Below are 144,179 nucleotides of genomic sequence, written 5' to 3'. Positions count from 1 at the left end.
AGCTGGAGCTATCAGGTCAGTTATCTTCCCTGGTCAGTCAGTCAGTCAACCAGTCAGTCAGCTGGAGCTATCAGGTCAGTTATCTTCCCTGGTCAGTCAGTCAGTCAACCAGTCAGTCAGCTGGAGCTATCAGGTCAGTTATCTTCCCTGGTCAGTCATTCAGGTAGTCAGTCAACCAGTTACCTGGAGATATCAGGTTAGTTACCTTCCCTGGTCAGTCAGTCAGTCAGTCAACCAGTCAGTCAGCTGGAGATATCAGGTCAGTTACCTTTCCTGGTCAGTCAACCAGTCGTTTAGCTGGAGATATACAGTACCAGTCAAAAGTTTGGACACACCTACTCTTTCCAGGGTTTTTCTTTATTTTTGAAAACTATTTTCTACATTGTAGAATAATAGTGAAGACATCAAAACTATGAAATAACACATATGAAATCATGTCGTAACCAAAAGTAAGTGTTAAACAAATCAAATCAATATTTTATATTTAAGATTCTTCAACGTAGCCACCCTTTGCCTTGATGACAGTTTTGCACACTCTTGGTATTATCTCAACCAGCTTCTGGTACTGTATGTTCAGTTAACTTCCCGGGTCAGTCAGTGAGGGCGCGTCCAATCTGGCACGTTGATTTTATCCGTATTTCCAGTGCTTTCTCAATGGGAGTTGTACATTGATGGACAGCGGAGAATACACGTACCTATCCAGAAAATGTCGATCCGTTTTCACAGACAAAATGTTCAAATGAGTTGAGCTTTTGATAGGTCTATTTTAAAAGTTAGCCAATTACAAAAGAGGACACGCGTAGGGTCCACAGACCATAATTCATCCATTCTCATTTGGTGTTCGTTCTCCACTGATCAGTTTGGCTGCGCCTTATGTCAGTCAATCAGTCAGTAAATTTTTCAGTCTGTCAATGAGAAAAAGACAGACAGTTTGAAAAAGCTAATGTAAACAAATGATCTGTCCTCTGATAATGCAGTATTGGAAGCCTTCGCTGTAGCGTTTAGCTCTAACAAGTATCTCATTAATCTCCTCTCCAGGTCGGGTCAGGACTCTGAGCAGCTCTCTGTGGACCCTCACCCACCTGACGGCTCTACATATCAACGACAACAATCTGAGTCGCATCCCGCCCGACATCGGCAAGCTGCCACACCTCATCTACTTGAACCTGTCCTCCAATAAGCTCCGGAGCCTGCCCGCCGAACTCGGAAACATGGTGTGTCTCAGGTAAGAGCTCCCGTGTGGTGGTAAGGTCCTGAAGTGGTGGTGGTAATGCTAAAATTGTGGGTTCAGTTCCCACTGGGATCACCATGATGATCACTATTCAGTCAATTCTATCCTCAGATTTAATTTAATTTGTAATTTTTCAACTGTTTCTCCTATCACTTATTCTCCAGGGAATTGCTTTTAAACAACAATCTTTTACGAGTTTTACCTTACGAACTCGGGCGGCTTTTCCAGTTACAAACCCTGGGGTTAAAAGGTATGTATTTGTTTTAAAGGTTAATCACAGTTCATATTGATTATCAACATTATTGATTTTAATGGCGAGTAACAAAAGCTTATAAAAAAAAGTGCTTATGATTTGGATAAAGTGCCTCTGCAGGTAATCCTAGTCTATTATCTGTTGTGCAGGTAACCACAGTATTAGATAGATAACCTATTATTAATGCTTATGATATTGTATCTCTGTGCAGGTAACCCTTTGTCCCAAGACATCCTCAACCTGTACCAGGAATCAGATGGAACCAGAAAACTCTTGAACTACATGCTCGACAATCTAGCAGGTAAAGTACTGAACGACTACATGCCGCAATCCAGCAGGTAGATAGATGGTTGTTGAACTACATGCACGGCAATCAAGATGATAAATGGTTCCACCGATTCATGTTACAGGAAAACCATCGACACTGCTCATGCAAATTTAAGCAGCCATTAGGTGTAAACCTAACAGGGGCACCACACCTGAATTGTCTTATTGTCTTCTCCTGAACCAGAGAGCATTAAAGGCCAAATTCTCCTTCTAATGAATCATGTAGTTAATTGGTTAATTGTGTCCTTTCTTTATTTAGTGCACCCAGAACAACTCCCCCAGAGACCTTGGATCACCTTGAAGGAGCGAGACCCAATGATCCCCACAGGTACTTCAGGATAACTCCTTACCCACTGGTCCCAATGGTAGCTACGACATTACTGGTCCCAATGGTAGCTACGACATTACTGGTCCCAATGGTAGCTGCGACATTACTGGTCCCAATGGTAGCTTCGACATTACTGGTCCCAATGGTAGCTGCGACATTACTGGTCCCAATGGTAGCTTCGACATTACTGGTCCCAATGATAGCTGCGACATTACTGGTCCCAATGGTAGCTGCGACATTACTGGTCCCAATGGTAGCTTCGACATTACTGGTCCCAATGGTAGCTGCGACATTACTGGTCCCAATGGTAGCTGCGACATTACTGGTCCCAATGGTAGCTGCGACATTACTGGTCACAATGGTAGCTGCGACATTACTGGTCCCAATGGTAGCTACGACATTACTACCCCCTGGCCCCAATGGTAGCTACAATAGTTATTATTGTCACTGAATAGCAATGATTGATGTACTATTGTTATTAGAACTAGTAGTGCTATTGTTGTTGTTGTAGTAGTAGTAGTAGTAGTAGCAGCATCAGTAGTAGTAGTAGTAGTAGCAGCATCAGTAGTAGTAGTATCAGCAGCAGTATCAGTAGGAGTAGTAGCAGCAGTAGTGGTAGTTGCAGTAGTAGGTTGTTGTCCAGGGTCACGCCAAGGTTTGTTGCACTCTGGGAGGGGGACACCGTGGAGTTGTCAATCATGATGGAGAGGTCTTGAAGCGGGCGGGCCTTCCTCGGGAGGAAGAGCACCACCTTCTTGTTGAGTTTGAGGTGGTGGGCCGACATCCAAGCTGAGATATCTGCCAGGCACAAAGAGATGTGTGTCGCCACCTGGGTGTCAGAAGGTGGATGGAGAAAAATAATTGAGTGTCATCCGCATAGCAATGATAGGAGAGACCATGTGAGGATATGATGGAGCTGAGTGAATTGGTATATAGAGAGAAGAGGAGAGGGCCTAGAACCGAGCCCTGGGGGACACCAGTAGTGAGAGTACGTGGTACAGACAAAGATCCTCTCCATCCTCAGACTATGAGAGAAAACATAGTCCGATGAAGAGAGCAGCTGGATTAGCAGTGTTCTCTGGCATGATCCATGTCTTCGTCAGGGACAAAAAGACAAGGGACTAAAGGGCAGCTTAGGCTGAGATGAACTCAGCGTTCTTGACCTCAGATCAGCAGTTCTAAACACTGCCAGAGACTCAGAATTCCACATGGGTGGTGAGCGCAGGATACACTAAATTTAGAAGGGTTGTAGCCAAGGGGTTGGGGAGCGTCTGTAAAGCCTGCAGGGAGAGTAGCAAACAAGTATAGAAAACACACACACATAGTTGACAAAGCTACAAAAGAGCAACATTTGATCGTCGTGAAAATCACTAGGTAAGATACTCAAGTGAGAGAATGGTGTGGAGCCTTTCTCTGTCCTTCCTCGAACAACTCGGCAGAACCATCTTTGTTTTGGCGATGGTCTTAGTTTTGCGACACGGCCGCCACTGACAAAACAGGGGAGACTGAAGTACTAATTGCTAATTGCCTTGCAAAGGTGAAAGCGCACACCTCCCAGTACTAATTGCCTAGGAGCGGAGAAACCACTCCCCCTCCAATACACATTGCCCTGCCCCTTGATCCTGGTTGATGTGTCAACAATCATCTGCAAGTTAATAGCAGTCAGCAGTTCACACAGCAAGTAGTCTACTGGGAAAACAGTCACCACAACAGACATAGACAAAAAGGCAGTACTAGTCCACAACAGATAAAGACAGTACTAGACCACAACAGATAAAGACAGTACTAGTCCACAACAGATAGACAGTACTAGTCCACAACAGATAAAGACAGTACTAGACCACAACAGATAAAGACAGTACTAGTCCACAACAGATAAAGACAGTACTAGACCACAACAGATAAAGACAGTACTAGTCCACAACAGATAGACAGTACTAGTCCACAACAGATAAAGACAGTACTAGACCACAACAGATAAAGACAGTACTAGTCCACAACAGATAAAGACAGTACTAGACCACAACAGATAAAGACAGTACTAGTCCACAACAGATAAAGACAGTACTAGACCACAACAGATAAAGACAGTACTAGACCACAACAGATAAAGACAGTACTAGTCCACAACAGATAGACAGTACTAGACCACAACAGATAAAGACAGTACTAGACCACAACAGATAAAGACAGTACTAGTCCACAACAGATAAAGACAGTACTAGACCACAACAGATAAAGACAGTACTAGTCCACAACAGATAAAGACAGAGAGACAGTACTAGACCACAACAGATAAAGACAGTACTAGTCCACAACAGATAAAGACAGTACTAGACCACAACAGATAAAGACAGTACTAGTCCACAACAGATAAAGACAGTACTAGTCCACAACAGATAAAGACAGTACTAGACCACAACAGATAAAGACGGTACTAGTCCACAACAGATAAAGACAGTACTAGACCACAACAGATAAAGACAGTACTAGACCACAACAGATAAAGACAGTACTAGACCACAACAGATGAAAGACAGTACTAGACCACAACAGATAGACAGAAAGACAGTACTAGACCCCAACAGATAAAGACAGTACTAGACCCCAACAGATAAAGACAGTACTAGACCACAACAGATAAAGACAGTACTAGACCACAACAGATAAAGACAGTACTAGTCCACAACAGATAAAGACAGTACTAGACCACAACAGATAAAGACAGTACTAGACCACAACAGATAAAGACGGTACTAGACCACAACAGGTAAAGGCAGTACTAGACCACAACAGATAAAGACAGAAAGACAGTACTAGACCACAACAGATAAAGACAGTACTAGACCACAACAGATAAAGACAGTACTAGTCCACAACAGATAAAGACAGTACTAGACCACAACAGATAAAGACAGTACTAGACCACAACAGATAAAGACGGTACTAGACCACAACAGGTAAAGGCAGTACTAGACCACAACAGATAAAGACAGAAAGACAGTACTAGACCCCAACAGATAAAGACAGTACTAGACCACAACAGATAAAGACAGTACTGATACTGATCACTCCTGTGGCAGTACTACATGCGTCATGATGCATGCCATTGAGTTGTTGATGGTGTTTTAATAACTCCCCCCCACCTCCCTGCTCCTCCCTCCCTCTCCTAGCCATGTTCACAGTGATGTGTTACAACGTGCTGTGTGATAAGTATGCAACGCGTCAGCTGTACGGCTACTGTCCCTCCTGGGCCCTCAACTGGGAGTACAGGAAGAAGGGCATCATGGAGGAGATTACACACTGTGACGCTGACATCATCAGTCTACAGGTAGGGTCTGACATCATCAGTCTACGGGTAGGGTCTGGCATCATCAGTCTACGGGTAGGGTCTGGCATCATCAGTCTACGGGTAGGGTCTGACATCATCAGTCTACGGGTAGGGTCTGGCATCATCAGTCTACGGGTAGGGTCTGGCATCATCAGTCTACGGGTAGGGTCTGACATCATCAGTCTACGGGTAGGGTCTGGCATCATCAGTCTACAGGTAGGGTATGACATAATCCGTCTACGGGTAGGGTCTGGCATCATCAGTCTACGGGTAGGGTCTGGCATCATCAGTCTACGGGTAGGGTTTGGCATCATCAGTCTACGGGTAGGGTCTGACATCATCAGTCTACGGGTAGGGGCTGGCATCATCAGTCTACGGGTAGGGCCTGGCATCATCAGTCTACGGGTAGGGTCTGGCATCATCACTCTACGGGTAGGGTATGACATCATCAGTCTAAGGGTACTGTAAGGTCTGGCACGTCTAGAGGTAGTTAGGTTGGCCGTGAGTTGGAGGTGTTGAATATTGTTGCGGAAAACAGAAGCTCCCGTTTAACTGCACTTGCAAAGTATCACAAATGTATTTTCTGTGCAACGTAGCCTATGCAAGATGAGAACCAACCATGGTTCACACATTCTCTGTGAGGAACGTTGGCTTGTTGAATTATTCCATAACATCTTAAATGCAAACTTTTGTCCCAGAAATTGAATCGTCTTGGTCGTTTGTCCTTAGGAGGTGGAGACGGAGCAGTACCACGCTCTCTTTCTGGAGACACTGAAGGAACGTGGGTATGACGGGTACTTCTGCCCAAAGTCTCGTGCCAAACTGGTCTCGGAACAGGAGAGGAAACACGTGGACGGGTGTGCCGTGTTCTTCAAAACAGAGAAGTGAATCAATCAATCAATTTCTTTTTACATCAGTGGTTCTTTATCTGTGCTCGATTTGAGCTCGCCTCTTGAACCCATGTCTGGTTATGTTTCAGATTTACTCTGGTGCAGAAACACACTGTGGAGTTCAACCAGGTTGCCATGGCGAACTCTGAGGGTTCAGAGGTCATGTTGAACAGGGTCATGACCAAGGACAACATCGGGGTCGCTGTCCTGCTGGAGGTCAACAAGGACATGTTCTCTGGTGGTGAGGAAAACTGTTAATCAGTCAGTCAGTCAGACAAGTTCTCTGGTGGTGAGAAACCTGGTGGTCAGTCAACAATAATTATTTGTGAAGCGTTCTCTGCCTGTGGAGATACTGTAACGTTTGGAGTCATTTTCCCAGTACCAGATTGAACCAGTAGATGGCAGTCCCTGCTCTTCAAACTGACAAGTTCTAAAATGACTACAGTTTGTTGTTAACTCACACCATTGTTCGTGGGGGGAAAAAAACACACTATATGTCTGCCTTTGTGCAATTCGTCCTAAAAAAGTTCAGATGAGTTCAACTCACAAAAATAGAAAATGTTTCATTGGTTTTCATTCATACGTGTCTGTGTAGCCTCAGCCTAAAATCACCGTGTCTGTTCCTCAGGCTTGAAGCCGCTGCAGGAGAAACAGCTGATCCTGGTGGCCAACGCCCACATGCACTGGGACCCGGAGTTCTGTGACGTCAAGCTGATCCAGACCATGATGTTCCTGTCTGAGTTAAAGAGCATCACTGAAAGGCACCTGAGCTCCGTGGGAACAGGCTCCCCGACCTCCAACCCAGCCCCTATCCCCATCGTGCTCTGTGCTGACCTCAACTCCCTGCCCGACTCTGGTAAGAACCTAACCCTAACTCACACCCAGCCCCTATCCCTATCGTGCTCTGTGCTGACCTCAACTCCCTACCTGACAAACAAGAAAATGCTCACCCAGATGCGCCGCTCCTAGTGGCCGGGGAGTTTAATGCAGGGAAACTGAAATCATGTTTGACCTCATTTCTACCAGCATGTCACCTGTACAGCTAGAGGAGACACAACTCTCGATCACCTTTACTCCACACACAGAGACACATAAGAAGTTCGCCCTCTAGCCCTCCATTTTGGCAAATCTGACCATAACTCCATCCTCTTAATTCTTACTTACAAGCAAAAACTCGGAACAGGAAGTACCAGTGATGCGCTTTCTAATACAGAAGTGGTCCGATGAAGCGTATGCTAAGCTACAGGACTGTTTCGCTAGCACAGACTGGAATATGTTCCGGGATACATCCGATGACATTGAGGAGTTTACCTCATCTGTCACCGGCTTCATTAATAAGTGCATCCACGACGTAGTCCCCATAGTGACCGTACGTACATATCCCAACCAAAAGCCATGGATTACAGGCAACATCCGCAATGTGCTAAAGGCTAGAGCTGCCGCTTTTAAGGAGCGGGACACAAATCCGGACGCTTATATGAAATCCCACTGTGCCCTCCGACGAACCATCAAACAGGCAAAGTGGCAGTACAGGACTAAGATCGAATCCTACTACGCCGGCTCTGACGCTAGTCAGCTGTGGCAAGGCTTGCAAACTATCACAGATTACAAAGAGACTACTTTCTATGCTCGCTTCGAGGCAAGCAACACTGAACCATGCATGAAAGCACCAGCTGTTCCGGATGACTGTGTGATCACGCTCTCCGTAGTCGATGTAAGACCATTAAACAGGTCAACATTTACAAGGCCGCAGGGCCAGATGGATTACCAGGACGCATACTCAGACCATGCGCTGACCAGCTGGCAAGTGTCTTCACTGACATTTTCAACCTGTCTCTGACCCAGTCTGTAATACCGACATGTTTCAAACAGACCAACATAGTTCCCGTGCCCCAGAACACCAAGGTAAACTGTCTAAATGACTATCGCCCTATAGCACACACATCTGTAGCTATTAAATGCTTTGAAAGGTTGGTCATGGCTCACATCAACGCAATCACCCCAGACACCCTGGACCCACTCCAATTTGCATACCGTCAAAACAAATCCACAGATGATGCGATCTCTATTGCACTCCACACTGCCCTTTCCCACCTAGACAAAAGGAACACCTACATGAGAATGCTGTTTATCAACTACAGATCAGCGATCAACACCACAGTGCCCTCCAAGCTCATCACTAAGCTAAGGACCCTGGGATGAAACACCTCTCTCTGTATCGCAATTGGATACTGGACTCTCTGATTGGCCGCCCCCAGGTGGGAGTGTAGGCAAAACGCATCCGCCACGCTGACCCTTAAATAGGGGGCCCCTCAAGGGTGCGTTCTTAGCCCCCTTCTGAACTCCCTGCGTGGCCCAACACCATCATTAAGTTTGTTGACGACACGACGGTGGTAGGCCTGATCACCGACGATGATGAGACAGACTACAGGGAGGAGGTCAGAGACTGTCGGGACAACAACCTCTCCCTCAACGTCAGCAAGACAAAGGAGCTGATCGTGGACTACAGGAAGTGGAGGGCCGAGCACGCCCCCATTCACATCGAAGGGGCTGTAGTGGAGACGGTCGAGAGCTTCAAGTTCCTTGGTGTCCACATCACTAAGGACCTATCATGGTCCAAACACACCAACACAGTCGTGAAGAGGGCACGACAACACCTCTTCCCCCTCAGGAGGCTGAAAAGATTTGGCATGGGACCCTCAGTTCCTCAATCAGTTCTACAGCTGCACCATTGAGAGCATCTTGACTGGCTGCATCATCGCTTGGTATGACAACTGCTCGGCATCCGACCGTAAGGTGCTACAGAGGGTAGTGCGTACGGCCCAGTACATCACTGGGGCCAAGTTCCCTGTCACCCAGGACCTCTATACAAGGCGGTGTCAGAGGAAGGCCCTCTTAAATGGTCAAGGACTCCAGCCACCCAAGTCATAGACTGTTCTCTCTGCTACCGCACGGTTTCCGGAGCGCCAAGTCTTAAACCAAAAGGCTCCTAGAAAGCTTCTGCCGTAAGACTGTTGAACCTTTAATCAAATGGCTACCCATACTTTCTGCTTTTCACCCATGCCTACATGTACATAGTCAATCAATCACCTAACCATACCTACATGTACATATTACCTCAATCAATCACCCCAACTACCTCGTACATCAGTACACTGACTCAGTACCGGTACTCCTTGTATAAAGCCTCGTTATTATTGTGATATTACTTTATTTTTATCTATTTGCAAATTTTCATACTTTTTAACTGCATTGTTGGGAAAGTACTCGAAAAAATAATCATTTCACGGTGAACTCTACACTTGTTGTGTTCGGCTCATGTGACAAATACAAAAAAAAAAGTGATTTGACTCTGGTAAGAACCTTAGCATAGAAATAGAATAAATAAACGGGAAAAGCCCCCCTCACAGAAGGAGTTGGCTGGGGATTCTCATTCTTGTAATTGTATTTCTAGAGTCCTGTGGGTGAAGCTATGCCTACATAGGGGTGCTAATTTAAAAAGGCCTTGAGGCCGATACGTAAAGCTTATTAAAGAGCAGTATGTGGGTTTCTCCTTCTCATTTCTAGAGAAGTGACATGGCTCAGAATCACTGTGACCTTTTTCCTCCTCTCCTCGTGTGATTTTATTATGAATGACACAATCGATATGCTTTTTGCATTGTTTACACAACAGTACTGTGTCTGTGTGTAGTCTGGAGTCGCTAGGGCAACGGGCCTGCCTGCTCTGCTCGGAGAACGTGGCGGCGGAGCAGACGGGCTGAGAACGGAGAGGAGGGGGAAAAAAACAGAAGGAACTCGAGCTGCAGTGGCAGCTGTACAGATAACTCATCCAAAAGGGCTTTGACTTCTCAAACACGGCAGAAAGCTAACATCATCATGATGCCCTGTCACCTTATTCATTCAGCCACTTACTTAGAGAACTATCTACCCCAACTCTGAATTAACTGTTTCAATGCCCACCCTCTCTCTACACCCTGTATTAACTGTTTCCATGCCCCCCCCCTTCTCTACACCCTGTATTAACTGTTTCCATGCCCCCCCCCTTCTCTACACCCTGTAGTAACTGTTTCCATGCCCCCCCTCTACCCTCTGTAGTAACTGTTTCCATGCCCCCCCTCTACCCTCTGTAGTAACTGTTTCCATGCCCCCCCTCTACCCTCTGTAGTAACTGTTTCCATGCCCCCCCTCTACCCTCTGTAGTAACTGTTTCCATGCCCCCCAGGAGTAGTGGAGTACCTGAGTAACGGTGGTGTAGCGGAGAATCACAAGGACTTCAGAGAGCTGCGCTACAACGAAGCTCTCACCAACTTCAGCTGCCAAGGCAACGGCAGCATCACTCACAGCTTCCAGTTGAAGAGCGCCTACCAGGACAGCCTCATGTCTTATACCAACTACACCTACGACTTTAAGGTAGGCTACGCGTCTATAGGCTAACCCTACCCCTAACCCTAACCCTACCCCTACCCCTAACCCTACCCCTAACCCTAACCCTAACCCTAACCCTACCCCTACCCCTACCCCTAACCCCTAACCCTATGAGGACAGTCCCTATAGTCTACCACTAACCCTATGAGGACAGTCCCTATAGTCTACCCCTAACCCTATGAGGACAGTCCCTATATAGGGCTATATAGGACAGCCTCATGACTTACATCAAATACACATACGACTTCAAGGTTAAGCTGACTGGGTACTGTCGCTCTCTCTCTCTCACTCCTTCCCTCTCTCTTTCCCTCCTCTCTCTCTTTTTTTCTCTCTCTTTTTCTCTCTCTCCCTCTTTTCTCTCTCTCTCTCCCTCTCTTGCTGTACTTCTTCTCTCTTCTTTTCTTACTCTCTCCTTCCATTTCTCTCCCTCCTCTCTCTGTCCCTCCGCCTTTCTCCCTCTCCATCGCTCTCTCTCTCTCTGCCTCCGCTCTCGCTCTCCCTCTCGCTGTACTCCTTCTCTCCCCCCTCTCTCCTTCCATCTCTCCCTCCTCTCTGTCCATCTGTCTTTCTCCCTCCTTCTCTCTGTCTCTCTCTCTCTCTGCCTCCTTCCCTCTCTCTCTCTCTCTCCATCACCCCATACTGTAAAGCAAATTGTCAACATTACAGAGCATCCATGATGCTAAAGTATATTTTAGAATATTTGAACGTATAGCAATGCTAACAAGATCTTTCTCCGTTCTTTATTTCTTCCTCCCTCGCTGTGCAGGGCATAATCGACTACATCTTCTTCTCCAAGACTCACATGTCTGTAGCCGGCTTGCTGGGTCCCCTGGAATCTCAGTGGTTAACGGACAACAACATCACCGGCTGTCCCCACCCCCACATCCCCTCGGATCACTTCTCTCTGCTCGCCCAGCTGGAGCTCCACTCGCCCCTCACCACCACCTCCTCCTCCTCCTCCTCCCTCAACGGCCTGCACCTGCCTGTCCACAGGTAGTGGTTGTCCCGACCACTCACCCCTGACCCCTTTGAACCTTGACCTTTGAACCCCTAATGCCCAGCCTCCTCTGCCGAAAAGGACCTTGTACATTTTCTTATCGTGTCCCGAATCACAAACCATCCAAGGAACTCCGACGCAGACAACCCATTCCCCAAAGGAGTGAAGTATTCTCCCCGTACTGATCCTTTTTTTAACCTCCATTTTGCACACAGACTGTATTTCTGTTTGTTTTGCTTGTTGGTTTTTTTTCGTCCATTTGAACGGCTTGATACCAAATCATGTTTTGTGTTGTTTTCTGGTCATATGCTACTGCTGCTGCCCGCCTCCTTGGAAACTCCCAAGTGTGTGTCAGAAATAGCACCCTATTCCCTATATAGTGCACTACTTTTGACCAGGACCCAATGCGATATAGGAAATAGGTTTCCATTTGGGAGGAAGCCCCAAATTCAGGTTATCCTGGTCTGATGTCAGACCACCTGATGTGTTTTTGCCTGGGCCCGGTCTGGGTGGGCCCGGTCTGGGTGGGCCCGGTCTGGGTGGCCTGGCTGAGAGTAAGAAAAGCTTTTTGCCATAATCTAATAAAAGTACGAGTACAGCTGCCATCTGGGTTTCTCTCTGGTTGAGAAATCCACTCCTCTAGACAAGTTATGACACCCAGAGTTCTACTGAATTGCATTTGCTGATCATGTTAAAGTTACCGTCGTTTCATCATACCCCCAAACAGGACTTTTTCTTCCTTCTCCAAAATGACGGTGGTGTTGGACTTTTCACTACTGCTCTATTTGGAGTTAAGTTTAGTAAGAAGAGTATTTTTTTTTTTTTTTATCGAAATGTGAAATGTTGTCATCTCCAGCATGTGTCGATGGAAGCCTATAAGGGTCAATCAGTGAACAGGATCCCAGCATTACTATTGTATCTCAAACACAGCTTCAGTATTAACATAATTTGCTCTCAGCTTCTCATTCTGCTATGTAAGTTGACACTATGCATTGATTTTCCCTCGCCTGTTTGAGTGGTGTGTGTGTGCGCTCCTGACCCAAAGAAAATTATCAGATTTTTTTTTCTTTTTTTTTCCGGTTGCACCTTTTCAAAAGACCACAAAATTACAGCAACAAAATGTCCCAGAAATTATCCTTGAAATTATTTTAAAAAAACTTCACCAGAAATGTCACTTACAAGAGTAGGTTTTAAACAGAAAGTCATCATCATATTTAGTCTTTAGCTTTTAAACTGCAGTGTTTTTTTTTAATACCTTTTAAAATCTTAATTAGCCCAACTTCCCTGAGGCAAATAGCCCCAAGAGTCCTCCATCAATCAATTTAAAGATTGATTGGTTGATTGATTGATAGAAGAATCTTCCCGAAACCAATCAGATTTGCTTGCCATGTGTTGCCATATCTATTTATTAACATGAGAAAGGGTTTGGTTTGTTTCCAAGCCAGATGCCATTATAATAACATCAGTGATCTTATACCCCATTGCAGAGCTGAATATATTTCTAAAGGCTTGAGACAACTGCAGGGGGTTTTTAAGGTCTATGCTATAGCTAGATAGCACTAGCTTCTAAACCATTGTAAATGTGTTTTGTGTAAGTTATGTCAGAAAAATACTTTACGGTTCCATCCAAAATGGCTCTCTTATTACCTAATATAGGGCATTACTTTTAACCAGGGCCCATTGTGTAGTGCATTATGTAGGGAATAGGTTGCTCTTTAGGACACAGCCTAACTCAATGTGATAGCCCCTTGCTGAGGTAGGATCCAGGGCTACCTCTTCCGTTCATCAGTGTTAGCCCCTTATTGAGGTAGGATCCAGGGCTACCTCTTCCGTTCATCAGTGATAGCCCCTTGCTGAGGTAGGATCCAGGGCTACCTCTTCCGTTCATCAGTGTTAGCCCCTTATTGAGGTAGGATCCAGGGCTACCTCTTCCGTTCATCAGTGTTAGCCCCTTACTGAGGTGGGATCCAGGGCTACCTCTTCCGTTCATCAGTTAGCCCCTTATTGAGGTAGGATCCAGGGCTACCTCTTCCGTTCATCAGTGTTAGCCCCTTATTGAGGTAGGATCCAGGGCTACCTCTTCCGTTCATCAGTGTTAGCCCCTTATTGAGGTAGGATCCAGGGCTACCTCTTCCGTTCATCAGTGTTAGCCCCTTATTGAGGTAGGATCCAGGGCTACCTCTTCCGTTCATCAGTGTTAGCCCCTTATTGAGGTAGGATCCAGGGCTACCTCTTCCGTTCATCAGTGTTAGCCCCTTATTGAGGTAGGATCCATGGCTACCTCTTCCGTTCATCAGTGTTAGCCCCTTATTGAGGTAGGATCCATGGCTACCTCTTCCGTTCATCAGTTAGCCCCTTACTGAGGTAGGATCCAGGGCTACCTCTTCCATTCATCAGTGTTAGCCCCTTATTGAGGTAGGATCCAGGTCTACCTCTTCTGTTCATCAGTTAGCCCCTTATTGAGGTAGGATCCATGGCTACCTCTTCCGTTCATCAGTTAGCCCCTTATTGAGGTAGGATCCAGGCCTACCTCTTCCAATCATCAGTGTTAGCCCCTTATTGAGGTAGGATCCATGGCTACCTCTTCCGTTCATCAGTGTTAGCCCCTTATTGAGGTAGAATCGATGGCTACCTCTTCCGTTCATCAGTGTTAGCCCCTTATTGAGGTAGGATCCAGGGCTACCTCTTCCGTTCATCAGTGTTAGCCCCTTATTGAGGTAGAATCGATGGCTACCTCTTCCGTTCATCAGTTAGCCCCTTATTGAGGTAGGATCCATGGCTACCTCTTCCGTTCATCAGTTAGCCCCTTATTGAGGTAGGATCCAGGCCTACCTCTTCCGATCATCAGTGTTAGCCCCTTACTGAGGTAGGATCCATGGCTACCTCTTCCGTTCATCAGTGTTAGCCCCTTATTGAGGTAGAATCGATGGCTACCTCTTCCGTTCATCAGTGTTAGCCCCTTATTGAGGTAGGATCCAGGGCTACCTCTTCCGTTCATCAGTGTTAGCCCCTTATTGAGGTAGAATCGATGGCTACCTCTTCCGTTCATCCGTGTTAGCCCCTTATTGAGGTAGGATCCAGGGCTACCTCTTCCGTTCATCAGTGTTAGCCCCTTATTGAGGTAGGATCCAGGCCTACCTCTTCCGTTCATCAGTTAGCCCCTTATTGAGGTAGGATCCATGCCTACCTCTTCCGTTCATCACCTAGACTAGAGTTCCTTTTTGAGTGAAACCAAATAAAAACCTGTTGCTTTGTGAAAACTTTCAAAGCCCTAGGTCCGTTACAATGACTTGGATCATGTCCAGTGGAGTCCGAATTTATTGACACCCTTGATAAAGATGAGAAATAATAAATGTATAAAATCAATCATTCAAATACTGAGCTATATTGTATGCTCAACAAAATGGGAAATTATATTATTTTATACTGATACAATTGCTGAGAGAAAGAGATTTTGTCTAACAAGTCATGCTTTTTTTGCTCTCAAAAAGGTAAGGGTCAAAATTATTGACACCCCTGAAGACTCTTAGCAATAAAGTAGTCAAAGGTTTAGTATTTGGTCCCATATTCCTAGCATGCAATGATTACATCAAGCTTGTAACTCTAGTAACTTGTTGGATGCATTTGCAATTCATTTTGTTGTATTTCAGATCATTTTGTGCCCAATAGAAATGAATGGTAAATAATGTATTGTGTAATTTTGGAGTCACTTTTATTGTAAATAAGAATAGAATATGTTTCTAAACACTTCTACATTAATGTGGATGCTACTATGATTACGGATAATCCTGATTGAATTGTGAATAATGATGAGTGAGAAAGTTACAGAGGGTCAAAGATCATAGCCCCAAGACATGCTAACCTCTCACCATTACCAATAACAAGGGAGGTTAGCATGTTATATCATAGCCCCAAGACATGCTAACCTCTCACCATTACCAATAACAAGGGAGGTTAGCATGTTATATCATAGCCCCAAGACATGCTAACCTCTCACCATTACCAATAACAAGGGAGTTTAGCATGTTATATCATAGCCCCAAGACATGCTAACCTCTCACCATTACCAATAACAAGGGAGGTTAGCATGTTATATCATAGCCCCAAGACATGCTAACCTCTCACCATTACCAATAACAAGGGAGGTTAGCATTTTATATCATAGCCCCAAGACATGCTAACCTCTCACCATTACCAATAACAAGGGAGGTTAGCATGTTATATCATAGCCCCAAGACATGCTAACCTCTCACCATTACAATAACAGGGGAGGTTAGCATTTTATATCATAGTTCCAAGACATGCTAACCTCTCACCATTACAATAACAGAGGAGGTTAGCATTTTATATCATAGCCCCAAGACATGCTAACCTCTCACCATTACCAATAACAAGAGAGGTTAGCATGTTATATCATAGCCCCAAGACATGCTAACCTCTCACCATTACCAATAACAAGGGAGGTTAGCATGTTATATCATAGCCCCAAGACATGCTAACCTCTCACCATTACAATAACAGAGGAGGTTAGCATTTTATATCATAGCCCCAAGACATGCTAACCTCTCACCATTACCAATAACAAGAGAGGTTAGCATGTTATATCATAGCCCCAAGACATGCTAACCTCTCACCATTACCAATAACAAGGGAGGTTAGCATGTTATATCATAGCCCCAAGACATGCTAACCTCTCACCATTACAATAACAGAGGAGGTTAGCATTTTATATCATAGCCCCAAGACATGCTAACCTCTCATCGTTACAATAACAGGGGAGGTTAGCATTTTATATCATAGCCCTTGGGGGTATGATCTTTGACCCACTAACTTTCTCACTCAATCATTAGTCACAATTAATTTAAGATTATCATGGTACGTTAATTTAGAAGAAAAACACAGTATTAATTGTTAAACAAAATCTCTTTCTCTGAGCAATTGTATTAGTATAAAATAATATATTTTTCTTCTTTTTTTTTGCATATAATATAGCTCTTTATTGGATTTATTGATATTTTTTATGCAGTCATTAGTTCTCATCTTTGTCAAAGGTGACAATAATTTCAGACCTCACTGTATGTTCATTATAAGCTACATAGCTAGCAGAGGTCACTGGTATGTCGTAGTACCTAGTGTTAGAAGGTCTCACTGTTTCTGGGAGAGTTTGGGCTAGCACCCTGCAAATACGTCATGAATAGGTTATTACTGAGTAAATACCATTTTACCATGTCCTTTATTATAGGCAATACCAGGTCAATTCTGTAACTTTATATTCATACAGAGTTGGATTTTGTAAAGTGATCAAATGTAACTTTTTTCCCCTGGGGTGTTTGATTGAAGTCATATACGCTGAGTGTACAAAACATTAGGAACACCTTCCTAATATTGAGTGTCACCCCCATTTGCCCTCAGAACAGCCTAAATTCGTCAGACATGGACTACAAGGTGTTGAAAGCATTCCACAGGGATGCTGGCCCTTGTTGACTCCAGTGCTTCCCACAGTTGCGACAAGTTGGCTGGATGTCCTTTGGGTGGTGGATCATTCTTGATGCACATGGGAAACTGTTAAGCGTGAAAAACCCAGCAGCGTTGCAGTTCTTGACACATTCAAACCGGTGCGCCTGTCACCTACTACCATACCCCCATTTAAAGGTACTTAAATATTTTGTCTTGCCTATTCACCCTCTGAATAGCACACACACACAATCCATGTCTGAAGGCCAAAAAAATCCTTCTTTAACCTGTCTCATCCCCTTCATCTACACTGATTGAAGTGGATTTAGTGGTGTCAATAAGGGATCATAGCTTTCACCTGGATTTAACTGCTCAGTCTATGTCATGGAAATAGTATATATATATATATATATATATACATACATACATACTGAACAAAAATATAAACGCAGCAATGAACAATTTCAGAGATTTTACGGAGTTACAGTTCATTTACAGAAATCATTCAATTGAAATAAATAAATTAGGCCATAATCTATGGATTTCACATGACTGGGCAGGGATGCAGCCATGGGTGGGCCTGGGAGTGCATAGGCCCACCCATTTGGCAGCCGGACCCACCCACTGGGGAACAAGGCCCAGCCAATCAGAATCAGTTTTTCCCCACAAAATGGCTTTATTACAGACAGAAATACTCCTCAGCACCCCCCTCAGACGATCCCACAGGTGAAGCCGGATGTGGAGGTCCTGGGCTGCCATGGTTACACGTGGTCTGTGGTTGTAAGGCAGGTTGGACATACTGCCAAATTCTTTAAAATGATGTTGGAGGTGGCTTATGGTACAGAAATGAAAATTATATTATCTTGCAATAGCTCTGGTGGACATCCATGCAGTCAGCATGCCAAATGCACTCTCCCTCAAAACTTGAGACATCTGTTGCATTGTGTTGTGTGACAAAACTGCAGATTTTAAAGTGGCCTTTTATTGTCCGCAGCACAAGGTGCACCTGTGTAATGCGGTTTAATCAGCTTGTTGGTATGCCACACCTGTCGGGTGGATGGATTATCGTGGCAAAGGAGAAATACTCACTGACAGGGATGTAAACAGATTTGTGCACAAAATTGAGAGACACGCTTTTTCTGCATATGAAACATTTCTGGGATATTTTATTTCAGCTCATGAAACATGGGACCAACACTTTACATGTTGCCTTTATATTTTTGGTAACTTAAAAAAATAAAATATCCTGAAATCCTGTTTTAGAAAAAATTCTGAATCAAGAGGGAATAACCAGGACATATGGAATCCTTCAACCGGGATTTCTGAAAAACCTGGGAATTTTAATAAAGTTACCAGATTTTTGAAAACCTAATCCCCATACCCATAAATACAGTGTACAGTGGGGGAAAAAAGTATTTGATCCCCTGCTGATTTTGTATGTTTGCCCACTGACAAAGAAAGGATCGGTCTATAATTTTAATGGTAGGTTTATTTGAACAGTGAGAGACAGAATAACAACAAAAATATCCAGAAAAACGCATGTCAAAAATTTTATAAATTGATTTGCATTTTAATGAGGGAAATAAGTATTTGACCCCCTCTCAATCAGAAAGATTTCTAGCTCCCAGGTGTCTTTTATACAGGTAACGAGCTGAGATTAGGAGCACACTCTTAAAGGGATGCTCCTAACCGCAACTTGTTACCTGTAAAAAAGACACCTGTCCACAGAAGCAATCAATCAATCAGATTCCAAACTCTCCACCATGGCCAAGACCAAAGAGCTCTCCAAGGATGTCAGGGACAAGATTGTAGACCTACACAAGGCTGGAATGGGCTACAAGACCATCGCCAAGCAGCTTGGTGAGAAGGTGACAACATTTGGTGCGATTATTCGCAAATGGAAGAAACACAAAAGAACTGTAAATATCCCTCGGCCTGGGGCTCCATGCAAGATCTCACCTCGTGGAGTTGCAATGATCATGAGAACGGTGAGGAATCAGCCCAGAACTACACGGGAAGATCTTGTCAATGATCTCAAGGCAGCTGGGACCATTGTCACCAAGAAAACAATTGGTAACACACTACGCCGTGAAGGACTGAAATCCTGCAGCGCCCGCTAGGTCCCCCTGCTCAAGAATACATATACAGGCCCATCTGAAGTCTGCCAATGAACATCTGAATGACTCAGGACAACTGGTGAAAGTGTTGTGGTCAGATGAGACCAAAATGGAGCTCTTTGACATCAACTCAACTCGACGTTTTTGGAGGAGGAGGAAGGCTGCCTATGACCCCAAGAACACCATCTCCACTGTCAAACATGGAGGTGGAAACATTATGCTTTGGGGGTGTTTTTCTGCTAAGGGGACAGGACAACTTCACCGCATCAAAGGGACGATGGACTTTGCCATGTACCGTCAAATCTTGGGTGAGAACCTCCTTCCCTCAGCCAGGGCATTGAAAATGGGTCGTGGATGGGTATTCCAGCATGACAATGACCCAAAACACACGGCCAAGACAACAAAGGAGTGGCTTAAGAAGAAGCACATTAAGGTCCTGGAGTGGCCTAGCCAGTCTCCAGACCTTAATCCCATAGAAAATCTGTGGAGGGAGCTGAAGGTTTGAGTTGCCAAACGTCAGCCTCGAAACCTTAATGACTTGGAGAAGATCTGCAAAGAGAAGTGGGACAAAATCCCTCCTGAGATTTGTGCAAACCTGGTGGCCAACTACAAGAAACGTCTGACCTCTGTGATTGCCAACAAGTACTAAGTCATGTTTTGCAGAGGGGTCAAATACTTATTTCCCACCATTAAAATGCAAATCATTTTATAACATTTTTGACATGTGTTTTTCAGGATTTTTTTGTTTGTTATTCTGTCTCTCACTGTTCAAATAAACCTACCATTAAAATTATAGACTGATCATTGCTTTGTAAGTGGGCAAACGTACAAAATCAGCAGGGGATCAAATACTTTTTTCCCCCACTGTATATCTTCATTCAAACCCCTCAGGGAACAAACACTAAGTTTGTATGACTTCAAAGTGACAGAAATGACCAGGATGTGGAACCACTAATACCATGACAACACTAACTGTGTGTGTAGTCTGAATCTGTTGTCAACATAACATGCCTTGGCAACGTTGGCTTTGCTTTATTTGCCCATGATGAAACTGACACGCTATGCCTCCGATTTTCAATGACTTCTGTGAAACCAGCTTGCTTGAGAGAGCGAGAGAGAGAGTGAGGGAGAGAGTGAGAGTGAGGGAGAGAGTGAGGGGGGAGGGAGAGAGAGAGAGAGTGAGGGAGGGAGAGAGTGAGGGAGGGAGAGAGTGAGGGGGAGGGAGGGAGAGAGTGACGGGGAGAGGGAGAGAGTGAGGGAGCGTCTTTGGTCCCGTGTATGTTATAGTGATCATACATGGGACCAGGAACATTTTACATCCCCATTCACCAGTTATAGTGATCATACATGGGACCAGGAACATTTTACATCCCCATTCACCAGTTATAGTGATCATGCTGTCTTGCCAGCTCCGTTGTTCATTTGTGCCGTGATCTGGGATCTGAGACCACGCTACCATTGTCCAACTAGGGTGGTGATATAGATTTTGTCACCAGTCCAAAGTTTGTCAATCTGATCTGTATGCCCAGTCACTGTGCCACCTCAACAAAGTACTGAGAGAGTGGTGTGAGAACCAATGGCTGCACCCAAACAAGTCTTTTTCTATTTCTAAACTAAAGGCAGTCTACAAATTGGTACTTTTGTACGATACAGTATTACAAGCTTTTGAAAAGAGATAAATGTTTTAGATTAAAAAAAATAATAATAATGTCTAAATGGCTTTTATTTATTTGTGAGTGAATCATTTGAATGTGAAATGAATCTGAATGGTCAAATATTATGAGATGGTTTTTTTTAAATCCTTTTTCAGCTGATGATCTCCTAGCCTTCCCTAGGACTTTTACTGCTGTGCTTTTTAACAAGGACTCCCACTTCCAACCACCATAATCATTCTCTAAACTTCAGCTGCATCATCCCTCCACATTGTCTCATTAAATATCGCAGCCAATCATGAACACATCCACTTTCTACGTGTGTATCAAAATTTGTTTTGTAGAGCACACCTCCATTTTCTTAAAACAACAACAATATCTCTAGTTTGTACAGGATACCTTCTCTAGTTTGTTCAGGATACCTTCTCTAGTTTGTAAAGGATACCTTCTCTAGTTTGTACAGGATACCTTCTCTAGTTTGTAAAGGATACCTTCTCTAGTTTGTACAGGATACCTTCTCTAGTTTGTACAGGATACCTTCTCTAGTTTGTACAGGATACCTTCTCTAGTTTGTACAGGATACCTTCTCTAGTTTGTAAAGGATACCATCTCTAGTTTGTACAGGATACCTTCTCTAGTTTGTACAGGACACCTTCTCTAGTTTGTACAGGATACCTTCTCTAGTTTGTACAGGACACCTTCTCTAGTTTGTACAGGATACCTTCTCTAGTTTGTACAGGATACCTTCTCTAGTTTGTACAGGATACCTTCTATAGTTTGTACAGGATACCTTCTCTAGTTTGTACAGGATACCTTCTCTAGTTTGTACAGGATACCTTCTCTAGTTTGTACAGGATACCTTCTCTAGTTTGTACAGGATACCTTCTCTAGTTTGTACAGGATACCTTCTCTAGTTTGTACAGGATACTGTCTAGTTTGTACAGGATACCTTCTCTAGTTTGTACAGGATACTGTCTAGTTTGTACAGGATACCTTCTCTAGTTTGTACAGGATACCTTCTCTAGTTTGTACAGGATACCTTCTCTAGTTTGTAAAGGATACCTTCTCTAGTTTGTTCAGGATACCTTCTCTAGTTTGTACAGGATACCTTCTCTAGTTTGTACAGGATACCTTCTCTAGTTTGTACAGGATACCTTCTCTAGTTTGTACAGGATACCTTCTCTAGTTTGTTCAGGATACCTTCTCTAGTTTGTTCAGGATACCTTCTCTAGTTTGTAAAGGATACCTTCTCTAGTTTGTACAGGATACCTTCTCTAGTTTGTAAAGGATACCTTCTCTAGTTTGTACAGGATACCTTCTCTAGTTTGTACAGGATACCTTCTCTAGTTTGTACAGGATACTGTCTAGTTTGTTCAGGATACCTTCTCTAGTTTGTTCAGGATACTCTCTAGTTTGTACAGGATACCTTCTCTAGTTTGTTCAGGATACCTTCTCTAGTTTGTACAGGATACCTTCTCTAGTTTGTACAGGACACCTTCTCTAGTTTGTACAGGATACCTTCTCTAGTTTGTACAGGATACCTTCTCTAGTTTGTAAAGGATACTGTCTAGTTTGTACAGGATACCTTCTCTAGTTTGTAAAGGATACCTTCTCTAGTTTGTTCAGGATACCTTCTCTAGTTTGTACAGGATACCTTCTCTAGTTTGTACAGGATATTACACTACATGAGTATGTGGACACCTGCTCGTCGAACATCTCATTCCAAAATCATGGGCGTTAATATGGAGTTGGTCCCCCTTTTGCTGCTATAACAGCCTCTACTCTTCTGGGAAGGCTTTCCACTAGATGATTGAACATTGCTGCGGGGACTTGTTTCCATTCAGCCATAAGAGCATTAGTGAGGTCGGGCACCGATGTTGGGCGATTAGGCCTGGCTCGCAGTCAACGTTTCAATTAATCCTAAAGGTGTTCGATGGGGTTGAGGTCAGGGCTCTGTGCAGGCCAGTCAAGTTCTTCCACACTGATCTCGACAAACCATTTCTGTATGGACCTTGCTTTGTGCACTGGGCATTGTCATGCTGAAACAGGAAAGGGCACTCCCCAAACTGTTGCCACAAAGTTGGAAGCACAGAATCATCTAGAATGTCATTGTTTGCTGTAGCGTTCAGATTTCCCTTCACTGGAACTAAGGAGCCTAAACCATGAAAAACAGCCCCAGACCGTTATTCCTCCTCCACCAAGCTTTACAGTTGGCACTATGTATTGGGGCAGGTAGTGTTCTCCTGGCATCCGCCAAATCCAGATTCGTCCGTCGGACTGCCAGATGGTGAAGCGTGATTCATCACTCCAGAGAACGCGCTTCCGCTGATCCGGAGTCCAACAGCGACGAGCTTTACACCTCTCCAGCCGATGCTTGGCATTGCGCATGGTGATCTTAGGCTTGTGTGCGGCTGCTCGGCCATGGAAACACATTTCATGAAGCTCCCGACAAACAGTTCTTGTGCTGCTGTTGCTTCCAGAGGCAGTTTGTAACTCGGTAGTGAGTGTTGCAACCGAGGACAGACAATTTTTACACACTTCAGCATTCGGTGGTCCCTTTCTGTGAGCTTGTGTGACCTACCACTTCAGCCGTTGTTACTCCTAGACGTTTCCACTTCACAATAACAGCACTTACAGTTCACCGGGGCATCCCTAGCAGGGCAGAAACTTGCTCAACTGACTTGTTGGAAAGGTTGCATCCTATGACGGTGCCACGATGAAAGTCACTGAGCTCTTCAGTAAGGCCATGCTACTGCCAATGTTTGTCTATGGAGATTACATGGCTGTGTGTTTGATTTTATACACCTGTAAGCAACAGGTGTGGCTGAACTAGACGAATCCACTAATTTGAAGATGTGTCCACATACTTTTGTGTATATATTGTGTATCTGTAGTTTGTACAGGATCATTGTCCAAACAAACCAAGACAATCGTGAAGAGGGCACGACAAAACCTTTCCCCCCTCAGGAGACTGAAAAGATTTGGTATGGGTACCCAGATCCTCAAAAAGTTCTACAGCTGCACCATCGAGAGCATCCTGACTGGTTGCATCACCGCCTGGTATGGCAACTGCTCGGTCACCGGACTATTACATTGACATCCCATTTATTTTGTACACTGCTGCTACTCGCTGTTTATTATCTATGCATAGTCACTTCACCCCCACCTACATGTACAAATTACCTCAACTAACCTGTACCCCCGCACACTGACTCGGTACCGGTACCCCCTGTATATAGCCTTGTTATTGTGTTACTTTTTATTATTTTTTATTTTTTACTCTTCTTGAACTGCATTGTTGGTTAAGGGCTTGTAAGTAAGCATTTCACAGTAAGGTCTACACTTGTTGTATTTGGCGCATGTGACAAATAACATTTGATTTGATTTTGATAACATATCTAGTTTGTACAGGATACTATCTCTAATTCCATCCATCCATCCTTCTATCCATCCATTCATCCTTCCATCCTCCATCTGTTCTAACATCACCTGGTCCAACCCTTGAGGACTGTGAGAATGTGAAGTTGAACTTACATGAGGTACAGGGATGGCCACTGGCACAGTGTCACTAGAACCCTCTCTTTCCGTGTGTGTGTGTGTGTGTGTGTGTGTGTGTGTGTGTGTGTGTGTGTGTGTGTGTGTGTGTGTGTGTGTGTGTGTGTGTGTGTGTGTGTGTGTGTGTGTGTGTGTGTGTGTGTGTGTGTGTTTCACACCACTGCAGTTGACCTTGGTTGCAGCCTTGATAAAAATCAAGAAAAGGTCCTATGTTTGGTCCATCATGCCACCTCCTCCCACTGTCTGATTGGTCAACCTAATGGGTCAACCTGATTGGTCAACCTGATGGGTCAACCTGATTGGTCAACCTAATGGGTCAACCTGATGGGTCAACCTTACAGCACCTGACAGGCTATGGAATCAACAGCTGGGTGTGGTGAGGAGGTTAACTAGCAGACTTGAGTTCAAATCTTTCAGTGTTTGCTTTAGCCTGCCAGAGTGTCAGGTGGGCAGGGTCTCTTAGTCCCACTGTGTCAGGAAAGCTCAATCAAGCCCGGATCAAGTGTTTGCAATTATTTCATATAGTATTGGAAACCAGTTATCAGGATTTAACAATTAGTGTTCAGCTTCTAGGCTAACATGCAGTGTCGTAACGTTGGCATCACTAATGTGACGACTGCTGTTTATCGAATAATTAATGTTTATAATTACGTGATTAAATGAATCAGGTAATCATTAACTCAGTAACCTGGGGCACCATGGGAAAAGTTTGTTTAATGATTTTCCGTTTCTCAAATTAACTCAAAGAATATCAGAATATCGATTTTACAGCAGTCGCTAATTAATTCATTTCCTCTACAGTCTCATCCTGAACATCGCATAATTTGTAAATCTGCACAAACCAGAGTCCCACCAATGAGTCCGTACCACACCAATTGAGTTGATGATTTATTTACTAACAAGCTAATTGATACTATAAGATACACAAACACACAGTCTAGGCTAACCTAGTACAATGAAACAGGTCCCTAGCGGACCAACACATTATGACACGTGTTACACAAGATGGGGATTGAGAGAGCGAGAGAGAGAGAGTGCACGAGAGAAAAACACTCTCGGGTACATTTTGTAAGCTATGCTTAGTTTAGCCCCAACACCTTGCCCAGAACTGCCGCTCTTATGGGTCAGAATTATAATGATGTAATTACTTGTTGAAGGTCTTCGTTTGGTATCTCTGTTGGGTATCTCTGTTGGGCCCAGGGCTTCGTTGGCCGAGTTCCGCTTAGTGAGAGATGTTTGGCCGACGTCCCGTTCTCTGGCTGGTCAAGTCTCTGATTGTCCACCAGCTGTCACAATATCCTTTTTCTTAGTTGTCTGTTTCCTTGCTCTTGTTCTGTAAGAGGGGTCTTCTAATCAGCCGTGTAGGTAGTTCCAGCGTGGGAATGAAAGCAGTGTAGACACAAGATTCCTTGGAGAGAAGAACCAGGTGGTCCTGCTTGAATTCACCTTCTTAGATACAGATACAGATACTCAACCATAGCATTGATTGTTAAGAGGTTCCTTTGTCTTCTTCAACCTCGTGTTGCGTTTTGGGGTCACGATTAGTCTGATATGTAAATTCTTAACACACATGTTTTATACCCCCGGGTCAAAAAGGTGCGTTTCCGTCTTTATGGCAAGTTCTCTGGGGCATATTTACGAGGCAAGGTATGGATTAGACTCTGGTCTAGTTTAGACAACTAAATTCACAGTTCATCTTTACAAAAACATTATCTTTGATCTGGATATTTTCTACACAACGCACAGTATGTAAACATCATGTACATATTATGAAAACTCTTAAAGTTACAATCTTTTCGTTATAACGTCGTCATTTAACTTTTAATAACATTAAAATGACATTCATTTTCATATTCCGTCTATCGTTGTTACCACCATTTTGGCTGATGAAATATATTGTCCCAAAGTCCATTTATTGCATGTTACCATTCTGAGGTAGACTCTCCATAGACCCACCATACATTCCAATCCTCCACACTGAGAGGACAAAGAATTCATCCGCTGCCTTAATATTCACAACGGGTATGACGTGTCATAAACCTCCCCCATCAATCCCTCTCACCCTCTGCGGGGGGTGAGAGATGTCTCTGTAGGACTGTGATTCACGGTAACCTGACTCGAACAGGCCAGTCATGACAGTAGGAACAATCATTCAGTGGCTTGCGTCAGCCATATTGAGAGTGGTCATAGATAGATAGCTCCTCCTCCTCAGAGACCTTGCTATTACACCGTAGGGCTCTCTGTTCAAAAGTAGAGCACTAAATAGGGAATAGGATGCCATTTGGGACACAATCGATGTTTAATCTCACCAGCTGCACACGTCTGTTTTCTGAATGTAGAAGTCAGAAGTCATGTTCATCTGATTTCAGAACAGTTGTGTTTTTTTATTTGTTCATTCATGTTCATTCATTAGTGTTTGGGTAAGACCATTATACACAGGACTCATCTTTGTATCAATGCCATTATGGCGTCTGTGAGAGCATGGGCAGTGCCATTTGATGCTGTCTCCATTTTAAAGTAGTCAATTTTCTTCTTCTTTTGTGTTTGAAAAAAAAAATGTATCGCTAATATTTGTGATTAAATGCCGCCTGCATTGCTGGAGTCCAGAACAACATCTTGTCCTTTTATTTATTGTAGCCACTAGATGGCGGTGATATAGCGTTTACTGACCATAGCCAACCCAATATGAAGAAGACAATGCTCTGTTCATTGGCTGATCGCTCCCAAACCATAGGAATTCCCTCCCAGTTGACTACTTAAAAATGGTGGAAGTCATCAATGGCAATGTCCATGATAAAACAGGTTATATCCATCTACATTCCTCTATCTCTGTGGGTAAGACACAAGGCCTTAACTACCACCAGGAAGTTTGAAAAGGACCTATGCTCCCCAAAGTGCAGGCAAACTACGGCCACCCCAGTCCTACCCCAGTCCTACCCCAGTCTCACCTCCTACCCCAGTCCTACCCCAGTCTCACCTCCTACCCCAGTCCTACCCCAGTCTCACCCACTACCCCAGTCCTACCCCCAGCCCCACCCCAGTCCTACCCCAGCCCTACCCCCAGTCCCGCCCCTTACTGGGAGCGGAATCTTATCTGTCAACCCATCAGAGGTAGACGTGCTGACTTACTTTATGGGATAATGATGCTCACATCAACAAGATAGTAAACAACCTTCCTCCTCCTCAGGCAATAAAATGCTAATGTTTTGTACATATTGTATAGGTTGTGTTTATTTTTCTACGTTAGACCCAATATATGATCAAAAAAATATGAAATAATCACATTCAATACATACTGAGATCAATTTAATATAAACTAATTAACTTGGTATTAGAATCATTTTTGAATAGAATCCATTGGTATCACATTGGTGCATTACATTGGTATTACATTGGTATTATATTGGTATCACATTGGTATCACATTGGTATTACATTGGTATCACATTGGTATTATATTGGTATTACATTGGTATCACATTGGTATCACATTGGTATCACATTGGTATTACATTGGTATTACATTGGTATCACATTGGTATTACATTGGTATCACATTGGTGTCACATTTCCATTTAGCTCCAACTTGATACATTCCTGTTCCAATTCACTCAATGGTGGTTGAGATGGGGAAGTTCTGCACTTCTCTTCTTCTTGTTGCTACTGTAGAAAGAGATGGTCTGTGTTAAAGTCAACAGAAGTGTGTGTGTGTGTGTGTGTGTGTGTGTGTGTGTGTGTGTGTGTGTGTGTGTGTGTGTGTGTGTGTGTGTGTGTGTGTGTGTGTGTGTGTTGTATTTACCTTTGTAACTTGGTAATGACTTTGTTGATCCATCGTGCATCTGGAGTCACACAGACGGTGGCTTTGTCCTTCTTGGTAATGCTGATGAATGAAGGGAGGGATATATTACAGCGTCACCATGGTTACATATCATACACTGCAGAATAAAACATATCATAAAATGTCAATATGAATGTACACATATTTAGCAGATGTTATTACGGCTGTAGGGAAATGGTTGTGTTCCCAGCTCCAACAGTGCAGTAATATCTAGATAATACACACACATCTGAGTAAAAGAATGGAATTAAGAAATCTATTAATATTAGGACGAGCAAAGTCAGAGTACTGTATATGTAAATGTATGTACCAGTCAAAAGTTTGGACATCTACTCATTTCAGGGTTTTTATTTATTTTACAATTTTCTACATTGTAGAATAATAGTGAAGACATCAAAACTATGAAATAACACATATGGAATCATGTAGTAACCCAAAAAGTGTTAAACAAATAAAAATATATTTTATATTTGAGATTGTTCAAAGTAGCCACCCTTTGCCTTGATGACAGCTTTTCACACTCTTGGCATTCCTTCAACCTCATGGCTTGGTTGTTGCTCTGACATGCCCTGACAACTGTAGGACCTTTATATAGACAGGTGTGAGATGTTCCAAATCATGTCTAATCAATGTAATTTACCACAGGTGGACTCCAATCAAGTTGTAGAAACATCTCAAGGATAATCAATGGAAACAGGATGTATCTAAACTCTATTTCGAGTCTCATAGCAAAGCGTCTGAATACTTATGTAAATAAGGTGTTTCTGTTTTTTATTTTTAATACATTTGCTAAAATGTCTAAAAACCTGTTTTTGCTTTGTTATTGTGGAGTATTGTGTGTAAATTGATGAGGACAATTGTTTATTTAATCCATTTTAGAAAAAGTCTGTAAACATAATAAAATGTGGAAAAAGTCAAGGGGTCTGAATACTTTCTGAATACACTGTATGTATATGTATACATGTGTGATTGAATGTATAGTCATTGTGGACAGTATGTGGATAGAATATATAGTATATCTGTAGAATAGGTAGGATATAATAGTAGATCTACAGCAATAGTTGAATAGGATGGCCTTGACTAGAAAAACATATTTGTAATCTGTGATTGTCTGGAGTCCCTGCCACATACTGAGTTTCTGGGGAAATTGCTATAGGCTACCACTGCAAATGTCCACATTTATTCCAATGTCTTAGCCTTGGTTATGAATAGGAACATTGAACTCATCATCAGTGACTAATGATTGGTTTGCATAGCATGCAGTAAAGCGACTATACTGACTAATTAATTTCCCCTCCACCACGACCTATCACCCACGCTTCTTCCCCCTATGCATTAGAAAACCACAGTTTAGCGCTTCGTTCAAGACCTCGCTGACTGACTCACATGATCTATGTGTGGAGACAATGACAGCCACCATGGGTTTTAGGGGCGGTTTCCAGGACACAGATGAAGCCTGGACAACAACAACAAAAAGCATGGAGATCCACTGGGCCACTGGTTACCAACCAATCGATCGACTTCCAGGCATTCCTAGTCGATCACCAAACATTTCTGTAGAAAATCCAACGATAAAAGTCTTGCGCTTCTTTTTTTATTCGTGTTGCGAAGTTACCGGAAGGTGCACGTTATTCAGAAGCCTTGCGCACCGGGTAGGCAAAGTGTTCCCATTTTAAACTATTTCATTTGTCTGAAAAGACAAACTCCGCCAAACCGGCGGACAGGAAGATCTGTGGATAAATCGAGTGAACCTACTGCGCTGGCCAATCGGATAGCTCAAATCACTGTTCCTACAGCTTCCACGACCCCACGCAAAGTTTGATACCAGCCTATATAAGATTTCATAACTTTTAAAACCATGACCAGAGAGAAATGATCAAAGAATACAGCAAACAGCTGTTGTTTTTTATGAGTGAGATCATGTTTAAGTTTTCATTCTGCTCTGTCACTGTTTTCATTCAACACTATTACAAAACATAAAACATGTTTCTCTCTACTTCCACTTGAGCTGCAAATGCAGTGAATGAGTAGCCAAGTGTATCGATAGCGCTGTGTTTTTATTATTAGTAGTAGCTCGTCCTGTCTATTTTAATAGGGAGGGATATTTAACTTTCTCTGGTCATAGGAACAACATGAATTTGTGCCGGAGGCAGATGCGGTGTGACTCGACTTTAGCCATCAGGTGGAAGACGTTGTCCCCTCTCTCTGGTCAGTCTCACCGGAGGAAAGGAAGGAGAGAGCAGGACCGTGTGAGGCGGACCCTCTGCTGTTCTCTCCCTCCCTCCGCTGAGACTAATGCGGTGTTCAAAACTACTGGGAACTCTGAAATCTCAGACTTCCGACTTCAGTGTGTTCAAGACAACTGGATACTGAACAAAAACGAGATCCGATTAGGAAAAATCGTTTTGAACGGTCATCCGACTCTAAATTCCAAGTCGGTAACTGGGGCATCTTTCTAGAACTCCAACTTTCCGACCTGAAGTTCACTGACTTCATGATTTGACCTAGTTCTTTTTCCCAGAGTTCTCAGTTTTCTTGAAAGCACCATGACAGAAGCAGATACTATCAGTCCAGTAAAATAAAAGCCAATTGTTTCAATTTATGCTCAGCTGTGCCTCGCAAGTGCTACACCAACTGATCTATTTTGTTATCAAAGCTCGAGTTTTGAAATATAATATGGTCTGAGAATAACAATATTGGCAGGACAGGCATATACACACGTAGAAAAAATGGTTCCAAAAGGGTTCTTCAGCTGTCCCCATAGGAGAACACTATTTGGTTCCAGGTAGAACTCTTATTAGTTCCGGGTAAAACCCTTTTCAGTTCCATGTAGAACCCTCTGTGGAAAAGGTTCTACATGGAACCCCAAAAGGGATTTATTTCAAAGGGTTCTACTATGGGGACTGCAGAAGAACCCTTTTGGGTTCTAGATAGCACCTTTTTTTCTAAGAGTGTAGCCAATATGATGTGATAATGTATTAGGCAAACTGTGATAATGTATTAAGCAAACTGTGATAATGTATTAGGCATACTGTGATCATGTGTTGGGCATACTGTGATCATGTGTTGGGCATACTGTGATCATGTATTAGGCATACTGTGATAATGTATTAGGCAAACTGTGATAATGTATTAGGCATACTGTGATCATGTGTTGGGCATACTGTGATAATGTATTAGGCATACTGTGATGATGTATTAGGCATACTGTGATAATATATTAGGCATGCTGTGATAATGTATTAGGCATGCTGTGATAATGTATTAGGCATACTGTGATAATGTGTTGGGTATACTGTGATAATGTATTAGGCATACTGTGATAATGTATTGGACATACTGTGATCATGTATTAGGCATGCTGTGATAATTTATTAGGCATACTGTGATAATGTATTAGGCATGCTGTGATCATGTATTAGGCAGACCATGCAATGTATTAGGGCTACTGTGATAATGTATTAGGAATGCTGTGATAATGTATTAGGAATGCTGTGATAATGTATTAGGCAGACCAGGTAATGTATCAGGGCTACTGTACAAACCTCATTCATACAGAACAGTAACTTTTTTTTTTTAAAGTAATGTTTAAAAAAATATATATATTTCAGAAATAGATCTTGGCTTGCTTTTTGACTGTGAAAGTGTTGTTGACTGGTTGTTAGGTGGTGTTAGTTGACTCACATGATCTCTGTTTGACGACAGTGGGCACCTGGAGGTAGGATCTCTATCCTGTGGAACAGCCTAGGAGAGATGAAAGCAGAGGACGTTCGGATGCAGCGACACTTCTGACATGCAGCACAGCCGTTCATGGGGAATGCTGCAGGGATGAAGACCGTGAATATTACATACAATAACAATATAGTATTGTTCGAATTTGGGGTTAAAGGTTAAGGTTTAAGGGATAGGATTAAAACCTTTTTATCATCACTAAAAGTTGCACTTTGAAACATGTGAATGTTACAAAAACAAAACTGATTCTAGATCAGCACTCTTAGGGCTCTATTCAGTCTGTATCATCGCTGAAGCGTTACAGATCAAATCAAACCAAAGTTTATTTGTCTCGTGCGCCGAATACAACAGGTGTAGACCTTACAGTGAAATGCTTACTTACAGGCTCTAACCAATAGTGCATAAAGGTATTAGGTGAACAATAGGTAAGTAAAGAAATAAAAACACCAGTAAAAAGACAGTGATTGCGTGATAGCAATGTAACGGTAATATCTGATTGAGACGACATGCAGCGTTTACCGTGAATGCAGTTTCCGCTAAGGAACATTGCCTTTAAATTTCACTCACGCTGCAACGCAGAACTTCTGCCACACGGATTGAATACAGACCCTACTCTGAGACACTTAAAATTGCAATGGATTGATTGTGATCATTGGAATTAAATTGTTTAAAAAATAAATGATAATAGGTTTGGTTTGTCGATAGTTCAAGAGTCAAGTTGAACAGATGCATAGATATATATATAGATAAAGATGCAATATGTCACCTTGAAGAGCCACGAACCAGCAGAGAGTCAGGGAGACCAACAGGTAGTGTGGCTTGAAAGGCATCTTGAGTCTGTGTTGGCTGTGGTCGGCTGGTGTCTACTGAAACTGAATGATGTTGTCTCTGGGTTTATATTGCTGCAAAAAAGGAAGTGTGGGGGAATCCCTTGTCTTCACGCAAAATGATGATCAGACTTTTGGAGTATATAAAAATGTCTATATATATATTCACTATTTTAACTTTATCCTTAATTTATAGCCTAGTGATTCATTCTATTGAAATTAAACATGCCATATTGAGAATCTGTCTTGTTACAAATGTAAAGAGGATTTTAATGATAATATAATCAAATAATACTTCAGCAATCTAGTCAAAACATGGTAAATGCTGGGTAGAACAAGTAGAAATTCAGTGGTTAAGAGTGGATAGCGTTTAAAAACTGAATTTCTTGTAGACATACAGACAGGTCCATAATTATTGGCCTTGAAAAAGATAAACAAAAAAGACTGTATCAAATCAATAATACAAACACTGAGCTATATTGTATGCAACAAAAAAGGGGAAATTATATTATTTTATACTAATACAATTGCTCAGTGAAAGTGATTTTGTTTCACAAGTCATATTTTTTTCTCTCTCAAAAAGATAGGGGTTAAAATGGCACTGCTGTTTTCAATACCTCACCTAGAGAGGATAATGGTCACTGAGCCTTTTTCTACTATGTTTTATAGGATCTTCTTTTACGCCTGCTACGTTAGGTTATGAGAATGAAGAACACATCAGGAGGGATCTTAGACCTGCTACGTTAGGTTATGAGAATGAAGAACACATCAGGAGGGATCTTAGACCTGCTACGTTAGGTTATGAGAATGAAGAACACATCAGGAGGGATCTTAGACCTGCTACGTTAGGTTATGAGAATGAAGAACACATCAGGAGGGATCTTAGACCTGCTACGTTAGGTTATGAGAATGAAGAACACATCGGGAGGGATCTTAGACCTGCTACGTTAGGTTATGAGAATGAAGAACACATCAGGAGGGATCTTAGACCTGCTACGTTAGGTTATGAGAATGAAGAACACATCAGGAGGGATCTTAGACCTGCTACGTTAGGGTTATGAGAATGAAGAACACATCAGGAGGGATCTTAGACCTGCTACGTTAGGTTATGAGAATGAAGAACACATCAGGAGGGATCTTAGACCTGCTACGTTAGGTTATGAGAATGAAGAACACATCAGGAGGGATCTTAGACCTGCTACGTTAGGTTATGAGAATGAAGAACACATCAGGAGGGATCTTAGACCTGCTACGTTAGGTTATGAGAATGAAGAACACATCAGGAGGGATCTTAGACCTGCTACGTTAGGTTATGAGAATGAAGAACACATCAGGAGGGATCTTAGACCTGCTACGTTAGGTTATGAGAATGAAGAACACATCAGGAGGGATCTTAGACCTGCTACGTTAGGGTTATGAGAATGAAGAACACATCAGGAGGGATCTTAGACCTGCTACGTTAGGTTATGAGAATGAAGAACACATCAGGAGGGATCTTAGACCTGCTACGTTAGGTTATGAGAATGAAGAACACATCAGGAGGGTTCTTAGACCGTTCCTCTATAACAGAGTCTTTCCAGATCCTTGATATCTCTTGTCTGCGCTGATGGACTGTCCTCTTCAATTCAATCCACAGGTTTTTTTTATAAGAAATCTTTAAGGGTGTCAATAATTGTGGACCTGACTGTATATACTGCATGTGCAGCAACATTTCCTCCTTGGGAATTAATACAATACTATTATTACACTGTCATATCTTTTCCCTTTCAGAATCATTCTGCCACACACTTATCAAGGCTGATAGCTTCATATCACTTGTGTTCTTTTCCCTATCAGAATCATTCTGCCACACATTTATCAAGGCTGATAGCTTCATATCACTTGTGTTCTTTTCCCTATCAGAATCATTCTGCCACACATTTACCAAGGCTGATAGCTTCATATCACTTGTGTTTAATTCAGACTCATTTCACTTGATCGGGTGCAAGGAACCCAGAATAAGGAACTGAAAATTCCAACAAGCATTAAGAAGCCAGACAATGTGTTTTTATTATCAGACTGATGGAAAGAGCTCTCTATTGGCAGTGGACTGCCCGGTGAAGACCACATCTAATTTTACATTGTGGTCATTTATCAGACGCTCTTATCCAGAGCGACTTATATATAAGGCTTGTTCCCATTGGCAGTTTGAAATGACTCAAATCTATATTTATTGCATATCAGATTCTAATCTGTTATTTTTCCTGCAGTCTGAAAAGCAAAAAGCACATGGAATTGGACATTTCAAGTCACATTTCAAACCACCTTCATAGGTGGTTTTAAGTCAGATACAAATCTGATTCCTGGCCATGCGACTTGTGTCTGAATGGTCAAATCTGATTTATTTACGCTCAAGTGGTTTTTAGACTGTTGTTTGGCATATCTTGCTGCTTCCTAGCTACTCTGTTGACAGTTTGACAAGAACATGAGAGAGCTAACTAGCTTGTTAGTTGTTTGCAAACAAATGAGTGAATGTGGTAGAAAGGTAAACAGCTAGCTAGTTGACTGCTGTGGCTAGCTAGTTGACTGCTGTGGCTAGCTAGTTGACTGCTGTGGCTAGCTAGTTGACTACTGTGTCTGGCTAGTTGACTACTGTGGCTAGCTAGTTGACTGCTGTGGCTGGTTAGTTGACTGCTGTGGCTGGTTAGTTGACTGCTGTGGCTAGCTAGTTGACTGTTGTGGCTAGCTAGTTGACTGCTGTGGCTGGCTAGTTGACTGCTGTGGCTAGCTAGTTGACTGCCGTGGCTAGCTAGTTGACTACTGTGGCTGGCTAGTTGACTACTGTGGCTAGCTAGTTGACTGCTGTGGCTAGCTAGTTGACTGCCGTGGCTAGCTAGTTGACTACTGTGGCTGGCTAGTTGACTACTGTGGCTAGCTAGTTGACTGCCGTGGCTAGCTAGTTGACTGTTGTGACTAGCTAGTTGACTGCCGTGGCTAGCTAGTTGACTGCTGTGACTAGCTAGTTGACTGATGTGGCTAGCTAGTTGACTGTTGTGGCCGAAAAATAACTTGTTTTGAAAGTTGGATCAACTTGTCCTTTGAGGCTTTAAAGGTGTTCTGACACTATGATTTTGAACATTCAAAGTATGTGGGAAACATCCCTGGCAGGCATTGTTGTCATCTTAGCTTACTACATAACTTCTGAGTGATAGGAAGCAGGAGCACCAATCAGCCTACACCACCGCACATTCACCCATTGTTAGTGTGACAACGAGCCATGTCATCAAATGAATGCTGTCTGAACACACACCCATCGTTACTATGACAACTAGCCATGTCATCAAATGAATGCTGTCTGAACACAAACCCATCGTTACTATGACAACTAGCCATGTCATCAAACGAATGCTGTCTGAACACAAACCCATCGTTACTATGACAACTAGCCATGTCATCAAATGAATGCTGTCTGAACACACACCCATCATTACTAGGACAACTAGCCATGTCATCAAATGAATGCTGTCTGAACACACACCCATCGTTACTAGGACAACTAGCCATGTCATCAAATGAATGCTGTCTGAACACACACCCATCATTACTAGGACAACTAGCCATGTCATCAAATGAATGCTGTCTGAACACACACCCATCGTTACTATGACAACTAGCCATGTCATCAAATGAATGCTGTCTGAACACACACCCATCGTTACTAGGACAACTAGCCATGTCATCAAATGAATGCTGTCTGAACACACACCCATCATTACTATGACAACTAGCCATGTCATCAAATGAATGCTGTCTGAACACAAACCCATCGTTACTATGACAACTAGCCATGTCATCAAATGAATGCTGTCTGAACACACACCCATCGTTACTATGACAACTAGCCATGTCATCAAATGAATGCTGTCTGAACACACACCCATCGTTACTATGACAACTAGCCATGTCATCAAATGAATGCTGTCTGAACACACACCCATCGTTACTATGAAAACTAGCCATGTCATCAAATGAATGCTGTCTGAACACACACCCATCGTTACTATGACAACTAGCCATGTCATCAAATGAATGCTGTCTGAACACACACCCATCGTTACCATGACAACTAGCCATGTCATCAAATGAATGCTGTCTGAACACTTACAAATCCGATGTGGTCACTTGTAACTTGCTGTTTGGACAGTGAGAAATTCCAAAACGGACTTGAAAAAAACATAACTGATGTGAGCATTAAGGCCTGCAGTGAGCAAGGTTTTAGTGCCTTCAACTAGGCCTAAATTTAGCACGGAGAACAACGACTTCCAGTAGTCCATTTTCAAAAAAGCAGAATTAATGTCAGGAAGAAAAAAACACTGAATTAATTAGTCTGCTTGGAATTCCCATTCATCATAAATAGCATGATGTTTCAAATTTCATAAGACTGGTTTGTGGTGAGCATGTATCTCTTATTATTATCATCTAATAACAATCCTTTTATATTTTAATTTAATTTAAATTTAACCTTTATTTAACTAGGCAGGTCAGTTAAGAACAAATTGTTATTTACAATGACGGCCTAGGAACAGTGGGTTAACTGCCTTGTTCAGGGGCAGAACGAGGTCTGTATCCTGACTAAATCCTGACTAAATAACAGACATATTAAGGCATTTGGAAAATAATTCAAATAATTATTTCACCTTTATTTAACCAGGTAGACCAGTTGAGAACAAGTTCTCATTTACAACTGCGACCTGGCCAAGATAAAGCAAAGCAGTGCGACAAAAACAACAACACAGAGTTACACAATAAACAAACGTACAGTCATGGGTAGAATAACATGAGTAGAATAACATGGGTAGAATAACATGGGTAGAATAACATGGGTTGAATAACATGGGTAGGAAACATGGGTAGAATAACATGGGTAGAATAACAAGGGTAGAATAACATGGGTAGAATAACATGGGTAGAATAACATGGGTTGAATAACATGGGTAGAATAACATGGGTTGATTAACATGGGTTGATTAACATGGGTAGAATAACATGGGTAGAATAACATGGATAGAATAACATGGGTAGAATAACATGGGTAGAATAACATGGGTTGAATAACATGGGTAGAATAACATGGGTAGGATAACATGGGTAGAATAACATGGGTAGAATAACATGGGTTGAATAACATGGGTAGAATAACATGGGTTGAATAACATGGGTAGAATAACATGGGTAGAATAACATGGGTAGAATAATATGGGTAGAATAACATGGGTAGAATAACATGGATTGAATAACATGGGTAGAATAACATGGGTAGAATAACATGGGTAGAATAACATGGGTAGAATAACATATGTCTTATAATAAAGGCTATTATGATCAGATAAAATACGATTAGATTAAGGCTAATACAATTTTATAACAAAGTAATAATTCAATATTAGCTGTGTTAGTATCACTATATTACCATACTTTAATAGTCCCAGACTGACAGTGAGTCTAGTAGACAGGATGCCTATTATATCAGTACCATCATTATAATACAGGTTTTTATGGCTTTGCAGAACCAAAAAACTCCACATCGACCAAAGGAGGAAGAAAGCACAGCATTTCACTTTCTGGATTTGACTTTCCCAAACCTCTGAACCAGAATAGAAAGTTAGCCAATATAATGAAACTGAACACCGTGTGGGTAAACAACATGCAGCCAGCCCATGTCTGTGCCACCTTCTATGATCTGAGTATGATGAGCATGGTGGGTCAGTGGAAACCTGGGGTGTATTAGTATGATGAGCATGGTGGGTCAGTGGAAACCTGGGGTGTATTAGTATGATGAGCATGGTGGGTCAGTGGAAACCTGGGGTGTATTAGTATGATGAGCATGGTGGGTCAGTGGAAACCTGGGGTGTATTAGTATGATGAGCATGGTGGGTCAGTGGAAACCTGGGGTGTATTAGTATGATGAGCATGGTGGGTCAGTGGTAACCTGGGGTGTATTAGTATGATGAGCATGGTGGGTCAGTGGAAACCTGGGGTGTATTAGTATGATGAGCATGGTGGGTCAGTGGTAACCTGGGGTGTATTAGTATGATGAGCATGGTGGGTCAGTGGAAACCTGGGGTGTATTAGTATGATGAGCATGGTGGGTCAGTGGTAACCTGGGGTGTATTAGTATGATGAGCATGGTGGGTCAGTGGAAACCTGGGGTGTATTAGTATGATGAGCATGGTGGGTCAGTGGAAACCTGGGGTGTATTAGTATGATGAGCATGGTGGGTCAGTGGTAACCTGGGGTGTATTAGTATGATGAGCATGGTGGGTCAGTGGTAACCTGGGGTGTATTAGTATGATGAGCATGGTGGGTCAGTGGAAACCTGGGGTGTATTAGTATGATGAGCATGGTGGGTCAGTGGAAACCTGGGGTGTATTAGTATGATGAGCATGGTGGGTCAGTGGAAACCTGGGGTGTATTAGTATGATGAGCATGGTGGGTCAGTGGAAATCAAAGTTAATGGTTTCCGTTACAAACTGTTTGCTACGGTTTTGTTCTGAATGAACAGACCTCTGGGTGTTAAGACCAGTGTCTCCCAATCCTGGTTCTGGAGACCCAAAGGGGAGCACTCACAAACCTGATTCAAATCAAAGGGTTGATGAGCAGTTGATTAGTTCAATCAAGTCTGAGTACTAACTGTTATATAGACATTATAACACTAACTGTTATATAGACATTATAACACTAACTGTTATATAGACATTATAACACTAACTGTTATATAGACATTATAACACTAACTGTTATATAGACATTATAACACTAACTGTTATATAGACATTATAACACTAACTGTTATATAGACATCATAACACTAACTGTTATATAGACATTATAACACTAACTGTTATATAGACATTATAACACTAACTGTTATATAGACATTATAACACTAACTGTTATATAGACATCATAACACTAACTGTTATATATACATTATAACACTAACTGTTATATAGACATTATAACACTAACTGTTATATATACATTATAACACTAACTGTTATATAGACATTATAACACTAACTGTTATATAGACATTATAACACTAACTGTTATATAGACATTATAACACTAACTGTTATATAGACATTATAACACTAACTGTGAGAATCACACTGTTTCATTCAGTGGAAACTATTGCAGCTCATACTGTAACTATCATGCATGTTGGTCCCAGTAGTTTCCATTGGAAATGATGAGTGTGAACCTAACCTCATCTGTTTCATACGGTTTCCTGCTGCCGGCTCCCACACTAAAGGACTGTTAGCAGACGCTCTTATCCAGAGCGACATACAGTTAGTGTGTTCATCTGAAGATAGCTAGGTGTGACAAGTTAGACATACCAGAACCAACAAGTTCACCGCACTTTGACATTTATACGTTGGCATGCTTCTGCCTGGTTTGTTAGGCCTATATAGTTACAGCTTAGTCATTTAGCAGACATTTTTATCCAGAGGGACTTACAGGAGCAGATTAGGGTTAAGTGCTTTGCTCAATGGCATATCGAAAGATTTTTCATCTAGTCTGCTCGGGATTCGAACCAGAGACCTTTACACTCACTGGCCCAACAGTCTTAACCTCTAGGCCGCCCATAATGACAAGAGGAAGTTCAGAGTAGAAATGATGTGTGTGTTGAATGGCTGCAGACCAGATGCAGCAGGCCTTTTCAGTTAACCTACTAATATCACTATCCTGGGCACTGCCTCTGTCATGTTTGATGAGTTGAGCAAATGCCTTTTTTTGTTGTTGTGACCATCAGTATGACTTTGAAACCAAACTGAAGTGCATTTTGTGGTGTGGTATTAGTGATGGTGAGGCTGATCTGTGGTGTGGTATTAGTGATGGTGAGGCTGATCTGTGGTGTGGTATTAGTGATGGTGAGGCTGATCTGTGGTGTGGTATTAGTGATGGTGAGGCTGATCTGTGGTGTGGTATTAGTGATGGTGAGGCTGATCTGTGGTGTGGTATTAGTGATGGTGAGGCTGATCTGTGGTGTGGTATTAGTGATGGTGAGGCTGATCTGTGGTGTGGTATTAGTGATGGTGAGGCTGATCTGTGGTGTGGTATTAATGATGGTGAGGCTGATCTGTGCTGTGGTATTAGTGATGGTGAGGCTGATCTGTGGTGTGGTATTAGTGATGGTGAGGCTGATCTGTGGTGTGGTATTAGTGATGGTGAGGCTGATCTGTGGTGTGGTATTAGTGATGGTGAGGCTGATCTGTGGTGTGGTATTAGTGATGGTGAGGCTGATCTGTGCTGTGGTATTAGTGATGGTGAGGCTGATCTGTGGTGTGGTATTAGTGATGGTGAGGCTGATCTGTGGTGTGGTATTAGTGATGGTGAGGCTGATCTGTGGTGTGGTATTAGTGATGGTGAGGCTGATCTGTGGTGTGGTATTAGTGATGGTGAGGCTGATCTGTGGTGTGGTATTAGTGATGGTGAGGCTGATCTGTGGTGTGGTATTAGTGATGGTGAGGCTGATCTGCGGTGTGGATTGCAGTGTGGACTGATGGAGCTTCCATGGCTGCTCCTGTAGTAAATGAACCTACTGTCAGATTGATGGAGCTTCCATGGCTGCTCCTGTAGTAAATGAACCTACTGTCAGACTGATGGAGCTTCCATGGCTGCTCCTGTAGTAAATGAACCTACAGTCAGACTGATGGAGCTTCCATGGCTGCTCCTGTAGTAAATGAACCTACTGTCAGACTGATGGAGCTTCCATGGCTGCTCCTGTAGTAAATTAACCTACTGTCAGACTGATGGAGCTTCCATGGCTGCTCCTGTAGTAAATTAACCTTCTGTCAGACTGATGGAGCTTCCATGGCTGCTCCTGTAGTAACTGAACCTACAGTCAGACTGATGGAGCTTCCATGGCTGCTCCTGTAGTAAATTAACCTACTGTCAGACTGATGGAGCTTCCATGGCTGCTCCTGTAGTAAATGAACCTACTGTCAGACTGATGGAGCTTCCATGGCTGCTCCTGTAGTAAATGAACCTACTGTCAGACTGATGGAGCTTCCATGGCTGCTCCTGTAGTAAGTCAACCTACAGTCAGGCTGGTGTTACTTTAAAAAAAAATATCTCCCCAATTTCGTGGTGTGAAATTGGTACAGTCTTGTCTCATCGCTGCAACTCCCGTACGGACTCAGGAGAGGTGAAGGTCGAGAGCCGTGCATCCTCCGAAACACAACCCAACCAAGCCGCCAAGCTTCTTGACACAATGCCCTCTTAACCCGGAAGCCAGCCGCACAAATGTGTCGGAGGAAACACCGTACATCTGGCAACCGTGTCAGCATGCACTGTGCCCTGTCCCGCCACAGGAGTCACTAGCGCGCGATGGGACAAGGAAATCCCTGCTGGCTAAACCCGCCACTAACCTGGACAGAGCTTGGACTTGAACCCAGAATCTCTAGTGGCACAACACTGTGATGTAGTGCCTTAGAACACTGTGATGTAGTGCCTTAGAACACTGTGATGTAGTGCCTTAGAACACTGTGATGTAGTACCTTAGACCACTGTGATGTAGTGTCTTAGACCACTGTGATGTAGTGCCTCACACCACTGTGATGTAGTGCCTTAGAACACTGTGATGTAGTACCTTAGACCACTGTGATGTAGTGCCTTAGACCACTGTGATGTAGTGTCTTAGACCACTGTGATGTAGTGCCTTAGACCACTGTGATGTAGTGCCTTAAAACACTGTGATGTAGTACCTTAGACCACTGTGATGTAGTGCCTTAGACCACTGTGATGTAGTGCCTTAGAACACTGTGATGTAGTGTCTTAGACCACTGTGATGTAGTGCTTCAGACCACTGTGATGTAGTGCCTTAGAACACTGTGATGTAGTGTCTTAGACCACTGTGATGTAGTGCCTTAGACCACTGTGATGTAGTGCCTTAGACCACTGTGATGTAGTGTCTTAGACCACTGTGATGTAGTGCCTTAGACCACTGTGATGTAGTGCCTTAGACCACTGTGATGTAGTGCCTTAGACCACTGTGATGTAGTGTCTTAGACCACTGTGATGTAGTGCCTTAGACCACTGTGATGTAGTGCCTTAGAACACTGTGATGTAGTGCCTCACACCACTGTGATGTAGTGCCTTAGAACACTGTGATGTAGTGCCTTAGAACACTGTGATGTAGTGCCTTAGACCACTGTGATGTAGTGCCTTAGACCACTGTGATGTAGTGCCTTAGACCACTGTGATGTAGTGCCTTAGACCACTGTGATGTAGGGCCTTAGACCACTGTGATGTAGTGCCTTAGACCACTGTGATGTAGTGTCTTAGACCACTGTGATGTAGTGCCTTAGACCACTGTGATGTAGTGTCTTAGAACACTGTGATGTAGTGTCTTAGACCACTGTGATGTAGTACCTTAGACCACTGTGATGTAGTGCCTTAGACCACTGTGATGTAGTGCCTTAGAACACTGTGATGTAGTGCCTTAGACCACTGTGATGTAGTGCCTTAGAACACTGTGATGTAGTGTCTTAGAACACTGTGATGTAGTGTCTTAGGCCACTGTGATGTAGTACCTTAGAACACTGTGATGTAGTGCCTTAGACCACTGTGATGTAGTGTCTTAGACCACTGTGATGTAGTGTCTTAGACCACTGTGATGTAGTGCCTTAGACCACTGTGATGTAGTGCCTTAGAACACTGTGATGTAGTGCCTTAGACCACTGCGCCACTCAGGAGGTCCGGGGCCGGTGTTTCAGCTGGTCCTGTCAGGGTTTAGAAGCCTGTTCAGAAATCCGGTGCTCATGAATGTGTAGCGTCAAAGGACACTTTGATAATGAATAAAGTTGACTTCTTAGCTTTTATTGGTAATGTTATCAATACGACTCGGGTTTGTGGAAAGCAGAAATGCCAGGTTGAAGGTTATTGTGCAGTAACAGATGTTACTGTTGAAGTGGTTGTTGACATGCTGAACAATCCTAAGGGGGTAGTGTTTACTATCGCACTATCGCAAACTGTTTGACTTGAAAAAATACAAAACATATATTTTTTAAAGAGCCGTTTGGGAGCCGAAAAGAGCCGGACTGCCCACCACAACAGCCCCCTAAATCACGTCTGACTTTCTGATTTGTAAATTCACTGCAGTTCCCAACATTGACCAGCAGGTGGTAATGATACTCTCTTCTCAGACAGTAAATGACCACCAGTCAGCTACATTTATTTTGTTAGGAGGGGATGGAAAAGCATTGAGACTATTTGTCATGGAAGCAATTTCACTCATTTACTCATGTGAATGGGTCCAAAGAGATAAGAGAAGCTAATATTGATCGGCACTGTTAAATCTTTACAGCTCAGGATAATATGACTATAATTAAAGAACATCACTACCATCTGCTGGCTGGATCGGTCTTCTGATTTAAACCCTATTCTACACACTGCTAACCTTATTCCTAACATTAAACCTAAATTAAGATCAGAAATGTACATTTTTGTTTCCATAACATTTTACGATAGTCCTATAGACAATTTAGACTTTGTGACTGGGTTTTCTAATAACCAGAGAGGCTGGGGGGAGGAGTTTACTCCAAATACCTGTGCAAAGGTGAAAGTGAAAGTTGTGTCGCAGTTTAGGCCTGAGGTGTAGATTGTTCTGTAAAAACGTGTAGATATGCACATATAGTCACTATTAGAGTGGTTATGGATTTAAATCAACTATTTTGAATGTAAAGTGGAGGACGTGAAGACCAGTAAAGGTAAGAGGAGATCTCAGTATATTTCACTTTCCAAACTAGACACAACAGCCTTGTCATTGTTTAGAAGCCTGTTCAGAAATCTGGTCTCATTAATGTGCAGCGTCAAAGGACACTTTGATAATGAATAAAGTTGACTTCATAGCTTTTATTGGTAAGGTTATCAATACGACCACCATGATATCATAGAAGAAGAAGTGAATTGTGCCACAAATAGAACAATGAATGAGACAGACATTTCACTGGATGTATAATGTGAAACCTCCGCTTGGCGTTTCCACTCACTACCAGATATGTTAGTCAGAGGAACAAGATGGAACGACACGGATTCTGGCCGACATTCTGCACATTTTCTCATCGATTAAACTATTTATCGCAATACCGTTATTTTGTTCCCAAAACTAGAATCTGTTATGAACAGAGCGGACTACGTTTTGTAGACTTCACCCTTTTTGCAAAGGTTTTTCAAAATCACCTGTTTAGAAGGAGAATTGAGTTAATACACATGCGCACTTCACTAACGGTCATATGCAGATGACGCTAGAACGCACCAATAGGATCTCGGTAGCTCGTGCCTGGCCCTGCCCACCTCCTTGCTGGTTCCGCCCACTATGACTCAATTCTTCACGTTGGAAACGACACGCCCTGTTCTACGGAACGCCGTTTGGGTCATTGCCTGTCAAAAAGAAATAAGCTTCTTGACCAATCAGGACCTGAATATGACTCCACGTCACATAATAATTTAATACTTTCAAATAATGTTATTTGACGTGTATCTTTTTAACACGCAAAGACCCAAATGGCGTTCCATAGTGCACCTCAATACATGTCAGACATGCTTTTAAGTTATGTACCCAGTATGTCCCTCAGGTCCTCTGGAACTGGCCTCTTAACTATCCTGAAGCCTAGGACCAAGAGACATGGAGAGACAGCCTTTAGTTATTATGCCCCCAGCCTCTGGAATAGCCTGCCAGAGAACCTGAGGAGGTCTGAAACTGTGGACATATTTAAAAGGAGATCTCAGTATATTTTACTTTCCAAACTAGACACAACAGTCCTGTTTTAAAACAATGAGGACTGGAGAAAGAGGAAGTGATGTTTGTATCTGTGTGATTGAGCAAAAGAGAGAATTTGATGAATGGTAATGATGTAAATATGAATGTTTTCTCTTTTTATTGCAGTTAAAATGGCAGAGTCCAGAGTTCATAGTAAGTCAACATGCTATAATTAATGATGAACTTTTCTTTCATGTATCTGGGAGAACAGAACTAAACCAACTATTGAAAATGAAATGTGTTTGTGGTTTAATTTCTCTTTATGTGTAAATGTGTGTCTGGATGAAATGTGATTGTAACATGAGGGGCGGCAGGTAGCCTAGTGGTTAGAGTGTAGAGGTGGCAGGTAGCCTAGTGGTTAGAGTGTAGAGGTGGCAGGTAGCCTAGTGGTTAGAGTGTAGAGGTGGCAGGTAGCCTAGTGGTTAGAGTGTAGAGGTGGCAGGCAGCCTAGTGGTTAGAGTGTAGGGGAGGCAGGTAGCCTAGTGGTTAGAGTGTAGAGGTGGCAGGTAGCCTAGTGGTTAGAGTGTAGAGGTGTCTGGTAGCCTAGTGGTTAGAGTGTAGAGGTGGCAGGTAGCCTAGTGGTTAGAGTGTAGAGGTGGCAGGTAGCCTAGTGGTTAGAGTGTAGAGGTGGCAGGTAGCCTAGTGGTTAGAGTGTAGAGGTGGCAGGTAGCCTAGTGGTTAGAGTGTAGAGGTGGCAGGTAGCCTAGTGGTTAGAGTGTAGAGGTGGCAGGTAGCCTAGTGGTTAGAGTGTAGAGGTGGCTGGTAGCCTAGTGGTTAGAGTGTATAGGTGGCAGGTAGCCTAGTGGTTAGAGTGTAGAGGTGGCAGGTAGCCTAGTGGTTAGAGTGTAGAGGTGGCAGGTAGCCTAGTGGTTAGAGTGTAGAGGTGGCAGGTAGCCTAGTGGTTAGAGTGCAGAGGTGGCAGGTAGCCTAGTTGTTAGAGTGAAGAGGTGGCAGGTAGCCTAGTGGTTAGAGTGTAGAAGTTGCAGGTAGCCTAGTGGTTAGAGTGTAGAAGTGGCAGGTAGCCTAGTGGTTAGAGTGTATAGGTGGCAGGTAGCCTAGTGCTTAGAGTGTATAGGTGACAGGTAACCTAGTGGTTAGAGTGTAGAGGTGGCAGGTAGCCTAGTGGTTAGAGTGTAGAGGTGGCAGGTAGCCTAGTGGTTAGAGTGTAGAGGTGGCAGGTAGCCTAGTGGTTAGAGTGTAGAGGTGGCAGGTAGCCTAGTGGTTAGAGTGTAGAGGTGGCTGGTAGCCTTGTGGTTAGAGTGTAGAGGTGGCTGGTAGCCTTGTGGTTAGAGTGTAGAGGTGACAGGTAGCCTAGTGGTTAGAGTGTAGAGGTGGCAGGTAGCCTAGTGGTTAGAGTGTAGAGGTGGCAGGTAGCCTGGTGGTTAGAGTGTAGAGGTGGCAGGTAGCCTAGTGGTTAGAGTGTAAAGGTGGCTGGTAGCTTAGTGGTTAGATTGTAAAGGTGGCAGGTAGCCTAGTGGTTAGAGTGTAGAGGTGGCAGGTAGCCTAGTGGTTAGAGTGTAGTGGTGGCTGGTAGCCTAGTGGTTAGAGTGTAGAGGTGGCAGGTAGCCTAGTGGTTAGAGTGTAGAGGTGGCAGGTAGCTTAGTGGTTAGAGTGTAGAGGTGGCTGGTAGCCTAGTGGTTAGAGTGTAGAGGTGGCAGGTAGCCTAGTGGTTAGAGTGTAGAGGTGGCAGGTAGCCTAGTGGTTAGAGTGTAGAGGTGGCAGGTAGCCTAGTGGTTAGAGTGTAGAGGTGGCAGGTAGCCTAGTTGTTAGAGTGTAGAGGTGGCAGGTAGCCTAGTGGTTAGAGTGTATAGGTGACAGGTAACCTAGTGGTTAGAGTGTAGAGGTGGCAGGTAGCCTAGTTGTTAGAGTGAAGAGGTGGCAGGTAGCCTAGTGGTTAGAGTGTAGAGGTTGCAGGTAGCCTAGTGGTTAGAGTGTAGAGGTGGCAGGTAGCTTAGTGGTTAGAGTGTAGAGGAGGCAGGTAGCCTAGTTGTTAGATTGTAGAGGTGGCAGGTAGCCTAGTGGTTAGAGTGTAGAGGTGGCAGGTAGCCTAGTGGTTAGAGTGTAGAGGTTGCAGGTAGCCTAGTGGTTAGAGTGTAGAGGTGGCAGGTAGCCTAGTGGTTAGAGTGTATAGGTGGCAGGTAGCCTAGTGCTTAGAGTGTATAGGTGACAGGTAACCTAGTGGTTAGAGTGTAGAGGTGGCAGGTAGCCTGGTGGTTAGAGTGTAGAGGTGGCAGGTAGCCTAGTGGTTAGAGTGTAGAGGAGGCAGGTAGCCTAGTGGTTAGAGTGTAGAGGTGGCTGGTAGCCTTGTGGTTAGAGTGTAGAGGTGGCTGGTAGCCTTGTGGTTAGAGTGTAGAGGTGGCAGGTAACCTAGTGGTTAGGGTGTAGAGGTGACAGGTAGCCTAGTGGTTAGAGTGTAGAGGTGGCAGGTAGCCTAGTGGTTAGAGTGTAGAGGTGGCAGGTAGCCTAGTGGTTAGATTGTAAAGGTGGCAGGTAGCCTAGTGGTTAGAGTGTAGAGGTGGCAGGTAGCCTAGTGGTTAGAGTGTAGAGGTGGCAGGTAGCTTAGTGGTTAGAGTGTAGAGGTGGCTGGTAGCCTAGTGGTTAGAGTGTATAGGTGGCAGGTAGCCTAGTGGTTAGAGTGTAGAGGTGGCAGGTAGCCTAGTGGTTAGATTGTAAAGGTGGCAGGTAGCCTAGTGGTTAGAGTGTAGAGGTGGCAGGTAGCCTAGTGGTTAGATTGTAAAGGTGGCAGGTAGCCTAGTGGTTAGAGTGTAGAGGTGGCAGGTAGCCTAGTGGTTAGAGTGTAGAGGTGGCAGGTAGCCTAGTGGTTAGAGTGTAGAGGTGGCAGGTAGCCTAGTGGTTAGAGTGTAGAGGTGGCTGGTAGCCTAGTGGTTAGAGTGTAGGGGAGGCAGGTAGCCTAGTGGTTAGAGTGTAGTGGTGGCAGGTAGCTTAGTGGTTAGAGTGTAGAGGTGGCAGGTAGCCTAGTGGTTAGAGTGTAGAGGTGGCAGGTAGCTTAGTGGTTAGAGTGTAGAGGTGGCAGGTAGCCTAGTGGTTAGAGTGTAGAGGTGGCAGGTAGCCTAGTGGTTAGAGTGTAGAGGTGGCAGGTAGCCTAGTGGTTAGAGTGTAGAGGTGGCAGGTAGCCTAGTGATTAGAGTGTAGAGGTGACAGGTAGCCTAGTGGTTAGAGTGTAGAGGTGGCAGGTAGCCTAGTGGTTAGAGTGTAGAGGTGGCAGGTAGCCTAGTGGTTAGAGTGTAGAGGTGGCAGGTAGCCTAGTGGTAAGAGTGTAGAGGTGGCTGGTAGCCTAGTGGTTAGAGTGTAGAGGTGGCAGGTAGCCTAGTGTTTAGAGTGTAGAGGTGGCAAGTAGCCTAGTGGTTAGAGTGTAGAGGTGGCAGGCAGCCTAGTGGTTAGAGTGTAGAGGTGGCAGGTAGCCTAGTGGTTAGAGTGTAGAGGTGGCAGGTAGCCTAGTGGTTAGAGTGTAGGGGAGGCAGGTAGCCTAGTGGTTAGAGTGTATAGGTGGCAGGTAGCCTAGTGGTTAGTGTGTAGAGGAGGCAGGTAGCCTAGTGGTTAGAGTGTAGAGGTGGCAGGTAGCCTAGTGGTTAGAATGTAGAGGTGGCAGGTAGCCTAGTGGTTAGAGTGTATAGGTGGCAGGTAGCCTAGTGGTTAGAGTGTAGAGGTGACAGGTAGCCTAGTGGTTAGAGTGTAGAGGTGGCTGGTAGCCTAGTGGTTAGAGTGTAGAGGTGGCAGGTAGCCTAGTGGTTAGAGTGTAGAGGTGGGAGGTAGCCTAGTGGTTAGAGTGTTGGGCCAGTAACTGAAAGGTTGCTGAATCCCCGAGCTGATAAGGTAAAAGTCTGTTGTTCTTCCCCTGAACAAGTCAGCGTCGTCCGTGGTAGGCTGTCATTCTAATTAAGAATTGGTTCTTAACTGACTTGACTCCTTAAATAAATAAAATATATATCCAGAGCGATTAGGATTAAGTTCCTTGCTCAAGGACAGATCAACTAATGTTTTCCTAGTTGGCTCAGGGGTTACTGGCCCAATGCTCTTAAGTGCTATGAAGTGGTACGTTTGTGGTAGAAAAAAGAGATTGGGGCTGGGGAACATGTGTTACACCACTGTAATATTAGTTTATCTATGAAATTATTAGTGTATAGAGGTCAGATGTCACAGGACTAAAACATGCTGATAACAGGGTTGGGGTGTGCAGCGAATAGCTGGATATAGGTTACTGTTGGTGACTTGGGGAATACAGGCCTAAGGAAAGTGGGTAACAGGGCTGAGATAGGAAAGTAACAGGGATGAGGTGTATTGGCAAAGGAACTGGGGTCTTGAGTAACACACAGGTCATTTAGGGCCAGGATATGCCTGTATCTGTACTTGATTGTATAGATTTGAGGGTATTGGCATGTGGGTGTTAGGGTTAGGGCATGGGGGTAACAGGGCTGGGGTGTGTGGGTCATTGAGTTTAGGTGTGTGGGTAAGTGGGCTGAGGTATATAGATATTGAGGTTGAGGAATAGGGGTAAATATCTGTTCATGTTATTATAGGCAGAGCACTCTGTCACAATTGTGACCAAGAATAAAACATACTTTTAAATAAATAAATAAATAATCAAAATGGATGACATGTTAGGCTTACTAGTGGCATAAGATTTGCATAGTGGCATGTCTGGGAAAGATGTGGGAACAAATGGGATAATATCATTCTAGATTTGTAGCATCACATTCTTCTATGACATAAATACTTTCCTTCAAATGAATATGTCTGTCTGGGATTGTGTGTGTTGTATTTTAGAATTGACATGGTCCTGGTTGTTGTATGTCTATTGTAGTTTTTCAATCAGCTGTGTTTATAAATGTACTGAGAGTATTTGTGTTCCTGACACAGATGATGTCATTAAACATGAAATGTTCTCTCTTTCTGAACAGCTCAGTTTAAACTCACCTCAGGAGACAAGGTGAAGGCTGATGTTGGTGAAGAGGTCACCCTCCCCTGTCACCTCTCACCTGACACCAGTGCTGTTGCCACGACGATCAGGTGGTTTAAAGGGACAGAGTGTATTTACCTGTATCAGAATGGCCAGGTGACAGAGAGGAGTGGCTATGAGGGCAGAGTGAGTCTGATCACCCAGGAGCTGGAGAGAGGCAACGTGTCTCTGAGGCTGAGAGACTACAGGAGGTCAGATAGAGGAGTCTACATATGTCAGGTCATCCATGGAGAACAGAAGGAGGAGGCTGCAGTGGGTTTATGGGATAGAGGAGGTAAGTGTTCTATAACTCCAGTAATGTTTCTAAACACCTAAACAACAGCAATAACAACCAGTCTCTTTCCCTGTACAGAACACTTCTACTTTCTCATGTAGGTAGGAGTTCATAGTAGGAGTTACAGATGAATAGACTAGATTCATTCTGAATATCAACTAGTTACAATGCATATTACCATCACTCTGAGCTTTGAGCTTGTCCTAAAGCATTAGAACCATTCCAACATTACTGTCACGTCCCTTGATTGTCATTAGTAATGAATGTGATGAACACTCATACCCCTCTGATGTATATCACATCACTATGGTATTTGAGAGGATCATGTGACAGATGGTGATTTGAAGGTAATGATAATAACTAATACATTCTGTTTTACATGATCATTATTCATGACTCTCCATCTTGGATAATGGATGATCAGTATTTGGTGAGTAATTACTTATTTGTCTGTTTTGTTTATTGACAACCAATAACACAAGACAAAGAACAGACCAGAGTGTTAATCTGATACTATAAAAACTACAGGCCTTGTGAACAGCAGTGTGTCTTCTTCAAGGCTACAAATTAAATCAGTTTCTTTACATTTATCAATACTCTCCCCAAATGTTCTCAAGGTAGGTTGGATTAAGATGTATAGATGTTCTTCAAATTATCCAGAATTTTCAAATCATAGCCTTCCCACAAAATATATGCCATAGAGGTCAACATTTCACATAGTCCTCCTACAATATTTCTGCCATATAGCTCAACATTTCACACGTTAAAATTAAAATAGAATCATCTTGAATTTAGCTTGATGTCTTATTATGAAGCATTCAGTCATTCTCAGACTGTTCCAATAGTAGCACTGCTTACATCCCTTTCCCTAGATGTACATTAGTAATGAATGTGATGAACAGTCATATCAATATGATGTATGGTATTTCATTAAATTATGTAATGAGACAGAAATTCAATGAACAATACTAACTAATGTATTCTGTTTTACATGATCATTATTCATGACTCTCCATCTTGGATAATGGATGATCAGTACGGGGTGAGTAATTAATTATTTGTCTGTTTTGTTTATTGACAACCAATAACACAAGACAAAGAACAGACCAGAGTGTTAATCTGATACTATAAAAACTACAGGCCTTGTGAACAGCAGTGTGTCTTCTTCAAGGCTACAAATTAAATCAGTTTCTTTACATTTATCAATACTCTCCCCAAATGTTCTCAAGGTAGGTTGGATTAAGATGTATAGATGTTCTTCAAATTATCCAGAATTTTCAAATCATAGATCTCCCACAATATATCTGCCGTAGAGGTCAACAATTCACATAGTCCTCCCACAATATATCTGCCATAGAGGTCAACATTTCACATAGTCCTCCCACAATATATCTGCCATAGAGGTCAACATTTCACATAGTCCTCCCACAATATATCTGCCATAGAGGTCAACATTTCACATAGTCCTCCTACAGTATATCTGCCATAGAGGTCAACATTTCACATAATCCTCCTACAATATATCTGCCATAGAGATCAACATTTCACATAGTCCTCCCACAATATATCTGCCATAGAGGTCAACATTTCACATAGTCCTCCTACAATATATCTGCCATAGAGCTCAACATTTCACATATATATCTCCCATAGAGGTCAACATTTCACATAGTCCTCCCACAATATATCTGCCATAGAGATCAACATTTCACATAGTCCTCCCACAATATATCTGCCAAAGAGGTCAACATTTCACATAGTCCTCCTACAATATATCTGCCATAGAGGTCAACATTTCACATAGTCCTCCCACAATATATCTGCTATAGAGGTTAATATTTCACATAGTCCTCCCACAATATATCTGCCATAGAGGTCAACATTTCACATAGTCCTCCCACAATATATCTGCCATAGAGGTCAACATTTCACATAGTCCTCCTACAATATATCTGCCATATAGCTCAACATTTCACATAGTCCTCCTACAATATTTCTGCCATATAGCTCAACATTTCACACGTTAAAATTAAAATAGAATCATCTTGAATTTAGCTTGATGTCTTATTATGAAGCATTCAGTCATTCTCAGACTGCTCACATAGTAGTGCTGCTTACATCCCTTTCCCTAGATGTACATTAGTAATGAATGTGATGAACAGTCATTCCAATATGATGTATGGTATTTCATTAAATTATGTAATGAGACAGAAATTCAATGAACAATAACAACTAATGCATTCTGTTTTACATGATCATTATTCATGACTCTCCATCTTGGATAATGGATGATCAGGATGGGGTGAGTAATTACTTATTTGTCTGTTTTGTTTATTGACAACCAATAACACAAGACAAAGAACAGACCAGAGTGTTAATCTGATACTATAAAAACTACAGGCCTTGTGAACAGCAGTGTGTCTTCTTCAAGGCTACAAATTAAATCAGTTTCTTTACATTTATCAATACTCTCCCCAAATGTTCTCAAGGTAGGTTGGATTAAGATGTATAGATGTTCTTCAAATTATCCAGAATTTTCAAATCATAGATCTCCCACAATATATCTGCCGTAGAGGTCAACAATTCACATAGTCCTCCCACAATATATCTGCCATAGAGGTCAACATTTCACATAGTCCTCTCACAATATATCTGCTATAGAGGTCTACATTTCACATAGTCCTCTCACAATATATCTACTATGGTGCTCAACATTTCACACTCCAAAATGAACATGGAATCAGCTTTAATTCAGTTTAATGTCCTAGTATGAAGCATTCTGTGATGTTTAGACTGTTCCAATAGTAGCACTGCTTACATCCCTTTCCCTAGATGTACATTAGTAATGAATGTGATGAACAGTCATATCAATATGATGTATGGTATTTCATTAAATTATGTAATGAGACAGAAATTCAATGAACAATAATAACTAATACATTCTGTTTTACATGATCATTATTCATGACTCTCCATCTTGGATAATGGATGATCAGTATTTGGTGAGTAATTACTTATTTGTCTGTTTTGTTTATTGACAACCAATAACACAAGACAAAGAACAGACCAGAGTGTTAATCTGATACTATAAAAACTACAGGCCTTGTGAACAGCAGTGTGTCTTCTTCAAGGCTACAAATTAAATCAGTTTCTTTACATTTATCAATACTCTCCCCAAATGTTCTCAAGGTAGGTTGGATTAAGATGTATAGATGTTCTTCAAATTCTACTGAATGTATATTCCATAGAACCCTGCCTCCTGACACAATATCCTGTATCTGCCATAGAGCCCAATGCTGGTTATCACTAACAATGAAAATAATAATTTGATCAGAGATAGGCCAATAACAAAACAACATTATTTATGAAGTTAACCAGATCTCATTGGTGCCCACAGTCCCTACATGAAGGAGGCTTGAGTGACAGGAGAAATGTGATTGGTCCTGTTTGTTCTGTATATAGTGATCTACCACACAGAACTCACCTCTCTGTTTTACACCATAGGATCAGTATCACAGTATTTACTACATGAGACCCAGGAGGACAAGCTGAAGAGGGAGGCATCAGCTGGTGAGCTTGGTAAGTATGAGAGAGTCTGGAGGAGAGAGGGTTGAATCAGGGAACATGAGTGATGTCATTCAGTTTTTCAGACTAATTCATTTGTAATGTATCAAATAGTCAATAGACCAGTTGATGATTGGTTCAGCTCAGATAACTGTTGACTGTAGGAAATAATTACAAATTATTGTACCACCTCCATCAAATGATAATGTCTTTCTAGGCATACTATTGAATTAATTAATATATTACTTATTCAAACAACCAACTAAATATGTTAATTGCTGTCTCTCAGAGTTGAAGATGGAAAAAGAATTAAAAGAGATATTAAGACAGGAGATGATGAAACAACTAGAGGAGAAAGACACCCAACTGGATGATATGACCCAGGAAGTGAGAGAGAAAGAGAGACTCCTGGAGGAGAAGAACCAGATAATGGGACAGAGGGAGAAACTATTAGAAGAGAAAGAAAACCAACTGGAAGAGAAAGACAAGCAACTAAAGGACAGAGACATTCAACTAGAGATACTGAGAAAGAACCTGCAGGACAAGAACAGCCAAGTAGAGAACTTCAGAGTCCTACTGCAGGACAAAGACCTTCAACTAGAGGACAGCAACCACAGACTGGGAGAGAAGGACAGACTACTGGAAGAGAGAGACAAACAGCTGGAAGAGAGAGACAAACAGCTGGAAGAGAGAGACAAACAGCTGGAAGAGAGAGACAAAGTACTGGAGGGAAAAGAAAAGGAACTAAAAGAGAGGAGGCAGGAAGTAGAAGAGAAATATAACCTACTAGAGGAGAGAGAGAAGCAGTTAAAGGAAAGAGACAAACAGGTGGAGGATGTCAACAATGAAAATGCTGAACTGGGTAAGATTATTCACACCATTAATACATTTAGTCTTCTGTACTTTCCTCAATTCTCAGGTTATTGTAGACTCTCCACTGAGTTGTGAATATTGTTGTCCATCACTTCATACTTTCCCTCTGCATCATATTTCTGTCTAAAGTCTAAAACACAGAATTCAGATCCTAGTCCTTTGTTATTTCAGCTCAACAGATATGTGATGTGAAGACTGAGGTAGAGAGACTGAGAAGAGAGATCTCAGCCCAGATGACTGGTGAGTGAGATATGTGATACTTAACATTTCAATAGAAACCCAGAACTCCCCTTCAGTAGGTCTATGTGTCTTCATGTGTCACTGAGGTAAATGTTCCCATTCTAAATGGTTGTTCTATTATTTTAGAACATGGAGAGACGTCAGATACAGGTTCCATACTCCCAGTCAGGAGGAGAGACAGCAAGGAGCTTCCTCCATACAGTGAGTTATCAATATTGTCCTGTTGTCTCCTACTGTTTCTAGTCTATAGTGGACCATCCTCCACTTAGTGAGTTATCAATATTGTCCTGTTGTCTCCTACTGTTTCTAGTCTATAGTGGACCATCCTCCACTTAGTGAGTTATCAATATTGTCCTGTTGTCTCCTACTGTTTCTAGTCTATAGTGGACCATCCTTCACTTAGTGAGTTATCAATGTTGTCCTGTTGTCTCCTACTGTTTCTAGTCTATATTGGACCATTATATTTGATTTGACCATCCTTCACTTAGTGAGTTATACATGTTGTCTCAAACTGTCATCAATCTTGATGTTCTTTATTGTCTCCAATAATCTATATTTCACTATGATGTGTAATGTATTTGTAGTTTGTTTATTCTATGTTTTAAATGTGTCTCTGATGAGTCAGTATGTTGACCAGTTCTCTATGTTGTGTTACAGTGGGAGGAGAGACCTCAGATACAGACCCCACACTTCCACTGAGGAGGAGAAACAGCATGGAGTTAATTCCTCCACTTAGTGAGTTATGGATGTAGATTATATTATATTTGACACTGTTGTACATCCTCCAGAGAGTCAGTGTGTTGATCAGTGCTGTGTGTTGTGTTGCAGTGGGAGGAGAGAGCAGCAGTCCAGACTCCCCAGTGTCTCCCAGTGTGTCTGAGCTGAGACTGGTGCTGCTGGGGAGGACTGGGGCTGGGAGGAGTGCAGCAGGAAACACCATCCTGGGCAGAGAAGAATTTGGGGCCCAGGCCAGCCCCTCTGCAGTGACCCAGAGGAGTAAGAGGAGAGGGGGGGACGTGTGTGGGAGACGGCTGGTGCTGGTGGACACTCCAGACTGGTTCTGTCCTGGACTCTCTCTGGAGGAGATGAGACAGGATGTGGGGCTCTGTGTCCGTCTGTCTGCCCCGGGACCCCACGCCTTCCTCCTGGTCATACCAGTGGAGCCCTCTAAGGGGGAGGAGAGAGGGGTGCTGGAGAGAATAGAGGAGATGTTTGGGGAGGGTTTTTGGGGACACACTGTGATTCTATTCACCCATGATGATGGCCTGAAAGAGCAGAGCATTGAGGAGTTTCTCCAAGCAGGAAGTCAGGACCTCCAGCAGCTTGTAGAGAAAAGTGGGAGCAGGTACCACGTCCTCAACATTAAGGACAGGGGCCCATGGCACTCAGGTATCAGAGCTGCTGGAGCAGGTAGAGGAGATGGTGGCAGGAAACAGAGATAGATTCTACAGCAGTCAGACCTACCAGGAGGCAGAGGACCAGGTTAGAGAGATGGAGGGAAAGATCCAGAGAGAGAGAGGAGAGAGGAAACAGAGGGACGAGAGAGACTTGAGAGAGAGACTTGAGAAGGAGTTGCAGGACTCTCTGATAAAGATAGAGGGAGTGATCCAGGAACATGAGGGAGATATCAGAACACTCAGTGAAAGAACCAGTGAACTGGAGAGACAGGTGAAAGAAGAGAGGGATGAGGAGAAGAAAAGAGAGCTGGAGAGGGAGCTGAAGAGGGAGTCTGATAGGAGGGAGGAGATGGAGAGAAAGCTGGAGAGATTTAGAGAGAAGAGAGAGAATGAGAGGAGGGAGATGGAGGAGAGACACAGACAGGAGATGGAGAACTATGAAGGAGAGGCCAGAGTTGAAGCAGAGAGAAACCTGATGAAGATAGTCCTACCTGAGTTACAGAGGAACGTGATGATCTCACAGACAAAGATGCAGAGAGAGTTCAGCAGACAGATGGAGGAGAAGAATAGACAGATGAAGGAGAAGGATAGACAGATGAAGGAGAAGAATAGACATATGGAGGAGAAGGATGGAGAAATGGAGAGACTAAGACAGAACTTGAAAGAGGTCAGGGAAGCTCACTCAGTGTTGCAGAAGAGACTGGAACGAGAGGGGAGAGGTCAGAGGGCACTGATAGGGATGTTGGGCTGGGTCAGGAGAAACTCATCAAGTTGGCTTCTCCACAATCTGATATGATTCACCATCACCGTCTATGTGTAGAACCAGACCAGGTCTACTGTCCACTGTACCGTGGTGAGTGACCATGGATCATGGTGGTCATGGGGGAAACAGGTCAGAATAATGTCTGGTCCAGTCTACAGTGTCTAGAGAAGGAGGGGAGGGAGGTCTGTAAAGATCTTGATGAGACAGAATTCCAAACCAACGTAGATTATTGACCTTTGCACTGCAGCCTTTTAGAATGGAGAGGGTTGTGGGGGTCAGGAGGTCAGCGGGGAGGAGTCAGATCCTGAGAACTCTAAAGATCTGAGTGAGACTTTTACTCAGTGTTTGAGGAGGTCTACTATTGAACAGAGAGAACCATACTGTATTTACCACACACTACTTCCTGTTCTTAATCAATCATATTGTATGTTTCATGTTGAAACTTTAAATATACACTGAGTGCACAAAACATTAAGAACACCTTCCTAATATTGAGTTACAATCTATCCCAATGGAACTCTGATACCACATGAGACTGATATTGTTGAAATAAAGAAATGGAACTTTGTAAGACATCAGTGTTTGGACATTGTTTGTCTTGGATGATTCTCTACAGTACAGAGCTGAGCTGTCAACACTGAGCTGGTCTCTCTTTACCTGATACTACTACTACTACTACCACCAACTACTACTACTGCTACTTACAACTACTAACTACTACAACTACTAACACTACTACTACTACTACTGCTACTTACAACTACTACTACTAACTACTACAACTACTGCTACTAACTACTACAACTACTACTGCTACTTACAACTACTACAGTACTACTACTACCACTACTAACTACTGCTAACTACCACTACTACCAACTACTAATACTACTAACTACTACTACTAACTACTACTACTACTACTACTGCTACTAACTACTACTAACTACTAGTACTACCAACTACTAGTACTACCAACTACTAATACTACTACCAACTACAACTACTGCTACTACTGCTGCTACGACTACTACTGCTGCTACTACTACTGCTACTACTGCTACCACCAACTACGATGTATATTCTCACTTTAAGAATTTTCTATAAATTAAAATTCACTTTACATTAAAAAAAAAATCTTAATTAAAACATCAATAGCTTCCACCCCATAAGACTTTCATGAATACAACCAACTGTTATTGGTTCAGGGACGTCATGCCTCCAATCAACAACAATTTGTGTTGTATTTGTTGACTTTGGATACTTTTTTACAAATGTTCATTAAATTTGCATGAATAGTACACTAAAATTAGAGGTCAACCGATTAATCGGAATGGCCGAATAATTAGGGCCGATTTCAAGTTTTCATAACAATCGGTAATCGGTATTTTTGGCCACTGATTTGCCGATTATAAAAAAATATTTTTTTAACTAGGCAAGTCAGTTAAGAACACATTCTTATTTTCAATGACGGCCTAGGAACGGTGGGTTAACTGTCTCATTCAGGGGTAGAACGACAGATTTTTACCTTGTCAGCTTGGGGATTCAATCTTGCAACCTTACGGTTAACTAGTCCAACGCTCTAACCACCTGCTTTACATTGCACTCCACGAGGAGCCTGCCTGTTATGCGAATGCAGTAAGAAGCCAAGGTAAGTTGCTAGCTAGCATTAAACTTATCTTATAAAAACAATCAATCAATCAATCATAATCACTAGTTAACTACACATGGTTGATGATATTACTAGTTTATCTAGCCTGTCCTGCGTTGCATATAATTGATGCGGTGCACATTCGCGAAAAAGGACTGTTGTTGCTCCAACGTGTACCTAACCATAAACATCAAATTCTTTCTTAAAATCAATACACAAGTATATATTTTTAAACCTGCATATTTAGTTAATATTGCCTGCTAACATGAATTTCTTTTAACTAGGGAAAATGTGTCACCTCTGCAACAGAGTCAGGGTATATGCAGCAGTTTGGGCCGCCTGGCTCATTGCGAACTGTAAAGACTATTTCTTCCTAACAAAGACAGCCGACTTCGCCAAATGGGGGGATGATTTAACAAAAAGCGCATTTGCGAAAAAAGCACGATCGTTGCACGACTGTACCTAACCATAAATATCAATGCCTTTCTTAAAATCAATACACAGAAGTATATATTTTTAAACCTGCATATTTAGCTAAAAGAAATCCAGGTTAGCAGGCAATATTAACCAGGTGAAATTGTGTCACTTCTCTTGCGTTCATTGCACGCAGAGTCAGGGTATAGGCAACAGTTTGGGCCGCCTGGCTCGTTGCGAACTAATTTGCCAGAATTTTACGTAATTATGACATAACATTGAAGGTTGTGCAATGTAACAGGAATATTTAGACTTAGGGATGCCACCCGTTACATAAAATACGGAACGGTTCCGTATTTCACTGAAAAATAAACGTTTTGTTTTCGAGATGATAGTTTCCGGATTCGACCATATTAATGACCTAAGGATCGTATTTCTGTGTGTTTATTATATTATAATTAAGTCTATGATTTGATCTTTGATAGAGCAGTCTGACTGAGCGGTGGTAGACACCAGCAGGCTCGTAAGCATTCATTCAAACAGCACTTTTGTGCGTTTTGACAGCAGCTCTTCGCAATTCTTCAAGCATTGCGCTGTTTATGACTTCAAGCCTATCAACTCCCAAGATTAGGCTGGTGTAACCGATGTGAAATGGCTAGCTAGTTAGCCGGGTGCGCGCTAATAGCGTTTCAAACGTCACTCGCTCTGAGACTTGGAGTAGTTGTTCCCCTTGCTCTACATGGGTAACGCTGCTTCGAGGGTGGCTGTTGTCGATGTGTTCCTGGTTTGAGCCCAGGTAGGAGCGAGGGAGAGGGACGGAAGCTATACTGTTACACTGACAATACTAAAGTGCCTATAAGAACATCCAATAGTCAAAGGTATATGAAAAACAAATGGTATAGATATATATAGTCCTATAATTCCTATAATAACTACAACCTAAAACTTCTTACCTGGGAATATTGAAGACTCATGTTAAAAGGAACCACCAGCTTTCATATGTTCTCATGTTCTGAGCAAGGAACTTAAACGTTAGCTTTCTTACATGGCACATATTGCACTTTTACTTTCTTCTCCACCACTTTGTTTTTGCATTATTTAAACCAAATTGAACATATTTCATTATTTATTTGAGGCTAAATTGATACTATTTATGTATTATATTAAGTTAAAATAAGTGTTCATTCAGTATTGTTGTAATTGTCATTATCCGATTAATCGGTATCGGCTTTTTTTGGTCCTCCAATAATTGGTATCAGCGTTGAAAAATCATAATCGGTCGACCTCTAAACTACAACTACTGCTACTACTAACTACTGTAACCCTCTCACCAGGCTGGAATATGACTCTTACAATATTAACTTATGTAGAGTATCTCAACAGCATGGGATGTTAGGTGAGAAGGACATCTCCAATAAGAATCCCTATTGTAAACTATCTAGGGTTATGACAATAGGGTATTAACTTCAGATGAAATGATTATAGGTTTCTGTTATTGAATCAAGATAAACTATCCCATGCATTAAATTAAATTGAAACAATAAATGACTCCACCAAGGCAACATACATACATACAATATGTGTATTATTACATTTTCATAGCACAACATCAAAATAAATAAAGTAATAATAAACCCCAATGAAGTTGTGCACAACCCGTTTCCAAATTATTTCAAGTTTGATTAATTAACCCGTTGGCGCGCGTTGGAGGTCAAATAAAACCGACGACACACATAAAGTCCAGAAGCACCTCACCGTTGTAGTTACTCACTACTTAGTAGATATTCCCTCAGTGAAGTATGGCAGTTCCATGCAGGTTTCCTCACAAAGTCCACAGCAGCACAGCTACCAATGCAGACAGTACTCCTTACGCTTCGAACACACCGACTGCGTAGAGGCATCACTGCTACCAATGCAGACAGTAGTCCTTACGCTTCGAACACACCGACTGCGTCAAGGCATCACTGCTACCAATGCAGACAGTAGTCCTTACGCTTCGAACACACCGACTGCGTCATGGCATCACTGCTACCAATGCAGACAGTACTCCTTACGCTTCGAACACACCGACTGCGTCGTTGCATCACTGCTACCAATGCAGACAGTACTCCTTACGCTTCGAACACACCGACTGCGTCATTGCATCACTGCTACCAATGCAGACAGTAGTCCTTACGCTTCGAACACACCGACCGCGTCATTGCATCACAGCTACCAATGCAGACAGTACTCCTTACGCTTTGAACACACCGACCGCGTAGAGGCATCACTGCTACGTAACATTTTGCGCAGCTAGGCATCGATACTGATGCAGGTACCTTTTGCAGATGGTCGCATGCGGTTGGACACATAGAGGCGAGAATCATTTTCGCAAGTATCCTCAAAACCGTGTCTTTTGACACAACTGCTGACAGCTACAGGGACATAAACACAAAAAATGCTGCTTGGAGACAAGTGTCCACGATAGTAGGATTGCCAGGTCAGTTTAGTAGTGAGCATGTGCTAGATGTCGCTAGTTAGCTAGCTAGCTAACCTAGCTTGCTAACCCTAGCCAATGAGGTGTGTGTGTGTGTGTGTGTGAAAGAAATAGTCAAATAAATGATGCTAGTTACTACCCCTGATAACTTTACCAAATAATCATGTTTGAAAGAGTGAATGTGTATGTCAGATAAATAGTAATAGAAATGGTAGATACTACTGTACCCCTGATAATTTGGTCAGATAACCGTGTGTGTGTCTATGTGTACAGTAGGTGACATGTCCATGATAGCTATCTAATAACTATAGTTATGCTAGGTAATGGTTTGGCTTATCATGTCTATGTAGAAGAAGACTGTAGGAGGAAGTGGAGAGGACTCAGGGACAGGTATCAGAGAGAGAGAAGGGCAGAGAAAGAGAAGAAGTGGTCTGGGTCAGCAGCTTCAGGCCAGCAGCCTTGGTGCTTCTGCCACATTCTTTCTTTTCTGGATCCATTTATTGTGCCTAGGGCAACGAGTGGCAATTTTACAGCCAGACCCTCTACTACATCATCCACAAGTGTTGTCGCCACCGGTGCGTCAAGACCCTCAATGTCACCTACAAGTGCGACCATCGCCTCCACCGGTGGTGCAGCAAGACCCTCTACAACATCTACATCATCCACAAGTATGACCACCACCGGTGCAGCCATGGAAGATGATGAAATGGAGAAAGCACCTCTGGATCTAGGATCACCTGAGATTATTATGACCCTCACAGAAGTGACCACTGTGGACCTCGTTGAACAGGATGTGGCCGTGGAGACAAACAGAGAGAGAAACGAAGAGGAACATTATCACACCAGGCGTCATCGGAGGTACCAGACCCCAGACACTCAACTAATTTTAGCAGAGGCTCCTCCAAGCCGTGGAGAGGGATGCAGCCCAACCTGATGCTCACAGGAAGGAGGATGAAGAGACCCTCTTTGCCATGAGCCTGGTGCCAACCCTGAAGAGGCTGCCTCAGCAAAGAAAAGCAGCAGTCAAAGTTAAAATGTATCAGCTGCTTTTCCAAGCCGAGTTCAATGGTACGTTTTTTTCCTTCTCCACATCACATGTAGTGTCATAAGTGTTGCGACAGTGAAGTAGGTAATTCTTTACAGTATACTCATGTAGGCTAATTGGTATTTCAGATCAAAGTATTAATATGAGGCAAATGTACAGCTGTTGTTTCTAGGTTAGAAAATATCCCAAAACAACAGTTTACTGTCTAAATATTTTCCTGTCATATTCATCTTTATCTCTGAAATACAAATTCCATGAGTAAACAGCAAGTATTACCAACTTTACTGCACTGTTCCAATATTTATGCCTCTAACTACACTATACAAGCTGTATTTAGTTAACATAAATCTCACCTTTTATGGTTTTCTTTTATGTTAAGCTTGTATGTGTTGTTTTTCTCTTCCCTTCCAGAGATGGAGTCCATTTAGCCGACCAGCTCACAGGAAGGACAGGAAGAGGAGAGCCAGCTCACAGGAAGGACAGGAAGAGGAGAGCCAGCTCACAGGAAGGACAGGAAGAGGAGAGCCAGCTCACAGGAAGGACAGGAAGAGGAGAGCCAGCTCACAGGAAGGACAGGAAGAGGAGAGCCAGCTCACAGGAAGGACAGGAAGAGGAGAGGAGTTGTCTGGTTGTTGTTTTTGACCTCCCTCATTGTACCTTTCTTTTCACACACGTCCGTTCCATTTAAATTCAGTCAATTCATAGTCATTAGTTTATAGTCTCGGGATAGCATTCATTATTAGTGTTACATAGATTTATGAATTGACAGAATTGAAACTCATACACCGAAGAATTCACAGATGCTCTTTTTTAAATGTTTACACGCACACACACCTCTTTCAATAGTTGTATTTTTTTTTAAACATTTTTTACAACACACATACCTGTCATGTTCTTCCCTGTACTTGAATACTTATTAAATAATGTTTTCATAGTCAGTTGTTTCAGTTGTTTATTAATATCTCATTTAGACTTAATCTGCTTATTTCTTCCCTACACCTTCGCAGATCTAAGACAAGATGAAAGTAAAAACACATTCTCTTCCTAATTCATTCTTTTCCCACCTGTATTTTGTCAGGCCAGTGAACATGGTGGTAAACTGTACTATTTGTATGGACCCTAGGTTACCCTTTCCCATAGTTATCATACTAACTGTATGTCCTATAACCTTAATTAGTGCTCCTGCTCACCTGATGTACCATGCCAGGTGTGTATAATACTGACGTTAATGAGAGAGGGAAGGGGTTTTAAGGTGTGGTCTTTACTCCCAAATGTCACTTAAATATAGCTTCCAAATGAAGAGAGACAATGATACATAAAGTAATCTGGGGAAAAAATTATATTTGGACAACGGTGGATGGTTCTTAAAATAACCTTTGTGTTATTGGGCTCTTCAAAGAGCTGTTTCACTCCATGGCATACTGCCATGGAACTTCACCTGCTGGCGATGAGAAGTAGGTGGTCAGCTTCTCCCTCACCTGGAGTGCCTGTCTGGGGGCGTTGTTGGCACCTGCCCTGGTGACATCAGGTAGGTGACCATTTGGCGTGCCCATCTCCATCCGGAGCGGCTCCTGGAATGACCTCCGCAGGTAGTTGTGGAGAACACGTGGCCTTCACGCAGGCATCGACATTTGAGGGGCTGAGACCAAGCACTCTCCGATACATTCTCCACCGGGCTGCCAGAATCCCAAAGGCGCATTCAACAACTAACCTTGCCCTGGACAGTCGTTTGTTAAAGATCCTTACAGGCTTTGGCAATGGCAGCTGGCGTCCAGCGTAGGGCCTCATGAGGTTGGGTCTTAAAGGGAAGCCCTCATCGCCGACGAAGACGTGGGGAACAGGTCCCAGGTCTTCAGCCCCAGGGAGTGATGCAGGTGGTGGAATCTTCAGGGTGCCATCCTGAAGTGTCTGGCCGAAGGCAGAGTCCCGGAGGGTCCCGCCATCACTTCCCTTGCCATAAGCACCAACATCGACAACACGGAAACAGTAGATGGCATCTACAACAGCCAAGAGTACAACTGAATATGGATCCTTGTAGTTGTAGAATTGCGAACCTGAGCACGGTGGAGCCTGAATTACTACATGTTTCCCGTCAATGGAGCCAAGACAGTTGGGGAAATTCCACCTCTCCAGGAACTCGGCAGCGATGGCCCTCCAGTCTTCCTCCTTGGGGACAGGCATGTATTCACCAACCAGACAGTCCCAAATGGCTTGTGCCACAGAGGGGACAATGCCTGCCACCGTGGACCGTCCATCTCGGAAGCTGAATCCTATGGTCCTGTAGGAGTCCCCTGTCGCCAAGAATCTGAAATATAATTCAAAATAATGATCAATATTGTGTGTAACTTGAATTCCACCCACATATTCTATCTACTCATATATCTACCTCATTACTGTTTATTATGCTCTACAAATTATATTGTAATACTCATCAACCATCATTAACAATGCCTTGAAACAGTACAATTCAGTCTATGACTATATAATTAAACTATAGACCAGGCCAACTCTACTCTTAGAAAGAATGGTACTATCTACTTCAAATGGTTCTCTGGCTTTCCCCACAGGAGATCCCTTTTTGTTTCCAAGTAGAACCCTATTGGGTTCCATGTATAACATTTTCCCCAAAGGGTTCTACCTGGAACCAAAAATGGTTATCCTATGGGGAAAGCAGAAGGACACTCTTGGAACCTTTTTCTCTAAGAGTGTATGTGAGTCCAATAAGAACGTAATGAATGACTGTAACTGTCTTAAACAACAAGGGGTCCTGGAGAAGACTAGCCTACCTTCATCAGAGCAGAAGGCACCCCAATTTTCTTTTCATTTGGTAACATTGCATCATTAAAAAATGATTATAAACCAACTTTGGGAAAAGTTATAGTCCTAATGAACATTCTGTAAAAGTACATCTGATGTCAAATAGGGACTATTAAGTAGAAAGCCCTTTAGCTAGCTAGGTTGCACATAAAAACAATGTATCAAATATCAATCAATTATGGTATCAAAGGCTTTAAAAATGTACTAGAATGTAGCTTACCGGAGACAAATCGCCAGGCGTTCAACTGGGCTGATGGACTCCCCGGTAGTTGGTATCCATCCGGGTGATCCTGGCTCCAACCATCTGGAGCAGGTGATCGAACTGGCTTCGGTCCAGACGAAAGTATCTTCGGAATTCCTCTCCAAACAGTCGAAGCTCTTGAATGAGACGGTGGAACTCCCCTGCCTGCTTTCGGGACTTTAACCATCTCTGGACCCACACAGTTCTGCGCTTTCGGCGGGGCTGGTCCCGGCCCAACAGCGCGATCAAGACCACCTTCCTCAACGTTGGTCTCATTGTTGAAAGAGCCGACTCTGCCACCTTGACTATTTATTATGCATTTCGCTCCAAAGCTGCATTTTGGAGGGAAATTATATTATAGGCTCTCACAATTCATTTGTGGATGTCATCGAATAAATAATATACTTGCCAAATAAATCAATAAAAAATGTAAAGAAATTCTCCAGTCAAACTGTTTTTATGTAATCCCACTTTTTTTTACTGGATATGTGTGCAACAAAAATTCAACATTCACATTTTGCTACTTTCTGTCAAGTCTACGCATACAATTTGACGCATACGTTCGACCGCACAGAACGCACTGCAACTGCCTCTGCAACGCAATGCTGCAAGGCAAACGCAGCGTTCCATTGGAAATGAATGTACTTCTGGTGTATCGAAACGCAACAACGCAGTCAGTGTGTTCGAAGCGTTAGCAGTAACCGATATCCCCATGGCAACATGAACTCGTTCAGCTTTCCCAAGCGATTCTCTCTCGGTGTCACACGATGCTAGGCTAACCTCAAGGCTAGCAAATACCTCCACGATGAGACGGTAGCTTCAGTCTTTAGTAAGTCTTAACAAAATTATAACAACTCTTATAAAATAAAATGGGTATTTCCCTTCATGTTTTAGTAGGTATGGGTTTTGTTCTAGTTTTGTCGTCTTCTTTCATCATTTTTCTTCACCAACGGTCGTAATGTAAAAATCCATCCGTTCTCCCAACGTCTCTCTCCCTCTCTTTTCCCCTCAGGCCTGCCGTTAAGCAGGTCAACTCTCCCATTGGCCACAGCTTAACGAGCGACCCTATTGGTCAAAACTTACATTTAAAAGTAAACCAAACTATTCACTTATACATTAAATCAATATTTCATCAAAAAGAAATGCATTAACAACATTACAATTTAGGAGCAATTCAATCACTTTTTAAATATAATACCAATTAATTATAAACTCACTACTTGGTTTTAACAAGAATAAACTCAATACCTAGTTCAAACAAGGGTATTACACTACTAATACTACTAACTTAGGGTGACCATATGTCCTCTTTTTCCCGGACATCTTTTTGGACATAAAAAATACGTCCGGCCGGGATTTCTAAATCGGCCAAAATGTCCGGGATTCGGCTTTTGCTTTCTACAGTCGCCATTCATTGTGTGAGTTTGGGGTTTTGCAATGTTTTGACCTTTCTCTTTAGGTCCCGCCTTCTCACACGCCACCATTGGTGGGTCATGTAGACCTACGCAAACATTGGTCAAACTGCATCTCAATCATTACCCTCACCATGGCAACAGCCAGGAGACAGAGCAGCAGCTTGCTTGTCAACAGTGGCACATGGCTCCAGAACAGTGTAAAAATGCTCTAACGCAAATGTAAATTCACAGACGATTTACAGAGAAAATTCCCGTGTTTTCGTCTTGGTCGGGATCCGTGTGAAGCAGAATGCATGACCTGCAAAGCTGGCACGTACGTGTCAGTGTCAAATAAAGGTGCTAGCGATCTAGAAGCCCACATAAGCTCCGCAAAACTCAACATTTCAGCTAAAGGAGAGAGTTCGTCAGGTAAATTAACTGACTATTTTGTGAGAGCAGGTAAAACAGACGATGCTGTTACTTAGGGTGCCCATACGTCCTCTTTTTCCCGGACATGTTCTCTTTTTTGAAAACTAAAATATGGTCACCCTAACTAACTACTACTACCTACTGACTACTGCTGCCACTACTACTGCTGCTGCCACTACTACTGCTACTACTGTTACTGTTACTACTACTACTACTACTGCTACTACTACTGCTACTACTACTACTCCAGGACAGCAGTTTGAGAAGATTAGAGGAAGTGATGGAGCATCAGTCTGAATGCAGATGTCCATATGACTGATCGGTGAGTAATTAAATAGACATGCAGTAACCTTCTCTGACCACCAGATGTCTCTGTTACACCACCAGAGGAGCAGGAGGAACCATGAGGACTATAGGAGTAGCAGTTGTCCATTCAACTCCTGACTCCAATACTTCATTCCAACTATTTTGATTTGATAACTAAACAGACACACAGAGAAATATAAGTATTATGTTGCTTGTTTTACTATATAGAAAGAGTTTTGTTGCTTTGTGTCACACATAGTATATATTACTTCAACAATATTGTATTAAATCAGTATCACTAAATACCATATCAGTGGTTATGTTGTAAGCACACTTTGGATTACATTTTCTGTCCCCCCAAAAATATTTTCATATAGAGGGAGGGGACTCTATACCTTATGCAAAAACAGAATACTATAAAGGCAGGACTCTGTAATATGAGAATTTAGTATTTTCCATGGAAGGGCTCGGCTCTGTGACGTTTGTAATAAAGTCTGAATTGAATTCACAAGTTCTGGTATCTGTGCAAATATTTGACTCCAGATATTCCACAACAAAATGGTGAGCTTGCCAGGAGGGGCAAGGGACCAGAGACTGAAAATCTGCAGCTGTGAATGGGCTTCCTGGACGGACTGCAGAAAACACAAGTAGCCACTTGTTAAGACGGTAAACTGAGTTTTTGCATGTAATAGTTGTTGTGTGGTCCGCTGTAGGAACCTGTTTTCAGAGGTAGGTAACCAAGGTCTCTCCAAATGAAACAAACCAAGTGATACTGGGAGCTTTTGAATTCAATAACTGCATGCATTCTAAAGCTTTGGGGAGTTAAAATAGTTATTTGTAGGTATCTGTGTGGGCTATGTGTATTGGGGGGCTGTGTGTTGAGGAAGTGAATCTGGGAAAGGCCTGAATTAATAGGTTGCTTAGGAAAGCATGAAAAGTGTATGCTTGTGCTGGGACTTTGACACGATTTTGCAAGCTCCCATCATACAATAAAATCCTGTATAAGAATGTCTCCCTGTGTTTGAGGAAGTGTATCAGGTTAGGCTAGAAACTGCAGGTTGTGTTAGGTAAAACGGAGTATGTGTGAGTGAATGTGAATAAAAGCCTGAATGAATGTGAATAAAATCCTGAATGAGTAAAGTCTCCCTGTATGGAGGAAGTGTATAGGCTTAGAAAATACATAGTGTGTGTGTATGTGTGTGTGTTGCCAGTCCGGAGTGGGGGATTGCGCAACCTTCCAGTGCTGGCGGGAGGGGCGCATCTAGTCCTCACTAGGAAAGAGGAAAGAAAACCATATGGGAAATGTGTAAAGATAAGAAATTGACAAAATAGTATGTTTAAATAATTATCCTTACATAACATAGGAATATTAACAAATGTTAAGTGAGAAGTATAAAGTATACAATGGTGTGAGATAGAAAAGTATAAAATACAGAAACGTAGCTATAGTATGCGTTTGAAGTAATCCAGTACTGTTGAAAGAAAGAACGGCCGTAGACACATAAATAGAAGCGAAGCAGTAGGGTCAATAGCGACAGCTGCTAGAAGTATTCAGTAAAGTGAGTAGACAGTGAGATAAAGCAGAGCGTGGTTAAGCTTAACGGACCCCGAGGTAAATAGAAGAGAAGAACAGGAGTGTAAAATCACAGCGAGTGAGAGAGTGATTCGTTTTGAACAAGTGAATAGCACAGTAAAGATAGGAAATAGTGCAGAAACTATTAATAGCTAAACTAGAAATAAGACTATTAACTAACAATAAAATAGAATATAAGGAATAATGAAGAACAAGCAATAAAATCAGTAAAACCCCAGTATAAATCCTAGGGGCTAGCAACCCCTATGCAAAGAAGAAATAATAATGATATCTGTGAATGGGAAAAACGCACAGTGATATTTGAGGTGCTGTACTGGAATAAGACATTAAGTCATCTGTAGTATTCAGTAATACAGTTGCAGACAGTATAGTGTAGGCTTTAATATGAGGTATTAAGTGCAGTGACTAATGAATTATTATCTGGGAAAGTGGGTATCCCTACCTTGGAAAATAGTTAATAAAAGGTGTGTATTATAGACGGGAGTGAAGAAATCTAAAATACCCTGAACACCGTCGGGGTGTTTAGGGAATAATAACTATTAATATGGCGACAAACGGACCCGTTTCTCCCTGTAATATAGAGATAGCAGAATTTAATAAAGCCATGGAGGCGCTAAAAGAATTCCACCAATTCGGCTCGAATATGAAAGAGCAAACTGGATAAATGTAGGGCAACATTACCCTGTTAACAGGATAAATAAAATCAAATAAAGAATTCAGGGAGGCAATTATGAATTGGAACAATCACATAAAACCAGAATAAGAAGCTCAATATACCAGCGTTTTGATGTCAGCATTCTATCATCAGAAAATACATCATGATAAAGCCAGATATGACTCTGCTCGCCTCGCAGACGTGCGAGGGGTTAGTAGAGCCATAGAGAATATCAAAGCGTAAGGAGATCGCTCCCTGTTTTAGATGTGGGACTATCGGCCATTGGAAGAATGAGTGTAAGGTGATACTGGAACCTAGTGCATTAAAAGGTAATGCAGCTATACAAGAGTTTGCATCTTTTTCAAAAGAGCAACAACTAATCGTTTTGAGATGAGTAAGAATGGAAGTTTCACCTAGCGGTGTCTAGTCTCTGTTCGATCGATAGGTGGTTCATAGAGATTACAGTTTCTATGTGATGGAAGACGTATGAGATCACGTTTTACCTAACTGTTTAGTAAAAGCCAGGAATTAAATATTGCGGAATACCTACGATGTGAAATTGGCTAAATTTCCAACAGGAAAATGTATTTTGGGTTGAAGATTCTAGGTGAAATGCCAGGGGAATGGATTCTAAAGGTAACACATTTAAATTATATAACCAAACACTTATTGCAAATGCAGAAGGCCTTAGGGTTTGTCTAAATCATTAGACATTTTATGTGGTTTTATTTTTAAATACATTTACATGGATGTGGTCTTATTCTGGAATGGGATTCTAGAAAGGGTGGAGGGGTCACGAGGAATTAGCATTGGGGTTACCTAACCTAAAATGAACTTTACATGTTTTATGTGGTATGCTGGTTATGGAGAACCAGCAGGAGGATGAAATGTTTTGAAGAGGTATTTAAATGATTTCCAAAGGACAGGGAAAAGAAAGGGAGAGGCAACATTTTAATGGTGACGAAAGCCCTGAATATAAAAAATTCCTAATGAAGAATGATCAACTTCATTATGAATTAAATAGACGGGGGTTTCATTATATAATTCATGAGAAACACCATTCTTTATCCAAACCATTACTTTAGGAGATTATTATTATTTCTGTAGGGAGTTATAAAGAGATGTAATTCTAAGTGGATTCATTTTTCGAATTGGTTTATTTTTGATTTAACCAGTTGGTTTTTAATCACGTTTTTGAAAGAAGAAAAAAAGCAGTTTCCTTAGGTCCTGGTGTTTGGGGTACATATACAGTGGTACTATGTTCAGGCTGCATATCCTGTTAGGGCTAGGGGGCAGTATTGACACGGCCGGATAAAAAACGTACCCGATTTAATCTGGTTACTACTCCTGCCCAGTAACTAGAATATGCATATAATTATTGGCTTTGGATAGAAAACACCCTAAAGTTTCTAAAACTGTTTGAATGGTGTCTGTGAGTATAACAGAACTCCTATGGCAGGCCAAAACCTGAGAAGATTCCATGCAGGAAGTGGCCTGTCTGACAAGTTGTTGTTCATCTTGGCTCTTTTTATTGAAGACTGAGGATCTTTGCTATAACGTGACACTTCCTACGGCTCCCATAGGCTCTCAGAGCCCGGGAAAAAGCGGAATGATATCGAGGCAGCCTCTGGCTGAAACACATTATTGCGTTTGGCAAGTGGCCGATCAGAGTACTATGGGCTTAGGCACGTGCCCGAGTCGACCCCATGCTTTATTTTCTTTCGTCTGTTTACCTAAACGCAGATTCCCGGTCGGAATATTATCGCTTTTTACGAGAAAAATGGCATAAAAATTGATTTTAAACAGCAGTTGACATGCTTCGAAGTACGGTAATGGAATATTTAGAATTTTTTTGGCACGAAATGCGCCATGCTCGTCACCCTTATTTACCCTTTCAGGTAGTGTCTTGAACGCACGAACAAAACACCGCTATTTGGATATAACAATGGATTATTTGGGACCAAACCAACATTTGTTATTGAAGTAGAAGTCCTGGGAGTGCATTCTGACGAAGAACAGCAAAGGTAATAACATTTTTCTTATAGTAAATCTGACTTTGGTGAGTGCTAAACTTGCTGGGTGTCTAAATAGCTAGCCCTGTGATGCCGGGCTATCTACTCAGAATATTGCAAAATGTGCTTTCACCGAAAAGCTATTTTAAAATTGGACATAGCGAGTGCATAGAGGAGTTCTGTATCTATAATTCTTAAAATTATTGTTATGTTTTTTGTGAACGTTTATCGTGAGTAATTTAGTAAATTCACCAGAAGTTTCGGGGTATGCTAGTTCTGAACGTCACATGCTAATGTAAAATCTGTTTTTGATATAAATATGAACTTGATTGAACAAAATATGCATGTATTGTATAACATAATGTCCTAGGGTTGTCATCTGATGAAGATCATCAAAGGTTAGTGCTGCATTTAGCTGTGGTTTGGGTTTATGTGACATTATATGCTAGCTTGAAAAATGGGTGTCTGATTATTTCTGGCTGGGTACTCTGCTGACATAATCTAATGTTTTGCTTTCGTTGTAAAGCCTTTTTGAAATCGGACAGTGTGGTTAGATTAACGAGAGTCTTGTCTTTAAAATGGTGTAAAATAGTCATATGTTTGAGAAATTGAAGTAATAGCATTTCTAAGGTATTTGAATAACGCGCCACGGGATTCCACTGGCTGTTATGTAGGTGGGACGATTTCGTCCCACCTACCCTAGAGAGGTTAAGATCGTCATGTCTCTCCTTGGGGGGGAGCATAGTTCTCACGTGAAGTGAAGTACAACTGCATAATGCGTGAGTGAAGACACCATGACAGAGGAAGCAGAGCGAGAGAGAGACTAGAGTCCACTGTAAGACATGGGTTGGGTCTGGGAACTACTATAAACATCATAGTTGGTTTGGGGTTTAGCAGCTTTATTGGTTAATGCATCATATGATAGAGGATAGAGGGGTAATTGTACTGTGAACAAAATGTTGAAGGCATTGATGTGAAAGCAGATACAGTGCTGAGTTACCTCAAGAGGATGTAACAAGGATTAGGGATACGCACTTGCATATAAGGTGATGTACCTATCAGGTGAAATGGAGGAGATGGGGAACAAAGTGAAAGTGACATGACTTGGGAACACCTCTGGGAACCTGGGGCCTAAAGAGGAAGACTGGGTGAAAGCATGAGGAAGCTTTTTAGAGCTTTCATTTCTGTGGAACCCAGCAGGAAAGTATCCTGGAGACATAGAGTCTGGTGAAGAGAGAGTGGGAATTATCATGGTCTCAGAAAGTATCCTGGAGACATAGAGTCTGGTGAAGAGAGAGTGGGAATTATCATGGTCTCAGAAAGTATCCTGGAGACAGAGTCTGGTGAAGAGAGAGTGGGAATTATCATGGTCTCAGAAAGTATCCTGGAGACATAGAGTCTGGTGAAGAGAGAGTGGGAATTATCATGGTCTCAGAAAGTATCCTGGAGGCATAGAGTCTGGTGAAGAGAGAGTGGGAATTATCATGGTCTCAGAAAGTATCCTGGAGGCATAGAGTCTGGTGAAGAGAGAGTGGGAATTATCATGGTCTCAGAAAGTATCCTGGAGACATAGAGTCTGGTGAAGAGAGAGTGGGAATTATCATGGTCTCAGAAAGTATCCTGGAGACATAGAGTCTGGTGAAGAGAGAGTGGGAATTATCATGGTCTCAGAAAGTATCCTGGAGGCATAGAGTCTGGTGAAGAGAGAGTGGGAATTATCATGGTCTCAGAAAGTATCCTGGAGGCATAGAGTCTGGTGAAGAGAGAGTGGGAATTATCATGGTCTCAGAAAGTATCCTGGAGGCATAGAGTCTGGTGAAGAGAGAGTGGGAATTATCATGGTCTCAGAAAGTATCCTGGAGGCATAGAGTCTGGTGAAGAGAGAGTGGGAATTATCATGGTCTCAGAAAGTATCCTGGAGGCATAGAGTCTGGTGAAGAGAGAGTGGGAATTATCATGGTCTCAGAAAGTATCCTGGAGACATAGAGTCTGGTGAAGAGAGAGTGGGAATTATCATGGTTTCAGACTTTGGTTTTCATGCATATATAATTATGCATAGCTTATCACATTGTTAATACTGTTATGTTTTATGTCTTTTTGTTGCTTTCCAAGTCTTGTGCTATCACTCTCTTAGGAACCAGAAGGGGAAAGTGGAGAGACTAAAAGCTGCTCCATCTGCCATTGAAGGAGACGGCAGATTCAGCTGGAATGGCATTTTGTTGTGTGATCATAATTCAGAGGCCATAAGTCTCTGAATTTGTATACCTCGCTGTGACTGTTTGTTCATTGTTTGTTCATTTGTTTGTTTGTTTAATTCTTGTTTTATAATCATTTGTTAGTTTTTTATTATTCATGTTTTATTATTATTGTTTATACATATATTAGTAATTTCCAAGTTGATATGAATTGAACATTAGGATGCTATTGTTCAAGACGAGGGACTGTTGGATTCGACAGTTTGAACATTGAGATATTAAAGACATGATAGATCAGACGCATAGTATATTATACCGACCATTTTGAATCACACCGTACCTTCTCCGCTATGCAATCTGGTTTCAGAGCCTGTCATGGGTGCACCTCAGCCACTCTCAAGGTCCTTAACAATATCATAACCGCCATCGATAAGAGACATTACTGTGCAGCTGTATTCATCGACCTGGCCAAGGCTTTCGACTCTGTCAATCATCACATTCTTATTGGCAGACTCAACAGCCTTGGTTTCTCAAATGATTGCCTCGCCTGGTTCACCAACTACTTCTCCGATAGAGTTCAGTGTGTCAAATCGGAGGGCCTGTTGTCCGGACCTCTGGCAGTCTCTATGGGGGTGCCACAGGGTTCAATTCTTGGGCCGACTCTCTTCTCTGTATACATCAATGATGTCGCTCTTGCTGCTGGTGAGTCTCTGATCCACCTCTACGCAGACGACACCATTCTGTATACTTCTGGCCCTTCTTTGGACACTGTTAACAACCCTCCAGACGAGCTTCAATGACATACAACTCTCCTTCCGTGGCCTCCAACTGCTCCTAATTACAAGTAAAACTAAGTGCATGCTCTTCAACCGATCGCTGCCTGCACCTGCCCGCCTGTCCAGCATCACCTACTCTGGACGGTTCTGACTTAGAATATGTGGACAACTACAAATACCTAGGTGTCTGGTTAGACTGTAAACTCTCCTTCCAGACTCACATCAAACATCTCCAATCCAAAGTTAAATCTAGAATTGGCTTCCTATTTCGCAACAAAGCATCCTTCACTCATGCTGCCAAACATACCCCCGTAAAACTGACCATCCTACTGATCCTCGACTTCGGCGATGTCATCTATAAAATAGCCTCCAACACTCTACTCAACAAACTGGATGCAGTCTATCACAGTGCCATCCGTTTTGTCACCAAAGCCCCATACACTACCACCATTGCGACCTATATGCTCTCGTTGGCTGGCCCTCACTTTATACTCGTCGCCAAACCCACTGGCTACAGGTTATCTACAAGTCTCTGCTAGGTAAAGCCCCGCCTTATCTCAGCTCGCTGGTCACCATAGCAGCACCCACTCGTAGCACACGCTCCAGCAGGTATATCTCACTGGTCACCCCCAAAGCCAATTCCTCCTTTGGTCGCCTTTCCTTTCAGTTCTCTGCTGCCAATGACTGGAATGAACTGCAAAAATCTCTGAAACTGGAAACACTTATCTCCCTCACTAGCTTTAAGCACCAGCTGTCAGAGCAGCTCACAGATCACTGCACCTGTACATAGCCCATCTGTATACAGCCCATCTATCTACCTCATCCCCATACTGTATTTATTTATTTACTCTGCTCCTTTTGCACCCCCGTATCTCTACTTGCACATTCCATCTTTTGCACATCTACCATTCCAGTGTTTAATTGCCATACTGTAATTACTTTGCCACCATGGCCTCTTTATTGCCTTAATTCCCTTATTTTACCTAATTTGCACTCACTGTATATAGACTTTTTGTTTTATTTTTTTCTTCTGTATTATTGACTGTATGTTTTGTTCATTCCATGTGTAACTCTGTGTTGTATGTGTCTAACTGCTATGCTTTATCTTGACCAGGTTGCAGTTGCAAATGAGAACTTGTTCTCAACTAGCCTACCTGGTTAAATAAAGGTAAAATAAAAAATAAAACAAATATTAAGGAGTAAAAGAGACTGGGTCTCTAGAAAGACAGATAGCTGTGGAATGTGTTGGAATGTGTTGGGGGACCAGAGGAGAGCAAAGTGTTGATACAGGAAAGACAGATGGATATCTGTGGATTAGATGAAGGAGGGGTTGAGGTCAGGAGGTGAGGACAGATTCTCATCAGGGAGTAATAAATGTTTTGTATCCTGTTACCCTCTTTACTCTCTTCCTGTAGAACCATAAGATGAAAGGATTGAAGAGAAGGAGGAGGGTCTTATTAAAGTGGGATATAAATATCTGGATGGGACAAATGTTGGGTTGTCTGAATTACAGCTGTACAGAACCTCTGGGAAGAATTAAACTTGGTTAAAGCTTCTCTAGTGTCCGTGGGTTATTTACTCTGAACAATAACAACCTAACAATACATACTGAGATCATTTAACATCAAATAATTCACTTGGTATTGGAATCATATTTGAATAGAATCCATTGGTATCACATTGGTATCACATTGGTATTACATTGGTATCACATTGGTATTATATTGGTATTACATTGGTATCACATTGGTATTACATTGGTATCACATTGGTGTTACATTGGTATCACATTGGTATTACATTGGTATTACATTGGTATCACATTGGTATTACATTGGTATTACATTGGTATTACATTGGTATTACATTGGTATCACATTGGTATTACATTGGTATTACATTGGTATTACATTGGTATCACATTGGTATTACATTGGTATTACATTGGTATTACATTGGTATTACATTGGTATCACATTGGTGTCACATTTCCATTTAGCTCCAACTTGATACATTCCTGTTCCAATTCACTCAATGGTGGTTGAGATGGGGAAGTTCTGCACTTCTCTTCTTCTTGTTGCTACTGTAGAAAGAGATGGTCTGTGTTAAAGTCAACAGAAGTGTGTGTGTGTGTGTGTGTGTGTGTGTGTGTGTGTGTGTGTGTGTGTGTGTGTGTGTGTGTTGTATTTACCTTTGTAACTTGGTAATGACTTTGTTGATCCATCGTGCATCTGGAGTCACACAGACGGTGGCTTTGTCCTTCTTGGTAATGCTGATGAATGAAGGGAGGGATATATTACAGCGTCACCATGGTTACATATCATACACTGCAGAATAAAACATATCATAAAATGTCAATATGAATGTACACATATTTAGCAGATGTTATTACGGCTGTAGGGAAATGGTTGTGTTCCCAGCTCCAACAGTGCAGTAATATCTAGAAAATACACACAAATCTGAGTAAAATAATGGAATTAAGAAATCTATAAATATTAGGACGAGGAAAGTCAGAGTACTGTATATGTAAATGTATGTATATATACAGTACCAGTCAAAAGTTTGGACATCTACTCATTTCAGGGTTTTTATTTATTTTACAATTTTCTACATTGTAGAATAATAGTGAAGACATCACAACTATGAAATAACACATATGGAATCATGTAGTAACCCAAAAAGTGTTAAACAAATAAAAATATATTTTATATTTGAGATTGTTCAAAGTAGCCACCCTTTGCCTTGATGATAGCTTTTCACACTCTTGGCATTCCTTCAACCTCATGGCTTGGTTTTTGGTCTGACATGTACTGACAACTGTAGGACCTTTATATAGACAGGTGTGAGATGTTCCAAATCATGTCTGATCAATGTAATTTACCACAGGTGGACTCCAATCAAGTTGTAGAAACATCTCAAGGATAATCAATGGAAACATGATGCATCTAAACTCTATTTCAAGTCTCATAGCAAAGCGTCTGAATACCTATGTAAATAAGGTGTTTCTGTTTTTTACTTTTAATACATTTTCTAAAATGTCTAAACCTGTTTTTGCTTTGTTATTGTGGAGTATTGTGTGTAAATTGATGAGGACAATTTTTTATTTAATCAATTTTAGAAAAAGTCAATAAACATAATAAAATGTGGAAAAAGTCAAGGGGTCTGAATACTTTCTGAATACACTGTATGTATATGTATACATGTGTGATTGAATGTATAGTCATTGTGGACAGTATGTGGATAGAATATATAGTATATCTGTTGAATAGGTGGCATATAATAGTATATCTACAGCAATAGTTGAATAGGATGGCCTTGACTAGAAAAACATATTTGTAATCTGTGATTGTCTGGAGTCCCTGCCACATACTGAGTTTCGGGGGAAATTGCTATAGGCTACCACTGCAAATGTCCACATTTATTCCAATGTCTTAGCCTTGGTTATGAATAGGAACATTGAACTCATCATCAGTGACTAATGATTGGTTTGCATAGCATGCAGTAAAGCGACTATACAGACTAATTAATTTCCCCTCCACCACGACCTATCCCCCACGCTTCTTCCCCCTATGCATTAGAAAACCAGAGTTTAGCGCTTCGTTCAAGACCTCGCTGACTGACTCACATGATCTATGTGTGGAGACAATGACAGCCACCATGGGTTTTAGGGGCGGTTTCCAGGACACAGATGAAGCCTGGACAACAACAACAAAAAGCATGGAGATCCACTGGGCCACTGGTTACCAACCAATCGATCGACTTCCAGGCATTCCTAGTCGATCACCAAACATTTCTGTAGAAAATCCAACGATAAAAGTCTTGCGCTTCTTTTTTTTATTCGTGTTGCGAAGTTACCGGAAGGTGCACGTTATTCAGAAGCCTTGCGCACCAGGTAGGCAAAGTGTTCCCATTTTAAACGATTTCATTTGTCTGAAAAGACAAACTCCGCCTAACCGGCGGACAGGAAGATCTGTGGATAAATCGAGTGAGCCTACTGCGCTGGCCAATCGGATAGCTCAAATCACTGTTCCTACAACTTCCACGACCCCACGCAAAGTTTGATACCAGCCTATATAAGATTTCATAACTTTTAAAACCATGACCAGAGAGAAATGATCAAAGAATACAGCAAACAGCTGCTGTTTTTTATGAGTGAGATCATGTTTAAGTTTTCATTCTGCTCTGTCACTGTTTTCATTCAACACTATTACAAAACATAAAACATGTTTCTCTCTACTTCCACTTGAGCTGCAAATGCAGTGAATGAGTTGCCAAGTGTATCGATAGCGCTGTGTTTTTATTATTAGTAGCAGCTCGTCCTGTCTATTTTAATAGGGAGGGATATTTAACTTTCTCTGGTCATAGGAACAACATGAATTTGTGCCGGAGGCAGATGCGGTGTGACTCGACTTTAGCCATCAGGTGGAAGACGTTGTCCCCTCTCTCTGGTCAGTCTCACCGGAGGAAAGGAAGGAGAGAGCAGGACCGTGTGAGGCGGACCCTCTGCTGTTCTCTCCCTCCCTCCGCTGAGACTAATGCGGTGTTCAAAACTACTGGGAACTTCCGACTTCAGTGTGTTCAAGACAACTGGATACTGAACAAAAACGAGATCCGATTAGGAAAAATCGTTTGAACGGTCATCCGACTCTAAATTCCAAGTCGGTAACTGGGGCATCTTTCTAGAACTCCACAGACTTTGTGATTTGACCTATTTTTCCCCCTGAGTTCTCAGTTGTCTTGAAAGCACCATGTTAGATGCGGATACCATCAGTCCAGTAAAATAAAGGCAATTTATTTCAATTTATGCTCAGCTGTGCCTCGCAAGTGCTACAGCAACTGATCTGTTTTGTAATCAAATAGTTTTGAAATATAATATTGTCTGAGAATAACAATATTGGCAGGACAGGCATATACACATGTAGAAAAAAGGGTTCCAAAAGGGTTCTTCAGCTGTCCCCATAGGAGAACCCTTTTTGGTTCCAGGTAGAACTCTTATTATTTCCATTTAGAACCCTTTTGAGTTCCATGTGGAACCCTCTGGGGAAAGGGTTCTACATGGAACCCAATAGGGTTCAAAAGGGATTTATTCAAAGGGTTCTCCTATGGGGACAGCCGAAGAACCCTTTTGGGTTCTTGATAGCACATTTTTTTCTAAGAGTGTAGCCAATATGATGTGATAATGTATTACGCATATTGTGATAATGTATTATGCATACTGTGATAATGTATCAGACATACTGTGATAATGTATTAGACATACTGTGATAATGATTAGGTACAGCATACTGTGATAATGTATCAGACATACTGTGATAATGTATTAGACATAGTGTGATAATGATTAGGTACAGCATTCTGTGATAATGTATTAGACATACTGTGATAATGTATTAGGTACACTGCGATAATGTATTAGACATACTGCGATAATGTATTAGGAATACTGTGATAATGTATTATGCATACTGTGGTAATGTATTAGACATACTGTGATAATGTATTAGGCATAATGCAATAATGTATTAGGCATAATGCGATAATGTATTAGGCATACTGTGATAATATTTTACGCATGCTATGATAATGTATTAGGCATACTGTGGTAATGTATTAGACATATTGGGATAATGTATTAGGCATACTGTGATAATGTATTAGGCACAGTATACTGTGATAATGTGTTGTGCATGCTGTGATAATGTATTAGGCATACTGTGATAATGTATTAGGTACAGCATACTGTGATAATGTATTAGGCATACTGTGATAATGTATTAGACATACTGCGATAATGTATTAGGTATACTGCGATAATGTATTAGACATACTGCGATAATGTATTAGGCATACTGTGATAATATTTTACGCATGCTATGATAATGTATTAGGCTTACTGTGGTAATGTATCAGACATACTGTGATAATGTATTAGAGCATACTGCGATAATGTATTAGGAATACTGTGATAATGTATTAGGTACAGCATACTGTGATAATGTATTAGACATACTGCGATAATGTATTAGGCAGACTGTGATAATGTATTAGGCATACTGTGATAATGTATTAGGCATACTGTGATAATGTGTTGGGCATACTGTGATCATGTATTATGCATACTGTGATAATGTATTAGGAATACTGCGATAATGTATTAGGTACAGTATACTGTGATAATGTATTAGGAACACTGTGATAATGTATTAGGCAGACCAGGTAATGTATTAGGGCTACTGTACAAACTTCAATCATACAGAACCGTTTTTATTAGGTTAATGTAACTTTTTTTTAAAGTAAAAATATATATATTTCAGAAATAGATCTTGGCTTGCTTTTTGACTGTGAAAGTGTTGTTGACTGGTTGTTAGGTGGTGTTAGTTGACTCACATGATCTCTGTTTGACGACAGTGGGCACCTGGAGGTAGGATCTCTATCCTGTGGAACAGCCTAGGAGAGATGAAAGCAGAGGACGTTCGGATGCAGCGACACTTCTGACATACAGCACAGCCGTTCATGGGGAATGCTGCAGGGATGAAGACCGTGAATATTACATACAATAACAATATAGTATTGTTTGAATTTGGGGTTAAAGGTTACGGTTTAAGGGATAGGGTTAAAACCTTAAAATCATCACTAAAAGTTGCACTTTGAAACATGTGAATGTTACAAAAACAAAACTGATTCTAGATTAGCACTCTTAGGGCTCTATTCAGTCTGTATCATCGCTGAAGCGTTACAGATCAAATCAAATCAAAGTTTATTTGTCTCGTGCGCCGAATACAACAGGTGTAGACCTTACAGTGAAATGCTTACTTACAGGCTCTAACCAATAGTGCATAAAGGTATTAGGTGAACAATAGGTAAGTAAAGAAATAAAAACACCAGTAAAAAGACAGTGATTGCGTGATAGCAATGTAACAGTAATATCTGATTGAGACGACATGCAGCGTTTACCGTGAATGCAGTTTCCGCTAAGGAACATTGCCTTTAAATTTCACTCACGCTGCAACGCAGAACTTCTGCCACACGGATTGAATACAGACCCTATTCTGAGACACTTAAAATTGCAATGGATTGATTGTGATAATTGGAATTAAATTGTTTAAAAAATAAATGATAATAGGTTTGGTTTGTCGATAGTTCAAGAGTCAAGTTGAACAGATGCATAGATATATAGATAAAGATGCAATATGTCACCTTGAAGAGCCACGAACCAGCAGAGAGTCAGGGAGACCAACAGGTAGTGTGGCTTGAAAGGCATCTTGAGTCTGTGTTGGCTGTGGTCGGCTGGTGTCTACTGAAACTGAATGATGTTGTCTCTGGGTTTATATTGCTGCAAAAAAGGAAGTGTGGGGGAATCCCTTGTCTTCACGCAAAATGATGATCAGACTTTTGGAGTATATAAAAATGTCTATATATATATTCACTATTTTAACTTTATCCTTAATTTATAGCCTAGTGATTCATTCTATTGAAATTAAACATGCCATATTGAGAATCTGTCTTGTTACAATTGTAAAGAGGATTTTAATGATAATATAATCAAATAATACTTCAGCAATCTAGTCAAAACATGGTAAATGCTGGGTAGAACAAGTAGAAATTCAGTGGTTAAGATTGGATAGCGTTTAAAAACTGAATTTCTTGTAGACATACAGACAGGTCCATAATTATTGGCCTTGATAAAGATGAACAAAAAAGACTGTATAAAATCAATAATACAAACACTGAGCTATATTGTATGCAACAAAAAAGGGGAAATTATATTATTTTATACTAATACAATTGCTCAGTGAAAGTGATTTTGTTTCACAAGTCATATTTTTTTCTCTCTCTAAAAGATAGGGGTTAAAATGGCACTGCTGTTTTCAATAGCTCACCTTGAGAGGATAATGGCCACTGAGCCTTTTTCTACTATGTTTTATAGGATCCTCTTTTACGCCTGTTACATTAGGTTATGAGAATGAAGAACACATCAGGAGGGATCTTAGACCTGCTACGTTAGGTTATGAGAATGAAGAACACATCAGGAGGGATCTTAGACCTGCTACGTTAGGTTATGAGAATGAAGAACACATCAGGAGGGATCTTAGACCTGCTACGTTAGGTTATGAGAATGAAGAACACATCAGGAGGGATCTTAGACCTGCTACGTTAGGTTATGAGAATGAAGAACACATCAGGAGGGATCTTAGACCTGCTACGTTAGGTTATGAGAATGAAGAACACATCAGGAGGGATCTTAGACCTGCTACGTTAGGTTATGAGAATGAAGAACACATCAGGAGGGATCTTAGACCTGCTACGTTAGGTTATGAGAATGAAGAACACATCAGGAGGGATCTTAGACCTGCTACGTTAGGTTATGAGAATGAAGAACACATCAGGAGGGATCTTAGACCTGCTACGTTAGGTTATGAGAATGAAGAACACATCAGGAGGGATCATAGACCGTTCCTCTATAACAGAGTCTTTCCAGATCCTTGATATCTCTTGTCTGCACTGGTGGACTGTCCTCTTCAATTCAAAACACAGGTTTTCAATGGGGTTCAAGTCCGGAGACTGAGATGACCTTTACAAACTGTTCATTTTGTGGTCAATTAACAATTTCTTTGCTGATTTTGATTAGTGCTTGGGGTTATTGTCTTACTGGAAGATCCACTTGTGGCAAAGTTTCAGACTCCTGGAGAAGGCAACCAGGTTTTTGGCTGAAATGGTCTGGTACTTGGCAAAGTTGATGATGCCGTTGACCATAACAAGAGCCCCAGAACAAAACAAAAATGAGCTTTTTGGTCTTCATTTAAGGTTCGGGTTAAGGTTAGGGTTAGTTTGAAAAAATCACATTTTTCAGAAGATAAATAGTAGAAATAGGCAGAGTTTATGACTTTGTGGACAACAACAAAAAAGAACAAGCAAAATAGTCCCATAACATCAAAGATCCACCACCATATTTTACAGTTGGTATGAGGCTCCTTTTTAATGGCATCCAAGAAATGTAAACACCTGCAGTTTGATAAACAACAACGGGCGCGATCGGAACCTGTACTGTGTTCAGATGACATGAAAATAAAGATATTTTTATAATAAATCTTTAAGGGTGTCAATAATTGTGGACCTGACTGTATATACTGCATGTGCAGCAACATCTCCTCCTTGGGAATTAATACAGTACTATTATTACCCTGTCATATCTTTTCCCTTTCAGAATCATTCTGCCACACACTTATCAAGGCTGATAGCTTCATATCACTTGTGTTCTTTTCCCTATCAGAATCATTCTGCCACACATTTATCAAGGCTGATAGCTTCATATCACTTGTGTTCTTTTCCCTATCAGAATCATTCTGCCACACATTTACCGAGGCTGATAGCTTCATATCACTTGTGTTTAATTTATACTCATTTCACTTGATCGGGTGCAAGGAACCCAGAATAAGGAACTGAAAATTCCAACAAGCATTAAGAAGCCAGACAATGTGTTTTTATTAGCAGACTGATGGAAAGAGCTCTCTATTGGCAGTGGACTGCCCGGTGAAGACCACATCTAATTTTACATTGTGGTCATTTATCAGACGCTCTTATCCAGAGCGACTTATATATAAGGCTTGTTCCCATTGGCAGTTTGAAATGACTCAAATCTATATTTATTGCACATCAGATTCTAATCTGTTATTTTTCCTGCAGTCTGAAAAGCAAAAAGCACATGGAATTGGACATTTCAAGTCACATTTCAAACCACCTTCATAGGTCAGATACAAATCTGATTCCTGGCCATGCGACTTGTGTCTGAATGGTCAAATCTGATTTATTTACGCTCGTGGTTTTTAGACTGTTGTTCGGCATATCTTGCTGCTTCCTAGCTACTCTGTTGACAGTTTGACAAGAACATGAGAGAGCTAACTAGCTTGTTAGTTGTTTGCAAACAAATGAGTGAATGTGGTAGAAAGGTAAACAGCTAGCTAGTTGACTGCTGTGGCTAGCTAGTTGACTGCTGTGGCTAGCTAGTTGACTGCTGTGGCTAGCTAGTTGACTGCTGTGGTTAGCTAGTTGACTGCTGTGGCTAGCTAGTTGACTGCTGTGGCTAGCTAGTTGACTGATGTGGCTAGATAGTTGACTGCTGTGGCTAGCTAGTTGACTGTTGTGGCAAGCTAGTTGACTGCTGTGGTTAGCTAGTTGACTGCTGTGGCTAGCTAGTTGACTGCTGTGGCTAGCTAGTTGACTGTTGTGGCTAGCTAATTGACTGCTGTGGCTAGCTAGTTGACTGCTGTGGCTAGCTAGTGGACTGCTGTGGCCGAAAAATAACTTGTTTTGAAAGTTGGATCAACTTGTCCTTTGAGGCTTTAAAGGTGTTCTGACACTATGATTTTGAACATTCAAAGTATGTGGGAAACATCCCTGGCAGGCATTGTTGTCATCTTAGCTTACTACATAACTTCTGAGTGATAGGAAGCAGGAGCACCAATCAGCCTACACCACCGCACATTCACCCATTGTTAGTGTGACAACGAGCCATGTCATCAAATGAATGCTGTCTGAACACACACCCATCGTTACTATGACAACTAGCCATGTCATCAAATGAATGCTGTCTGAACACACACCCATCGTTACTATGACAACTAGCCATGTCATCAAATGAATGCTGTCTGAACACACACCCATCGTTACTATGACAACTAGCCATGTCATCAAATGAATGCTGTCTGAACACACACCCAGTCGTTACTATGACAACTAGCCATGTCATCAAATGAATGCTGTCTGAACACACACCCATCGTTACTATGACAACTAGCCATGTCATCAAATGAATGCTGTCTGAACACACACCCATCGTTACTAGGACAACTAGCCATGTCATCAAATGAATGCTGTCTGAACACACACCCATCGTTACTATGACAACTAGCCATGTCATCAAATGAATGCTGTCTGAACACACACCCATCGTTACTATGACAACTAGCCATGTCATCAAATGAATGCTGTCTGAACACACACCCATCGTTACCATGACAACTAGCCATGTCATCAAATGAATGCTGTCTGAACACTTACAAATCCGATGTGGTCACTTGTAACTTGCTGTTTGGACAGTGAGAAATTCCAAAACGGACTTGAAAAAAACATAACTGATGTGAGCATTAAGGCCTGCAGTGAGCAAGGTTTTAGTGCCTTCAACTAGGCCTAAATTTAGCACGGAGAACAACGACTTCCAGTAGTCCATTTTCAAAAAAGCAGAATTAGTGTCAGGAAGAAAAAAACACTGAATTAATTAGTCTGCTTGGAATTCCCATTCATCATAAATAGCATGATGTTTCAAATTTCATAAGACTGGTTTGTGGTGAGCATGTATCTCTTATTATTATCATCTAATAACAATCCTTTTATATTTTAATTTAAATCAAATTTAACCTTTATTTAACTAGGCAGGTCAGTTAAGAACAAATTGTTATTTACAATGACGGCCTAGGAACAGGGGGTTAACTGCCTTGTTCAGGGACAGAACGAGGTCTGTATCCTGACTAAATCCTGACTAAATAACAGACATATTAAGGCATTTGGAAAAGAATTAAAATAATTATTTCACCTTTATTTAACCAGGTAGACCAGTTGAGAACAAGTTCTCATTTACAACTGCGACCTGGCCAAGATAAAGCAAAGCAGTGCGACAAAAACAACAACACAGAGTTACACAATAAACAAACGTACAAACGTACAGTCATGGGTTGAATAACATGGGTTGAATAACATGGGTAGAATAACATGGGATGAATAACATGGGTAGAATAACATGGGTAGAATAACATGGGATGAATAACATTGGTTGAATAACATGGGTTGAATAACATGGGTTGAATAACATGGGTAGAATAACATGGGTTGAATAACATGGGTAGAATAACATGGGTTGAATAACATGGGTAGAATAACATGGGTAGAATAACATGGGTTGAATAACATGGGTTGAATAACATGGGTAGAATAACATGGGTAGAATAACATGGGTTGAATAACATGGGTAGAATAACATGGGTAGAATAACATGGGTAGAATAACATGGGTAGAATAACATGGGTAGAATACCATGGGTTGAATAACATGGGTAGAATAACATGGGTAGAATAACATGGGTAGAATAACATGGGTAGAATAACATGAGTAGAATAACATGGGTAGAATAACATGGGTTGAATAACATGGATTGAATAACATGGGTAGAATAACATGGGTAGAATAACATGGGTAGAATAACATATGTCTTATAATAAAGGCTATTATGATCAGATAAAATACGATTAGATTAAGGCTAATACAAGTTTATAACAAAGTAATAATTCAATATTAGCTGTGTTAGTATCACTATATTACCATACTTTAATAGTCCCAGACTGACAGTGAGTCTAGTAGACAGGATGCCTATTATATCAGTACCATCATTATAATACAGGTTTTTATGGCTTTGCAGAACCAAAAAACTCCACATCGACCAAAGGAGGAAGAAAGCACAGCATTTCACTTTCTGGATTTGACTTTCCCAAACCTCTGAACCAGAATAGAAAGTTAGCCAATATAATGAAACTGAACACCGTGTGGGTAAACAACATGCAGCCAGCCCATGTCTGTGCCACCTTCTATGATCTGAGTATGATGAGCATGGTGGGTCAGTGGAAACCTGGGGTGTATTAGTATGATGAGCATGGTGGGTCAGTGGTAACCTGGGGTGTATTAGTATGATGAGCATGGTGGGTCAGTGGAAACCTGGGGTGTATTAGTATGATGAGCATGGTGGGTCAGTGGAAACCTGGGGTGTATTAGTATGATGAGCATGGTGGGTCAGTGGAAACCTGGGGTGTATTAGTATGATGAGCATGGTGGGTCAGTGGAAACCTGGGGTGTATTAGTATGATGAGCATGGTGGGTCAGTGGAAACCTGGGGTGTATTAGTATGATGAGCATGGTGGGTCAGTGGAAACCTGGGGTGTATTAGTATGATGAGCATGGTGGGTCAGTGGAAACCTGGGGTGTATTAGTATGATGAGCATGGTGGGTCAGTGGAAACCTGGGGTGTATTAGTATGATGAGCATGGTGGGTCAGTGGAAACCTGGGGTGTATTAGTATGATGAGCATGGTGGGTCAGTGGTAACCTGGGGTGTATTAGTATGATGAGCATGGTGGGTCAGTGGAAACCTGGGGTGTATTAGTATGATGAGCATGGTGGGTCAGTGGTAACCTGGGGTGTATTAGTATGATGAGCATGGTGGGTCAGTGGAAACCTGGGGTGTATTAGTATGATGAGCATGGTGGGTCAGTGGAAACCTGGGGTGTATTAGTATGATGAGCATGGTGGGTCAGTGGTAACCTGGGGTGTATTAGTATGATGAGCATGGTGGGTCAGTGGTAACCTGGGGTGTATTAGTATGATGAGCATGGTGGGTCAGTGGAAACCTGGGGTGTATTAGTATGATGAGCATGGTGGGTCAGTGGAAACCTGGGGTGTATTAGTATGATGAGCATGGTGGGTCAGTGGAAACCTTGGGTGTATTAGTATGATGAGCATGGTGGGTCAGTGGAAATCAAAGTTAATGGTTTCCGTTACAAACTGTTTGCTACGGTTTTGTTCTGAATGAACAAACCTCTGGGTGTTAAGACCAGTGTCTCCCAATCCTGGTTCTGGAGACCCAAAGGGGAGCACTCACAAACCTGATTCAAATCAAAGGGTTGATGAGGAGTTGATTAGTTCAATCAAGTCTGAGTACTAACTGTTATATAGACATTATAGCACTAACTGTTATATAGACATTATAACACTAACTGTTATATAGACATTATAACACTAACTGTTATATAGACATTATAACACTAACTGTTATATAGACATTATAACACTAACTGTTATATAGACATTATAACACTAACTGTTATATAGACATTATAACACTAACTGTTATATAGACATTATAACACTAACTGTTATAGAGACATCATAACACTAACTGTTATATAGACATTATAACACTAACTGTTATAGAGACATTATAACACTAACTGTTATATAGACATTATAACACTAACTGTTATATAGACATTATAACACTAACTGTTATATAGACATTATAAAACTAACTGTTATATAGACATTATAACACTAACTGTTATATAGATATTATAACACTAACTGTTATATAGACATTATAACACTAACTGTGAGAATCACACTGTTTCATTCAGTGGAAACTATTGCAGCTCATACTGTAACTATCATGCATGTTGGTCCCAGTAGTTTCCATTGGAAATGATGAGTGTGAACCTAACCTCATCTGTTTCATACGGTTTCCTGCTGCCGGCTCCCACACTAAAGGACTGTTAGCAGACGCTCTTATCCAGAGCGACATACAGTTAGTGTGTTCATCTGAAGATAGCTTGGTGGGACAAGTTAGACATACCAGAACCAACAAGTTCACCACACTTTGACATTTATACGTTGGCATGCTTCTGCCTGGTTTGTTAGGCCTATATAGTTACAGCTTAGTCATTTAGCAGACATTTTTATCCAGAGGGACTTACAGGAGCAGATTAGGGTTAAGTGCTTTGCTCAATGGCATATCAAAAGATTTTTCACCTAGTCTGCTCGGGGATTCGAACCAGAGACCTTTACGCTCACTGGTCCAACAGTCTTAACCTCTAGGCCGCCCATAATGACAAGAGGAAGTTCAGAGTAGAAATGATGTGTGTGTTGAATGGCTGCAGACCAGAGGCAGCAGGCCTTTTCAGTTAACCTACTAATATCACTATCCTGGGCACTGCCTCTGTCATGTTTGATGAGTTGAGCAAATGCATTTTTTATGTGACCATCAGTATGACTTTGAAACCAAACTGAAGTGCATTTTGTGGTGTGGTATTAGTGATGGTGAGGCTGATCTGTGGTGTGGTATTAGTGATGGTGAGGCTGATCTGTGGTGTGGTATTAGTGATGGTGAGGCTGATCTGTGGTGTGGTATTAGTGATGGTGAGGCTGATCTGTGGTGTGGTATTAGTGATGGTGAGGCTGATCTGTGGTGTGGTATTAGTGATGGTGAGGCTGATCTGTGGTGTGGTATTAGTGATGGTGAGGCTGATCTGTGGTGTGGTATTAGTGATGGTGAGGCTGATCTGTGGTGTGGTATTAGTGATGGTGAGGCTGATCTGTGGTGAGGTATTAGTGATGGTGAGGCTGATCTGTGGTGTGGTATTAGTGATGGTGAGGCTGATCTGTGGTGTGGTCTCCTGTCGCAGCCTCCAGTATTTATGCTGCAGTAGTTTATGTGTCGGGAGGCTAGGGTCAGTCTGTTACATCTGGAGTATTTCTCTTGTCTTATCCGGTGTCCTGTGTGAATTTAAATATGCTCTCTCTAATTCTCTCTCTCTTTATTTCTTTCTCTCGTAGGACCTGAGCCCTAGGACCATGCCTCAGGACTACCTGGCATGATGACTCCTTGCTGTCCCCAGTCCACCTGGCCATGCTGCTGCTCCAGTTTCAACTGTTCTGCCTGCGGCTATGGAACCCTGACCTGTTCACCGGACGTGCTTGTTGCACCCTCGACAACTACTATGATTATTATTATTTGACCATGCTGGTCATTTATGAACATTTTAACATCTTGACCATGTTCTGTTATAATATCCACCCGGCACAGCCAGAAGAGGACTGGCCACCCCTCATAGCCTGGTTCCTCTCTAGGTTTCTTCCTAGGTTTTTGGCCTTTCTAGGGAGTGTTTCCTAGGGAGTTTTTCCTAGCCACCGTGCTTCTTTCACATGCATTGCTTGCTGTTTGGGGTTTTAGGCTGGGTTTCTGTACAGCACTTTGAGATATCAGCTGATGTACGAAGGGCTATATAAATACATTTTATTTTATTTTATTTGATTTGGTATTAGTGATGGTGAGGCTGATCTGTGGTGTGGTATTAGTGATGGTGAGGCTGATCTGTGGTGTGGTATTAGTGATGGTGAGGCTGCTCTGTGGTGTGGTATTAGTGATGGTGAGGCTGATCTGTGGTGAGGTATTAGTGATGGTGAGGCTGGTCTGTGGTGTCAATTCCAGGTTCAAGAGGCGACCGGGCGCAAGATGAAACATCATTGCACTAGCAAACACTTGAGTGGAGAGAGAAGAACTGTGGTAAATCGAGCAGAGGATGGTGCCGCGAGCAGCAGGCCAGCGTGGTGCGCAAATTAAAATTGAGAGATTTTGAGTGTGACTTTTAGCGATTGTTCATATTTTGTGGTAGCCAGGCTCAGCAAGAGAAGATTCTGAAAATGGAGAAGCTTAATGGAAAGAAGATTAAAAGCCATGTCCCTGGTGTTTATGCTCGGTTGAGGGGAGTCATCCCTGGTGTCCCTATATCTATGTCCACAGATGATATTAAAGAACATGTGAAGGGAGGCAGAGTGACTGAGGCCAAAAGGTTGATCAGCAGGAAAGAGGGTCTAAGAAGTGAAAGCATATCAGTGCTGCTGAGGTTTGAGAAGGTTTTGCCTGGATAAGTACAGATAGGATTCCTTCATTTCAATGTTATAGAATTTGTCCCATATGCACTGCAGTGTTTTAAATGCCAAATAATGGGACACGTAGCTGCTTAGTGTAAAGGAAAGAAAATATATGCTATGTGTGGAGGGGAACATGATTACGGTGAATGTGGAAGCAATGTGAAGGAGTAAATGTAGTAACTGAACCTACAGTCAGACTGATGGAGCTTCCATGGCTGCTCCTGTAGTAAATGAACCTACGGTCAGACTGATGGAGCTTCCATGGCTGCTCCTGTAGTAAATGAACCTACTGTCAGACTGATGGAGCTTCCATGGCTGCTCCTGTAGTAAATGAACCTACGGTCAGACTGATGGAGCTTCCATGGCTGCTCCTGTAGTAAATGAACCTACTGTCAGACTGATGGAGCTTCCATGGCTGCTCCTGTAGTAAATGAACCTACTGTCAGACTGATGGAGCTTCCATGGCTGCTCCTGTAGTAAATGAACCTACTGTCAGACTGATGGAGCTTCCATGGCTGCTCCTGTAGTAAGTCAACCTACAGTCAGGCTGGTGTTACTTTAAAAAAAAATATCTCCCCAATTTTGTGGTGTCCAATTGGTAGTTACAGTCTTGTCTCATCGCTGCAACTCCCGTACGGACTCGGGAGAGGTGAAGGTCGAGAGCCGTGCATCCTCCGAAACACAACCCAACCAAGACGCACTGCTTCTTGACACAATGCCCTCTTAACCCGGAAGCCAGCCGCACAAATGTGTCGGAGGAAACACCGTACATCTGGCAACCGTGTCAGCATGCACTGTGCCCTGTCCCGCCACAGGAGTCACTAGCGGGCGATGGGACAAGGAAATCCCTGCTGGCTAAACCCTCCACTAACCTGGACAGAGCTTGGACTTGAACCCAGAATCTCTAGTGGCACAACACTGTGATGTAGTGCCTTAGAACACTGTGATGTAGTGCCTTAGAACACTGTGATGTAGTACCTTAGAACACTGTGATGTAGTGCCTTAAAACACTGTGATGTAGTACCTTAGACAACTGTGATGTAGTGCCTTAGACCACTGTGATGTAGTGCCTTAGAACACTGTGATGTAGTGCCTTAAAACACTGTGATGTAGTACCTTAGACAACTGTGATGTAGTGCCTTAGACCACTGTGATGTAGTGCCTTAAAACACTGTGATGTAGTACCTTAGACCACTGTGATGTAGTGCCTTAGACCACTGTGATGTAGTGCCTTAGAATACTGTGATGTAGTGTCTTAGACCACTGTGATGTAGTGCTTCAGACCACTGTGATGTAGTGCCTTAGAACACTGTGATGTAGTGTCTTAGACCACTGTGATGTAGTGCCTTAGACCACTGTGATGTAGTGCCTTAGACCACTGTGATGTAGTGTCTTAGACCACTGTGATGTAGTGCCTTAGAACACTGTGATGTAGTGCCTTAGACCACTGTGATGTAGTGTCTTAGACCACTGTGATGTAGTGCCTTAGAACACTGTGATGTAGTGGTTAGAACACTGTGATGTAGTGCCTCACACCACTGTGATGTAGTGCCTTAGAACACTGTGATGTAGTGCCTTAGAACACTGTGATGTAGTGCCTTAGACCACTGTGATGTAGTACCTTAGACCACTGTGATGTAGTGCCTTAGAACACTGTGATGTAGTGTCTTAGACCACTGTGATGTAGTGCCTTAGACCACTGTGATGTAGTGCCTTAGACAACTGTGATGTAGTGCCTTAGACCACTGTGATGTAGTGCCTTAGACCACTGTGATGTAGTACCTTAGACCACTGTGATGTAGTGTCTTAGACCACTGTGATGTAGTGACTTAGACCACTGTGATGTAGTGCCTTAGACCACTGTGATGTAGTGCCTTAGACCACTGTGATGTAGTGTCTTAGAACACTGTGATGTAGTGCCTTAGACCACTGTGATGTAGTGTCTTAGAACACTGTGATGTAGTACCTTAGACCACTGTGATGTAGTGTCTTAGACCACTGTGATGTAGTACCTTAGACCACTGTGATGTAGTGTCTTAGACCACTGTGATGTAGTGTCTTAGACCACTGTGATGTAGTGTCTTAGACCACTGTGATGTAGTGTCTTAGAACACTGTGATGTAGTGCCTTAGACCACTGTGATGTAGTGTCTTAGAACACTGTGATGTAGTGCCTTAGAACACTGTGATGTAGTGTCTTAGACCACTGTGATGTAGTGTCTTAGAACACTGTGATGTAGTGTCTTAGACCACTGTGATGTAGTGTCTTAGACCACTGTGATGTAGTGTCTTAGACCACTGTGATGTAGTGCCTTAGACCACTGTGATGTAGTGTCTTAGAACACTGTGATGTAGTGTCTTAGACCACTGTGATGTAGTGCCTTAGAACACTGTGATGTAGTGCCTTAGACCACTGTGATGTAGTGCCTTAGACCACTGTGATGTAGTGTCTTAGACCACTGTGATGTAGTGCCTTAGAACACTGTGATGTAGTGTCTTAGACCACTGTGATGTAGTGCCTTAGACCACTGTGATGTAGTGTCTTAGAACACTGTGATGTAGTGTCTTAGACCACTGTGATGTAGTGTCTTAGAACACTGTGATGTAGTGTCTTAGACCACTGTGATGTAGTGCCTTAGAACACTGTGATGTAGTGCCTTAGACCACTGTGATGTAGTGCCTTAGACCACTGTGATGTAGTGCCTTAGACCACTGTGATGTAGTGTCTTAGACCACTGTGATGTAGTGTCTTAGAACACTGTGATGTAGTGCCTTAGAACACTGTGATGTAGTGCCTTAGACCACTGTGATGTAGTGCTTCAGACCACTGTGATGTAGTGCCTTAGACCACTGTGATGTAGTACCTTAGACCACTGTGATGTAGTGCCTTAGACCACTGTGATGTAGTGCCTTAGACCACTGCGCCACTCAGGAGGTCCGGGGCCGGTGTTTCAGCTGGTCCTGTCAGGGTTTAGAAGCCTGTTCAGAAATCCGGTGCTCATGAATGTGTAGCGTCAAAGGACACTTTGATAATGAATAAAGTTGACTTCTTAGCTTTTATTGGTAATGTTATCAATACGACTCGGGTTTGTGGAAAGCAGAAATGCCAGGTTGAAGGTTATTGTGCAGTAACAGATGTTACTGTTGAAGTGGTTGTTGACATGCTGAACAATCCTAAGGGGGTAGTGTTTACTATCGCACTATCGCAAACTGTTTGACTTGAAAAAATACAAAACATATATTTTTAAAGAGCCGTTTGGGAGCCAAAAAGAGCCGGACTGCCCACCACAACAGCCCCCTAAATCACGTCTGACTTTCTGATTTGTAAATTCACTGCAGTTCCCAACATTGACCAGCAGGTGGTAATGATACTCTCTTCTCAGACAGTAAATGACCACCAGTCAGCTACATTTATTTTGTTAGGAGGGGATGGAAAAGCATTGAGACTATTTGTCATGGAAGCAATTTCACTCATTTACTCATGTGAATGGGTCCAAAGAGATAAGAGAAGCTAATATTGATCGGCACTGTTAAATCTTTACAGCTCAGGATAATATGACTATAATTAAAGAACATCACTACCATCTGCTGGCTGGATCGGTCTTCTGATTTAAACCCTATTCTACACACTGCTAACCTTATTCCTAACATTAAACCTAAATTAAGATCAGATATGTACATTTTTGTTTCCATGACATTTTATGATAGTCCTGTAGACAATTTAGACTTTGTGACTGGGTTTTCTAATAACCAGAGAGGCTGGGGGGAGGTGTTTACTCCAAGTGCCTGTGCAAATGTGAAAGTGAAACTTGTGTCGCAGTTTAGGCTTGAGGTGTAGATTGTTCTGTAAAAACGTGTAGATATGCACATATAGTCACTATTAGAGTGGTTATGGATTTAAATCAACTATTTTGAATGTGAAGTGGAGGACGTGAAGACCAGTAAAGGTAAGAGGAGATCTCAGTATATTTCACTTTCCAAACTAGACACAACAGCCTTGTCATTGTTTAGAAGCCTGTTCAGAAATCTGGTCTCATTAATGTGCAGCGTCAAAGGACACTTTGATAATGAATAAAGTTGACTTCATAGCTTTTATTGGTAAGGTTATCAATACGACCACCATGATATCATAGAAGAAGAAGTGAATTGTGCCACAAATAGAACAATGAATGAGACAGACATTTCACTGGATGTATAATGTGAAGCCTCCGCTTGGCGTTTCCACTCACTACCAGATATGTTAGTCAGAGGAACAAGATGGAACGACACGGATTCTGGCCGACATTCTGCACATTTTCTCATCGATTAAACTATTTATCGCAATACCGTTATTTTGTTCCCAAAACTAGAATCTGTTATGAACAGAGCGGACTACGTTTTGAAGACTTTACCTTTTGCAAAGGTTTTTCAAAATCGCGCTGTTTAGAAGGAGAATTGAGTTAATACACATGCGCACTTCACTAACGGACATATGCAGATGATGCTAGAACGCACCAATAGGATCTCGCCAGCTTGTTCCTGGCCCTGCCCACCTCCTTGCTGGTTCCGCCCACTATGACTCATTTGTTCACATTGGAAACGACACGCCCTGTTCTACGGAACGCCGTTTGGGTCTTTGCCTGTCAAAATGATACGTTAAATAAGCTTCTTGACCAATCAGGACCTGAATATGACTCCAGGTCACATAACAATTTAACACGTTCAAATAATGTTATTTGACGTGTATGTTGTTGCTAGAGCATGGTGTTTGCAACACCAGGGTTGTCGATAGGGGCCAGCAAAAAAAAAAAAATGAATGAAATAAGAAGAGCTGCTAAATACTAAAAGAAATGTAAAATGTATTTGACGCTCAAAGACCCAAACGGTGTTCCATAGTGCACCTCAATACATGTCAGACATGCTTTTAAGTTATGTACCCAGTATGTCCCTCAGGTCCTCTGGAACTGGCCTCTTAACTATCCTGAAGCCTAGGACCAAGAGGCATGGAGAGACAGCCTTTAGTATTATGCCCCCAGCCTCTGGAAGTGAAAGGAGTTGAAACTGGCCTCTTAACTATCCTGAAGCCTAGGACCAAGAGACATGGAGAGACAGCCTTTAGTTATTATGCCCCCAGCCTCTGGAATAGCCTGCCAGAGAACCTGAGGAGGTCTGGAACTGTGGACATATTTAAAAGGAGATCTCAGTATATTTTACTTTCCAAACTAGACACAACAGTCCTGTTTTAAAACAATGAGGACTGGAGAAAGAGGAAGTGATGTTTGTATCTGTGTGATTGAGCAAAAGAGAGAATTTGATGAATGGTAATGATGTAAATATGAATGTTTTCTCTTTTTATTGCAGTTAAAATGGCAGAGTCCAGAGTTCATAGTAAGTCAACATGCTATAATTAATGATTAACTTTTCTTTCATGTATCTGGGAGAACAGAACTAAACCAACTATTGAAAATGAAATGTTTGTGGTTTTATTTCTCTTTATGTGTAAATGTGTGTCTGGATGAAATGTGTTTGTAACATGAGAGGCGGCAGGTAGCCTAGTGGTTAGAGTGTAGAGGTGGCAGGTAGCCTAGTGGTTAGAGTGTAGAGGTGGCAGGTAGCCTAGCGGTTAGAGTGTTGAAGGGGGCTGGTAGCCTAGTGGTTAGAGTGTGGAGGTGGCAGGTAGCCTAGTGGTTAGAGTGTAGAGGTGGCAGGTAGCCTAGTGGTTAGAGTGTAGAGGTGGCAGGTAGCCTAGTGGTTAGAGTGTAGAGGTGGCAGGTAGCCTAGTGGTTAGAGTGTAGAGGTGGCAGGTAGCCTAGTGGTTAGAGTGTAGAGGTGACAGGTGGCCTAGTGGTTAGAGTGTGGAGGTGGCAGGCAGCCTAGTGGTTAGAGTGTAGAGGTGGCAGGTAGCCTAGTGGTTAGAGTGTAGAGGTGGCAGGTAGCCTAGTGGTTAGAGTGTAGAGGTGGCTGGTAGCCTAGTGGTTAGAGTGTAGAGGTGGCTGGTAGCCTAGTGGTTAGAGTGTAGAGGTGGCAGGTAGCCTAGTGGTTAGAGTGTAGAGGTTACAGGTAGCCTAGTGGTTAGAGTGTAGAGGTGGCAGGTAGCCTAGTGGTTAGAGTGTAGAGGTGGCAGGTAGCCTAGTGGTTAGAGTGTAGAGGTGGCTGGTAGCCTAGTGGTTAGAGTGTAGAGGTGGCAGGTAGCCTAGTGGTTAGAGTGTAGAGGTGGCAGGTAGCCTAGTGGTTAGAGTGTAGAGGTGGCAGGTAGCCTAGTGGTTAGAGTGTAGAGGTGGCAGGTAGCCTAGTGGTTAGAGTGTGGAGGTGGCAGGCAGCCTAGTGGTTAGAGTGTAGAGGTGGCAGGTAGCCTAGTGGTTAGAGTGTAGAGGTGGCAGGTAGCCTAGTGGTTAGAGTGTAGAGGTGGCTGGTAGCCTAGTGGTTAGAGTGTAGAGGTGGCAGGTAGCCTAGTGGTTAGAGTGTAGAGGTGGCAGGTAGCCTAGTGGTTAGAGTGTAGAGGTGGCAGGTAGCCTAGTGGTTAGAGTGTAGAGGTGGCAGGCAGCCTAGTGGTTAGAGTGTAGAGGTGGCTGGTAGCCTAGTGGTTAGAGTGTAGAGGTGGCAGGTAGCCTAGTGGTTAGAGTGTAGAGGTTACAGGTAGCCTAGTGGTTAGAGTGTAGAGGTGGCAGGTAGCCTAGTGGTTAGAGTGTAGAGGTGGCAGGTAGCCTAGTGGTTAGAGTGTAGAGGTGGCTGGTAGCCTAGTGGTTAGACTGTAGAGGTGGCTGGTAGCCTAGTAGTTAGAGTGTAGAGGTGGCAGGTAGCCTAGTGGTTAGAGTGTAGAGGTGGCTGGTAGCCTAGTGGTTAGACTGTAGAGGTGGCAGGTAGCCTAGTGGTTAGAGTGTTGGGCTAGTAACTGAAAGGTTGCTGAATCCCCGAGCTGATAAGGTAAAAGTCTGTTGTTCTTCCCCTGAACAAGTCAGCGTCGTCCGTGGTAGGCTGTCATTCTAATTAAGAATTGGTTCTTAACTGACTTGACTCCTTAAATAAATAAAATATATATCCAGAGCGATTAGGATTAAGTTCCTTGCTCAAGGGCAGATCAACTAATGTTTTCCTAGTTGCCTCAGGGGTTACTGGCCCAATGCTCTTAAGTGCTATGAAGTGGTACGTTTGTGGTAGAAAAAAGAGATTGGGGCTGGGGAACATGTGTTATACCACTGTAATATTAGTTTATCTATGAAATGATTAGTGTATAGAGGTCAGATGTCACAGGACTAAAACATGCTGATAACAGGGTTGGGGTGTGCAGCGAATAGCTGGATATAGGTTACTGTTGGTGACTTGGGGAATACAGGACTAAGGAAAGTGGGTAACAGGGCTGAGATAGGAAAGTAACAGGGATGAGGTGTATTGGCAAAGGAACTGGGGTCTTGAGTAACACACAGGTCATTTAGGGCCAGGATATGCCTGTATCTGTACTTGATTGTATAGATTTGAGGGTATTGGCATGTGGGTGTTAGGGTTAGGGCATGGGGGTAACAGGGCTGGGGTGTGTGGGTCATTGAGTTTAGGTGTGTGGGTAAGTGGGCTGAGGTATATAGATATTGAGGTTGAGGAATAGGGGTAAATATCTGTTCATGTTATTATAGACAGAGCACTCTGTCACAATTGTGACCAAGAATAAAATGTACTTTTAAATAAATAAATACATAAATAATCAAAATGGATCACGTTAGGCTTACTAGTGGCATAAGATTTGCATAGTGGCATGTCTGGGAAAGATGTGGGAACAAATGGGATAATATCATTCTAGATTGTAGCATCACATTCTTCTATGACATATATACTTTCCTTCAAATGAATATGTCTGTCTGGGATTGTGTGAGTTGTATTTTAGAATTGACATGGTCCTGGTTGTTGTATGTCTATTGTAGTTTTTCATTCAGCTGTGTTTATAAATGTACTGAGAGTATTTGTGTTCCTGACACAGATGATGTCATTAAACATGAAATGTTCTCTCTTTCTGAACAGCTCAGTTTAAACTCACCTCAGAAGACTATGTGGAGGCTGATGTTGGTGAAGAGGTCACCCTCCCCTGTCACCTCTCACCTGACACCAGTGCTGTTACCACGACGATCAGGTGGTTTAAAGGGACAGAGTGTATTTACCTGTATCAGAATGGCCAGGTGACAGAGAGGAGTGGCTATGAGGGCAGAGTGAGTCTGATCACCCAGGAGCTGGAGAGAGGCAACGTGTCTCTGAGGCTGAGAGACTTCAGGAGGTCAGATAGAGGAGTCTACATATGTCAGGTCATCCATGGAGAACAGAAGGAGGAGGCTGCAGTGGGTTTATGGGATATAGGAGGTAAGTGTTCTATAACTCCAGTAATGTTTCTAAACACCTAAACAACAGCAATAACAACCAGTCTCTTTCCCTGTACAGAACACTTCTACTTTCTCATGTAGGTAGGAGTTCATAGTAGGAGTTACAGATGAATAGATTAGATTCATTCTGAATATCAACTAGTTACAATGCATATTACCATCACTCTGAGCTTTGAGCTTGTCCTAAAGCATTAGAACCATTCCAACATTACTGTCACGTCCCTTGATTGTCATTAGTAATGAATGTGATGAACACTCATACCCCTCTGATGTATATCACATCACTATGGTATTTGAGAGGATCATGTGACAGATGGTGATTTGAAGGTAATGATAATAACTAATGCATTCTGTTTTACATGATCATTATTCATGACTCTCCATCTTGGATAATGGATGATCAGGATTCTGTGAGTAATTACTTATTTGTCTGTTTTGTTTATTGACAACCAATAACACAAGACAAAGAACAGACCAGAGTGTTAATCTGATACTATAAAAACTACAGGCCTTGTGAACAGCAGTGTGTCTTCTTCAAGGCTACAAATTAAATCAGTTTCTTTACATTTATCAATACTCTCCCCAAATGTTCTCAAGGTAGGTTGGATTAAGATGTCAGATGTTCTTCAAATTATCCAGAATGTTCATATCATAGATCTCCTACAAAATATCTGCTATAGAGGTCAACATTTCAGATAGTCCTCCCACAATATATCTGCCATAGAGGTCAACATTTCAGAGGGGTTGAGTTAAATGCGGAAGACACATTTCAGTTGAATACATTCAGTTAGACAACTGTCTAGGTATCCCCCTTTCCTTTCCCTTTCACATTGTCCTCCTACAATATATCTGCCATAGAGGTCAACACTTCACATAGTCCTCCCACAGTATATTTGCCTTAGAGGTCAACATTTCACATAGTCCTCCCACAATATATCTGCCATAGAGGTCAACATTTCACATAGTCCTCCCACAATATATCTGCAATAGAGGTCAACATTTCACATAGTCCTCCCACAATTTCTCTGCCATAGAGGTCAACATTTCACTTAGTTCTCCCACAATAAATCTGCCATAGAGGTCAACATTTCAAATAGTCCTCCTACAATATATCTGCCATAGAGGTCAACATTTCACATAGTCCTCCTACAATATATCTCCCATAGAGGTCAACATTTCAAATAGTCCTCCTACAATATATCTGCCATAGAGGTCAACATTTCACATAGTCCTCCCACAATATATCTGCCATAGAGGTCAACATTTCACATAGTCCTCCTACAATATATCTGCCATATAGCTCAACATTTCACATAGTCCTCCTACAATATATCTGCCATATAGCTCAACATTTCACATAGTCCTCCTACAATATTTCTGCCATATAGCTCAACATTTCACACGTTAAAATTAAAATAGAATCATCTTGAATTTAGCTTGATGTCTTATTATGAAGCATTCAGTCATTCTCAGACTGCTCACATAGTAGTGCTGCTTACATCTCTTTCCCTAGATGTACATTAGTAATGAATGTGATGAACAGTCATTCCGATATGATGTATGGTATTTCATTAAATTATGTAATGAGATAGAAATTCAACGAACAATAATAACTAATGTTTTACATGATCATTATTCATGACTCTCCATCTTGGATAATGGATGATCAGTATTAGGTGAGTAATTACTTATTTGTCTGTTTTGTTTATTGACAACCAATAACACAAGACAAAGAACAGACCAGAGTGTTAATCTGATACTATAAAAACTACAGGCCTTGTGAACAGCAGTGTGTCTTCTTCATGGCTACAAATTAAATCAGTTTCTTTACATTTATCAATACTCTCCCCAAATGTTCTCAAGGTAGGTTGGATTAAGATGTATAGATGTTCTTCAAATTATCCAGAATGTTCATATCATAGATCTCCTACAAAATATCTGCCATAGAGGTCAACATTTCAAATAGTCCTCCCACAATATATCTGCCATAGAGCTCAACATTTCACATAGTCCTCCTACAATATATCTCCCATAGAGGTCAACATTTCACATAGTCCTCGCACAATATATCTGCCATAGAGGTCAACATTTCACATAGTCCTCCCACAATATATCTGCCATAGAGATCAACATTTCACATAGTCCTCCCACAATATATCTGCCATAGAGGTCAATATTTCACATAGTCCTCCCACAATATATCTGCCATAGAGGTCAACATTTCACATAGTCCTCCTACAATATATCTGCCATAGAGGTCAACATTTCACATAGTCCTCCCACAATATATCTGCCATAGAGGTCAACATTTCACATAGTCCTCCTACAATATATCTGCTATAGAGGTTAATATTTCACATAGTCCTCCTACAATATATCTGCCATAGAGGTCAACATTTCACATAGTCCTCCTACAATATATCTGCCATAGAGGTCAACATTTCACATAGTCCTCCTACAATATATCTGCCATAGAGGTCAACATTTCACATAGTCCTCCCACAATATATCTGCCATAGAGGTCAACATTTCACATAGTCCTCCTACAATATATCTGCCATAGAGGTCAACATTTCACATAGTCCTCCCACAATATATCTGCCAAAGAGGTCAACATTTCACATAGTCCTCCTACAATATATCTGCCATAGAGGTCAACATTTCACATAGTCCTCCCACAATATATCTGCTATAGAGGTTAATATTTCACATAGTCCTCCCACAATATATCTGCCCTAGAGGTCAACATTTCACATAGTCCTCCCACAATATATCTGCCATAGAGATCAACATTTCACATAGTCCTCCTACAATATATCTGCCATATAGCTCAACATTTCACATAGTCCTCCTACAATATATCTGCCATATAGCTCAACATTTCACATAGTCCTCCTACAATATTTCTGCCATATAGCTCAACATTTCACACGTTAAAATTAAAATAGAATCATCTTGAATTTAGCTTGATGTCTTATTATGAAGCATTCAGTCATTCTCAGACTGCTCACATAGTAGTGCTGCTTACATCTCTTTCCCTAGATGTACATTAGTAATGAATGTGATGAACAGTCATTCCAATATGATGTATGGTATTTCATTAAATTATGTAATGAGATAGAAATTCAACGAACAATAATAACTAATACATTCTGTTTTACATGATCATTATTCATGACTCTCCATCTTGGATAATGGATGATCAGAATTAGGTGAGTAATTACTTATTTGTCTGTTTTGTTTATTGACAACCAATAACACAAGACAAAGAACAGACCAGAGTGTTAATCTGATACTATAAAAACTACAGGCCTTGTGAACAGCAGTGTGTCTTCTTCAAGGCTACAAATTAAATCAGTTTCTTTACATTTATCAATACTCTCCCCAAATGTTCTCAAGGTAGGTTGGATTAAGATGTATAGATGTTCTTCAAATTATCCAGAATGTTCATATCATAGATCTCCTACAAAATATCTGCCATAGAGGTCAACATTTCAAATAGTCCTCCCACAATATATCTGCCATAGAGCTCAACATTTCACATAGTCCTCCCACAATATATCTGCCATAGAGATCAACATTTCACATAGTCCTCCCACAATATATCTGCCATAGAGGTCAACATTTCACATAGTCCTCCCACAATATATCTGCCATAGAGATCAACATTTCACATAGTCCTCCTACAATATATCTGCCATAGAGGTCAACATTTCACATAGTCCTCCCACAATATATCTGCTATAGAGGTTAATATTTCACATAGTCCTCCCACAATATATCTGCCATAGAGGTCAACATTTCACATAGTCCTCCTACAATATATCTGCCATATAGCTCAACATTTCACATAGTCCTCCTACAATATTTCTGCCATATAGCTCAACATTTCACACGTTAAAATTAAAATAGAATCATCTTGAATTTAGCTTGATGTCTTTCCTCAATTCTCAGGTTATTGTCGACTCTCCACTGAGTTGTGAATATTGTTGTCCATCACTTCATACTTTCCCTCTGCATCATATTTCTGTCTAAAGTCTTTAACACAGAATTCAGATCCTAGTCCTCCTTTGTTATTTCAGCTCAACAGATATGTGATGTGAAGACTGAGGTAGAGAGACTGAGAAGAGAGATCTCAGCCCAGATGACTGGTGAGTGAGATATGTGATACTTAACATTTCAATAGAAACCCAGAACTCCCCTTCAGTAGGTCTATGTGTCTTCATGTGTCACTGAGGTAAATGTTCCCATTCTAAATGGTTGTTCTATTATTTTAGAACATGGAGAGACGTCAGATACAGGTTCCATACTCCCAGTCAGGAGGAGAGACAGCAAGGAGCTTCCTCCATTCAGTGAGTTATCAATATTGTCCTGTTGTCTCCTACTGTTTCTAGTCTATAGTGGACCATCCTCCACTTAGTGAGTTATCAATATTGTCCTGTTGTCTCCTACTGTTTCTAGTCTATAGTGGACCATCCTCCACTTAGTGAGTTATCAATATTGTCCTGTTGTCTCCTACTGTTTCTAGTCTATAGTGGACCATCCTCCACTTAGTGAGTTATCAATATTGTCCTGTTGTCTCCTACTGTTTCTAGTCTATAGTGGACCATCCTTCACTTAGTGAGTTATCAATATTGTCCTGTTGTCTCCTACTGTTTCTAGTCTATAGTGGACCATCCTCCACTTAGTGAGTTATCAATATTGTCCTGTTGTCTCCTACTGTTTCTAGTCTATAGTGGACCATCCTCCACTTAGTGAGTTATCAATATTGTCCTGTTGTCTCCTACTGTTTCTAGTCTATAGTGGACCATCCTCCACTTAGTGAGTTATCAATATTGTCCTGTTGTCTCCTACTGTTTCTAGTCTATAGTGGACCATCCTCCACTTAGTGAGTTATCAATATTGTCCTGTTGTCTCCTACTGTTTCTAGTCTATAGTGGACCATCCTCCACTTAGTGAGTTATGGATGTAGATTATATTATATTTGACACTGTTGTACATCCTCCAGAGAGTCAGTGTGTTGATCAGTGCTGTGTGTTGTGTTGCAGTGGGAGGAGAGAGCAGCAGTCCAGACTCCCCAGTGTCTCCCAGTGTGTGAGCTGAGACTGGTGCTGCTGGGGAGGACTGGGGCTGGAAATACAAACACCTTTGTCTGACATATCAAAATGTAGTGTGGAGAGCGTTTTCCCATTGGAAAGACGTCGCCCTGATGTCCTTTGGGTGGTGGACCAGTCTTGATACACACAGGAAACCCAGCAGCGTTGCAGTTCTTTACACAAGCCAGTGCTCCATTCACCTGTTACCATACCCTGTTCAAAGGCATTTATATATTTTATCTTGCCCATTCACCCTTTGAATGGCACACATACACAATCCATGTCTCAACATCCTTATTTAACCTGTCTCCTCCCCTTCATCTACACTGATTGAAGTGCATTTAACAAGTGACATGAATAAGGGATCATAGCTTTCACCTGGATTCACCTGGTCAGTCTATGTCATGGAAAGATCAAGTGTCCTTAATGTTTTGTACACACAGTGTATGTCTACAGTGAATTGATGAGTAATGCATTCGATTACTGTTCTGTTGCTGTTGAGACAACTGTTTTGTGTAGGGGTTAGAGGGGAGACCAGTTAGAGACAACTGTTTTGTGTAGGGGTTAGAGAGGATACTAGTTAGAGAGACAACTGTTTTGTGTAGGGGTTAGAGAGGATACTAGTTAGAGAGACAACTGTTTTGTGTAGGGGTTAGAGAGGAGACTAGTTAGAGACAACTGTTTTGTGTAGGGGTTAGAGAGGAGACTAGTTAGAGAGACAACTGTTTTGTGTAGGGGTTAGAGAGGATACTAGTTAGAGAGACAACTGTTTTGTGTAGGGGTTAGAGAGGAGACTAGTTAGAGACAACTGTTTTGTGTAGGGGTTAGAGAGGATACTAGTTAGAGACAACTGTTTTGTGTAGGGGTTAGAGAGGAGACTAGTTAGAGACAACTGTTTTGTGTAGGGGTTAGAGAGGAGACTAGTTAGAGAGACAACTGTTTTGTGTAGGGGTTAGAGAGGATACTAGTTAGAGAGACAACTGTTTTGTGTAGGGGTTAGAGAGGATACTAGTTAGAGAGACAACTGTTTTGTGTAGGGGTTAGAGAGGAGACTAGTTAGAGAGACAACTGTTTTGTGTAGGGGTTAGAGAGGATACTAGTTAGAGACAACTGTTTTGTGTAGGGGTTAGAGAGGATACTAGTTAGAGAGACAACTGTTTTGTGTAGGGGTTAGAGAGGATACTAGTTAGAGAGACAACTGTTTTGTGTAGGGGTTAGAGAGGATACTAGTTAGAGAGACAACTGTTTTGTGTAGGGGTTAGAGAGGAGACTAGTTAGAGAGAATCCCACTGTATTTTCCGCCACTGTGAGAGAAACATAGGAGTGTTATTATTTTACTACAGTCACACTGTTGTTTTCTATTTGCTGACCTTCATCAATCAAAGTTCATCAGGATACTGCTGTTGTTATGATGTTATGTTTCAAGTTGAAACCTTAAACATATCTCTACAGTACTCACTAGTGGACAGACAGGCAACGCTCTGCTCAAGTAAGATTTGGTTCAGGGTTCAGAGGTCACAGTGAAGGATTGATGAGTAATACATGTGTTTATTATATCCAAACAGACACACAGAAATATATAAGTATTATGTTGCTTGTTTTACTATATAGAAAGTGTTTTGTTACTTTGTATCACACATAGTATATGTTATTTCAACAATATTGTATTAAATCAGTATCACTAAATACCATATCAGTGGTTATGTTGTACAGTACTAAGCACACTTTGGATTACATTTTCTGTCCCCAAAAAATACCTTGTTACTCACAATATAGCGTGAATAATGTTGTAACTGTTAATTTACAATGTATGTAAGATGTCCCCTTGTCACGTCCTGACCAGTAAGGGGTTATTTGTTATTGTAGTTTGGTCAGGGCGTGGCAGGGGGTGTTTGTTTGTGTGTTTCGGGGTTTTGATGTATGTTCTATATTTTCTATTTCTGTGTTTATTCTAGGTTTCTATTTCTATGTTGTGTTTTTTCAATGACTTCCAATTAGAGGCAGCTTGTGGTTGTTGTCTCTAATTGGAGGCCATATTTAGTGTGTTCGTTTTCACTTGTGTTTGTGGGTGGTTGTTTCCGTTTTAGTCTGCGAACCTTACTGGACTGTTATCGTCGTTATTTTTGTTTAAGTTTGTTTGCCTTCAATAAATACTAAGATGAGCAATATACCCGCTGCATATTGGTCCGATGATTTCTCCTCTTCAGACGACGAAGTTTGTGACACCCCTTTTAAATGTTCTGGTTATTAAGTGGAGCTTTGTCCTTTCAGAGGGCTGTTTTTACATCAGAAACTGTGGTCCTTAGTAATCGGGGAGGGAACAGTCTAAGGTTGGCCATGGAAAAGTAAAACCTGTATTGTTTTGGTATTACAATACTTTACAACTGTTGGAAATGGTATCTCACAGAAGCACCATAAAGGAAAACATTAAAGAGCAGAAGTACAGTACTGTACGATCCAAGAAATAAATAACACACTGTAAACCAATCGAATCACTTACTGTGACCTTTACCTCCAAATATAATTTCCAGTGTCTCTGATGACCAGTGTCCACACCTCCACTTCCAGAGAGAGACAGGGAGAGAGAAAGAGAGAGAGGTGGTCAGTCATCCTCTGTTCAGCCCAGTAGCTTCATCCTGAGTGTGATAGGTCTGTACCAGAACCAGGGGATGAGGCGGAGGAAGAGACCATATATGGGCGGCTGGATGAAGTTCTTCCTGTGGGTGTTGTTGTCAATGTTACCATGGAACACCTGTCACCAAGACAACCACAGATACTGTCAGACACACTGCCACCAAAGCCTTGTTTATACCTGGTGCTAACATGCATCCTTTGTCCGGATCTGATCCACATTCTGATTGTGCCACATTTTTTGATAGGATTTTAAAAGGCAGGATAATGATGATTTAAATAGTTTCACTTTCCACATCTGTCTACACTTGTAAGATATCCAGACACAAAGCATGTCTGACTACCTCCAGAGGGGTTCAGGAAAATCACAATCACATCATACTGTGTCTTTTAATCATCTACATCCTTCCATAAATGTGTCTCAGTCAGTGGAGCAGAGTGCACCACCAAAGGTTGTAGGTTTGATATATATAGTCCACCTCAGTCCATCATTGTTGTAGACTAGTTTATAGGAGCGTACAATCTGGACACGTCAAAGTCCTTAGATCCCTGAGTCACCATACCTGATACTTTAGTGGGAATTAACATGTCTACCTGGGAGAGAGAGAGAGAGAGAGAGAGAGAGAGAGAGGGGGGGGAGTAGGGAGAGAGAGAGAGAGAGAGAGAGAGAGGAGGAGGGAGAGAGAGGAGGAGGGAGAGAGAGAGAGAGAGGGGGAGTAGGGAGAGAGAGAGAGAGGAGGAGGGAGAGAGAGAGAGGGGGAGGAGGGAGAGAGAGAGAGGATGAGAGAGAGAGGGAGAGAGGAGAGGAGGGAGAGAGAGAGGAGATGGGAGAGAGAGAGAGAGAAGAGGAGGGAGAGAGGTAGAGAGAGAGGGGAGATGGGAGAGAGAGAGAGAAGATGGGAGAGAGAGAGAGAAGAGGAGGGAGAGAGGAGGAGGGAGAGAGAGCAAAGGAGGAGAGATCATCCATTAATTCAAAAATAATCTCTCTTTCTCCTACTCCTTCCTCCTTCTCCTCCTGAATCCACAGGTTGTCCTACCACAGAACAATAGACAGACACTGAGACACAGGAAGTAAAGAAATAGGAGAAGGAGGAAGTGGTGGTCATGAACTGGACAGTGTGAGCCACCGTACACCAACCACTAAAACACATCACTAATTTGGACACACAAGTACATCTGGAAATCACAAACTGAACTTTAGTGTCAAAACACCATCATGACATGCTGATCTGATTACAATGAATGACTGTTTTGGTCCTAACTGTATGAGCAGGGTGTCAAATAAAGGTTTCCCATTGGACCATGGTCTGATGAAGCATATATAAACAGGTGTCTTCAGGTGATGATGTCACTGACCTGTGAGCTCACAGTCCATCAGCTCTATGCTCAGAGTACAGTGGTCCCTACAGACTTGTGGGTAAATGCGTACGGACTCTTCTTTGATTGGTGGAGGGAAGGCGTTGGCCAGTGTTCCTTGTTCTGAAGGACATGTCAGTCTGCTCTGGATAGTCCCCAGGTCCAGGAGAACCCAATGTTCCAGGTCTGTTCCCTCGTGGAGATAGTTATCTGATATGCAGTCATTAGCTGTCTCACTCTGAGATCCACCAGTCACCATCTCTACTGTTAAAACTGTCATCTTCTCTGTTCTTTCTCCCTCACAAACAGACTCCTCTGGCTGGCTCTGATGGAGAGCAGAGAGAACCTAGTTCCACCACGCAGCAACATCGCTACAGACACCAGTCACCATCTCTACTGTTAAAACTGTCATCTTCTCTGTTCTTTCTCCCTCACAAACAGACTCCTCTGGCTGGCTCTGATGGAGAGCAGAGAGAACCTAGTTCCACCACGCAGCAACATCGCTACAGACACCAGTCACCATCTCTACTGTTAAAACTGTCATCTTCTCTGTTCTTTCTCCCTCACAAACAGACTCCTCTGGCTGGCTCTGATGGAGAGCAGAGAGAACCTAGTTCCACCACGCAGCAACATCGCTACAGACACCAGTCACCATCTCTACTGTTAAAACTGTCATCTTCTCTGTTCTTTCTCCCTCACAAACAGACTCCTCTGGCTGGCTCTGATGGAGAGCAGAGAGAACCTAGTTCCACCACGCAGCAACATCGCTACAGACACCAGTCACCATCTCTACTGTTAAAACTGTCATCTTCTCTGTTCTTTCTCCCTCACAAACAGACTCCTCTGGCTGGCTCTGATGGAGAGCAGAGAGAACCTAGTTCCACCACGCAGCAACATCGCTACAGACACCAGTCACCATCTCTACTGTTAAAACTGTCATCTTCTCTGTTCTTTCTCCCTCACAAACAGACTCCTCTGGCTGGCTCTGATGGAGAGCAGAGAGAACCTAGTTCCACCACGCAGCAACATCGCTACTGACGCTAGTCAGCGTCTCTACTGTTAATACTCAGTCATCTTCTCTGTTGATCTGTACATCCATTTATTTATTTATTCTTTACTTCTATTAGTCAGTCCATCCTTTTGTTCTTCTCTTTCTTCCTCCATACTTCCATTCATCAGTCCAACATCTCCACTCTCACTGGCTGAGACTTCAGCTTCAAAATGACTAAAACATCCTCCCTGTCCTCGCAGCTCTCCTCTCTTTCTACACAGCTCCTGTGTGAGTGGAGAGACATCTGGTCCGGGAGGAGTGTGAGTGGAGAGACATCTGGTCCTGGAGGAGTGTGAGTGGAGAGACATCTGGTCCTGGAGGAGTGTGAGTGGAGAGACATCTGGTCCTGGAGGAGTGTGAGTGGAGAGACATCTGGTCCTGGAGGAGTGTGAGTGGAGAGACATCTGGTCCTGGAGGAGTGTGAGTGGAGAGACATCTGGTCCTGGAGGAGTGTGAGTGGAGAGACATCTGGTCCTGGAGGAGTGTGTGTGGAGAGACATCTGGTCCTGGAGGAGTGTGAGTGGAGAGACATCTGGTCCTGGAGGAGTGTGTGTGGAGAGACATCTGGTCCTGGAGGAGTGTGAGTGGAGAGACATCTGGTCCTGGAGGAGTGTGAGTGGAGAGACATCTGGTCCTGGAGGAGTGTGAGTGGAGAGACATCTGGTCCTGGAGGAGTGTGAGTGGAGAGACATCTGGTCCTGGAGGAGTGTGAGTGGAGAGACATCTGGTCCTGGAGGAGTGTGAGTGGAGAGACATCTGGTCCTGGAGGAGTGTGAGTGGAGAGACATCTGGTCCTGGAGGAGTGTGAGTGGAGAGACATCTGGTCCTGGAGGAGTGTGAGTGGAGAGACATCTGGTCCTGGAGGAGTGTGAGTGGAGAGACATCTGGTCCTGGAGGAGTGTGAGTGGAGAGACATCTGGTCCTGGAGGAGTGTGAGTGGAGAGACATCTATTTAGTGTTTATATGTTGTTTAATATGATAAAATAGCCTATTTGAAATGATGAATGCTTCTTACAGTCACCTTTTCATTCAAATCATCTGGATTTCTTTCAATACTTCAAAACCAAATGGTAGGGCCAGGTAGTCACCAAAATAGATGGGTGTTGGGTAGCCCTTTCCTGTTGTTAATGTCACGTCTTGACCAGTATAAAGGTTATTTGTTATGGTAGTTTGGTCAGGACGTGGCAGAGGGTATTTGTTTTATGTGGTTCGGGGTGGTGGTTTTGTAGAAGGGTATTTGATTTATGTATTCCGGGGTTTTTGGGCACTGTTCTATGTTAATGTATTTCTATGTTTAGTCTAGTTAGTTGTATTTCTATGTTTAGGTTAATGGGGGTTGGACTCTCAATTGGAGGCAGGTGCTTTCTCGTTGCCTCTGATTGGGAGTCCTATATATGGGTAATTGTTTGGTGTAGTGTTTGTGGGAGATTGTTTCTTATTTTGCCTGTGTGAGCCTTACAAGACCGTTTTGTTGTTCGTGAGTTCTTCGTTGTTTGTTATTTTGGTGTTCACTTTAAGTTTAAAATAATTCAAGATGAGCATCCACATTCCTGCTGCGTTTTGGTCCTCCATTCCCGACGACAACCGTGACAGTTAATGACCAAAAACACCTCTTTGGCCTCAGGCTGGAATGTTATTAATATTTTTCAGAATTTCATAATGAATAAAGATTATTATAAAAAAGGGGTGTTTTTTTACGTAGAACAGTTTTGTAATATTTCATTCTTCTGTTATGTATATAAAGTGTAATATTGGGATGTAAACTCAAAGGACATGGAGAGCTGGAGCAGTGTGCAAGAACCCTCCGTGAGCAATGACCCGGATTTCTGAACACTCAAATCAGCTCACATACTCTGAAGGAAATGTATGCAGCTGGCTATACAGTCGTGGCTAAAAGTTTTGAGAATGACACAAATATTAATTTCCACAAAGTTTGCTGCTTCAGTGTCTTTAGATATTTTTGTCAGATGTTAATATGGAATACTGAAGTATAATTACAAGCATTTCATAAGTGTCAAAGGCTTTTATTGACAATTACATGAAGTTGATGCAAAGACTCAATATTTGCAGTGTTGACCCTTCTTTTTCAAGACCTCTGTAATCCACCCTGGCATGCTGTCAATTAACTTCTGGGCCACATCCTGACATATGGCAGCCCATTCTTGCATAATCAATGCTTGGAGTTTGACAGAATTTGTGGGTTTTTGTTTGTCCACCCGTCTCTTGAGGATTGACCAGAAGTTCTCAATGGGATTAAGGTCTGGGGAGTTTCCTGGCCATGGACCCAAAATATCAAAGTTTTGTTCCCCGAGCCACTTAGTTATCACTTTTGGCAAGGTGCTCCATCATGCTAGAAAATGCATTGTTTGTCACCAAACTGTTCCTGGATGGTTGGGAGAAGTTGCTCTCGGAGGATGTGTTGGTACCATTCTTTATTCATGGCTGTGTTCTTAGGCAAAATTGTGAGTGAACCCACTCCCTTGGCTGAGAAGCAACCCCACACATGAATGGTCTCAGGATGCTTTACTGTTGGCATGACACAGGACTGATGGTAGCGCTCACGCAAGCTTTTTTTCCGGATGCCCCAAACAATCAGAAAGGGGATTCTTCAGAGAAAATGACTTTACCCCAGTCCTCAGCAGTCCAATCCCTGTACCTTTTGCAGAATATCAGTATGTCCCTGATGTTTTTCCTGTAGAAGTGGTTTCTTTGCTGCCCTTCTTGACACCAGACCATCCTCCAAAAGTCTTCGCCTCACTGTGTGTGAAGATGCACTCACACCTGCCTGCTGCAATTCCTGAGCAAGCTCTGTACTGGTGGTGCCCCGATCCTGCAGCTGAATCAACTTTAGGAGACGGTCCTGGCGCTTGCTGGACTTTCTTGGGCGCCCTGAAGCCTTCTTCACAACAATTGAACCGCTCTCCTTGAAGTTTTTGATGATCCGATAAATGGTTGATTTAGGTGCAATCTTACTGGCAGCACTATCCTTGCTTGTGAAGCCCTTTTTGTGCAAAGCAATGATGACGGCACATGTTTCCTTGCAGGTAACCATGTTTGACAGAGGAAGAACAATGATTCCAAGCACCATCCTCCTTTTGAAACTTCCAGTCTGTTTTTTCGAACTCAATCAGCATGACAGAGTGAACTCCAGCCTTGTCCTCGTCAACACTCACACCTGTGTTAACGAGAGAATCACTGACATGATGTCAGTTGGTCCTTTTGTGGCAGGGCTGAAATGTTTTTGGGGATTCAGTTAATTTGCATGGCAAAGAGGGACTTTGCAGTTAATTGCAATTCATCTGATCACTCTTCATAACATTCTGGAGTATATGCAAATTGCCATCATACAAACTGAGGCAGCAGACTTTGTGAAAATTAATATTTGTGTCATTCTCAAAACTTTTGGCCACGACTGTAAATGGTAAGTCCCAGAAGGTAAACTCATACAGGCTGGTACCTGTAGGGTAAGTCCTAGGGCGTAACTCCCTAGTAGGTTGGTTCCTGCTAGTACTATAAAGTCAATAGTAAATCCCAGTGGATTAATACTTGTGATTACTATTAATATAGGGTGAGTCCTGGAAGGTAAGTCCGCGCAGGCTGGAACCTGTGAAAGGTGAGTCCTAGGGGGTAAATCCCGGTGGGGTTGGTTCCCTGCATAAACTATAACGGGGAGAGCCTAGTTGTAGTAGCCATAAAAGTGTGTGTGTAAATGGGAGGTTAGTTTTGTGCCCTGTTGGGGTGGTGAACCATGGCAGATTATGTGGAAATAGGAAGACAAGTGTGAATAATTATGGTGATGTGTTTTATCAATAGTAGGGATATTGGAGGAGATACAGCACAAAGCCATTAAGAAATCCGTATTCTCCAGTAATAGATTGGCAGACGCTATGTTATCGGTTCGAATACAAGGTATTAGGTGCTGTGACTAATTAATGATTATCCGGGGAAGTGTGTAGTGCTATCTTAGAAAATAGTTAATAGAAGCTGTGTATTATAGATGGGAGTGAAGAAATCTAAAATACCCTGAACACCGTCGGGGTGTTTAGGGAATAATAACTATTAATATGGCGACAAACGGACCCGTTTCTCCCTGTAATATAGAGATAGCAGAATTTAATAAAGCCATGGAGGCGCTAAAAGAAGCACACGAGCATTCTAACAATTCGGCTGGAATATGGGAAAAATTTAGCAAATTAGATCAAATATGACAACATTTTCCTGCTGACGTTAAATTTAAATCAAATAAAGAATTCAGGGAGGCAATTATGACTTGGCACAAGGACATAAAACCAGAATCAAAAGCTCAATATAGCAGCATTTTGATGTCAGCATTCTATCAACAGAAAATGCATAATGATAAACCCAGAAAGAGTAACACCAGTACGCTACTACAGAAGGACTGGGAACGGGAGTGGATTGATAGAATTTGAGCTTCTGCTTTGATGACGGGGTTGAACCCTGTGATCAAAACGGTAATTGTGGTGGTAGTAGATTTAATTCAAGATGATGTTTTGAGAGTGGAATATGACTCACTCACCTCGCAGACGTGAGAGGGGTTAATAAGACCATAGAGAAAATCACTAACTATAGTTTCAATGGCCAGGATAAAACTAAGAAACGTAGTGTAAAAACATCAAAGCGTAAGGAGATCGCTCCCTGTTTTAGATGTGGGACTATCGGCCATTGGAAGAATGAGTGTAAGGTGATACTGGAACCTAGTGCATTAAAAGGTAATGCAGCTATACAAGAGTTTGCATCTTTTTCAAAAGGGCAACAACTAATCGTTTTGAGATTAGTAAGAATGGAAGTTTCACCTAGCGGTGTCTAGTCTCTGTTCGATCGATAGGTGGTTCATAGAGATTACAGTTTCTATGTGATGGAAGACGTATGAGATCACGTTTTACCTAACTTCTAGTAGAGTACCGATGGGATTTACAAATAGTCCCACTTGGTATCCTTTTGCATTGAAACGTTACCAATCGTTAAAAGGGTGTCAATTGTAGGTTCTGTGTTGGTACAATACGTGGATGATTTGTTATTAGCATCGAAAGATGAAGAAAGTTATATGCGAGACCTCACCACATTGGTAGACTATTTGGCGGAAGAGGGTCATATAGCATCATATGTGAAAGCACAACATGTTACTAGTGTAAGATGGACAAACTGTGAGTTAACGTTAAATGGGGAAAATCTACAACTTCATAAGATTGGTGCTTTGAATCCTGCGTCGTTAATACTGTTGTCTGGGGAGGGTGAATCGCATACATGTGACCCAGATCAGATTACTTATTACAATGGTCTGGAGGTAGAGGCATTATTAGAAGCATGTCAGTTACCCAGTAAATTAACAGTGGTGAAATGTGAACCTCATACTAGATGTACAGGTAAAATCGCCATAGATAATCGTAAAGCAGACGGAATGGCTAAGGCGGCTGCCTTGGTGAGAGAAAGTGTTAGAGAACCACATGTAAATATTGCGGATTCCTTACGAGGAGAAATTGGCTAAATTTCCAACAGGAAAATGTATTTTGGGTTGAAGATTCTGGGTGAAATGCCAGGGGAATGGATTGTAAACGTAACACATGTAAATTATATTGCCAAACACTCTCAGAAAGCCTTGGGGTTTTTATTTCAATCATGAGACATTTTATGTGGTTTTATTTTGAAATAAATGTATGTTTTATGTCGTCTTATTCTGGAATAGGTTTCTTGAATGGAAGGGTGGAGGGGTCACGAGGAATTAGTATAGGTGTTACCTAACCTAAAATGAACTGGGGTCATGAGGAATTGGTAAAGTGGTTACCTAACCTAAAATGAACTTACATTTTTTTTTATGTGGTGTGGGGTGGTTATGGAGAATCATGGGGAAAAGGAGACCAGTGAATCGTTAGACTCGGTGGAGAGATAATGTCGCCGTGTTGTGGGATTTATTGGATGGGGTGTTTTCAATTCATTTAAATTGGGTATGCAGGAGGATGAAAATGTTTTGAAGAGGTATTTAAATGGTTTCCGAAAGAAAGGGAAAGAAAGGGAGAGGAAACATTTCAATGGTGTCGAAAGCCCTGTATACTATACATTTCTAACGAGGAATGATCAACCTCAACCTCATTTGAAATTTGTCACATCCTGACCAGTAAAAGGATTTGATTGTCATTGTAGTATGGTCAGGGCGTGGCAGGGGGTGTTTTGATGTGTGTTTTGGGGTTTTGGTTTAAGGGATTTTTGTTCTATGTTTCTATTTCTATGTCATTGTAGTTTTCTTTTTTCTGTTTGGCCGAGTATGGTTTCCAATCAGAGGCAGGTGTTTTTCGTTGTCTCCGATTGGAAACCATACTTAGGCAGCCCTTTTCTCCTTTGGGTTTGTGGGTGGTTGTTTTCCGTTTTGTCTACGTACCTGACGGAACTGTTGGTTGTCGTTTTTGTTATTTTGTTAAAAGTGTAATCTCATTAAAATGAAGAAGATGAGCACTATACCCGCTGCGCCTTGGTCTCCATTATACGACCCTTGTTACAAAATTAACGGAACAGGGGGATTTAATTATACAATTAATGAGAAACATCATTCTCTATTCAAATTGTACCATTACTTTAGGAGATTACTATTTCTGTAGGGAGTTATAAAGAGTGCTGAGAGCGCGTGTGGAGTGAGCGTGGAGAGAGAGAACAAGCTCAGGTGAGAGACTTGTATACGTGGGAGAAACGGAAGTATCTCTTTGGATATTAAAATCGGGACATTATCAAGGGCCATGAAATGTAACAGGCAAAATGTACATGTACCGTTGGGAAAATGAACTGTAAACGATATCTGAAGAAGACCAGCTAGAATGATAAGTACTGGGTGAAGGAAAGGGGTGGTGGTATACAGCCTGCTAACTATTTAAACTAGGAATGCATTGAGATACTGATCTTTCATTACCAGGCCACTCATGACAGGAGGGGTGGTATACAGCCTGCTAACTATTTAAACTAGGAATGCATTGAGATACTGATCTTTCATTACCAGGCCACTCATGACAGGAGGGGTGGTATACAGCCTGCTAACTATTTAAACTAGGAATGCAATGAGATACTGATCTTTCATTACCAGGCCACTCATGACAGGAGGGGTGGTATACAGCCTGCTAACTATTTAAACTAGGAATGCATTGAGATACTGATCTTTCATTACCAGGCCACTCATGACAGGAGGGGTGGTATACAGCCTGCTAACTATTTAAACTAGGAATGCATTGAGATACTGATCTTTCTTTACCAGGCCTCTCATGACAGGAAAACAGGGACTAAGGGGGCTGTAATGAGAAGAGTTCTGACCGGCAATAAAAAGTTGTTTAAAAATGTATGTTCTAACAGGGATGATGTGTGCTAAATTGAAAAAAATGGAATTTGAGCCTTAGTCTCAGAGTAAGCACTGAGGTCAGTCATTCTAAATTCGGGTTGGATAATTTATAAAATGTTTTAGTTGTGATTGGGATACAGCGAGAGAGAATTGCTGAAGCACGATAAGGGGTGGATAATTTATCAAATGTTTTAGTTGTGACTGGGATACAGCGAGAGAGAATTGCTAAAGCACGATAAGGGGTGGATAATTTATAAAATGTTTTAGTTGTGATTGGGATACAGCGAGAGAGAATTGCTAAAGCACGATAAGGGGTGGATAATTTATAAAATGTTTTAGTTGTGACTGGGATACAGCGAGAGAGAAATTGCTAAAGCACGATGAGGGGTGGATAATTTATAAAATGTTTTAGTTGTGACTGGGATACAGCGAGAGAGAATTGCTAAAGCACGATGAGGGGTGGATAATTTATAAAATGTTTTAGTTGTGACTGGGATACAGCGAGAGAGAATTGCTAAAGCACGATAAGGGGTGGATAATTTATAAAATGTTTTAGTTGTGACTGGGATACAGCGAGAGAGAATTGCTAAAGCACGATGAGGGGTGGATAATTTATAAAATGTTTTAGTTGTGACTGGGATACAGCGAGAGAGAATTGCTAAAGCACGATAAGGGGTGGATAATTTATAAAATGTTTTAGTTGTGACTGGGATACAGTGAGAGAGAATTGCTAAAGCACGATAAGGGGTGGATAATTTATAAAATGTTTTAGTTGTGACTGGGATACAGCGAGAGAGAATTGCTAGGGATTAAATATTGCAGAATACCTACGATGTGAAATTGGCTAAATTTCCAACAGGAAAATGTATTTTGGGTTGAAGATTCTAGGTGAAATGCCAGGGGAATGGATTCTAAAGGTAACACATTTAAATTATATAACCAAACACTTATTGCAAATGCAGAAGGCCTTAGGGTTTGTCTAAATCATTAGACATTTTATGTGGTTTTATTTTTAAATACATTTACATGGATGTGGTCTTATTCTGGAATGGGATTCTAGAAAGGGTGGAGGGGTCACGAGGAATTAGCATTGGGGTTACCTAACCTAAAATGAACTTTACATGTTTTATGTGGGATGCTGGTTATGGAGAACCAGCAGGAGGATGAAATGTTTTGAAGAGGTATTTAAATGATTTCCAAAGGACAGGGAAAAGAAAGGGAGAGGCAACATTTTAATGGTGACGAAAGCCCTGAATATAAAAAATTCCTAATGAAGAATGATCAACTTCATTATGAATTAAATAGACGGGGGTTTCATTATATAATTCATGAGAAACACCATTCTTTATCCAAACCATTACTTTAGGAGATTATTATTATTTCTGTAGGGAGTTATAAAGAGATGTAATTCTAAGTGGATTCGTTATTCGAATTGGTTTATTTTTTATTTAACCTGTTGGTTTTTAATCACGTGTTTGAAAGAAAGAAAAAAAGCAGTTTCCTTAGGTCCTGGTGTTTGGGGTACATATACAGTGGTACTGTGTTCAGGCTGCATATAGAAAGGACAATATATGTTAAGAAGGGATGACAGTAACTTCACATGGATTGTAACGCTGGTCGTTCAAGGTAGACCAAGGCGCAGCTTGAGTTGAGTTCATCATCTTTTATTTTAAAGGTGAACCAGCAAAAAAACAATAAACAACACAATGAACAAAAAGCTTTGTAGTGCAAAATACAACCAAACAAAGACAAGATCCCACAACTGACTGTGGGAAAAAGGGCGGCCTAAGTATGATTCCCAATCAGAGACAACGATAGACAGCTGCCTCTGATTGGAAACCATACTAGGCCAATCAAAGAAAAAAACAACATAGAATTACAACACAAAGAATGCCCACCCCATGTCACACCCTGACCTAACCAAACAGAGAAAAACCATCTCTCTCAGGTCAGGGCGTGACAGTACTCCCCCACAAAGGTGCGGACTCCCGGCCGCAAACCTGAACCTATAGGGGAGGGTCCGGGTGGGCATCTATACTTGGCGGCGGCTCTGGTTCGGGGCGTAGCCCCCACACCGCCCGCTGATCCCCCCGCTTCTGTGTCGCCGGAGGAACCAGACCATGGATCATCGCCGGAGGCTCTGAACTGCCGACCGCCGCTGAAGACTCTGGGCTGCAGACCGCCGCTGAAGACTCTGGGCTGCAGACCGCCGCTGAAGACTCGGGGCTGCAGACCGCCGCTGAAGACTCGGGGCTGCAGACCGCCGCTGAAGACTCGGGGCTGCAGACCGCCACTGAAGACTCGGGGCTGCAGACCGTCGCTGAAGACTCGGGGCTGCAGGGCGTCACTGGAGGCTCCGGATTGTAGGGCGTCGCTGGAGGCTCCAGACTGGAAAGCGTCGCTGGAGGCTCCCGGACCGGGGAGCGTCGCTGGAGGCTCCGGACTGGGGAGCGTCGCATCACCGCATGACGCGGTGCTTGCTCGGTCACTCGCTCCTCACGGTAAGCACGGGAGTTGGCTCAGCTCTCAACCCTGACTTTGCCAATCTCCCCGTGTGCCCCCGCCCAAATTTTTTTTGTCGCTGCCTCTCGGGCTTCTTTTGTTGCCTTGCTTGTTCCTACCAGTATCGCCGTTCCGCTTTTGCTGCCTCCATCTCCCATTGCGGACGGCGATACTCCCCAGGCCTTGTCCAGGGTCCTGCCCCATCCAGGATTTCCTCCCAGGTCCAGTCACCCTGCCCACGCTGCTTGGTCTTCTTGTGGTGGGATCTTCTGTAACGCTCGTCGTTCAAGGTAGACCAAGGCTTCAGCGTGAGTTGAGTTCATCATCTTTTATTTTAAAGGTGAACCAGCAAAAAACAATAAACAACACAATGAACGAAAAGCTTTGTAGTGCAAAAATACAACCAAACAAAGACAAGATCCCACAACTGACTGTGGGAAAAAGGGCTGCCTAAGTATGATTCCCAATCAGAGACAACGATAGACAGCTGCCTCTGATTGGAAGCCATACTTAGGCAGCCTGTTTTTCCCTTGGTTTTGGTGGGTAGTTGTTTTCTGTTTTGTTAGTATAACCTGACAGAACTGTTGGCTGTCGTTTGTTTTCTTTGTTTAAGTGTTTCAAAAGTAAAGATGAGCACTCAACACGCTGCGCCTTGGTCCCCTTTATATGACGACCGTTACATGGATTGTGATGTATGTATTGCTAATTTCACATTGTGTTTTGTGCTGATGTAAATTTCACCAGATTGGGATCCTGGAGTGGGAATTCTGCGAGGGGTTAGGGTGCTAACTTCATGATCTGGTAACTCTTCCTAGAGGTCGCCAGTAAAATAAGGGAGTATGGACTAGTTTAGAAAATGTTTTTTTTAGCAGTAACATTATGTTATGCTTTTTGACATTTGTCTTAGAGATGTTATTAAGAAAAGGTTAATGTCATAATTCGTCATATAGTCAAAGTTTGTCTGAATTTCCTGAAACAGAAATGTAATGAACTTAACTGTTGTTATGATCTGTGCTTTGTTGAGGTTATCATGGAAGGTGACGTCAGATCGTGTCTTCATGCATGGTAGGAATAATTTGACCATAGACAGTGTGTGTAAACCTCAAAACCCTCCCTAACCGGCTGAAGAAAGAGCGACAAAGGCAATGAGAGACGGTGACTTTTACCACTTCTATCTGAGTCCGAGCCATAAACCAGGGCCGGGATGCTGAGAGCGCGTGTGGAGTGAGTGTGGAGAGAGAGAACAAGTTCAGGTGAGAGACTTGTTTACGTGGGAGAAACGGAAGTATCTACTTGGATATTAAAATCGGGACATTATCAAGGGCCATGAAATGTAACAGGAAAAGTTACATGTACCGTTGGGAAAATGAACTGTGAACGATATCTGAAGAAAACCAGCTAGAATGATAAGTACTGGGTGAAGGAAAGGGGTGGTGGTATACAGCCTGCTAACTATTTAAACTAGGAATGCATTGAGATACTGATCTTTCATTACCAGGCCACTCATGACAGGAGGGGTGGTATACAGCCTGCTAACTATTTAAACTAGGAATGCATTGAGATACTGATCTTTCATTACCAGGCCACTCATGACAGGAGGGGTGGTATACAGCCTGCTAACTATTTAAACTAGGAATGCATTGAGATACTGATCTTTCATTACCAGGCCTCTCATGACAGGAGGGGTGGTATACAGCCTGCTAACTATTTAAACTAGGAATGCATTGAGATACTGATCTTTCTTTACCAGGCCACTCATGACAGGAGGGGTGGTATACAGCCTGCTAACTATTTAAACTAGGAATGCATTGAGATACTGATCTTTCATTACCAGGCCACTCATGACAGGAGGGGTGGTATACAGCCTGCTAACTATTTAAACTAGGAATGCATTGAGATACTGATCTTTCATTACCAGGCCTCTCATGACAGGAGGGTGGTATACAGCCTGCTAACTATTTAAACTAGGAATGCATTGAGATACTGATCTTTCATTACCAGGCCACTCATGACAGGAGGGGTGGTATACAGCCTGCTAACTATTTAAACTAGGAATGCATTGAGATACTGATCTTTCATTACCAGGCCACTCATGACAGGAGGGGTGGTATACAGCCTGCTAACTATTTAAACTAGGAATGCATTGAGATACTGATCTTTCATTACCAGGCCTCTCATGACAGGAGGGGTGGTATACAGCCTGCTAACTATTTAAACTAGGAATGCATTGAGATACTGATCTTTCATTACCAGGCCACTCATGACAGGAGGGGTGGTATACAGCCTGCTAACTATTTAAACTAGGAATGCATTGAGATACTGATCTTTCATTACCAGGCCACTCATGACAGGAGGGGTGGTATACAGCCTGCTAACTATTTAAACTAGGAATGCATTGAGATACTGATCTTTCTTTACCAGGCCTCTCATGACAGGAGGGGTGGTATACACCCTGCTAACTATTTAAACTAGGAATGCATTGAGATACTGATCTTTCATTACCAGGCCACTCATGACAGGAGGGGTGGTATACAGCCTGCTAACTATTTAAACTAGGAATGCATTGAGATACTGATCTTTCATTACCAGGCCACTCATGACAGGAGGGGTGGTATACAGCCTGCTAACTATTTAAACTAGGAATGCATTGAGATACTGATCTTTCTTTACCAGGCCACTCATGACAGGAGGGGTGGTATACAGCCTGCTAACTATTTAAACTAGGAATGCATTGAGATACTGATCTTTCTTTACCAGGCCACTCATGACAGGAGGGGTGGTATACAGCCTGCTAACTATTTAAACTAGGAATGCAATGAGATACTGATCTTTCTTTACCAGGCCTCTCATGACAGGAAAACAGGGACTAAGGGGGGCTGTAATGAGAAAAGTTCTGACCGGCAATAAAATTTAGTTTATAAATGTATGTTCTAACAGGGATGATGTGTGCTAAATTGATAAGCTGGAATTTGAGGCCTAGTCTCAAAGTAAGCAATGAGTTCAGTCATTCTAAATTCGGGTTGGATAATTTATCAAATGTTTTAGTTGTGACTGGGATACAGCGAGAGAGAATTGCTAAAGCACGATAAGGGGTGGATAATTTATAAAATGTTTTAGTTGTGACTGGGATACAGCGAGAGAGAATTGCTAAAGCACGATGAGGGGTGGATAATTTATAAAATGTTTTAGTTGTGACTGGGATACAGCGAGAGAGAATTGCTGAAGCACGATAAGGGGTGGATAATTTATAAAATGTTTTAGTTGTGATTGGGATACAGCGAGAGAGAATTGCTAAAGCACGATGAGGGGTGGATAATTTATAAAATGTTTTAGTTGTGACTGGGATACAGCGAGAGAGAATTGCTAAAGCACGATAAGGGGTGGATAATTTATAAAATGTTTTAGTTGTGACTGGGATACAGCGAGAGAGAATTGCTAAAGCACGATAAGGGGTGGATAATTTATAAAATGTTTTAGTTGTGACGGATACAGCGAGAGAGAATTGCTAAAGCACGATAAGGGGTGGATAATTTATAAAATGTTTTAGTTGTGACTGGGATACAGTGAGAGAGAATTGCTAAAGCACGATAAGGGGTGGATAATTTATAAAATGTTTTAGTTGTGACTGGGATACAGCGAGAGAGAATTGCTAAAGCACGATGAGGGGTGGATAATTTATAAAATGTTTTAGTTGTGACTGGGATACAGCGAGAGAGAATTGCTAAAGCACGATGAGGGGTGGATAATTTATAAAATGTTTAAGTTGTGATTGGGATACAGCGAGAGAGAATTGCTAAAGCACGATAAGGGGTGGATAATTTATAAAATGTTTTAGTTGTGACTGGGATACAGCGAGAGAGAATTGCTGAAGCACGATAAGGGGTGGATAATTTATAAAATGTTTTAGTTGTGATTGGGATACAGCGAGAGAGAATTGCTAAAGCACGATAAGGGGTGGATAATTTATAAAATGTTTTAGTTGTGACTGGGATACAGTGAGAGAGAATTGCTAAAGCACGATGAGGGGTGGATAATTTATAAAATGTTTTAGTTGTGACTGGGATACAGCGAGAGAGAATTGCTAAAGCACGATAAGGGGTGGATAATTTATAAAATGTGAGTTTTGTTAGGTTGGATATTATTCCCAACTCATTCATTTTTCTCCAATTTCTAACAGCCGGTGAACATTTGACAGCTTACATGCAGGAGGTATTCTCACAGCAGAGGCTGTAGGGACAGTAACTGAAGGAGCTGTAGGGACAGTAACAGAAGGAGCAGTAGGGACAGTAACAGAAGGAGCTGTAGGGACAGTAACAGAAGGAGCTGTAGGGACAGTAACAGAAGGAGCTGGAGGGACAGTAACAGAAGGAGCTGTAGGGACAGTAACAGAAGGAGCAGTAGGGACAGTAACAGAAGGAGCTGTAGGGACAGTAACAGAAGGAGCTGTAGGGACAGTAACAGAAGGAGCTGTAGGGACAGTAACAGAAGGAGCTGTAGGGACAGTAACAGAAGGAGCTGTAGGGACAGTAACTGAAGGAGCTGTAGGGACAGTAACTGAAGGAGCTGTAGGGACAGTAACTGAAGCAGCTGTAGGGACAGTAACTGAAGGAGCTGTAGGGACAGTAACAGAAGGAGCTGTAGGGACAGTAACAGAAGGAGCTGTAGGGACAGTAACAGAAGGAGCTGTAGGGACAGTAACTGAAGGAGCTGTAGGGACAGTAACAGAAGGAGCTGTAGGGACAGTAACTGAAGGAGCTGTAGGGACAGTAACTGAAGGAGCTGTAGGGACAGTAACAGAAGGAGCAGTAGGGACAGTAACAGAAGGAGCTGTAGGGACAGTAACTGAAGGAGCTGTAGGGACAGTAACAGAAGGAGCTGTAGGGACAGTAACTGAAGGAGCTGTAGGGACAGTAACAGAAGGAGCTGTAGGGACAGTAACAGAAGGAGCTGTAGGGACAGTAACAGAAGGAGCTGTAGGGACAGTAACAGAAGGAGCTGTAGGGACAGTAACAGAAGGAGCTGTAGGGACAGTAACAGAAGGAGCTGCAGGGACAGTAACAGAAGGAGCTGTAGGGACAGTAACAGAAGGAGCTGCAGGGACAGTAACAGAAGGAGCTGTAGGGACAGTAACTGAAGGAGCTGTAGGGACAGTAACAGAAGGAGCTGTAGGGACAGTAACAGAAGGAGCTGTAGGGACAGTAACAGAAGGAGCTGTAGGGACAGTAACTGAAGGAGCTGTAGGGACAGTAACTGAAGGAGCTGTAGGGACAGTAACAGAAGGAGCTGTAGGGACAGTAACTGAAGGAGCTGTAGGGACAGTAACTGAAGGAGCTGTAGGGACAGTAACTGAAGGAGCTGTAGGGACAGTAACAGAAGGAGCTGTAGGGACAGTAACAGAAGGAGCTGTAGGGACAGTAACTGAAGGAGCTGTAGGGACAGTAACAGAAGGAGCTGTAGGGACAGTAACAGAAGGAGCTGTAGGGACAGTAACAGAAGGAGCTGTAGGGACAGTAACTGAAGGAGCTGTAGGGACAGTAACAGAAGGAGCTGTCGGGACAGTAACTGAAGGAGTTGTAGGGACAGTAACAGAAGGAGCTGTAGGGACAGTAACAGAAGGAGCTGTAGGGACAGTAACAGAAGGAGCTGTAGGGACAGTAACTGAAGGAGCTGTAGGGACAGTAACTGAAGGAGCTGTAGGGACAGTAACAGAAGGAGCTGTAGGGACAGTAACTGAAGGAGCTGTAGGGACAGTAACAGAAGGAGCTGTAGGGACAGTAACTGAAGGAGCTGTAGGGACAGTAACAGAAGGAGCAGTAGGGACAGTAACTGAAGGAGCTGTAGGGACAGTAACAGAAGGAGCTGTAGGGACAGTAACAGAAGGAGCTGTAGGGACAGTAACTGAAGGAGCTGTAGGGACAGTAACAGAAGGAGCTGTAGGGACAGTAACAGAAGGAGCTGTAGGGACAGTAACAGAAGGAGCTGTAGGGACAGTAACTGAAGGAGCTGTAGGGACAGTAACAGAAGGAGCTGTAGGGACAGTAACTGAAGGAGCTGTAGGGACAGTAACTGAAGGAGCTGTAGGGACAGTAACAGAAGGAGCTGCAGGGACAGTAACAGAAGGAGCTGTAGGGACAGTAACTGAAGGAGCTGCAGGGACAGTAACAGAAGGAGCTGTAGGGACAGTAACTGAAGGAGCTGTAGGGACAGTAACTGAAGGAGCTGTAGGGACAGTAACAGAAGGAGCTGTAGGGACAGTAACAGAAGGAGCTGTAGGGACAGTAACAGAAGGAGCTGTAGGGACAGTAACAGAAGGAGCTGTAGGGACAGTAACTGAAGGAGCTGTAGGGACAGTAACAGAAGGAGCTGTAGGGACAGTAACAGAAGGAGCTGTAGGGACAGTAACAGAAGGAGCAGTAGGGACAGTAACAGAAGGAGCTGTAGGGACAGTAACAGAAGGAGCTGTAGGGACAGTAACAGAAGGAGCTGTAGGGACAGTAACAGAAGGAGCTGTAGGGACAGTAACAGAAGGAGCTGTAGGGACAGTAACAGAAGGAGCTGTAGGGACAGTAACAGAAGGAGCTGTAGGGACAGTAACAGAAGGAGCTGTAGGGACAGTAACAGAAGGAGCTGTAGGGACAGTAACAGAAGGAGCTGTAGGGACAGTAACAGAAGGAGCTGTAGGGACAGTAACAGAAGGAGCTGTAGGGACAGTAACTGAAGGAGCTGCAGGGACAGTAACAGAAGGAGCTGCAGGGACAGTAACAGAAGGAGCTGTAGGGACAGTAACAGAAGGAGCTGTAGGGACAGTAACAGAAGGAGCTGTAGGGACAGTAACTGAAGGAGCTGTAGGGACAGTAACAGAAGGAGCTGCAGGGACAGTAACAGAAGGAGCTGTAGGGACAGTAACAGAAGGAGCTGCAGGGACAGTAACTGAAGGAGCTGCAGGGACAGTAACAGAAGGAGCTGTAGGGACAGTAACAGAAGGAGCAGTAGGGACAGTAACAGAAGGAGCTGTAGGGACAGTAACAGAAGGAGCTGTAGGGACAGTAACAGAAGGAGCTGTAGGGACAGTAACAGAAGGAGCTGTAGGGACAGTAACAGAAGGAGCTGTAGGGACAGTAACAGAAGGAGCTGTAGGGACAGTAACAGAAGGAGCTGTAGGGACAGTAACAGAAGGAGCTGTAGGGACAGTAACAGAAGGAGCTGTAGGGACAGTAACAGAAGGAGCTGTAGGGACAGTAACAGAAGGAGCTGTAGGGACAGTAACAGAAGGAGCTGTAGGGACAGTAACAGAAGGAGCTGTAGGGACAGTAACTGAAGGAGCTGCAGGGACAGTAACAGAAGGAGCTGCAGGGACAGTAACAGAAGGAGCTGTAGGGACAGTAACAGAAGGAGCTGTAGGGACAGTAACAGAAGGAGCTGTAGGGACAGTAACTGAAGGAGCTGTAGGGACAGTAACAGAAGGAGCTGCAGGGACAGTAACAGAAGGAGCTGTAGGGACAGTAACAGAAGGAGCTGCAGGGACAGTAACTGAAGGAGCTGCAGGGACAGTAACAGAAGGAGCTGTAGGGACAGTAACAGAAGGAGCTGTAGGGACAGTAACAGAAGGAGCTGCAGGGACAGTAACTGAAGGAGCTGCAGGGACAGTAACTGGGGAGGGACCAACATGAATTTGTCCAAAAGAAACTTGAATTTTTATTGAAAAACATGTTTTTGTTCAAAGTTAATGGTTTCTGTTACAAACTGTTTGCTACGGTTTTGTTCTGAATGAACAGATGGTGTGTTAAGACCAGTGTCTCCCAATCCTGGTTCTGGAGACCCAAAGGGGAGCACTCACAAACCTGATTCAAATCAAAGGGTTGATGAGCAGTTGATTAGTTCAAGTCTTGGTACTCGTGCAAACAGCACTAACTGTTATATAGACATTATAACACTAACTGTTATATAGACATCATAGCACTAACTGTTATAGAGACATCATAGCACTAACTGTTATATAGACATTATAACACTAACTGTTATATAGACATTATAACACTAACTGTTATATAGACATTATAACACTAACTGTTATATAGACATTATAACACTAACTGTTATATAGACATTATAACACTAAGTGTTATATAGACATTATAACACTAACTGTTATATAGACATTATAACACTAACTGTTATATAGACATTATAACACTAACTGTTATATAGACATTATAACACTAACTGTTATATAGACATTATAACACTAACTGTTATATAGACATTATAACACTAACTGTTATATAGACATTATAACACTAACTGTTATATAGACATTATAACGCTGGAAAATGCATTGTTTGATTTAATGGTGAGAAGGGAAAAAACAGGGTAAATATGCATCCTTTCTTTATGAAACACCATTTTCTACCTCCATGCTACAGTGAATAATGATAGTCCCATGTTGATTATTGTGTTCAGCCAATCAGACCAGGGGTGAAAAAAACAGACTGCTGCTACCTGATTGGCCGAACACGATACGCAACATGCCTTTGCATCCTGAATAGAGAATGTTTTCTGTACGACCTGATGCACGGGGATACAGTGTATAGCCAGCTGCATACATTCCCTTTGGATGGTAAGATGAAATGACTCAACATTGCCATCTGCTGGCCTTTGGGCTCCTTCTACCTCATTCAGTCATATAAACCAGCAGCACTGTAACATACAATATGAGTGCTGGGGTCTGCCAATCCCTTTTACACCTTACTGAGACACACACTGGTAGACTGCCTCTGTTATAGAACCCTTGTTAGTCTCTTGGTGGGGAGGAGGGCTGAGGTGGTGCAGAGGTTTCTATAACGGTTAACTTACTGACACATCTCTCTCTCTCTCTCTCTCTCTCTCTCTCTCTGTAATGTGCTGTTGGTCTGTTTTGTGTTAAGTTGGTGAGTTAGTCATAGTTTAATTCAGAACAGTTCTGTGGGTGTTGATTGGCTAACGATGATTTCTGCTCAATCTAACCACAGATTGCTTGGAAGGTTTCAAAACACAACACACTCACTAGAGATTCATACTGACCTTCCTCAGACACACGCCCTCCTAAAACAAACACAACACATGCACACAAGCACACACACACTCTGCATTTCTTCTCTTATCCACATAGACTGTATGTTTGATCCTAGACCTCCTCTCTAGTCCATCCATCCATTCATTCATAAACATGTTTCTCTACTGAGTGTGTTTAACCTACAGGAGGACTCCAACCACCTCCAGCCAAAACACTGGAGAGTCCCTCAAGGATAGACAGTGGACAGTAAAACTAAACAGGAACAGTACAAGTGATGCAACAATCCCCTCCTACTAAGATCCATCTCATTACAACCTGATGACTGTGATTGTTACTAGTTTATAATGCTGGTGATCTATGGAGAGTTGAGATGCTATTTGACGTGACACCAGACTGCATGCTTCTCTTAGTATGTTCTATCACTACACTCTACAACACACGGTTAATGAATCAACACACAAATATTTCATATAAATGACTTTAATTGTTTCAGTAATGTGTTTTCCCAAAGAGAGGGAGAGGAAATGAGAGAGAGAGACAGCTGAGTGACAGAGAGGAGAGAGAGAGACAGCTGAGTGACAGAGAGGAGAGAGAGAGACAGCTGAGTGACAGAGAGACAGAGAGGAGAGAGAGAGAGAGACAGCTGAGTGACAGAGAGACAGAGAGGAGAGGACAGAAGGTTAAAGTTTTTTATCCGGCCGTGTCAATACTGCCCCTAGCCTAACAGGTTAAGAATATCCATTGAAAGTGATTTGTAGTTAAGGACTAGGTTTATTCCCTAAGAGATCTTAAATGCCTCCTTGTGGTTGGGTGAACGAAGCTGGTGTAATAGTCACCATATCTGAGACCTGAAGACTTGTGGAAGCTAACACACTCTTGTGGTCCACATGAGAGTTTGGTTACCCACCAATCTGTCAGTAAGAGTATTAAGCTGTTTGAGGGAGAGTGAGAGGGCTGGACTAGACCAGACTCCACATGGTTTCTGCTCTGGACTCTGAAGTGATTCGTACAGACATGTGCGAATAAATGAGGTCATTGAGACAGAGACTAAAAGTCAACATTGTCACTACTTTTGGGTGTTGTTATTACTGGAGTGTGTGGGATATTTGTCTATTGGATTGTTGACCAGGATTAGCATGGGTCAAGACACTGGAATTCCTGAAACCTGTAAATAATATATAATAATTGTTTGTGAAGTTACTTCTGATGAAAGTTATAAATGTTCATTTAAAGTCAGTTGTCTTCCGAACATCAATGAAGCATATTCTTGATTTCCTGTCTGAGTCCCTGTCACACACACACACACAGTCTATTCAGGACAGGGGGGGGTTGTGTGTGTTGAATGCTGGGGTTTGTGTGATGACATTATACACAGGCATGTCTAAGTCTAACACTGGCTCTCAGACAGGAAGTGGCAGCCACACCTTAACAATAATACATTATCTTTATTACAGAGCTTTTCACTGAGGCTCAATGCACTTTAAATGAAATGGTAACCTACTACATTGAACATCAACTACCCACTCTCTCTGGCCCTGAGAGCTCTCTCCATCTCCACCAGGACTCTGAAAAGAGACATTCTGTACTGACGGCATTGGATTTAAATAGTGTCCCCATAGTGCCAGAATGATGTTTCTATGTACTGTAGTTGAATGTTAGCTTGGGTAACTGACTTTCTGCTTTCAATAATGCTATATAGATGTAGTTTTTCAACAACAATCTGGCTAAAAGCCCATCTTCTGGCTCACAGGTTTGGTACAGACAGTCATGTTTTCAGCGCTCTGTAACGTTCTGATCTGTCAAGCAGAGTTTGTGCAAAGCAAAGTTTCAGCTATAAATTCAGCCACCAAGCGGAGCATCTTGTAAAGTTCCTGTAATGTGTTTAATCTAACCAATCAGAATCAGACCTTACAGAGGAAACACAGAGAGCTGTCTGAGACCTGGGGTCTGCTCTGCTCTGCTCTCTACTACACCATGCCCCCACACCATGCCCCCACACACACACACACACACTTTCTCTCTTTCGTTCTCTTCTGCTCGCCCACAGAGAGAGAGGAGAGGGAGCAGATTCATGAATACTCCAAACACACACACACCAAAACACAACTCCTGAATACTCAAAACACACACACACCACTAAAACACAACTCCTGAATACTCCAAACACACACACCACTAAACATAAGTGATGGAGAGGTGAGAAGAGGGGACAGAAGGTGAGAGGTGAGAAGAGGGGACAGGCGAGAGGTGAGGAGAGGGGACAGGCGAGAGGTGAGGAGAGGGGACAGGTGAGGAGAGGGGACAGGTGAGAGGTGAGGAGAGGGGACAGGTGAGAGGTGAGGAGAGGGGACAGGTGAGAGGTGAGAGGTGAGAAGAGGGGACAGGCGAGAGGTGAGGAGAGGGGACAGGTGAGAGGTGAGGAGAGGGGAGGAGGTGAGGAGAGGGGACAGGTGAGAGGTGAGGAGAGGGCACAGGTGAGAGGTGAGGAGAGGGGACAGGTAAGAGGTGAGGAGAGGGGACAGGGAGAGGTGAGAGGTGAGGAGAGGGGACAGGTGAGAGGTGAGGAGAGGGGACAGGTGGGAGGTGAGGAGAGGGGACAGGTAGGAGGTGAGGAGAGGGGACAGGTGAGAGGGGACAGGTGAGAGGTGAGGAGAGGAGGTGAGAGGTGAGGAGAGGTGACAGGAGAGAGGTGAGGAGGGGGCAGGTGAGAGATGAGGTGATAGGATTGCCTGTAAATGGACAGAAACAACCACACACAAAGGTTATAACTATCAAGTAGCTCAAATGTAGTCCGATACGAACATCAAATCTATTATTATTAAGTATTGTCATGCTAGTCACCTGTACATCCTCCACAGACAACCACAACACATACAATGTTGTAGACTCCCTAATGTCATGGTCCTCCAATGCCCCATTAATGGTTCTCTTCAGGGTTGTGAAGCCCGCTGCTGTCTGGAGGGTAAAAACCTCACTCCAGGCATCATCCTCCCCCACAAAATCAAACAACATCTATATAACAAAAGACCAACATTAACAATTGTAATTCATCCTGAAATGTACATTTATAGTACTGAGTTTATCATCAAGTAAATGAATGATTTACCTGAATGGATTCAGAGAGCAGGAATCTCCTAATCCGCTCCCTCCCATCCTGGTATTTGATCTTAAAGGGCACTCCATCAGGCTGCTCTGGATGAGAGACCACCCTCTGTCTTCTCTCCTCTATTGACTACAATATGCATTACTGTCAGTGTTATGTTATAAATATATTTATACCACAGCATTGTTGAATTCTAGATTGGGCATTAAAACCAGTTCAGAAAGAAAACGTCACGTAGAAATACGGTTAACCATTTATTTAGTAATGAATAATGCAAGCCTTGGTGATATAGGCTCTGCTCATTCAGGGTAGCTCACTGCCCAAGCAAAGTGAAGGGGTTAAACCAAGACCTCATACCTTTTAAAGGGTTAATAAATGGTGTTATGATAAACTGTAAGGTCTCCTCTTCTAGGAGACCTCTGTGTGTGTATTAACACCTGTTCTGAGTGTTGTGCCCTTCAGACACTATCAGAAGGTAGAAACCAGCCTACATTCATACTCCTCCTGTCTGGGCCCCACCTGGCTATCTGAGGTTCTGACAATACGACTGATTTTCTGATAACACAAGGCTGCTGCAGGCCTGATGAAAACAGACACCTGTCAGAAGATGCTTGGAATCGTTCACCTTGTTATGACCCTATACTTGTGATGAAAGGTCAAGGTTCAGTCAAACCCACTTCTGAGCTTTTAATTGCTGATAAGATGGTTGCTGCTGTCAGGGGAGGTTAGATTTATTAAAATGTTGTTGCCAGGGAAAGTCACGCGAGGGGGACTGGGGAGGCTATATGAGTTACAGGATGTCTTAGACATTTTGCAGAACCTGGGGAGAGCTATCATATACTGTACTCTGTACCAACTTCTGCCTACAATTGTATTACTAAAGGAGAATTTTAATACTTAAACAAAGAGTCTGTGTTTCCTTTCCATTACTAATGTATGTTTGATAATTATATAGACCTGATCATCTGTTGAAGAAATTGACCAACAAAAGCATCAATATAAAATAGCCTCCAGGCAGTGAGTGTGGTAAGCTATACCAATGCCCCCGGCAGGAACACAGAACCTAACAGGTGGAGGCTGGGGTGGTGCTGGGAGCAAGAAGCCAGTGCATAGTAGTGGTAGCAGCAAGCAGCAGCAGGATTTCTGCAGGTAAATGTGTGCTTTAGTATTATTTTCTTTGGTAACTGTAGTATAAGTAGGATAAACGCCTCATTTCTGTACATTACCCTGGTAAAATGAACTCCATTAAGGGACTCGGCTCCACCTTGTCCTGCTGCGTCGTCCATTATATCCAAGGTAATGTACAGAACGTCTGGGTTTATTTCTTACATAATATACAGATGATATCAACTTGGTGAAATCCCTTACCTTCCTCCACCTGCTCTCCCACTCCGCAAAACGACGACGTTTCATCTCCTGTGGCAAAAATAAGTATTGAATTCATCTGTTTTGTGTATGAAAAGGTAAGTGTTTCCTGTTGGAATGCCGATGATGTGTGATTTGAACAGATTTACTAAGCTATATTATATACATACTTTCTCCTGGTCTGCAGCCAGAGAGAGATGGTAGGCCTCGTCTTGGAGACGTCGTATCTCCCACATTTCCTCTAGAGACTGAAATCAATACAGGTACAGTAATAAATAAAGCCATTCTGATTGTTAAGTTACAATGAGAATCCTAGAACTAATATTATTCTTTATCATTTGATGCTAAAAGTGGAAAAGGTCATTTAACGTTCCAAACCTCTAGTGTCATTGAAGCTTGAGGTGAGTCAACAGGGAGGCCTGTCTCCATAGGTGGAGTCTCTGTCTCCGAGGTTCTGTCCTCCCTTACAGTTTCCTTAAACATTAAAATACAAGGAATCACCAATTGATAAATAACTTTATAACGTTTGTATACAGAGGGAAATCCAGTTAACCTCTTACATCTAGACGTTCCGCTAGCGGAACACCTGCTCCAATATCCAATGATAGGCGTGGCGCGAAATACAAACTCCTCGAAAATCCGAAAACTTCAATTTTTCAAACATATGACTATTTTACACCATTTTAAAGACAAGACTCTCGTTAATCTAACCACACTGTCCGATTTCAAAAAGGCTTTACAGAGAAAGCAAAACACTAGATTATGTCAGCAGAGTACCCAGCCAGAAATAATCAGACATCCATTTTTCAAGCTAGCATATAATGTCACAAAAAACAAAACCACAGCTAAATGCAGCACTAACCTTTGATGATCTTCATCAGATGACACACCTAGGACATTATGTTATACAATACATGCATGTTTTGTTCAATCAAGTTCATATTTATATCAAAAACCAGCTTTTTACATTAGCATGTGACGTTCAGAACTAGCATTCCCACCGAACACTTCCGGTGAATTTACTAAATTATTCACGATAAACGTTCACAAAAAACATAACAATTATTTTAAGAATTATAGATACAGAACTCCTTTATGCAATCGCGGTGTCCGATTTTAAAATAGCTTTTCGGTGAAAGCACATTTTGCAATATTCTGAGTAGATAGCTCGCCATCACGGGCTAGCTATTTTGACACCCACCAAGTTTGGTACTCACCAAACTCAGATTTACTATAAGAAAATTTGGATTACCTTTGCTGTTCTTCGTCAGAATGCACTCCCAGGACTTCTACTTCAATAACAAATGTTGGTTTGGTTCCAAATAATCCATAGTTATATCCAAATAGCGGCGTTTTGTTGTGCGTTCAAGACACTATCCGAAGGGTAATTTCAAAATATTCCATTACCGTACTTCGAAGCATGTCAAACGCTGTTTAAAATCAATTTTTATGCGATTTTTCTCGTAAAAAAGCGATAATATTCCGACCGGGAGTCGTTGTTTTCGTTCAAGGACTGAAAATGAAAACATGGAGTCGTCTCGTGCACGCGCGGGCCAGTCTCATTGTTCTCTGATCGACCACTTACCAAATGCGCTACTGTTTTTCAGCCATGGCCTGCAAAGTCATCATTCAACGTTCTGGCGCCTTCTGAGAGCCTATGGGAGCGTTAGAAAATGTCACGTTACAGCAGAGATCCCCTGTTTTGGATAGAGATGATCAAGAAGGCCAAGAAATGGTCAGAGAGGGCGCTTCCTGTTTGGAATCTTCTCAGGTTTTGGCCTGCCAAATGAGTTCTGTTATACTCACAGACACCATTCAAACAGTTTTATAAACTTTGGAGTGTTTTCTATCCAAAGCTAATAATTATATGCATATTCTAGTTTCTGGGCAGGAGTAATAATCAGATTAAATCGGGTACGTTTTTTTATCCGGCCGTGAAAATACTGCCCCCTATCCATAACAAGTTAATTTTAAATTAATTCATTACCTCTGGCATTAATCACGTGACATAATACATCTCAATCTACCTCCCCCTTCCTAACACAAACTATCAAATACCTTCAATCTTAAGTACAGGGCAGACCTCCATAGTCCAGCTGATTTGATTGCAGCTGGACACATGCTGTCCAGTTGTAGGAGAACAAGCCTCCTCTTCCTGTCTGTCTTAAATGCCTCTACATTTGGATTCATCTGGGGGAATGTTTCCACTAAAACCTTCAAGAATCTGCTCTCCTCCTGACCATAGTGCAACTTGATCTGCCTCACAGGATACTAAAGATACTGAGATATGGAAACATTATTTAAATCTAAGGCCTCTGCATTTAGATAACAAATAACAAACGATAACATAGCTAGCTAGATAGGCTAATAATAGAAAGGCCTAGTTTACTGGAACAGACATACTGTAAAATAACAAACAATAACATAGCTAGCTAGATAGGCTAATAATAGACAGGCCTAGTTTACTGGAACAGACATACTGTAAAATAACAAACGATAACATAGCTAGCTAGATAGGCTAATAATAGACAGGGGAGCGTTACGTGTTAACGTTACTAGGTAGTTGTACTGGTTAATGTTGACTTTTGCCAGGTATTACCTAACCTACCAGAATGAATCCTACCTTTGAACCACCTGATCCTCCTGGGCTGGTTGTAAAGGTGGTTCCACTTGGCTGGTAAAACTTAAAAAGCGTCTCTCATGTTTTCAAGGTTCGACATGATTTAGTCGTTTGTTGGTGATGATGAATGAGATGTTTTTCATATAGCTGGCTTCACATGCGCCTTTTTTGTGATTGGCCAACATTTGCATATAGTTTACATAGTGTAATTTGACGTGTATCTTTTTAACACGCAATGACCCAAACGGCGTTCCATAGTGCCCCTCAATACATGTCAGACATGCTTTTAAGTTATGTACCCAGTATGTCCCTCAGGTCCTCTGGAACTGGCCTCTTAACTATCCTGAAGCCTAGGACCAAGAGGCATGGAGAGGCAGCCTTTAGTTATTATGCCCCCAGCCTCTGGAATAGCCTGCCAGAGAACCTGAGGAGATCTGAAACTGGCCTCTTAACTATCCTGAAGCCTAGGACCAAGAGACATGGAGAGACAGCCTTTAGTTATTATGCCCCCAGCCTCTGGAATAGCCTGCCAGAGAACCTGAGGAGGTCTGAAACTGGCCTCTTAACTATCCTGAAGCCTAGGACCAAGAGACATGGAGAGACAGCCTTTAGTTATTATGTCCCCAGCCTCTGGAATAGCCTGCCAGAGAACCTGAGGAGGCCTGAAACTGTGGACATATTGAAAAGGCATCTTAAAATACACCTTTTTAGCTTTGCTTTTCCTTAGTGTGATTTTTTTTGTCTTTTAGTTTAAAATTGGTATTCTTTTGTTTCTTGTGTAAATATTTCAGGTTTTTATTTTCATCGTTTTTTTCCTGTGAAGTGAATTATGTTGCATTCATGTCATCAATGTGCTGTGTAAATAAAGCTTGATTTAATTACTCTGTTCCAGAATAAATGGTTTTTGGAATGACCCAGGTCCTTTCCTCCACTGCAGCCATGTCCTTTCCTCCAGGCTTTGTGTCTTGGAAAGAGTAGTGACTATTCATACATTCATCTAATAATCACAGATGGGGTTTTGGAAAAGTAGGTACTTTAGTCAAAACACCCCCATCTAGTGGATGTATAGTGTCATTAGAATGAGTAGGAAATCACTATTCAAGACAAGGCTGGAGGAACATATTGTTACTATAAAATAATGAAGACACAATGGAGGGGATTTGTTTTCACATGGATTTATAGCTTGTTACTTCAGAAGCAAAACTGTTGATATCCAGAAAATAGAAATGAATGTATTATCAGGGAACAATCTTTGCAAAATAAGGCAATTGATATGTTATTATCTTGAGGTATGAAATAAGGTATAAAGTATGAAATTAAGTATAAAATAATTGGAATGTTAATGACATCTCCATGGGTCCACCTTGGGGGGTCAAAGGTCATATCTGTATGCATTTTGGGGTATATTGATGAGACAGAATGGGCAGCATTGGGATGTGCTTTATTATCACATCGTACCATAGATGATAACTACAACAAACTTCCCACAGAACAAGGAGACCCATTGGAAAGGTTTCATAGATTCATCATGGATTCAGTGTAAAATCAGTCACAGCAGCCTATCTTCAAGTTGGCCGCCATTCATTTCAATGTGGAGGAACTGAATAGATTTTTCAGACTAATAAAGACTGAAAATGTGTGTTAGTGTGAGGAAAGTGTTAAAAGATGTCCCAGTATATGTATTTAGTCAAATATTACCAGAGCGTCTGCTAAATTACTAAAATGTAAATATGGTAGAAATATGACAAAACACCAAAAATAAGGTCTGAAGTTAAGACGGGCTTAGGAGATGTCCTTCTATGAGATAATATCAGTCCTTTAACATGACCTTTATGAATTATGAAGCCTTTATGTGCTTTATGTGCAGAAATGCTTAAAAAAAATCACAAAATGTGACGTTAGCTGATGAAGATTATCTCAGAACAAAGTGTATAACATTTCCTCAGCCTGTATTTACCAAATAACTCATTTTCAGAGATAATAAAAAAACTACAAAAATGCCATTCATTATCCCATAGGCTGTCGAACGAATCATTACTATTTCTCTCTATAGCTGGAACAGGGAGCTGGCTGGATGAAGTGGCACCCCCTGGGTTGCCCCAGCATGTGCAGAGAGCTGGCTGAATGTAGTGGTGCCCCCTGGTGGCCCTCTTCCCTCTTCTCCTTGGGGCAGGGAGCTGGATGGATGAAGTGGCTACGAGGGGGGTCAGACCCCCTGTCTGGGAGTCGGCTCCGGCACCCTGGGTCGGCCCCAGCCCTCTCTGGGTGAATTTAGTAGCACCCCTTGGTGGCCACGGGCAGGTGCCGGGCCCTCTCTCTGGTGGTCGGCCCCCCCTCCCTGGGCTTGTCCATCCCTCTCTGGCCGTCTCCCCCCTCTCTTCTTGGTGAAGAGAGCAGGGTGGATGTAGTGGCGCCGCCTAGGGTATCGAGGGCAGGGGGTCGGCAAACCTCGAAGGGAGACTCCTCACCCTCCCTGGGTCGGCCCCAGCTCTCTCTGGCCCTCACCCCATCTCCCTGGTGCAGTGAGCTGGCTGGATGTAGTGGCACCCCCTGTTGAGAAGGAACAGGAAAATGACTTTCAGAATGCTCATGAATCCGTTCTAGAGCTAGTCACAGAGGAGGAAAAGGAAAATGACTTTCAGAATGCTCATGAATCTGTTCTAGAGCTAGTCACAGAGGAGGAACAGGAAAATGACTTTCAGAATGCTCATGAATCTGTTCTAGAGCTAGTCACAGAGGAGGAACAGGAAAATGACTTTCAGAATGCTCATGAATCTGTTCTAGAGCTAGTCACAGAGGAGGAACAGGAAAATGACTTTCAGAATGCTCATGAATCTGTTCTAGAGCTAGTCACAGAGGAGGAACAGGAAAATGACTTTCAGAATGCTCATGAATCCGTTCCAGAGCTAGTCACAGAGGAGGAACAGGAAAATGACTTTCAGAATGCTCATGAATCTGTTCTAGAGCTAGTCACAGAGGAGGAACAGGAAAATGACTTTCAGAATGCTCATGAATCTGTTCTAGAGCTAGTCACAGAGGAGGAACAGGAAAATGACTTTCAGAATGCTCATGAATCTGTTCTAGAGCTAGTCAAAGAGGAGGAACAGGAAAATGAGAGCATTAACTATTATCAACCAAAAATAAGGACTTATGAACATTTCCTGAAAGAGGTGGAAATTTGGAAAATTGCTGAAGTTGAGCCACAAACGCTAATTGAACCACATGACAGCACTTCCAATGTGTCAAAAATATCAAGTAAAACAAAGTATTCTAAGGCGGCATCATCCTCAGTGTCGTCTGCACGCCTAAAAGCTGAGGCAGAACGAGCGGCTCTACTAGCTCGCCAAGCATCATTACAGGACAAGCATGCATTGGAACTGGAGAAAGCTGATCTGAATGTTAGAATGTAAAAAATGGATCAGGAAATGAACGTAGCAGCATATAATGCCAGACTGAAGGTCCAGGAGAGTGTTGAGTCAACTTCTCAATCCCATGCCGTGGCAGCCCACTTACTAAGCCAACAAGATGGAATGAACTCCTATTTTGAGAAACAGGAACCCCGAGGTTTATGAGGAACCTGAACCATCACCTGTTGAGTTTGCTGCATTAGGTGCAGTTCCAAAAACCCCACTACAAAGGGTTTTACAACAACCGACAACAAAGCCATCAAAACCTATTCAGAAAACAGTCATAAACCACATCCCTCAGCAGTCAACAGCAAGGTCTAGCAGTCAACACAGAATCAACACTATGGGTATCAGCCATAATAACAGCCATGATAACCTCTCTATTGTCATGCAAAGGCAGGATGAAATTGTTGACCTCCTTGTACTACAGCACCAACAGGCTACACTCCCTGTTTGGGAGATACCTGTTAGGGAGATGTTTGATGGTGATCCTCTAAACTTCCGGCCATTCATGCGTGCATTTGTGCATGGCATAGAAGAGAAGACCAGCAGCCACCAGGATAGGCTCTATTACCTGTAACAGTACACCTCTGGTCAGCAGCCACCAGGATAGGCTCTATTACCTGGAACAGTACACCTCTGGTCAGCAGCCATCAGGATAGGCTCTATTACCTGGAACAGTACACCTCTGGTCAGCACCAAGGATCTGGCCTGTAGTTGTCTGCATATGGAAGCCAGAAGAGGCAACGTGGAGGCTAAGAGGTTGTTAAAGGAACACTTTGGCAATGAAATCAAAGTCACCACTGCTTACATGGGAAAAGTTTTGAACTGGACAAACATTAAATCAGATGATGGAAAGGTTGCTGCTCTTAAAGGTTGCTGTAACACTATGCAAGACCTACAGAACATGGAAGAGCTTAATCTTCCCTCCGACATAAAGTTGATAATGTCAAAACTTCCCTATAAACTAATGGAACAGCATGTGATATTTTAGAGAGAAGACACCTGAGAGCCCAGTTCAGTGACCTTGTAACGTTCATGGAAAAACAGGCCAAAATATTGCAGCATCCATTTTATGGAGATATTCAAGATCCCCTGTCCAACAAAAGGTTTTAAAAACCAAAAGAGCAGCAGACTCTAAACAGCAGTTCAAGTCCAAGAGTAGGGAAGCAGATTTGACACTGCAGTAGTAGATGTAGTGCAGATTCCGACTCTGAAAAACATTTAAAAGAACAAACATTCAAAGTAAAGAGACCAGGCACATGCCCTTCTGATGCTCCAGTATCTTGTGTATGTTGTGCTGTTAAAAATGTATTGATCGACTGCCAACAGGTGAAGGCACAGCCACCCAAATCCAAGGTTGAGTTTCTAAGATCAAGAGGTCTTTGTTCTGCAAGCTAAAGTTTGGATGGGACGAAGTCATCCCCAAAGAACACTCTATTTCATGGAAGAAATGGCTCTGGGCTGGACCAGCTGTCCAGTTTCCAGATTGACAGGTGTATGATGCCTGAGAACTTTGGTCAAGTCAAGACCGCACAGCTATATCACTTCGGTGACGCAAGTGAACAAGGTTATGGCACGGCAAGTTACCTTAGGTTCACAAACGGTATGAAAAAGGTCCACATCCCATTCATACTGGGGAAATCAAGCGTGACTCCAAATCCCCAGACTGGTAGTTGCGGCAGCAACATTGGAGGTGCGAGTGGACAGGATCTTAAGGTTGGAGCTCCAGATTGAACTTGAGGAGTCAACATTCTGGACAGACAGCCAGTCTGTGCTAAAATACATCCGCAACGATACCAAGAGATTCCATATCTTTGTGGCTAATAGGGTTGCTGTGATCCGTGACCTGTCGAAAGCAACACAATGGAGGTATTTGAACTCCCAACACAACCCAGCCGACGACGCCTCGAGGGTTACATGCTGAAACTTTCCTGAACTCTAAGAGATGCCTCAAAGGACCAGAAATCCTGAAGAAAGCAGAAACACAATGGTGGAAGTACCCGAGGAGCTTGGCTCCATCCCTCCGGATGATCCAGAGTTGAGAAAGGACATCATCGTGAATAGTACAAGTGTGGATGAAAAGAGTCTGCCAGAAAACTGAGTACTATACAACATGGAACAGATTGAAGAAAGCTGATGCCTGGATGCTGAAACTGAAGAGACTTCTACAGTTAAGCCAGAAAAGCCAGTTCTCACAAACTGATCCAGGATCAGATCAGAGTTGAACAAACTCACTGAAGGAACAAATTGACAAGTTCAAACTGACGTTTGGAAAAGCGTGAGAGTGGGAGGAAGATAAAGCAAAGCTGCTATGCCTACGGAACTAAAGAATCTTATGATCCTGCCCAAAGACTCCCACATCTCCAGACTGATCTTACTCCACATCCATGAGCAGGTTGGCCACACTGGGAGAGGTCACATGCTTTCCAGACATCACCAGCGATATTGGATAACCTGTGCCAACTCCTTAGCAGGGAAGATCCTTAAGAGCTGTGTCTTCTGCAGGCAGATGCAAGCTAGAGCTGGAGAACAGAAGATGGCCGACATTCCACAAGATCGGGTGTCACCTGATTTGCCGCAATTCAGCCATGTGGGCATAGATTACTTCGGCCCCATAGAGGTGAAGCGAGGCCACGTTCATGTGAAGTGGTATGGTGGGATCTTTACTTACCTTGTGAGTCGAGCTGTCCATCTAGAAGTTGCTAGTTATCTGGATACTGATTCCAGCATCAATTCCCTGCACAGGTTCATCTGTCGAAGGGGCTCAGTAACACTTGTCAGAACAGACAATGGCACCAACTTTGTTGGAGCACACAGAGAGCTAGGAGAAGCTCTGAAAGAGCTGGAACACAATATTCAAAATGAATTACTGAAGGAAGGAGTGACATGGTCATTCATGGGGGGGGGTATGGGAGAGGTTGATCTAACTGGTGGAGAAAGATCCTCTATTCAGTCCCTGAAGAGCAAGGACTGGATGATGAGGCTTTGCAGACGTTGAGGTGATCATGAACAACAGACCAATCACAACTGTAACAAATGACCATAATGATCTAGAACCCCTGACTGCTAACCATCTGCTTCATCTGAAAACAAAGCCAGTCCTGCCACCGGACTATTAGAGAGGAACCATCTGCTTCATCTGAAAACAAAGCCAGTCCTGCCACCGGACTATTCCAGAGAGGAACCATCTCCTTCATCTGAAATCAAAGCCAGTCCTGCCACCCGGACTATTCCAGAGAGGAACCATCTGCTTCATCTGAAATCAAAGCCAGTCCTGCCACCCGGACTATTCCAGAGAGGAACCATCTGCTTCATCTGAAATCAAAGCCAGTCCTGCCACCCGGACTATTCCAGAGAGGAACCATCTGCTTCATCTGAAATCAAAGCCAGTCCTGCCACCCGGACTATTCCAGAGAGGAACCATCTGCTTCATCTGAAAACAAAGCCAGTCCTGCCACCGGACTATTCCAGAGAGGAGATCTATTCTCATGATGGAGATGGAAGCAAATACAATATATCACTGACCTCTTCTGGAAGAGATGGATAAAGGAGTATCTTCCACTTATGCAGGAGTGGAACAAGTGGAACAAAACCTAAGAGAAACCTCAATCCTGGTGACCTTGTGGTCATCGTCGATGACACCGTCCCAAGGAACTCTTGGATAATGGGTCATGTGGTGGAGGCTTTTCCATGGGTCAAAAGGTCTTGTACGGAGCGTCATGGTTAAAGACCAAGATTAACATCTTACAGAGACCTATCAATAAATTCTGTCTGCTCCTGGAGGCAGCTGAGTGAGACACACACACAGTGATCCATCTTTGAGTCAAGTGCACCTCTGATTCTTGGATGTCATATTCTTACATTTCTGGACGTCATACTCTTGACATTTTTGGATGTTGAACACTCTAACTCTGAGACTGAGATCAGTGGACTC

General features: G+C 42.4%; 5 protein-coding genes and 1 long non-coding RNA gene across 13 annotated transcripts in view; 3 read left to right on the top strand and 3 right to left on the bottom strand.

Moving 5' to 3' along the window:
* The window catches only part of LOC106585873 (CCR4-NOT transcription complex subunit 6-like), a 16,187-nt gene extending 2,773 nt beyond the window's left edge, over positions 1-13,414 (top strand). For 2 of the 3 annotated variants that reach the window (XM_014172590.2, XM_014172592.2), the window contains exons 3-12: positions 1,039-1,225; positions 1,396-1,481; positions 1,696-1,785; positions 2,071-2,139; positions 5,313-5,470; positions 6,200-6,354; positions 6,450-6,601; positions 6,989-7,216; positions 10,583-10,770; positions 11,552-13,414. In XM_014172590.2, the coding sequence (XP_014028065.1) occupies positions 1,039-1,225; positions 1,396-1,481; positions 1,696-1,785; positions 2,071-2,139; positions 5,313-5,470; positions 6,200-6,354; positions 6,450-6,601; positions 6,989-7,216; positions 10,583-10,770; positions 11,552-11,782 (1,544 nt within the window). In that variant the 3' untranslated portion in view covers positions 11,783-13,414. The remainder of the gene's footprint in view (positions 1-1,038; positions 1,226-1,395; positions 1,482-1,695; positions 1,786-2,070; positions 2,140-5,312; positions 5,471-6,199; positions 6,355-6,449; positions 6,602-6,988; positions 7,217-10,582; positions 10,771-11,551) is intronic. The other variant, XM_014172591.2, reaches the window with a different exon arrangement.
* A 14,359-nt stretch (positions 13,415-27,773) lies between these two features.
* On the bottom strand, positions 27,774-62,023 carry LOC106585872 (C-X-C motif chemokine 13). 2 transcript variants are annotated; one of them, XM_045707038.1, is made up of 4 exons: positions 61,688-62,023; positions 32,083-32,218; positions 28,360-28,440; positions 27,774-28,223 (listed from the first exon to the last, which is right to left on the bottom strand). In XM_045707038.1, the coding sequence occupies exons 1-4, from the start codon at positions 61,815-61,817 to the stop codon at positions 28,172-28,174; spliced, it is 399 nt and encodes a 132-aa protein (XP_045562994.1). In that variant the 5' UTR covers positions 61,818-62,023; the 3' UTR covers positions 27,774-28,171. The 2 variants fall into 2 exon arrangements, with proteins under 2 accessions (XP_045562994.1, XP_045562995.1); XM_045707039.1 differs by lacking the exon at positions 61,688-62,023 and adding an exon at positions 32,897-33,326.
* LOC106607869 (trichohyalin) lies at positions 44,537-57,982 on the top strand. 3 transcript variants are annotated; one of them, XM_045707032.1, is made up of 13 exons: positions 44,538-44,710; positions 45,889-45,915; positions 50,682-51,014; positions 51,439-51,444; positions 52,051-52,056; positions 53,311-53,316; positions 54,011-54,016; positions 54,519-54,593; positions 54,868-55,440; positions 55,623-55,691; positions 55,818-55,892; positions 56,349-56,426; positions 56,520-57,982. In XM_045707032.1, exons 2-13 carry the CDS (start codon positions 45,894-45,896, stop codon positions 57,131-57,133), a joined length of 1,863 nt encoding a protein of 620 aa, XP_045562988.1. In that variant the 5' UTR covers positions 44,538-44,710; positions 45,889-45,893; the 3' UTR covers positions 57,134-57,982. The 3 variants fall into 3 exon arrangements, with proteins under 3 accessions (XP_045562989.1, XP_045562990.1, XP_045562988.1); XM_045707033.1 differs by lacking the exon at positions 56,349-56,426 and having other exon boundaries at positions 44,537-44,710; XM_045707034.1 differs by lacking the exons at positions 55,623-55,691; positions 55,818-55,892 and having other exon boundaries at positions 44,537-44,710.
* Positions 62,024-64,372: 2,349 nt separating the features above from the next.
* On the bottom strand, positions 64,373-66,511 carry LOC123730417 (protein ALP1-like). The gene is made up of 2 exons (XM_045707037.1): positions 66,475-66,511; positions 64,373-65,742 (listed from the first exon to the last, which is right to left on the bottom strand). Exon 2 carries the CDS (start codon positions 65,616-65,618, stop codon positions 64,962-64,964), a length of 657 nt encoding a protein of 218 aa, XP_045562993.1. The 5' UTR covers positions 65,619-65,742; positions 66,475-66,511; the 3' UTR covers positions 64,373-64,961.
* A 10,901-nt stretch (positions 66,512-77,412) lies between these two features.
* Positions 77,413-83,391, bottom strand: LOC123724001 (C-X-C motif chemokine 13). The gene is made up of 4 exons (XM_045707040.1): positions 83,054-83,391; positions 82,244-82,379; positions 78,048-78,128; positions 77,413-77,939 (listed from the first exon to the last, which is right to left on the bottom strand). The coding sequence occupies exons 1-4, from the start codon at positions 83,115-83,117 to the stop codon at positions 77,888-77,890; spliced, it is 333 nt and encodes a 110-aa protein (XP_045562996.1). The 5' UTR covers positions 83,118-83,391; the 3' UTR covers positions 77,413-77,887.
* A 12,624-nt stretch (positions 83,392-96,015) lies between these two features.
* Positions 96,016-107,989, top strand: LOC106591353 (butyrophilin-like protein 1). 3 transcript variants are annotated; one of them, XR_006761814.1, is made up of 9 exons: positions 96,020-96,328; positions 97,722-97,748; positions 100,371-100,703; positions 101,128-101,133; positions 102,394-102,399; positions 103,930-103,935; positions 104,806-104,874; positions 105,001-105,075; positions 105,772-107,989. It is a non-coding gene; the product is annotated as a butyrophilin-like protein 1 (long non-coding RNA). The 3 variants fall into 3 exon arrangements; XR_006761815.1 differs by lacking the exon at positions 101,128-101,133 and having other exon boundaries at positions 96,016-96,328; XR_006761816.1 differs by lacking the exons at positions 101,128-101,133; positions 103,930-103,935.
* Positions 107,990-144,179: the final 36,190 nt, after the last annotated feature.

Source organism: Salmo salar, chromosome ssa24 (genome assembly GCF_905237065.1).
Source record: "Salmo salar chromosome ssa24, Ssal_v3.1, whole genome shotgun sequence".
In the NCBI taxonomy this organism is placed as follows: Eukaryota; Metazoa; Chordata; class Actinopteri; order Salmoniformes; family Salmonidae; genus Salmo; species Salmo salar.
The sequence above is the reverse complement of the archived record's forward strand: the minus strand, read 5'-3'. Positions and strand labels throughout refer to the sequence as shown.

Coding starts and splice junctions, on each gene's coding strand:
- LOC106585872 (XM_045707038.1), bottom strand. CDS start 61,817: ATGCCTCTACGCAGTCGGTGTGTTCGAAGCGTAAGGAGTACTGTCTGC. Junction 28,441..32,082: donor TGTCGTCAAACAGAGATCAT/GTGAGTCAACTA, acceptor TTCATTCATCAG/CATTACCAAGAAGGACAAAG. Junction 28,224..28,359: donor GTCATTACCAAGTTACAAAG/GTAAATACAACA, acceptor CTCTTTCTACAG/TAGCAACAAGAAGAAGAGAA.
- LOC106607869 (XM_045707032.1), top strand. CDS start 45,894: ATGGCAGAGTCCAGAGTTCATA. Junction 55,441..55,622: donor CAATGAAAATGCTGAACTGG/GTAAGATTATTC, acceptor TTGTTATTTCAG/CTCAACAGATATGTGATGTG. Junction 56,427..56,519: donor GGAGTTAATTCCTCCACTTA/GTGAGTTATGGA, acceptor GTTGTGTTGCAG/TGGGAGGAGAGAGCAGCAGT.
- LOC123730417 (XM_045707037.1), bottom strand. CDS start 65,618: ATGCCTGTCCCCAAGGAGGAAGACTGGAGGGCCATCGCTGCCGAGTTC.
- LOC123724001 (XM_045707040.1), bottom strand. CDS start 83,117: ATGCCTTTCAAGCCACACTACCTGTTGGTCTCCCTGACTCTCTGCTGG. Junction 82,380..83,053: donor CTGGTTCGTGGCTCTTCAAG/GTGACATATTGC, acceptor TCATCCCTGCAG/CATTCCCCATGAACGGCTGT. Junction 78,129..82,243: donor TGTCGTCAAACAGAGATCAT/GTGAGTCAACTA, acceptor TTCATTCATCAG/CATTACCAAGAAGGACAAAG.